The sequence below is a fragment of the Aquarana catesbeiana genome, linkage group LG01 (assembly GCF_042186555.1).
Source record: "Aquarana catesbeiana isolate 2022-GZ linkage group LG01, ASM4218655v1, whole genome shotgun sequence".
Classification (NCBI taxonomy): domain Eukaryota; kingdom Metazoa; phylum Chordata; class Amphibia; order Anura; family Ranidae; genus Aquarana; species Aquarana catesbeiana.
In genome coordinates, this window is record NC_133324.1 from 476,819,831 (window position 1) to 476,964,009 (window position 144,179).

The 144,179-nt window shown below is 43.7% G+C and overlaps 2 long non-coding RNA genes across 3 annotated transcripts; one reads left to right on the forward strand and one right to left on the reverse strand.

The window, feature by feature from the left end:
- Nucleotides 1–6,624: 6,624 nt before the first annotated feature.
- LOC141102567 (uncharacterized) lies at nt 6,625–112,046 on the reverse strand. The gene is made up of 3 exons (XR_012235156.1): nt 111,757–112,046; nt 66,639–66,837; nt 6,625–6,726 (listed from the first exon to the last, which is right to left on the reverse strand). It is a non-coding gene; the product is annotated as an uncharacterized lncRNA (long non-coding RNA).
- On the forward strand, nt 48,600–97,770 carry LOC141102555 (uncharacterized). 2 transcript variants are annotated; one of them, XR_012235147.1, is made up of 4 exons: nt 48,600–48,762; nt 48,838–49,067; nt 85,518–85,553; nt 97,462–97,770. It is a non-coding gene; the product is annotated as an uncharacterized lncRNA (long non-coding RNA). The 2 variants fall into 2 exon arrangements; XR_012235148.1 differs by lacking the exon at nt 85,518–85,553 and having other exon boundaries at nt 48,601–48,762.
- Nucleotides 112,047–144,179: the final 32,133 nt, after the last annotated feature.

Below are 144,179 nucleotides of genomic sequence, written 5' to 3' on the forward strand. Positions count from 1 at the left end.
TTTACCCAATGAGGAGCTTTTTAATAAAATAGTTCTGTACAGAGAGCATTATTTCTGGTTCCATTTTATTTTACATGCATACCTACCTGAAGTTGAGTAAAGCTGCTGAAAAGACAGAGGAGAACGAAAGTTCCATTTCCCACTGTCACAGATGCCTAAAAGCCCATGGTAGGGCAATAAGCGCATTGATACCTTGATTTATATTGAGCTCAAATAAGGAAGGTGAGCATATTGGATGCACATGGTGTGGATGCATGCATCACCTAGAGTTTGGAGGAACTGAAGAGATTACTATTACAGCACATTGGTGGTGGATTTTTGCCTATGTCTTTATAAGACTGTTCATATAGCACTTGGGGTGCTTGTTTTATGTGAGTTTATTAATTGAGGAGTTTTTTTATAAAACCGTTCTATACAGAAAGCATTTTTTTTTTGGTTCCATATTATTTTACATGCATACCTACCTGAGATGGAGTAAAGTTGTTAGAGAGAAAGAGGAAAACAGGAATTTCATCCCCTACAGCCACAGATAACTAAAACCCATGGTGGAGCAACAAGTGCGTTATGACCCTGATTCATATTGAGGTCAAATAAAGAAGGTGAACGTATTGGATGAATATGGGGTGGATGCATGTATTGTATCACCTAGAGTTTGGAGGAACTGAAGAGATTACCTTTACAGCACATTGGTGGAGGATTCTTTATAGATGCTTAAGAGGAGATTATAGATGGAACTTTTATTTTATTTTATTATAATTATTTTTAAGAAGTGTAAGGTCTCGCAGGGCTTTAAATTCCCTCATACTATACTTGGACCAATCTGTGGTATCGATCTCGATGTCATTTTTGGCATATGTGCATTTTAACAATAATTTATTTTATTTATTTGCGCAATGAGGTTCTTTCTTTTATTCAAGCAATATCGATCTATGAAGGATTGAAAGCAATGAAGGTATGAAAGCAATCCACCACATGTGAACAACATCAGAGACTACACACCTGATCATTTGTGTATCGTTGTCCTTTTGTGTTTTATCTTACAAATGAGTGGTATTTGACTTTTTTCCCAGCATCTCCAGAAATCTACAAGCATTTTGGAAGAACAGTAATTAATTTATATCCAATGCGGTTTACTGGACACATATATATGATTAGTTTATTTATTCTTTATAGGATCACATCCTTTATTGGATCACATTATTTATTGGATCACTATGCTATATTAAGGTTGATGGTAGTGCTTTATTAACTTTTTATACAATTATTATCTGTAATGCTGTACAAATGTATGTTTGCAATGCTGCATCCTGGTATACGTACAATGTCTCACGACCAGAGTTCATATTTTAATGTTTAATATGTGACCTTTACTCATTTAATAAAAGACTTTTATACATTAAATAAGTTGTGATATTTTGTTGCTTAAAAACCCAGTGGGGGAAACTTTCCCATTTACAAGACCACTTGTGGAGAGCTTCAGAAAGACCTAGAATTAGCAGGTACAATTGTTTCAAAGAAAAAAGTAAGTAATGCCCTCAACCACCATGGTTGTTCCATGCAAGACTCTCATTGCTGAAAAAAAAAAGCATGTTGAAGCTTGTTTAAAGTTTGCTGCACAACATTTAGACAAGCATGTGAAATACTGGGAGAATATAATCTGGTCAGAAGAGACCAAAACTGAACTCTTTGGATGCCATCCATATAACACAACATGTTTGGAGGTGAAATGGCACTGCACATCACCCCAAAAGCACCATACCAACAGTGAAGTTTGGAGGTGGGAACGTCATGGTGTGGGGCTGTTTTTTAGCATACGGTACTGGCAAACTTCATGTCATTGAAAGAAGGATGAATGGAAAAATGTACCAAGACATTCTTAATAAAAATCTGCCGCCACTTACCAGGATGATGAAGATGAAACAAGGGTGGACATTTCAGCAAGATAATAACACAAAGCCAAGGAAACTCTCAATTTGTTTGAAAGAAAGAAAATAAAGCTGCTAGAATGGCCCAGCCAATCACTAATGACTTGAATCTAATAGAAAATCTACTGAAGGAACTAAAAAGCAGAACTCATAGAAGAGGTCCACGGAACCTTCATAATTTGAAGACTGTATGGAAGAATGGGCCAAAATCACACCTGAGCAATGCATGCGACTAGTTTCTCAATACAGGAGGCATCTTGAAGCTGTCATTACCAACAAATTTCAGTTAACGTGTTCAATACTTTTTCCCTGTGTCATTCCATTTTATTACCCATAACTTAATTTCTGAACTTATTTGTTTTGGTTTCTTTGTATGTCTGGACCGCATAGGTTGTTACCGACATGTTGTGAAAATTTTATGTCAATAGCACCTTTAGAAATATATTTACCTAGAAAAATGGTGACATGTTCAATACCTATTTTACCCGCTGTATTTCTGAGTGGGTGAGCTACCTTAGGTGAGTGAGCGAGGTAACAAGGTTAAGTGTATTTTGGCTTTCAGTGGTGTGCCTTGGCAAAGAAATTTTAAAAATCCAACCAATGTATGTTATGAGACTTCTAATGCCGCATACACACGAGCGGACTTTACGGCATACTTTGCCCGGAGGACTTTTCAACGGACTTTACGACGGACTTTCCAAATGAACGGACTTGCCTACACACGATCAACCAAAGTCCGACGGATTCGTACGTGATGACGTACGACCGGACTAAAACAAGGAAGTTCATAGCCAGTAGCCAATAGCTGCCCTAGCGTTGGTTTTTGTCCGTCGGACTAGCATACAGACGAGCGGACTTTTCGACCGGACTCGAGTCCGTCCGATAGATTTGAAACATGTTTCAAATCTAAGTCCGTCAAACTTTTGAGAAAACAAAGTCCGCTGGAGCCCACACACGATCGAATTGTCCGATGAAATCCGGTATGCCGGACCAAGTATGCGTAAAGTCCGATCGTGTGTACGCGGCATTAGGCACCTTTCACACAGACAGCTGTTCTGCTGCAGTTAAAAGCATATAATATGTTCTGTGAAATTCAAGACTCCAGGCACTGCGATCAGCTGCATTTGTATAGTGTGATTACCTGCGTTTACGTGCGGTTACATGCGGTTGCGTTTAGCTGCGGTAGTCAATGTTTTTGTTTGGTCCCTTGAATCTACCCATGATGCATTTCGGTCCTCTGCATTTCAAACCATCTATTTCCTGTCTCTTTGTTGACTGGCTGAGTGTGTGTTGGAGTTTTGCAGTGAGAGGAGTGTTCTGTGTATTGTGCTGAGATCGTTCAAGATGAATGCATGTATGGGTAGTTTGATGGCAATGCTCATATTGCTGCTCATGAGAATGAAGAGAAGAGAGATCGAGGGGAGGAGATGTTACTGGGTGCACCCTTTTACCTCACAGTGTCTTTTTATCCGCTACTTTGCCCTCATGTTTGGTGAACTGAGAACTCACGGAGACAAGTTCTATAACTACACGAGGATGTCGGTGGCAAGTTTTGATGAATTGTTGGGACTTGTTCGAGGACGCCTCACCAGACACAGGACCAACATGAGACGATGCATTAGTGAGGAAGAACGGCTGTTACTTACTTTAAGGTAGGTTTTCCATATCTTGAACATATGCTTAAATTCATGCACATGCAGGTTTATATTATTGACAATAGTGTGTGTATATATACATTTTATACTTTTTTATATTTTCTGAATTGTTCTCAATTTTGTATTGTAGATACCTTGCCACTGGAGCGAGTTTTACCTCCCTTCATCATCAATTCATAATGGGAATTTCAACTGTGTCAACTATAGTACATGACACCTGTATTGCCATTTGGGAGGAGCTTAAGACAACAGTCATGCCGGAACTAACAGCCAGTCTGTGGGAAGAAATAGGAATTTTGGGAGAAGACTAACTTCCCAAATTGTATCGGGGAAACATATCAGGCTCATCAAGCCACCAAACTCAGGTTCCCGCTATTTTAATTACAGAAAGTACTTCTCCATTGTCCTGCTGGGACTGAGTGACACAAACATGCTCTTCATAGCGGTGGACGTTGGAGCTTACAGGAGTTCTGAAGATTCGAGAATTTTTAGAAATTCCATGATGTGCCAGCGTTTGCAGTATGGAGAGTTTAATGTACCACAGTCAAGGCCTCTACCTGGTACTGCTGGACTGGATCTGCCCCTAGAAGTGCTAGGAGATGAGGCATTTGCCCTATCCAATCAACTCCTCAGGCCCTATACGAGGCATGGTCTTACTGCCAAGAAGTGCATTTTTAATTACCGTCTGAGCCGTGCACGCAGAATGGTGGAGTGCGCATTCGGTATTTGTACCAAATGGCGTGTACTGTTGACTGCAATGCACCTTGAAGTGGATCACACGTCAATGTGATTTTGGCATGCTGTGTTCTTCATAACTTTCTAAGGGGAAAGGAGATTGCGCCCAATGAATTCTCGTTACCTGTTTGTGAGGTTGTGTTACTACCACTTGCCCAAGCAATCATGCGCTACAAGTCCGTGAACATTTTTGTGATTATTTCCTTACTGACGATGGACAGCTACCATGGCAGTATGATTATGTTTAGTATTTTCTTTGTTACCCATTTGCATCAACCTTCTTGTTATCACTGTTTAATTATTATTTTTTTTAAATTGATGCTTGCATCTGTAGAAGATTTTATTTAATTTTATTTTTATTCCTTTGGAATGTTGAGATTTTTTTTATTTTCAGGTAAAACATGATTCGGTACAACAGATAACATCCCATAAAATATAGAGTGACTCAGTAGAACAGATAACATCCCAAAAATCCCTTATATGAACCCTCAAGCAACCACAAATATAGAGTATTCCTGATATGATGTTCTAAAACCATTTTTTGACTACACAGATGTGGACACTAGGTGCAGGAAACTGAACTTAAATAATTTTTTTTTAAGATCATTGCTATAAACAACAAATGGCTTGTTCAAAAGAGGGGTGCAGTTAGCAACATCAGGCATCCATTTTGAAATTAAGTACTTCAGAGTGTGTCCAACATTCTCCTGAGAGATGACCCCACCGAAAAAGTGTCAGGAACCTAACCTTGGTCTCCTTAACTTAAAGGGGTTGTAAACATTAGTTTGTGTAAAGCAGGGATCTTCAAACTACAGCCCTTCAGCTGTTGCGGAACTACACATCCCATGAGGCATTGTAAAACTCTGAAATTCACAGACATAACTAGGCGTGATGGGAATTGTAGTTGCTGAATAACTGGAGGGCCATAGTTTGATGACCCCTGGTGTAAAGGTATAAATAACATTGCATTAACAAAAACTGAAAAATAAAACAGTCATTAAAATAACAAAACTACAAGTTTTCATACATTGGGTAAGGGGAACGCAGGGAACAATGGCTTTGTTCACTGCCAACATCTATAGGTGAACCAGATTGGGAAGATGGGGGTGAACTGACTGGGTGTGGCTGCACATACATTCTTTGAAAACCAGGATGAGATGGGAAAGGAGTATACGTTGGCGGCGGTCCTGCGTATAGGTTCATGGCAGGTGTGGTCTCATGGTACTGATGACTTGGCATTGGTTTATTCAAAGAGCCACTAGGTGTATTAAAACCCAGACCCCATGGCTGAAATCTTGGATATGGGCGTTGCTCTTTGCAAGCAGAAACTATATACGTAAGATAGGCATGTATATCACCCCTGACTTCAGTACGCTTATCAGGAGGAATCTACCTGACTACACATAGTAACATTCTCAAAAAGATCACATTAGGGTCTGAGATGTTTCATCATCTTTTGTGGCAGGGTTTTGTGATTGGTTTCTCATTTCTTTAATTATACAATCAAAATATTCCTCAAAAGGTGGCTCTTGCTGAGTACGGCATGTTCGACAAGTGGTGGAAGTAGACCGAACTCTCCTATTAAGATTTGCCTGCAAATAGATAGAATATATAGATTATGCTTCTGATGTTGAGGTCACACTTGGTGGACAGCATACTGATAAACCTGATGCTTGCCCAAATATTGAAGTCATGTCAGAGCTTGCAGCACCTCTTTTGAATAGATCAGACACAGGCACTTGTTTTTGTCCCAAAAAAACAATGCCACTGTATTTGCAGCAAGACCTCCAAAGCCAGAAGTACTGATGTGGTACTTTGCCCCAAAAAAAGAAGCTGTTGTGTACCAACACCCGCTGCCATTGTAATATGTAAGTAATAAGTTTATTGTGGATGGAGGTTGTGACATTTTGAAAATACATACCGCAGGTTCTTGAGTGACCGTTTGATAATCTTGGGATGAAACTGTCTCTGAATTGGTTTCTTGACTTGGGTCAGCGTCATCATTTTCTGGTGATGAACTTGCACGCCTTGCTCTTGCAGGAACACTTGAGACAGTTCTTGGTAAGAATAACAACATTACAAGTTTAAAAAAATACCATGGTTTTAGTGTTTACAGAATACTGTCATGTGCACACTACAGAATAGGCCTCTATCTGGAGCTGGGGGAACATTAAAAAAAAAGGGTTTAGACACCTTTCACACTGGAGCGGTGTGCTGGCAAGACGCAAACAAAAATCCTGCTAGCAGCATCTTTGGAGTGGTGAAGGAGCGGTGTGTATACATAGCCTCTGCATGGGGGTTAGACCTACGATGAGTTTAGGGTGCTCTGCTTCTATCTGCAGACCTCTCTTCATTTAGTTCCTTCTTGTACCGGTCGCGTAGGGACCTCCATCGTGTATAAACCTCCTTTCCTGCAATATATATTTCATTGTATAAATTTGTTATATATCAAATATAACGCATGTTAGGAACAAAAGTTGAGAGAGATCTGCTCTCCCCCCCATCCAAGAAACACTTCTAGGGGAGACACCAACCATTTGATTTCCCGTAGTATTGACCCCTTTCACTGCCAGTGACATGAATACAGTAATCAGTGGCTATTTTTTAACTCTGACTACTACTGTCACAGGTCCCAAAAAAAAAAAAGGGTCAAAAGTGTGCAATCTGTCTGCCAAAATGTCGCTGTCCCTCCCGCAATTTTTTTTTTTCACAGATCACAATACTAGTACAGACAAAAAAATACAAATGCCATAAACCTTTCCCAAAGACACTGTATTTGTTTAGAAAAAATAAAAGAACAACAATTTTGGTTTGTAGCATTGCACAATTGTCAGTGACGCAGTGCTGTATCACCAAAAAATGGCCTGGTCATTTAGGGGGTAAATCTTCAGCTTGTGGTTAAAGTTTGGTTGGTATGGGAAACAGCTATGATGCATTTGTACCCTGCTACATAGACACAACAAAAGTTGCTCTCACCTCGGTTATCCTATTCAGTTACAGACATATCGTCCCAGTTCGGTGTGACAAATCTGTATACTTCCTCCCACTTTGATCTCTTCAACACTCGGTTGGCATATCCTGGGCATTCTGAGTCACATAACTCTAGTCGGGCATGCACCAGGGCTATAATGGCCTCATGGGAGATATCTCATGCCGCCATGTTGCCTTCTCCTCTTTCCTCTATCCCTCTGAACTTCCTGTGTCATTTCCCAGGTATACCTACTGCTTATGATGTGCTTCCTGTTGTTCTTTTTTTTTCTCAGGTTGCTATCCGCAGTTGGCACAAAAGACTGCGATTACCTGCGGTTATGTGCATATAGCTGCGCTAAATCGTTCCTGGACGCAGTCAATTCTATTTTTTCTATCCGCACCAAACCACGTGTAACTAAATCGCAGCTAAACACAGTGTGTGAATGGGGCCATAGGAAATCATTGTGTGATTTTAGCTGCAGTAGAAAACTAGAAAATCCACAGCTAAAAGCACAATTCTATCCGTCCGTGTGAAAGGCGCCTTACACTGCAACCCCAAAAATCTTTAAGAGTTTCAAATTTATTTTTTTCTTCTCATCATTCACTGACATGTGTGCCTAATTCAGCAAGGGGTGCCTTGGAAATAAAGGGAAGTCAAAAGACTCTATATATATTTTGCAAACATGAAACCACCAGCAATTTTTCTTGTTTAGTTAGCTGTACCACAGCTTTCACCTTTGTGAGATGAGAAAGTGGGACACCTTTTAGTACAAAGCAAACCTTTTAGGACAAAGAACATTCCCCTTGCCACGCCGATCAGAGTATTAATATGCAAAGAATGGTTAGTTCAACCTGGAATTAATTTATTTTTCACCAATACTTTTCTCTTTATACTAAAAGAAAAAATGCAATCATCTAGAGGTTGGATGAAAGATTTAATGTTATATAACCACTACTTTTGATAGTTAAATTGTATTCTTTTATTGAGTTCTATACATCAGACCAAAAAAGGGACAACTAAGGAACAAAGAAGTACAGAGAAATTTTGTTTCTGAAGAGGGACATTCTCGCCAAATGAGGAACAGCTGGAAGTTATGGCTAAAGTAGAACTATGGGCTAACTTTTTTTTCCATTTTGAATAGAGTAAGGGAGGGATATACCCATCAGGTTTTTTTTTTTTGCCATCTGTGTTCCATTGGGGAGATACTGTATGCCTTCACTTCCTGTCCCATAGCCAAACAGGAAGTGAGAGGAAATCCCTTCAAATTTGTGGAATCCATTGGGCCTCCCCAGGTCACCAGAACTAGTGTCCCCATTTATAGATTATATTATTGTTCTGGGGGCAAACCAAAAATAGTTGTTTTTTTTACTTTCACTTTTGAGGATAATGTTGAACAGGATGAATAGAGAGGGGGAATCTCCCTAATAGGGACAAGAGGTAGCACAAAAACAGGTGTTCTAATCCCTCTCCACTCCATCCACAACTAGAAGAAAGTTTTGCCTTTAGTTATACATTAAAGTCTAAGTATGGACTTTTTTTTTTATCCCACTCAGAGGTTTTTTTGAAAAATAAAAATTGTTGTCCTTGGTCCTGCAGATTGAATGATGGTCAGTGTCACTCAACCTGGTAGATTGAGACCATCCTGTGAGTGCAGGGCACCATAGACCTGCTGTAGGGTGTCACTACAGTGCCCTACATTCATATACAATTCATATACAATGATGCAGACTGTAAGTGTATTGTCAGACAAAGAACACTTACCTGCTCTGCTTAGCCCCCCTTACCTAAACTACCCTAAATACCCTTTACTTATCTGAGAAGGACAGACATTGCTTGCTTTGATACTCGGATCTTTTAAGCTAAAATGTTTTCACCACTAGCAGCGCCCTGTGCATTGAGCCCTCATATGGGAGGTAAACAACAGAGCAGGTGATAGCTTTTACTTACCTTAGCAGCACAGCCAACAAAAGAGGCAGGGGTTGGGTAGTTTAAGTTAGGAGGGCCAGGTAGAGTGGGTGCTTTTGTCTGAAAGTACACCTAGGCTCCATTTACACTTCTATAGGGCCCTTCACACCTACCTACGTGCTTTTCTACAGTGTGATTTTGGAATATCTGTAGATGCTTCATTTGGTCATGATGGTGTGCTTTTTTTCTCCATAGACTTCAATTTAAGCACTTCCAAAATGCATGTACATGTGTTTAGGCACATTTCTGACAAGTTTTGTAGCATGACAACAAGACACCTCCTCCTAGCATCATTTACTCTATAGGCTGTACATAAGAAAGAAGGTCACAGCATGATTGATACAAAAGAGTTAATCCAGCTAGACCTTTCTTCTATGACCCATCCAACAACACCTACAAAGAATTCACCAAGCAAGGGAGGGCATGGCAGTACATTGTTTGTGAGGTGTATGAGGACTGGGACAGTTATACAGACACATAAAAAGAAAGCATACTGTACATTAGTTTCTTCTGGACATAACTTTAATGCATATGCTAATGTATGCTTAATAAAATGACACTTCTGTATTTAAACATTTTTGCACTATTACCACTATGCAAATAAACATTTTATAGCTTGTCACTGACCAGAAACAAAAAAAGCATGGAAACACATTAAAAATGCATTGCAACACATCAAAAACATGCTTAAATGCCAGTGAAGATGAGCAAAAACGTGCTGCAAAAACGCACCAAAAATTGCATGAAAGCAGAAGCACATGTGTGAGCCTAACCTTATGCTGGCCAACCAAGGTGCACTATCTGGCTTGACAAAATCACTGTTTGGGTATTCTATCAGAACACATTTGCTGACATAGGAGATTCCTTCATCCACGCTTTTTAGTGTGGAAGGGAAAATAAATTGGTTTCTCTCATACAGCCATGCTGAAGCTGACTAAAGTTAGCTTGTCCATATTGTGTTCTGATAGTAAAATATGAATGAACATTAATAACATTATCAAAATGTTGCTGATTTCTTAAAAAATATAGATAAAAAAGAAATTTTACAAAAAACATACTATTTTTGTTTATAGTGGATGTAAACCCTCACATATACCCAGTGAAGTGAACAGCCACAGATGATAAACAGGGATGGAACAAATCTCCCTACATTAGTTTTACATGTCTATCTGCTGTCTTCAGCTTGCTATATTCTTTAGAAAGTGAACATCGTGTTAGAATTTGTCCTTCCTGTTTCAGCTGTGGGAGTGGAGTCTTGGGATACACTGTGACAGGTGATTGGAGGAAAGGCACACCCCCCTCCCCCCTCCACATAGGCAGAAGAACAAAGATACTTGCAGAGCTGTACTGTGAATATACCAGCTCTCTGCTATTCTATTTATAGCACCCACCCCGACACAAATTTTCAACTGCTTTTATCTCCAGTGTCTGAGAACTTGTCAGGAATTATCATGCTGATAACAGAAGAACAAATCACGGGAATTAGTGCTTTAGAGAGAAATACGAAAACACGACAGATATGTGCCCAGGTCAAATTTCATGAATCTGGTTTACATCCACTTTAACTACCAGTACTTGCCGACCAGCTGCCGTCATTGTATGGCGGCAGGTCGGCTCGTTCCCACGAATCTCCGTCACTGTACATTAGCTCGGGAACTCTAGTCTGTGGGAGCGCTCGCACACCCACTGGCCAGCGGGGGAGCCAATCAGCGGGTGGGGCTGACTCAATCTCCACCGGCCATCCGCGAACATTCCCCGCAGTGACAGAACAGGTATCTGCCTGTGTAAACAAAGCAAATCTCCATTCTGACATGGGAAATCACACAGATCCTGTCTTTCTGCTATGCAGGAAGATGGATCTGTGTGTTTCCCCAGGCAGCCCATCCCCATACAGTTAGAAAACACCTGCAAGGAACACATTTAACCCCTTGATAACCCTTGATAACCCCTTCCCTGCCAGTGTTAATAACAGTGCATATTTTTAGCAGTGATTTACTATAATAATTATTATTATTATTCACGATTTATATAGCGCCAACAGTCTACGCAGCGCTTAACAGTGTAGAGGGGGGACAGCACAATTACAGTACAGTTCAACACAGAAGGTACAGGACGGGCCTGCTCATAGAGCTTACATTCTAAAGAAAGGGGGTGGTGGAACAAAAGGTAATAGATGCGGGGAGTGATTTGATGGGGGTGGCTCGGGGACAGTTGTTAGGTGGGTGTGGGATAGGCTTCCCTGAATAAGGGAGTTTTCAGGGATTTCCTAAAGATGGACAGGTTAGGGGCGGATCGGATTTACCGGGGCAGGGAATTCCAGCGGATGGGAGAGGCTCTGGAGAAGTCCTGAAGGAGAGCATGAGAGCAGGTAACAAGGGAGCTAGAGAGCAGGAAGTCCTGGGAGGAGCGGAGGGGACGATTTGGGCGATATCTGCAGAAGAGGTTGGTGATGTAGCTGGGGGCGATGTTGTGGATGACCTTGTATGTTGTGGTTAGCATTTTGAATTATTAATAATAATAATAATAATAACTAGAAAAGGTACAATTTCTGGGGAAATTGTGAAAGTGTTCTTGCCTCTACAACTGGAGTGGGCGGAGTAACTGGGTGGGGTGGAGTGGCTTGAGTAACTGTGAAAAGTGTTAAAAAGCTTAATATTTTAAAAAGTATAAATAGTAGTAAAAAAGTTCCATCATTCGCTGAAAGAGCTGAACATTTTTTTCAAAAGTAATTTTTTTTTTCAAAAATGAATTTTTTTTAATCAAAAATGATTTTTTTTTCTTCAAAAATTATTTTTTTTTAAAAGTAATTTTTTTATTTCAAAAATAATTTTTTTTTCGAAATTATTATTTTTTTTAAAGTAATTTTTTTTTCAAAAATAATTTTTTTTTTTCAAAAATATTTTTTTTTTCAAATATATTTTTTTTTCAAAAATAATTTTTTTTTTAAAAGAAATTTTTTTTTCAAAAATATTTTTTTTTTTTCAAAAATAATTTTTTTTTTTTCAAAAATATTTTTTTTTTCAAAAATTTTTATTTTTTTTTTCAAAAATGATTTTTTTTTTTCAAAAATTATTTTTTTACTTTTTTCAAAAATTTATTTTTTTTTTCAAAAATATTATTTTTTTTTTTACATGGGGCGGTCATAATGTTTTGGCTGATCATGGGGTGGTCATAATGTTTTGGCTGATCATGGGGTTGTCAGCTTTTGCCACTTCCCACTCTAGTTTTGAACATTTCGCCATTCATTCCTATGGGACCAATTTCGCCGCAAAAACGTCATTTCGTGGACCATTCGGCAAAACATTCCACAAAGTAATAACACACCAATCGGGAACAATCCGCTCGTTTCGGTATATTATTTGTCTCTGTAGTGTGAAAACTGTGGGAGGAGTCTACAAGCATTATCAAGTCTAGCAGATGAAGTCACATGCATTTGGAGTGTCTCAGCATCTTGTGTTTACAACCACTGTTTCCTAGCAACGCTCATGCCCTGTTTATGCTTCCCAAATACTACTTCATCAAAACTGCCCCATCAGAATTACCCCATCAAAACTGCCCCATCATATTCCTCTATTATAAATCAGTACATGGTGTGTCTGTCCCCTCCCCCGGGCTCTGTAATCAGCTGAGATGCTCCAGCCACCTCCCCCCTGTGTATAACAGAAGCTTTGGTAACCATGGCAACAAAACAAACACTAACAGTACACTCTGATTAATGGCTAAAATTTCCTGAAATGACCTCTAAACAAATGGCCGTATTTTAAAAACTATACATCCTACAGTGAAGATCTTTATATTGTGAGAATCACAAGACCCAGACCTAGATTTTGATGTATAGTATGTCTCTGAAATATTAAAAATGAAGGCACAGTCGCAGTTTAGAAATTGCCCTTCAAATTTGGAGGGGGCTAGAGTGTAGTTTCAATGAATGTCAATGGACGGCGTGAGTTGCAAACAAATGGTCATATTGTGAAAACTATCAGGACTATGGCTTAGCCGTGGACATGTTTAGTGGCAGCAGGGATAGCTGAACGTTTTGATATAAGATTTGTGTAGGTGGGCTTGAAAATGAGGGAGTGGCGGCAGTTTAGAAATCATGTTCTGATTTTCCAGCTTTTGTCATCTCCCACTCTAGTTTCCCCATTCATTCCTATGGGACCAATTTCGCCGCAAAAACGACGATATTTCGTGAACCATTCGGCGAAACGTTCCACAAAGTAATAGCACACCATTCGGGAACAATCCGCACGTTTCGGTATATTACTTGTCTATGTAGTGTAAAAACTGTGGGAGGAGTTAGGGTGGTAAATTTGGCTATAATAATAAGAATAATATATATGTGAGATAACAGTAAGTGGTCTTGCTATGCAAGAACACTTAATAATAGTAACTAGAAAAGGTACAATTTCTGGTGAAATTGTGAAAGTGTTCTTGCCTCTACAACTGGAGTGGGCAGAGTAACTGGGTGGAGTGGCTTGAGTAACTGTTGTGTGGTTGGAGTGGCTGGAGTAACTGTGAAAAGTGTTAAAAAGCTTAATATTTTAAAAAGTATAAATAGTAGTAAAACAGTTGAAGTCCCATCATTAGCTGAAAGAGCTGAACATTTTTTTCAAAAATTATTTTTTTTTTCAAAAATGATTTTTTTTTTTAAATGATTTTTTTTTTTTAAATGATTTTTTTTTTTAAATGATTTTTTTTTTTCAAAAATGATTTTTTTTATTTTTTCAAAAATATTTATATTTTCAAAAATAAATTTTTTCTCAATAATTTTTTTTTTTCAAAAATATTTTTTTTTTCAAAAACATATTTTTTTTCCAAAAATAATTTTTTTTTCAAAAATCTTATTTGTTCAAAATATTTTTTTTTTTCAAAATAATTTTTTTTTTCAAAAATTATTTTTTTTTTCAAAAATTATGAATTTTTTTTTTTAATTTTTTTTTTCATAAATGATTTTTTTTTTCAAAAATGATTTTTTTGATTTTTTCAAAAAAATATATTTTTTTTCAAAAAATATTTTTTTTATTGTTTCAAAAATATTTTTTTTAAATGATTTTTTTTCAAAAAATATTTTTTTTATTGTTTCAAAAATATTTTTTTTTTTTCAAAAATTAATTTTTTTTTTTTCAAAAATTATTTTTTTTTTTTTTTCAAAAATAATTTTTTTTTTTCATGGGGCGGTCATAATGTTTTGGCAGATCATGGGGTTGTCAGCTTTTGTCACCTCCCACTCTAGTTTTGAACATTTCGCCATTCATTCCTATAGGACCAATTTCACCGCAAAAACAACGATATTTCGTGAACCATTCGACGAAACGTTCCACAAAGTAATATCACACCAATTAAATGACATTGAGGCCGGATTCACACTGGTATTTTTCAGCTTTTCACAAAGTTCCACAAGGTAATAGGACACCAATTAAATGACATTGAACATTTCACCATTCATTCCTATGGGACCAATATTGCCGCAAAAATGACGATATTTCGTGAACCACAAAGTAATAACACACCAATCGGGAACAATCCGCTCGTTTCAGTATATTACTTGTCTCTTTAGTGTAAAAACTGTGGGAGGAGTCTACAAGCATTATCAAGTCTAGCAGATGAAGTCACATGCATTTGGGGTGTCTCAGCATCTTGTGTTTACAACCACTGTTTCCTAGCAACGCTCATGCCCTGCATATGCTTCCCAAATACTATTTCATCAAAACTGCCCCATCAGAATTACCCCATCAAAACTGCCCCATCATATTCCTCTATTATAAATCAGTACATGGTGTGTCTGTCCCCTCCCCCGGGCTCTGTAATCAGAGCTGAGATGCTCCAGCCACCTCCCCCCTGTGTATAACAGAAGCTTTGGTAACCATGGCAACAAAACAAACACAGTACACGCTGATTAATGGCTAAAATTTCCTGAAATGACCTCTAAACAAATGGCTGTATTTTAAAAACTATACATCCTACAGCAAAGATCTTTATATTGTGAGAATCACAAGACCCAGACCTAGATTTTGATACATAGCATGTCTCTGAAATATTAAAATTGAAGGCACGGTCGCAGTTTAGAAATTGCCCTTCAAATTTGAAGGGGCTAGAGTGTAGTTTCAATGAATGTCAATGGACGGCGTGAGTTGCAAACAAATAATCATATTGTGAAAACTATCAGGACTATGGCTTAGCCGTGGACATGTTTAGTGGCAGCAGGGATAGCTGAACGTTTTGATATAAGATTTGTGTAGGTGGGCTTGAAAATGAGGGAGTGGCGGCAGTTTAGAAATCATGTTCTGATTTTCCAGCTTTTGTCATCTCCCACTCTAGTTTCCCCATTCATTCCTATGGGACCAATTTCGCCGCAAAAATGACGATATTTCGTGAACCATTCAGCGAAACAATCCACAAAGTAATAGCACACCATTCGGGAACAATCCGCACGTTTCGGTATATTACTTGTCTATGTAGTGTAAAAACTGTGGGAGGAGTTAGGGTGGTAAATTTGGCTATAATAATAATAAGAATAATATATATGTGAGATAACAATAAGTGGTCTTGCTATGCAAGAACACTTAACTAGAAAAGGTACAATTTCTGGGGAAATTGTGAAAGTGTTCTTGCCTCTACAACTGGAGTGGGCGGAGTAACTGGGTGGAGTGGCTTAAGTAACTGTGAAAAGTGTTAAAAAGCTTAATATTTTAAAAAGTATAAATAGTAGTAAAACAGTTGAAGTCCCATCATTAGCTGAAAGAGCTGAACATTTTTTTCAATGATTTTTTTTAAATGATTTTTTTTTCAAAAATATTTTTTATTCAAAAATAATTTTTTTTTTCTCAAAAATATTTTTTTTTTTCAAAAATTTTTTTTTTCAAAAATAAATATTTTTTTTTTCAAAAATGAATTTTTTTTTTTTTTAAAAAATGATTTTTTTTTTTTCAAAAATATTTTTTTTTTCATGGGGCGGTCATAATGTTTTGGCTGATCATGGGGTGGTCATAATATTTTGGCTAATCATGGGGTTGTCAGCTTTTGTCACCTCCCACTCTAGTTTTGAACATTTCGCCATTCATTCCTATGGGACCAATTTCGCCGCAAAAACGTCATTTAGTGGACCATTCGCAGGGCCTTCTTTAATTTTGATTGGGCCCTGGGCAAACATTTTCTTGGGGCCCCCCCTCCATTCTGAGACATACAAAAAATAGCAGGTAGACTCAAAATCAGTTTACTGCAGCAGATCACACAGCGATTGCAATTGTTTGCCAGAGGTTACAGCCTATCATTACTGCTCAATGGCTGGTTTCTAGAGGTTACAACACATAATTTCTGCTTGCCGATTGGTTGCTAGAGGTTAATGTACATTATTAGCGCTCACTAATTGGTTGCTAGGGGTTACAGCACATCATTAGCACTTACTGATTGGTTGCTAGAGATTAAAGCAGATCACTACTGTTTGCTGATTGGTTGCTAGAGGTTCATGCACATCATTACCTCTCACTGAGCAGTGGAGCAATCCCAAATAATTGAGCAAGTAAAGGGGCACATTAATACACATACTACAGGAGAGGTTCAGAGACTGCGGACATACTGCAGAAGACAATCAGAGACTGCGGACATACTGCAGGAGACAATCAGAGACTGCGGACATACTGCAGGAGACTACCAGTGACTGCGGACATACTGCAGGAGACAATCAGAGACTGCGGACATACTGCAGGAGACAATCAGAGACTGCGGACATACTGCAGGAGACAATCAGAGACTGCGGACATACTGCAGGAGACAATCAGAGACTGCGGACATACTGCAGGAGACAATCAGAGACTGCGGACATACTGCAGGAGACAATCAGAGACTGCGGACATACTGCAGGAGACAATCAGAGACTGCGGAAATACTGCAGGAGACAATCAGAGACTGCGGACATACTGCAGGAGACAATCAGAGACTGCGGAAATACTGCAGGAGACAATCAGAGACTGCGGACATACTGCAGGAGACAATCAGAGACTGCGGACATACTGCAGGAGACAATCAGAGACTGCGGACATACTGCAGGAGACAATCAGAGACTGCGGAAATACTGCAGGAGACAATCAGAGACTGCGGACATACTGCAGGAGACAATCAGAGGCTGCGGACATACTGCAGGAGATTACCAGAGACTGCGGACATACTGCAGGAGACAATCAGAGACTGCAGACATACTGCAGGAGACAATCAGAGACTGCGGACATACTGCAGGAGATTACCAGAGACTGCGGACATACTGCAGGAGACAATCAGAGACTGCGGACATACTGCAGGAGACAATCAGAGACTGCGGAAATACTGCAGGAGACACTCAGAGACTGCGGACATACTGCAGGAGACAATCAGAGACTACGGACATACTGCAGGAGACAATCAGAGACTGCGGAAATACTGCAGGAGACACTCAGAGACTGCGGACATACTGCAGGAGACAATCAGAGACTGCGGACATACTGCAGGAGACACTCAGAGACTGCGGACATACTGCAGGAGACAATCAGAGACTGCGGACATACTGCAGGAGACAATCAGAGACTGCGGAAATACTGCAGGAGACAATCAGAGACTGCGGACATACTGCAGGAGATTACCAGAGACTGCGGACATACTGCAGGAGACAATCAGAGACTGCAGACATTATACAGGAGATGGTCAGAGAACTTTCAGCAATGCACAGCTTTACAGTTAAATAACACAGCTCAGGGTTTAAACAGTCAGGCATTCTATGGTTGTAAGGACATACCTGGCCAGCCAAACTTACTACATACATTCAGGACTGTGGGCGGGGCTTCCACTCTCTGCTCTCACTAAAGCAGCTGGGAGCTCCACTGATGCTTTGTTGGGTGGGCCCTGGGCCCACATCACCCGTGAATGGTCACCCCGATGACAGCTTTGCAGAGCGCACAGAGGACACGGGAGGATGTATTCCGCACTAGCCAGCTGAGAGGGGCGGGGCCGGGAGCTCCACTGACGCTCTGACCCCGCCCACGTGCAGCCTGGGTACTGGGAATAGAGCGCCTGTAGTGAGAGCCAGTGATCGGAGTGGGAGTGTCATTGGAGCTCCCGGCCCCGCCCCCGGACCTCTGTATTCACCAGGCAGTATAGAGGGGGCGGGGCCGGAAGCTCCACTGACAGTCGCACTCCGATCACTGGCTCTCACTACAGAAGCTCTTTTCCGAGTACACAGGCTGCACGTGGGCGGGGTCAGAGCATCAGTGGAGCTCCCGGCCCCGCCCCCTCTCAGCTGGCTAGCGAGGAATACATCCTCCCATGTCCTCTGTGCGCTCTGCAAAGTTGTGATCGGGGCCCCAATTCACGCCTGGTGCGGGCCCCCCAACAAAGATTGGGCCCGGGGCAAGTGCCCCGTTTGCCCTGCGCTAAAGACGGCCCTGACCATTCGGCGAAACATTCCACAAAGTAATAACACACCAATCGGGAACAATCCGCTCATTTCGGTATATTACTTGTCTCTGTAGTGTAAAAACTGTGGGAGGAGTCTACAAGCATTATCAAGTCTAGCAGATGAAGTCACATGCATTTGGGGTGTCTCAGCATCTTGTGTTTACAACCACTGTTTCCTAGCAACGCTCATGCCCTGTTTATGCTTCCCAAATACTGCTTCATCAAAACTGCCCCATCAGAATTACCCCATCAAAACTGCCCCATCATATTCCTCTATTATAAATCAGTACATGGTGTGTCTGTCCCCTCCCCCGGGCTCTGTAATCAGCTGAGATGCTCCAGCCACCTCCCCCCCTGTGTATAACAGAAGCTTTGGTAACCATGGCAACAAAACAAACACTAACAGTACACTCTGATTAATGGCTAAAATTTCCTGAAATGACCTCTAAACAAATGGCCGTATTTTAAAAACTATACATCCTACAGCGAAGATCTTTATATTGTGAGAATCACAAGACCCAGACCTAGATTTTGATGTATAGTATGTCTCTGAAATATTAAAAATGAAGGCACAGTCGCAGTTTAGAAATTGCCCTTCAAATTTGGAGGGGGCTAGAGTGTAGTTTCAATGAATGTCAATGGACAGCGTGAGTTGCAAACAAATGGTCATATTGTGAAAACTATCAGGACTATGGCTTAGCCGTGGACATGTTTAGTGGCAGCAGGGATAGCTGAACGTTTTGATATAAGATTTGTGTAGGTGGGCTTGAAAATGAGGGAGTGGCGGCAGTTTAGAAATCATGTTCTGATTTTCCAGCTTTTGTCATCTCCCACTCTAGTTTCCCCATTCATTCCTATGGGACCAATTTTGCCGCAAAAACGACGATATTTCGTGAACTATTCGGCGAAACGTTCCACAAAGTAATAGCACACCATTCGGGAACAATCCGCATGTTTCGGTATATTACTTGTCTATGTAGTGTAAAAACTGTGGGAGGAGTTAGGGTGGTAAATTTGGCTATAATAATAAGAATAATATATATGTGAGATAACAGTAAGTGGTCTTGCTATGCAAGAACACTTAATAATGTCACCGGTTCCCAAAAAAGTGTCAAAAATGTCAGTTAGGTGTCCGATCTGTCCGCCGCAATGTTGCAGTCCTGCTAAAAATCGCAGATCACCGCTATTACTAGTAAAAATAATAATAATAAAAATGCCATAAATCTATTCCCTATTTTGTAGATGCTATAACTTTTACAAATATACATATAATGGGGTGAAATAGCGCTGCCAAAAAAACACAAATGTGTGGTGACCTCTTACGGTCCAATCAAATTCCTGCTGTGTGCTAACATGTATAAACCTTCATATAACTGTGAAATAATGCAAATGCTTATATATGCCACATATCAACAAATCCTTAATTAAACATGCATGTAAATATACATATAAATTGCTGGCAAAATTAAATAAAGATATTGAAATGTGTAAAAGGCAACATAAATGCATATATACAATATGAATATCCTTTAGTTAGCTTTCCAAAGTGATTAATATATATAATGTCTTTATAAGTGACTTTCCAAAGTGACTTGTGCAGAATTCCAAGGTGATTTATGCAGTAAATCGATCACAGCTCCTGTGCAGAAAAGTGAATAACACTCATGTTCCCTTCTCGGTTCCACACTCACCAGATAGCTGGACCCCTGCAGGGGTAAAGCGCATGTAACCAGGTCTGCCTTTGATCCTAGTGTCTGGTGGAAAAGCCTCATAGAAGGCCAAATTTAACCAATTATAAAACTTTTGCGCAAACCAATCAATATATGCTTATTGCAAATTTTTTTACCAAAAATATGTATATATATATATCGGCCTAAACTGCGGAAGAAAATTTTTTTTTATATATTTTTTGGGGATATTTATTACAGCAAAAAGTAAAAAATATTGCTTTTTTTCAAAATTGTCGCTCTTTTTTTGTTTATAGCTCAAAAAATTAAAACCACAGAGGCGATCAAATACCACCAAAAGAAAGCTCTCTTTGTGTGAAAAAAAGGACGTCAATTTTGTTTGGGTACAGCGTCGCATGACCGCGCAATTGTCAGTTAAAGCGATGCAGTGCTTTATTGCAAAAAACGGCCTGGTCATTAACTGCTTCCCGACCGCCGGCCGTCAATTGACGGCCAGGCGGCGCAGCTCTCGTTGCGGGCGGACGTCATATGACGTCCTCGCTTTCCTAGGCCACCAGGGGGCGCGCGCGCGCGCACCGGCGATCGCGCGCGCCCGCCGTGTCACTAGGCACCCGGTGCGCGTGCCCGGCGGCCGCGATGTCCGCCGGGCACCCGCGATTACCGTTAACACAGCAGGACCATGGATCTGTGTGTGTAAACACACAGATCCACGGTCCTGTCAGAGGAGAGGAGACCGATGATGTGTTCCCAGTACAGCGGAACACCGATCGGTCTCCTCCCCTAGTGAGTCCCCGCCCCCTACAGTTAGAATCACTCCCTAGCAACACAGTTAACCCCTCGATCACCACCTAGTGTTAACCCCTTCACTGCCTGTCACATTTATACAGTAATCAATGCATTTTTATAGCACGGATGTATAAATGTGAATGGTCCCAAATATGTGTCAAAAGTGTCCGATGTGTCCGCCGCAATATCGCAGTCACGATAAAAATCGCAGATCGCCGCCATTACCAGTAAAAAAATTTAAAAAAAATAAAAATGTTATAAAACTATCCCCTATTTTGTAGACGCTATAACTTTTGCGCAAACCAATCTATATATGCTTATTGCGATTTTTTTTTACCAAAAATATGTACAAGAATACATATCGGCCTAAACTGAGAAAAAATTTGTTTTAAAGAAAAAAAAATTGGATATTTATTATCGCAAAAGGTCAAAATTATTGTGTTTTTTTTTTAAACTTGTCACTCTTCTTTTGTTTATAGCGCAAAAAATAAAAAACGCAGAGGTGATCAAATACCACTAAAAGAAAGCTCTATTTGTGGGGAAAAAAACAATAACAATATCATTTGGGTACAGTGTTGTATGACCGCGCAATTGTCATTCAAAGTGCGACAGTGCTGAAAGCTGAAAAATGGCTTGGGCAGGAAGGGGGTGAAAATGCCCAGTATTGAGGTGGTTAAGGGGGAAAATCTTCCTGTCCTTAAGTGGTTAAAGACCTGCATGTTTCAGTGTATGACCAAAGTAAGTTCTGTGGTGGTCACATGCCTTCTAAAACTGCAATGTAGTGAGCTTTGTGACTTTGGTCACATACATGTACAGCCTTCTACCCATCAGAACATTGTCTGGTCTCAGTAACCATAGAATCATCAACATACTGTTGACGTAGCACATTCACAGCTAATTACTGTGTCCTCTTATGAAAAGCTCTAATGACAGCTGTAATTGTCCTTTCTGGTAAACTTGCAAGCTTCTCAATATACACTCTTGTATTTGACTGTGTTGTTATTTCTCCTTAGCAGTGAAAGGCTTTATAGCAACCAACAAATGATTTCCAAGCCTGTCAGCAATGATTTCCTTACAACAAGGGGCAGCAGAAGCCAGTGATCCTCATCTGTATACGGAAATAATAAGCTGTGTTAAGTAATGATAGTAATTATTCCTATATACATGTTTGATTCCTTTAAGCTTGTTGTAATATGTAATTACCCTACAAATAAATGCTTTTTATATAAGGCATGCATAAAGAAATATCTTTTACAAAGTGGGACTGTGCATTTTTTTCACATGATAATAGTTTTATAGGATATGGGATAATAGGATTACATAAAAAGTAGAAAAAAAAATAAAGTCTTTATAGGAAATGTATAGAGTTTTCCAAATATATTGCTTGTTTAGGCACAATACTTAGGAGAACAAAACAAATGAACAATTTCACACCATGAATGCACCCTACATAAAACATCTATTTGTAAAATAAGGATTTTATACAAATACAAGATTTTTAAAATTTCTGTTCTTTTTCTACTTTAAAACAAAAAAGTAAAAGAAATGATCACCAGACCACCAAAGTTTCTCCTTAAAACCAATACCTATAGAACTAGGAAGGCTGCCCTTGCTGGCCTCCTCGTGAAAATGCTAGTTGCTAGGCTGTCTCTGTGTTTGATAGTTTCGGTCTTACCAACCTCTAGTATCTTATATGCTATATTCCAGGCTGTTAACAATTTTCCTGTCATGCATAATTTCTGTAAAGGATCTAAATGTCTTGTCATCAAAGCAAAGCTTACTCCTGCTAAAGGAGCTTTTATACAAGATACAGTTGTATCTTCAGAGTAGGCATATGTGTAATAATTAAATAATTGTATTATCAGCCAGGAGCAGGCCAAGCAGGTATCTGCCCAAGAAGATTGGGTCAATAAAATTCTGCTTGTCTTTAAATGATGTTCACCACATTATCTGGATGACATACTATGCATCACATGTGCAGTATTTTTCTTCCTTACGTTTATGTTTATATTCCTTATCTTTATTTCAGAAAGCAGAAATGTTCAGAAATATGTCCAGAAATATTTCTAACAAGGTGGAAAATTGCCTTGGGCAGTTGGTCTTCTTGTAGGAGATTAGAAAGAGCCCGGTTTTCACAACAAGAAACAAGACCATCACTTGCTACTACCAGTTTATTTTCGGTTATCCAAAGGGTCTGTTCACATTCTTGTGCACATTAAAGCAGGCATTTTTGTGTGCTGAGGAACATTGCATTGAAGCTGCCTGTCCCTTACCTGATAAAAGACTGAAATGACAAGGTCGGCCTCTCTTATATCTCTAGCGCAGGCCCCACTGAAAGCGGTACAGGAGGAACACGAGTGCCAGCAGATGTTGATGGGAGAACTTGCAGCAGGAGATGCGGTTCCAAGGAGACTGGCGAACCAATGGGTCAGGAAAAGTAGCAATGTAAAGAAGTCTAGGCCAAGTTAAAGCGGCACTCCTCTTGTGCTGCTGGTTCAGGACATGTGGCTTGTCAGAGCTCTCACCAGATCAGCAGTGCACAGGGCTGGTACAGCAGACAGCCAAGCAGGCACTCGAACAGGACAGGTTAATTCCCTTGTCAACAACAAGGGAATTATATAGAATAAACACAGGACACGGGGAACAGCTGAAAATCAGTCAGCACAAAACATGGGCTTGAGCATCCTTTAAATAGCCCGCCTACCACCAACAGGAATACCATGTGCATATCTGTGCACCAGACCTCTCACAGGGATTCCCTAACACTGCCTTTTATTTTATGTGCCTTAATGTTCATTAAAGCACAAAACAACACAATTGCATTTTTTGCATGACAACAAACACACACAACAAACAAAAGGGCTGTTTAATGAGAACTTAGGTAGGCAATAATATGCACTATAAGATATTGGAAGTGCCCTCATGGTACACAGAGATTTTCCAACTTGCTGGAAAATATCTCCATGTAAAAGGGACAAACCTTCCCCTATTTACATGAGGAAGGGGAAAAAGAAGGTAAAGAACACCTATCATAAGTGAGTTATGGAGGCTTCCACTGCTGACCTTTCCTTTTGAGAATGTTAGTTTCTGGACTGTCATGCTTATACGTTAATGCTGATGCTTTAATTCTTTGTTAAACTCACCGACCTGGAACAAATATAGAGATAAGGAATTCCGACAGTTAATTACAGCATTCTTATTCCAGGTCTGTAATGCAAAATTATTAAATCCAGACAACTAGTAATTTAAGAAGGCCAGCAGTAGCACGCTCTATATTTTCTCATGACAGGCATACTATATCTCAGCCTTTCTTAACCACTTTAACATAGAGGAATCTTTGAAATAGCTTTCGGGGCTCAATGAACCCCTGCTATTAATTACAGTATCTACAGCTCATGATACATCAGTGTTGATCACTGGGAAGAAAGTTTCTTCCATTTGTAGTCATTGGGAGGAATACCACCCTTACAGATAGGTAAAGAGATCATTGCTGACCATGGTTACCTATCTGAGAAGTAGATATTGCTCATTACTCAAGGAAATCCCAGCAACCTCTAGAGGAACCCTGGTTGAAAGGCTGCTATAACTATTATTGTCCTGTGTGTGTTTCTGAGTCCCAGGAGAAACGGATAACAATCTTGTCACTATAGACAGGTAGGTTACTTCTTGGCTGTTGGCCAAGAGAGACCAATACAGAGAGGACAATTAATTTGTCTACAACCAAAAAGTATATAATATTTCAAAAAGCAAGTGATGCATATGAAACTGAAGTTTCTTCAGAAAGGGTATAATGGGAGAAGCACAAAGGTGATAGCATATACAGCATAAAAATAAGTGAAACATAAGAATGGCTGTGATTTATTATCCAATAAGGTTAAGTAGTGAAACGTTTGTAGATAAAGTAACGTTACTTCTGTACTGGTTTTTCAAAAAAGATAAAATTTAGTTTTCTGAAATCAAGAATATTATGAAAGATCCTTACCAATTCTGTACTAAGATGAAGTGTACTGCCCAGTATTGAGTAACTGACTAAATAGTCCCTTGTTGGCACAGGAGTTATCTCTGAGTATGTTTCAAATAAACAAATGTCAACTACATGGTTGCATACCAATGGACTTTATAGATGTGGGGACACAAGAGGTACCAGCCGTAACATTTTAGGGGACAGTAAAGACACTGTGTGCTACAAATAAACAATTTAGAATAAAACCATTTTTTAAATATAACACGAGAATTCTAATAAATGTTTTGAAATGTAAAACTTCTAAAGTCTAATATGTCAGTAAGAAACAAACATATAGGACTGTGTGATAGAGTAAGGGTTCATTTATACGATATACAGTGCCTTGAAAAAATTCTCATACCCCTTGAAATTTTCCACATTTTGTCATGTTACAACCAAAAACGTAAATGTATTTTATTGTGATTTTATTTGATAGACCAACACAAAGTGGTACATAATTGTGAAGTGGAAGGAAAAGGGTAAATGGTTTTCACAATTTTTTACAAATAAATATGTGAAAAGTGTGGTGTGCATTTGTATTCATCCCCCTGAGTCAATACTTTGTAGAACCACCTTTCACTGCAATTACAGCTGTAAGTCTTTTTGGTTATGTCTCTACCAGCTTTGCACATCTAGAGAGTGACATTTTTGCCCATTCTTCTTTGCAAAATAGCTCAAGCTCTGTCAGATTGGATGGAGCGCGTCTGTGAACAGCAATTTTCAAGTCTTGCCACAGATTCTCAATTGGATTTAGGTCTGGACTTTGACTGGGCCATTCTAACACATGAATATGCTTTGATCCAAACCATTCCATTGTAGCTCTGGCTGTATGTTTAGGGTTGTTGTCCTGCTGGAAGGTGAACCTCGTCCCCAGTCTCAAGTCTTTTGCAGACTCTAACAGGTTTATTTGGCTCCATCCATCTTCCTATAAACTCTGACCAGCTTCCTTGTCCCTGCGGAAGAAAGGCATCCCCACTAGACATGTGCACGACAAAAAATTAGTTTAGTTTCCTTTTGATTCATTAATCTAGTTATTTCATTTAGTTAAGTTTGATTGATTTGTTCAATTCGTATTTGGAATTAATCTTCGGAATTTTTCTTCGAATTTATCAATTTTTTTTCGATTTAAAAAGACCAAATCGATAAGTTCTCAAACAGGTCGAAACAAAAATGTTATATTGGTAAGAAAGGGGAAAAGGGGAAAAAAGGGGGGCAATGGGACTTTATATGAAACAAAACACTTGGGTAGATTGAATCAATCAATATGATCAGAATAGTTTATAGTAAGCACAAAAGAGTGCAGTGCAATAGATAACATTAATAGTATATCAATATGCAATTGGCAGAATTATTAAGCATGATATTCTCTTTAAAACCTATTAGGCATGGAAACATACACTTGCCTATTCTGTTTACCCCATGTTTTTCTGTTGTCATGCATCGTTAGTTTTCCTCACATGGCTTCTAGCTAACTGCAAACAGCACTTCTTATGGCTTTCTTCTTGCCACTCTTCCATAAAGGTCAGATTTGTGGAGTGCACGACTAATAGTTGTCCTGCGGACAGATTTTCCCACCTGAGCTGTGGATCTCTGCAGCTCCTCCAGAGTTACCATGGGCCTCTTGGCTGCTTCTCTGATTAATGCTCTGCTAGCCTGGCCCTGTCAGTTTAGGTGGATGACCATGTCTTGGTAGGTTTGCAGTTGAGTCATACTCTTTCCATTTTCGGATGATGGATTAAGTGCTCCGTGAGATCTTCAAAGATTGGGGTATTTTTTTATAACCTAACCCTGCTTTAAACTTCTCCACAACTTTACCCTGACCTATCTGGTGTCCTTCATGATGCTGTTTGTTCACTAACAAACCTCTGAGGGCTTCACAGAACAGCTGTATTTATACTGAGAATAAATTACACACAGGTAGACTCCATTTACTAATTAGGTGACTTCTGAAGGAAATTGGTTCCACTAGATTTTAGTTAGGGGTATTAGAGTAAAGGCGGCTGAGTACAAATGCCTGTCACACTTTTCAGATATTTATTTGTAAAAAAAATTCACAATATGTGCCAGTTTGTGTTAGTCTATCACATAAAATCCCAATAAGATACATTTACGTTTTTGGTTGTAACATGACAAAATGTGAGAAATTTCAAGGGGTATAAATACTTTTTCAAGGCACTGTAAGGTTGGACAAGAACACAAGTGTAGCTAGACACTGGAGGTAGAAAAATTGACAATTGGAGAGGCAATATGGACTTTCATGGTACAGTATAGACTTACACAATTGTAATACAAAAATATACAGAACATAATTATTAAAACATAGGCAGATATACAAAGGATGCTGCTAAAAAGAGAAGCACTTTATTCTGACACAATCTGGAAAATATAATACATTTATATTTTTGTATTACAATTGTGTAAGTCTATAATGTACCATGAAAGTCCATATTGTCTCTCCAATTGCCAATCTTTCTATTTAATGTTAGGACGAGGGTACTTTATTAATTTCATATTTAGTAGCATTTCATATTTTCAGACACTGGAGGTAAGTGTCCTCAATGGTACAGATAAAAGAGAGAATGGACAGACCAGATTGGGGAGAGATGATATGTCTTTACTGAATTGGAGAGAGGTATATTGGATATTAACGTTGGCTATGAGGGTACCTCAGGGGTTAAATTATGAGTGGCATGATTCATATTACTATAAGTGATTGAGTTTATCCCCTCCCACCTTTTTTTCCTTCCCTATCCCTTTTCTTTCCCATCCCATTCCCCTTTCCTTCTTTTCCTATACCACAGCACAGTGCAGATGCCAGTGCAAGTACCATTCATCCACAAAGGACTGGGTGAGGCTAAAGTTGTTGCACCCATACAAATAGGCTATACCTGTATCTATAAGGATTCCACACTTTTCTTGGGAAAAATGTTGTTAGTATGCAGATTCATAAATGGTCATGTGAAGTTTAGAGCACTCTTGCCATGAAGTGCAAAATGTGTTTATTAAAAAAGATAGGAAAAGCACTGTTTGAACAGCTAATCCAAAGGAAAGTAAAGGCAGGCCCCTACTTGGAAAGAACAAACCAAAATTCACAGTTCTATCTGAGACAGCAATTCATGTTTATTGAAATTGCACTCGTTTGCTGATGTAAGGTACATGGGATTGTGCAGCGGTAAAAATCTGTACTCTGCGGTTCAACATAGTAAGTGGCCCACAAGGAATGTCCTTGAAATGACAAAATGTAATACTATGATAACAACAGACATAAATCTGTATGCTTAGCTGCATGGAAAAAGTAAGAAAAACATTATCTAGGAGATGACTTTGGAAAACACCCACACAACACGCTGATGTAGGAGATAAAATAGCATTTTCTGATTACATTAGCGAATGAACAATGAAAAAGTATTAAAGTCTGTAAAAATCTAAAACTGGATCATATGAAAAATTACTCATATGACATTTTCAAATTTGATACAGTCAATGGTTTATATTTCGTTCTTTTTGGGCAATCTCCATAATGCGATGCTGGTTACTTTTCTTTAATAAACTTTTAAATATTAATGTCCTACAATGGATATAGAAAAGAATCACCCCCTTTAAAATAATCACATTATGTTGCTTTGCAGCCTGAAATTAAGACAGACGCAGTTTTAGTTTTATCCAGCAGTATTTACTCAGTGCAACCTATAACATCCAAGTAAAAGATATAACACCGACATGTTAAACAAAAACAAAAAAATTCAAAAACAGAATCACTGAGTTGGAAAAGGGATCACCCTCTCGTGTCAGTTTTTTGTTGAACCACGTTTTTCTTTAATTACAGCCTTTAGTCTGTTGGGATATGTCTCTACTAACTTTGCATATCTAGACTTTGCAATATTTGCCCACTCTATTTTGCAGAACTGTTCAGTTAAATTTAAGTTCAGTTAAATTTGATGGTGACCGTTTGTGGACTGCAGACTTCCAGTCATTCCACGGATTTTCAATGGGGTTTATGTCTGAGCTCTGACTAGGCCATGCAAGGACATTCACCTTTTTCTCCTTCAACCAAGGTGTGGTCATTTTTTCTGGGGGGTGTTTGGGTCATTGTCATGTTGGAAGGTAAACGTTCTTCCCATTGACAACTTTCTGGCAGAGGGCAGCAGATTTTCCTCAAGAATTTGCCCCATTTTTCCTTCTATTCTGACAAGTGCTCCAGTCACTGCTGCAGAGAAACATCCACATAACAGGACATTACCACCTCCTTACTTACTGTAGCAATTGTGTTATTTGGATGGTGAGCTGCTATGGATTTCCACCAGACACATCGTTTGGTTTTGAGGCCTAATAATTCAATTTTAGTCTCACCTGCCCATAAAACCTTTTTCCATGTGGCCTCAGAATCCAACTGCATGTGGCCTTTGAGTGACTTTTTTTCTTGAAACCCTCCCTTACAAGCCACATTTGTGGAGAATTTGTGATATTGTTGTCACAAGTACACAATGACCACTCTTTGTCATAAATTCCTGCAACTGCTTCAGAGTTGCTGTAGGCCTCTTTGTAGCCTCCCTGACCAGTTTCCTCCTGACTCTTTCATCCAGTTTGGAGCGATGTCCTGATCCAGGGAGGGGTCTGTGTTGTACCAAATACCTTCCACTTCTTAACCACTTCAATACCAGGCACTTAAACACCTTCCCGCCCAGCCCAATTTTCACCTTTCAGCGCTGTTGCAATTTGAATGACAATTGCGCGGTCATGCTACACTGTACCCAAACAAATTTTTTATCATTTTGTTCCCACAAATAGAGCTTTCTTTTGGTGGTATTTGATCACCTCTGCGGTTTTTATTTTTTGCGCAACAAATAAAAAAAGACCAAAAATTTCGAAAAAAAACAAGTTTTTCTTTGTTTCTGTTAAATTTTTTTGTAAATAAGTATGCTTTCTCCTTCAATAATGGGCACTGATGGACACTGATACGGCGGCACTGATGGGCACCGATGAGGTGGCACCAATGAGGTGGCACTGATGAGGTGGCACTAACGGGCACTGATGATGGGCACTGATAGGCGGCACTTATGGGCACTGATAGGTGGCACTGATGGGCACTGATAGGTGGCACTGGTATGCGGCACTGATGGGCACTCATAGGTGGCACCGATGGGCACACATAGGCGGCATTGATGGGCACTCGTAGGTGGCATTGATTGGTATATATGGGTGGCACTGATGGGTACTTATGTGTGGCACTGATGTGTGGCACTGATGGGCACTGATAGGTGGGCACTGATGGGCACAGATGGGCACTGACAGGTGGCACCGATGGGCAATGACAGGTGGCACAGATGGGCAATGACAGGTGGCACTGATAAAGCATTGCTGGGCAGATCTGGGCATTGCTGGGCAGATCATTGACATAATAGTGCCAATCAGTGCCCATTTGTGGGCACTGATTGGCACAGATTGGGCACATGTGGATGGCCATGGGGTACATACCTGGCCATCCACATTGCCCCTTCCCTGGTGGTCCTAGTGGCATTCCTGGTAGTCCAGTGGGGTGATCTGAGGGGGGCTGCGCTGATAAACAATCAGCGCAGACCCCCCCTGCCAGGAGAGCCGCCGATCGGCTCTCCTCTACTTGCGTCTGTCAGACGGGAGTGAGGAAGAGCCGATCAACGGCTCTTCCTATTGACAGCGTGATCAGCCGTGATTGGACACGGCTGATCACGTGGTAAAGAGCCTCCGCCGGAGGCTTTTTACCAAGATCAGTGTAGCGGTGTGTCAGACTGACACACCGCTCCACCGATCGCCGCGATGCGCGCCCCCGGGGGCGCGCTGCGGCATGTTATCCTGCTGGACGTCATATGACGTCCAGTCAGGATAACAGAACCACTTCCCGGACGTCAATCCGCTATAGGGCGGGCGGGAAGTGGTTAATAATAGACTTCACTGTGCTTTTAGGTATTGTTAAAAACATTTCTGACATGTTAGCAGTGGCCTTGCTAGGGGGTGGCTTCTGAGGCTATAGCCCCAAACCTGGGACCCATAGCCCCTAGTCTCTTACTGGGTGCAGCGGTGTGCTAAAGTGCCCATGTACCCCGGATTGAAATAGAGGACACAGCCACCGTACTACATTGTCAGAACTGGTTACCCCTGCCTAGCGTCTAGTAACCAGTGATGTCACAGACTCTGAGTGAGGCCTAGTGCTGCACTGCTGTCTCCACCCACCTCCTCCTTTCCTGGCGCCCAGCGGCATGCAACAGGGACTGGTGTGATCTTCTTCATTTTTCCAACAGTGTCTCCACCTTCTCCGGCGCCCGTGGTCTGCCCGACCATCTGAGGGATCACTCACCACAGGCCCCTTCCCAAAACACAGAACAACAGCTGCCCGAACCTTGCTGACAACATCGCTTCCTCGGAAAGTCTGTCTGGCTTCCCTGAGTAACCAGAGCTTTTTTTTTAGCCAGCTCTGCCTGTCATGTCTATACACCGAAGCTCAGCTTCTGTGTTCATATGTAACAGCGATTCTCTCCTGGCAGCTGCAGTAAATCTTCCCTGCCCTGCACATTCCGTGGAGAGCAGAGGAGGGGGCGGGGAAACTACACAGCCACTCTGGTCTGGTGGTGGTCTGGCAAATTCCTTGAAGCCCGCATGGCTGGTGGAGACATTAGGTAAGATTTATACATGGATGTCAGAAGTTTAATAATGGAGGAATTGTGTGAAAGAGAGAGGGGAATATGGATAGGAGTTCTGTTTTGTTTTTTTGGCTTCATATACAGACCAAGTGTTTTCTGTAATTGTACAATGCTGTGTATGGCAGGTCTGCCCTAATTTTAGCTATTATCTACTTACTACTGAGAATTATATGTATTGCAGGATGTGTGTGGATATATATATATATATATATATATATATATATATATATATATATATATATATATATATATATATATATCTATCCATGGCACCCACACACTATATTCCATTCCAGAGTGTGTCTACACTTCTGAACCCTGCACTCTGTACATCTGGTGGCAGGCTGCAGTGGCAACTAACACATTGCATCTGGCAGCAGCCCTGATGTAAGTAGGAGCTCTCTGGTGACCCTGATGTAAGTAGGAGCTCTCTGGGAACCCTGATGTATGTAGGAGCTCTCTGGGAACCCTGATGTAAGGAGGAGCACTCTGGGGACCCTGATGGGAGGAGGGAGGGCGGGGTGGCGGGAAAATGGCCGTCACGGTCAGAGTAACACCCCAGGGGTTGTAGACTCGTAGGAAGGAAATGGAGAGGGACTCCATCTGCGAGCCAGGAGTCAGAGAGAGGCGGGGGGAGGAAGGCGGGAGGAAGGGGGGGACAAAACTTAGACCCCATAAAGAATATTTGTAAACTCAGAAATAGATTACATGAAAATAGGATGCATATAACCCATCTATGAAAACAAGTTGCAAATAACTATTCCATGACTACAGTTAATGTTCTGACCTACAATGTACAAGGGCTGAATACACCAACAAAAAGGCATACAATCTTGAAAGAGATTGAGCATCATGGGGCCGGGGTGGTCTTGCCACAGGAAACACCTGTCCCATGAAACTAATGTGAGGATGTATTCGCATAAGCTACCAACTTGGTACTATGGCGACTCAATGACAAATAAGGCAAAAGGGGTTGCAATTGGAATAGGTAGGGGAGTTTGGTTCTCCTTGGAAGACAGATTAACTGACCCAGAGGGAAGATTTCTCTTCTTAAGGGGGAAGCTGTTGGGAATGGAATGCATATTGGCTAATATTTATTGCCCTAATAAAGGTCTAACCGTATATTTGGGGGGAGCCCTGGAAAAATGATCGGAATTTAAATAAGGAAAAGTGTTCATGGAGGGGGACCTGAATTTTTGTATGGATCCAAAACAAGATAGTATGTCACATGTACAGGGGACGAGGAACATCCAACTGAAGGTGATGAAACAGAAATTACACCATCACCAGTTAGTAGATATATGGAGAATACAACATCCCAGGATACAAGATTATAAGTTCTACTCCCCTGTATACGGGACATACACTAGGATCGATTGTTGGCTGATAGAACATAGAATGCTAGACTTGGTAGTATCCGCCAATATAGAAATAACTACACTATATGACCATGCGCCAATGACCATGAAAATAAAGATACCATAAACTCAGATACAAGCGTATTCATGGAGACTAAATGAAGATCTAGAAAAACAAGGGGAGGAGATAATAAAAAAAGAGATGGAGCAATATTTTAGATTTAGATTTAAATGGAACCAGTGAGATTGCAGACGATACCCTGTGGGAGGCTCATAAAGCCTACATAACGGGAATTCTGATCTCAATGGGAACTAGGAGACAGAAGGAAAGAATAAAAAGAGGGCAAAATTGATAAAAGAAATATACCTATTGGAGGAAAGACACAAAAAAGGGAGAGGGCAAGATCAGTTACTGTCACAAGCACAAGTAATAAAAAGAGATGAATTAAAAGAAATATTAGAACAGGAAATAAGGAAAACCTTCAATAAAATCTGAAAGGAAAGATATCAATGGGGGAATAAAAATAGTAAGTGTCTAGCAAGGATGTTAAGAAAAAAAAATCAATGAACTTCATAGAAAAAAATACAAAATAAAAAAGGGGAAATGATCTATAATACAAAGGACATAGCGATGGTTTTCCGAGACTTTTATGAACAACTATACTCAGTAAACCAGAAAGGACAACGGGATGAGGGGAAAAAAGAAAGAATCAAAGAATATCTAAAAACAACTAGGATCCCCGGATAACAGAGGAAAGAGCAATATCCTTAGAAATACCAATAACGGTAGAGGAGATTAATCAGGCGTTAAAAGAATCAGCACCAGGGAAAAGTCCAGGGCCAGATGGGTATACCACGTTATATTTAAAAAGGTTTAAAGAAATCCTGACCCCAAAACTATGCACATATATGAATGGATTGGGAAGGAGGTACAAGATGAGTAAAGAGGCCCTATTGGCTTCAATTACCATTATAGCAAAATAAGGCAAAGATAGTAATAAGTGTTTAAACTATAGACCTATATATCATTGTTAAACGAGGACACAAAATTGTTCACGCAAATATAAGCAACAAGGATGAAAGATTTCATGACGGAGCTGGTCCATCCCGATCAAGTGGGCTTTGTACTAGAGAGAGAGGGGAGGGATAATGGGGTAAGAACACTTCTGTTAGTTCAAAAAATAAAAGAAGGGAAAGTCCCCGGTCTACTCCTGTCGATAGATGCTGAAAAGGCATTCGACAGGGTAGACTGGGGATTCATGATGAGCACCCTAGAGAGCATGGGGATAAGCCCATGGGTGATGCAGTGGATACAAACATTATATAAAGGTCCTACAGCCATAGAAAGTAAATGGAACATTGTCATCCCCCTTTAGAATGAATAACGGGATGAGACAGGGATGTCCCCTGTCTTCGCTCCTGTTTGTGCTGGCACTGGAACCTTTTCTGGTGACAGTGCGGGGGGATGCAGACATAGGGGGCTTCAAAGTCGGAAAAGAGGAGCATAAATTAGCTGCATTTGCAGATGATATATTATTCTATATATCAAACCCCTGAATTACAATGCCCAATCTTATGAAAGCACTAAAGGAATACGAAGACCTATCTAATTTTAAGATCAACCTGAGTAAATCCAAAATATTAAATATAAATATGAAATTAAAATAGGAAAAAGAGTTTACAACAAGAGTTTACATTCCCTTGGAGGAGGACAGAAATAAAATATCTTGGGAATAAATCAACGACATCGCCAGAGGAAATATATCAAACAAACTATATCCCATTATTAGAGGAGATAAAAATAGAAATAAAAAGGATAGCAGCGTGCCCCCTATCATGGATGGGCTGAATTAACGCCCTAAAGATAATAATACTTCCGAAGATCATGTACAAGTTTCAGATGTTCCCCATATATATACCTCCAGCATATTTTAGAACTTTAAGAATTTTAATCACTAAATAAATATGGTACAATAAGAAACCTAGAATTCCTCTGGCAATTCTGAAGAAAGTAAAAATACACAATTAGGAAGGAATATATGGATACCACCACATAACAGGACATTGGGAGAGAATACACACACATTGACACGGATGGTATTAAAAATTTGGGATGCACTACACAAGAAAAATAAATGGAAGTATAATTCACCATTGATGGCACTAAAGGAAAATAACTGGATTAAAAAAGAAAAACGCACAGCTACGGGATATAATACAAGGGGGAAAAATTAGCACTTTACAAGAATTAAAAATAAAAAAAGATATACTGGAGATTAATGAATGGAGGTATTTTTAGCTCAAACATTTCATAGCAGCACTTCCTCACCCAATAAAAGAAGGAGAAGCACTTACATTGATAGAGCGATTATATACCATCGAAAAAAAAAATGCGAAAATATCTAGGATATATAAAACCTTGATAGAAGGGGAAGATCTGGAAACACCAACATTTATAAAATATTGGGAGAGGGAATTGGGGAAACGAGGAAAGAACCAAGAGCCAACAAATATTGGCTAGCAGGTTCTCAAATTTTCCACCAAAAAATGTTTGTTGACGGACTTTCCGATTGTGTGTACACAAGTCTGTCGCACAAAAGTCCACGCATGCTCGGAATCAAGGACGAGCCTTAAGCGCTCGGTCTTGTAAAACTGGTAATGGAGATATCACGTACGTCTTGTACGTCATTACGTTTGTAATTGTTGGCCAACATTTGTGTGACCATGTGTATGCAAGACAAGTTGGAGCCAACACCCTTCAATCAAAAATCCACGGTTTTGTTGTTGGAAAGTCCGATCGTGTGTACGGGGCATAATAGTTATCGGTGCTAAAAATGTATAATGTCACTGTACTAATAACACTGGCTGGGAAGGGGTTAACATCTAGGGCGATCAATGGGTTACATGTGTGCCTAACCAGTGATTATGTGTGTACTGTGAGCTGCAGTTACTAAGGGATGAGCTGGTATTTATTCCGTGCTTTGCAGGGAAACAAGAACCGGAACATCCTCACTGACAGGACAGAGATCTGTATTGTTTACATTGACAGAGATCTATCCTGTGTTCCCCCTCGATGATCAGCGGGTGCCAGGGGTCATCCATTGACCGGCACCCGCTGATTGGCTTGTACTGTGACTAATCACAGCACAGCCAGCGCGCCGAAGGTGCACACGTGCCCCTACCTGGAAAGGCAGAATCACATATATATATATATATATATGTGATTCTGCGCAGCCGGTCTGCACTGTAGCAGTAAAGCTATAGTACGTGGTCGGCAAGCAGTTAAAGGCACATCACGCTGGAAAGGAGCATTTCAGGGCAGCAAAAGTTCATCAGTGGGAAAGGGCCGTTAGTGTGTATTTACTATTTCACTTCAGTTACTACTGGGAAGAAATATTGGTATGAATTAGTGTTGGCTTTTGCAATCAGTAAAACCCCTCTGCTTTGTTTGATGTTTTCTTTGAGGCTGATGCAAGCAAACCATATTCAATGATGTCACCCAGGATCCCCAAAGCTGTGTTTACACTACCATAGTGTAATAAAAAAAAAAATGGTACAGCGCTAATAATACTATAATAATACTACCTGTAACATAAACAAATGTAGGATAATAAATCCCTCTCACCTTAAACCAGCTCAGTACATTCACCGTATAACAATGTGTCACCTGAATCCAAAGCAAATAACATCAAACAAAATTGCATATTGATATATTATGCAATAAGTGACCTTAAGGTATCCAAACAATCAAAATCTTCCATGTTAATTGTGCAGTCCATCTCCACGTGAAGTAGTGCATATATTCAGATTGTTTGCAAATTACAGTGCATAGGCTCATCAACCCTTGGGACGGAGCGATCCCTGAGAGAAATGGCGGAGAGACGTGAGTTGCTCGGAGATTTCTCTATAGCCCCATGTCAGCGGTGCTGGGGGATCCCCTTCTCAGTGGATGGGGGACACGGGGAGATACTAGGGGCCTATTACTTAGAACAGCACTGGGGGAGTGGGCTGTAGGGCATTCCAGACCGTTTGGGTAAATGTAAATGTTGATGTTTGCTTATATCTTTCACTATTAGCTGTGTTTGTTCTGTTTCAATTTTTTGGTCCAATACATTATGTTCTATAATACCACTGTGTAGGTTCACTTCATTCGTTTGGTTATATACTTATTACCGAATTTGTCTGTCTGGGTGGATGGGAGGGTCGGGACCTTTCTCTTTCAGTCACGTACTATCTCCTTCCCCAATTAGGCCTGCACATAGCCTCCCGATTTTGAGGGGGGGTTAAGTGTGTATTCAAGTTACTACTTGCTAATATAGTATTTACAGGTATTTTTGGTGACCTGTTTTGTTCTTTTATCCTCACAGTCGGGGTGAGTTTTTTCTCTCTCCTCTTCTGGGTGGATCACTTCTTTTTGTTGATAGTCCTTTTTCCTCCCCCCCCCCCCCCCCCATCTCTTGGGCAGCTAGATCCATGGACTCCATAAAGGTAATGTCGCTCAATGCAAAAGGCCTAAACATATCAGAAAAACGTCGGATGCTTTTATCTGACCTCCGGAGCTCCCGGGCAGATATTGCATATTGCATTTGTTCAGAAAACCCATTTTAAACATGATAAGTTCCCGTTGCTTAAAAATAGATACTTCCCAGTAGCATATCACTCCACCAATCCCAAAGCCAAAGGAGTATCGATACTAATCTCGAGTAAGGTACCCTGGCAATGCCAAGCAGTGCTCAAAGACCCGGAAGGACGTTTTGTGTTCTTAAAGGGGCGAGTTGGTGACACTACACTCACATTAGCGGCGATTTACGCTCCTAATGAACATCAGAGCACCTTTATTTCTAACATACTGGACAAATTGGAGGAGTTCACGGATGGCCAGCTAATCTTAGGGGGGGACTTTAACGTCCCTCTCATTCCTTCCGCAGATACGTCCTCGCACAAAGCACAAGTGGTTGATGTGTGGCGTCTTCAGCATTCGGGGGAGCGGGACTACACTTTCTATTTGCAATCACATAAGCTTTACACCAGAATAGACTATTTCTTAATACCCCACACCCAACTACACTCGGTTGTGGACTTATCTATAGGGCACATCACATGGTCAGACCACGCCCCTATCACCCTTACGTATACTCTCACAGGGACGTTTACGTCCAGATCCAGGATCTGGTGGCTAAACAAAAGCCTTCTCCAGATTCCCGAAGTTTTAGCAGATGCGACACAAACACTGACCTTATATTTTCGGGAGAACGATCACCAAGACTGTGACCCGGGTGTCCTATGGGAAGCCCATAAGGCAGTTCTCAGGGGCCTACTGATCAGACATGGAGCACGTATAAAAAGAGAAAGAAACGAACAGACTTGTTTGTGGTGGAAGCACGCCATAAGCATGCCCCATCCCAGACCTCAGAGATGGAACTAGGAAAACTACGCACACAAATTTCTGACCTGTTACATTACAAAGCCAAAGCAGCGCTGCAACGCTGCAGACAAATTAGCTACGAATCCGGCGACAAGTGCGGGAAGATTTTAGCCAGAGCAGTTCAGGAACAAAAACAAGCAGCCTACATACCACAAATAATGGGCCTAGACTCACAAAAAAGTCACACTCCCGGAACAGATATTGAATGTTTTTAAGGACTTTTATGCCAAATTATATAACCTACCGCATACCCCACCCTCACAAACAGCTATCAACGAATATATTCAGTCCTCTCAGATTCCCGTCCTCACCACGGAAATAGGGGAGGAACTAGACTCACCAATTACCCTTGAGGAACTTCAAAACTCCATTAGTGCCTTGAAGCCAGGAAAAGCCCCGGGTCCGGATGGGTACACCGCCCAATATTACAAAACTTTCCTGCCCCTCATAGGCCCACGTATGGTAGCACTTTTCAATGCAGTTGGAGCAGAGGCAACCTTTCCAAGGGACACATTAAAGGCTCACATATCAGTGATACCTAAAGAAGGTAAAGACCCGTCTTTATGCGGGAGCTACAGGCCCATTTCTTTGCTGAACATTGACTTAAAATTATTTTCCAAAATTCTAGCAACCCGTTTGTCCCAATATCTTCAGTCATTAATCCACATGGATCAGGTGGGCTTTATACCCACTAGAGAGGCTCGCGACAACACTATAAAAGTTTTAAATCTCCTCCATGTGGCGAACGCTAAAGACTCCCCATGTGTTTTATTGAGCACAGACGCTGAAAAAGCGTTCGATAGGGTCAACTGGAACTTTATGTTCACAGTACTTCGCCACATTGGCTTGGGAGACAAGATGATCAGTTGGATAAGTAAAATATATTCCAATCCCACTGCACAAGTGAAGGCAAATGGGATACTTTCATCCCCATTCCCCATCACAAATGGAACAAGACAGGGGTGCCCCCTCTCACCCCTTCTCTTTGCGCTCTCCTTGGAACCATTCCTAAGTAAAATAAGACAAAACCAAGACATACAAGGTCTCTCAGTAGGTGACACTCAATATAAAATTTCAGCATATGCGGATGATATGCTTTTCTCACTGACTAACCCTACGATCTCTCTGCCAAACCTTCTGAAAGAATTTGATACATATGGTGCCCTCTCAAATTTAAAAATTAATTTTACCAAATCAGCTGCCATGGGCGTCGCACTCTCTCCCCTTACCATGCAGTCAATGCAAACTAGCTTTCGGTTTAAGTGGACAACAATAGCTTTAAATTATCTAGGTACAAACATCCCAATTGACATTAGGCGTACATATGAACTAAACTTTCCCCCTATGTTAGCTAAAGCTCGGGCCCTTCTGGAGAATTGGAACAGAGGACTACATTCCTGGTTCGGCAAATGTAACCTCATAAAAATGTGCATCTTACCCAAATTTATATATCTGCTCCAAGCTCTTCCCATACACATTCCGCATTTTTTTTCAAACAAGTACAGGCTCTGTTTACCAGGTTTATTGGGCCAACAAAAAACCCCGTATCCGTAGGACGATGCTATCACTTCCCAAACAGTTTGGAGGTCTGGCACTTCCAGATCTCAAACAATATTGTCTGGCCACCCATTTGGGATGTATCTTGGACTGGAGACGCAACGCGACAACTAAGCTTTGGGTTCGGTTGGAACGGCGCGCTCTGGTGTTATGACGTCCTGCCCCCGAGACTGAAAACACATCCATTAGTGGGTACCACATTAAGATACAGTAGTCAAGGGGCCTTTCACTCCTCTCTCACCTCAAGCAACTCCCCCTTATACCCGATCTTGGGAAACCCAAATTTTGAAAAGGGCCTCCAATCCATCGAGTTTGAGTCCTTGAGACAAATGGGCTTTGACCATGCTGCTAAATTTGTAATGGATGGACGATGGCCGACGATAACGGAACTAACAAACGTGACGGGTAGATACCAACTTTCTTTCTGGAAAGCTGTGCGACTACACCATTACCTACACTCGATTCCTAGCCCTCAAGACTTTTCCAGACAACTGACGTCTTTTGAAGAGGTTTGCGCAGACAATGAACCACTAGCGAGGACCCTCTCTAAAATGTACGTACTACTCAATACACCCTCCACACAACCACATCTCCCTTGCTTAACTAGTTGGGGAAGGGACCTTAATCGAGACTTCTCGGAGAAACAAAAACAAAAAATCATCAACCATGCCCTCAAATCATCACTATGCACCAAAATTCAGGAGACGAACTATAAGATCATGACAAGGTGGTACCTCACTCCCTCCAGACTACATAAATGTTTTCCGGCCACCTCAGATCGATGTTGGCGTTGTGGGGAGGGTGAGGGCACTCTGCATCACATTTTTTGGTCCTGCCCTAACCTACAGAATTTCTGGAGGGAGGTTCGACACATCACGCAGAAATTCACTGATTATATATAGTCCCCGACGATGCTGCTTTCTTCCTTTTACATTTATCAACAATTCCGATTAGAAGATATAAAAAATCTCTTCTACGCCATTTACTGAATGCAGCCAAGGCATGTATACCAACCCACTGGAAGAAACAGAGTGCACCAACTATTGCGGAATGGCTGCGTAAGGTAAATGAGCTTAATAAAATGGAGGACCTGGTTCTCACAGCGCAACATCAAAGAGAGAAATATTCCGACACCTGGGCCATTTGGAATGTTTTTATTTACTCAGAAGAAGGAGTTTCTCTTCTGGGTTCATAGATCATTCGGATATCTTTTTAGAACTCAGTTGTCATTCTGGGCCTACCCTCGCTCTGTCTGCCTCCCCTCCCCCCTTCTTCTTCTTCTCTTCTACTATCTCTCTTCTCACTTCTCTTTTTCTATATACTTCTGTTTCAATTCTTTAATTTTTCTTCTTTTGTTTTTTTTTTTTAATGGAAAACGGGAAAAGGTTGGGAGAAGGCCCATCTGTTACTGGATAAATGTGTAAAAAAGGGTAGAATTCGATTCATATGTAACTCCATACTTGTAGCTGTATACCTGAACATGCAGTTGATCATAATCACCTAAACTTTACAATACTGTCTGTGCTGTGTGAAACATTTACTGCATTTGTCAGACTGTATGTTGCATTGGGACTTCTCCCTTCGTTGAAGCTTAATAGTTAAAAGTTTATATTTGAAAAAAAATTACAGTGCATATCCACATGTGCTCCTCACTGTGGCTCTCACCTTCTAAATTTGACCTGAACTAACATATATCAGACAGGCCAAAATAAGCTAATCTAGTTTTTTCAGGTTCATATGGATTACAGTTCTCCCTGTAGGTAATTCAGCATTCCTCATATGCAAGATGAGAAAAATATTTCTAGACAGGTTACAGCTTCCTCAGTAGGAAATTGAACTTTTCTCACAAGCAAGGCAAGAAAAAAGGCCTCAAAGTGTAAACCCATACAACCAATTTTATTAAAAGTGTGGGTTTTTAAATAAACAAACATTTATACTCACCAAGGTGGATGCAGCATCGGTCTGATGCTGCATTTGTCCGATGCCGCCTCTAAAACGGAGAGCTGAGTGACCAAAGAGCACAGAACGTACAGTTCTCGGTCTTCAGCGAGCAGAGAGCAGTGACTCTCCAGCACTCACTGGAGGTCCAGGCTGTGCAGTGGGCAGAAGGGGCAGGTTCAGGCTCTCTGGGGCTCACCGAGAGGCTGAGCCAGCTGCCGGTTAAGCATCTTTATGGATCCTGACAATGTTGTGGGGATCCCTGTAGAGCCTGGACCGGCTCTGTGATGTCAGCCGACAGTGAATTTTAGCCCGCTGTCAGCTGAATCTGGGTCACAGCAGAACTAAGTGCACTTCTGTGACCCACAGGAAAAGTATGGCCAAAAGAGCTTTGGCCATACCTCTTCCTTAAAAAGATTAAAATCCACTTACATTTAATACATTTAAGATGGATTAGAAAGCAATTGCTGCAGATATTTAGATAGTAAAACTTCACAAAAGGTCCTCTACACACAGAGGAATCTCAGCTCCCTAACCAGTAATTACTGCTCAGGCTTGAACTGACAGAGGACTGTGTAATACAGCAGAAATACAAACCGCAGCACCAGTCCCGCCAAATTCTACTCCTAATGCTGGGGATCTGTCATTTAGCATCTGGAGTGCAACATGGATAATTGTCAGGCAGTTGGTCATTGTGACTGACATTGGATTTACATTGCTGGACAACCTGATTGGCGAAGATGTTACATCGGTGGACATCATTTACATTTTCTTATATTGTATGTGTTCTCATGTATGTGGGGAAGAAGCCTGGCCACGCATTCCTGGATAAGGGTCTAGTTAGAATTTTAAGAGGAACTCCGTGCCCCCTTTTCCTTTTTTTAAATAAATGTGTTCTGTCCCTAAAAAAGAAAATTAAAAAAACAGCACGGGGTTCCCCTACAATGCCAACCAGTCACCTATCCAGGCATGCAGCCTTGGTAGACCTCTTCCTCACATCCAGCCTGCCAAAAAGAATGTGTGGGATATCTGGAAGCCCATTTCAATATAAAGGGGTCCCCGGGTATCTGCTCTTTCTCAGGGGAATAAGTACAGGGGTATACTGTATGAGTATACAGTATAAATACACACACACCTTAGAAAAAGTCCTTTAATTACATTACATCAAAATCCTTGGTTGGTTGACACGAGGAAAAGTTGTTGAGCAGCGGGTCATCATGGTTATTAGAACACGGACACCGCGATTGTCAATGGATTTGTTATATTGGACAATGTAATTGACGAAGGATCTGCATGGGGGAATTTTATTCAGATTTCTTTTATTGTAGTGTTATTTTCATTTCATTTAATAAAGGACTTTTTGAAAGGTGTTTATTTACAGTACATTTAACATCTTTGGGAATGCCTCTGAGGACTTCCAAATTCTTTTAGAAGGACCACCAAAAACCCCCACATTCTTTTTGGGGACCAGACATAAGGAAGACACCCCCCTTGCATGGTACCTCCCAGTGTTGAAAGACGTGTGGCCTTGTATGATACAGAATGGGGGGAACTGCAAGCTTGCTGCCCTCCATTTCCTAGCTAGTCAGGGCTGGGTGGAATTTAAGAGGGAACCTTGCACCATTTTTACCCTGTTTCATGTGTACTGTCACTTTTAGAGGACTACATTATACAGTTCTGTAACGCTGCATGCAACTTTAAGGCATGGTAATTCAAGGATTTATGTATATCCAATGTTGTAAGCCAAAATTAAAGACCCTCTTTCTTCCCCATGCCTTTTTTTTCAACAATGACAAATAGTTTTGAAAATTGACAAATAGCAAGTTTTGCCTGCCATAGTTTTTAAATGGAGTTTAGCAGTAAATGTGGGGTTTGCAGACTTCCTGTTGGGTTCCTTGAATCCTGCCTAAACTGAGCCTGGGCAGATTTGCTCATTCCTATTGTTAATAATGTCTCCTCTTGTACTGTCTATACACTCTAAATCATAGGCAGCTAGCCAAATGTCACAACTTGTTTTGACTTTTTTTTTCTTTTTTTTTCCAATAACAATTTTTATTAATTTTTTTTCCATTTACAAGAAGAAGTCAGAGGATACAGGCACTAAGCTTGAAGTGAATAGGCAGCAATCATAGCATATCGAGAATATACCGAATATCTGTGACAATAGGGCCTAAGCCATAAAACGTTGCCTCAACAGAGGCCAGTAGTATGGGCATCACAGAATACACATGAATGACGTAATAAAACACATCGTACAAATATTCAAGTATCAAAAATTGTTTTAACTTTTAAGGAAACAGGCAATTGTGAGTTCAGGTAAAGTGGATGTAAAACCGATTCATGAAATTTGAGCTGGGCACATATAGTGCCTTGCAAAGGTATTCACCCCCCCTTTGCATTTTTGGTGTTTTGTTGCCTCACAACCTGGAATTAACATGGATTGTTTGAGGATTTGCATCATTTAATTTACAGAACATGCCCACAACTTTGAAGATGTTTTTTTTTATTATGAAGCAAACAACAAATAGGACAAAATAACAGAAAAAGTCAATGTGCATAACTATTCACCTCCCTAAAGTCAATACTTTGTAGAGCCACCTTTTGCGGCTATCACAGCTCCAAGTTGCTTTGGATAAGTCTCTATAAGCTTGCCACATCTCACCACTGGGATTTTTGCCCATTTCTCCTTGCAAAACTGATCCAGCTCCTTCAAGTTGGATGGTTTGCGCTTGTGAACAGCAGTCTTTAAGTATGACCACAGATTTTCTATTGGATTAAGGTCTGGGCTTTGACTAGGCCATTCCAACACATTTACATGTTTCCCCTTAAACCACTCAAGTGTTGCTTTAGAAAGTGCGTTTGGAGTCATTGTGCTGCTGGAAGGTGAACCTTCGTCCTAGCCTCAATAACACACGGAGTGGTACAGGTTTTGCTCAAGAATATCCCTGTATTTAGCACCATCCATCTTTCCCTCAACTCTGACCAGTTTCCCAATCCCAACTGCTGCCTCTTGCTTAGGTGTTGCAGCCTTTGGGGCTTTTCAAAAAGGTGTGTATATGTAATGACAGATCATGTGACACTTAGATTGCACACAGGTGGACATCATTTCACTAATTATGTGACTTCTGAAGGTAATTGGTTGGACCAGAGCTTTTTATGGGCTTCATAACAAAGGAGTGAATGCCAATTATCATTTTTTTATTTCTGAAAAATAGTTTTATGTATATATTTTTCTAATTTTACTTCACCAACTTAGACTATTGTGTTCTGATCCATCACATATAATTCAGATTAAAAAAACATTGAACTAAAGGCTGTAATGTAACAAAATAGGTAAAAAGCCAAGGGGGGGGGGGGGGTGAATACTTTTGCAAGGCACTGTATATCTGCAGTGTTTTGTTATCTCTTTTCAAAGCACTATGTCCCGTAATTGTCTCCTGCTCGGTTCTTCTGTTATCATCCTTATAACGCCTGACAAGTTCTCCGTCACATATGATAAAATTAGCCTGAGTTTTGTGTTGGGGAGGATGCTATAAATAGATTAGCAGAGCAGTGTTGCCAACCGCCCGATAATTTACAGGCAGCCCGTAATTTTCATCCCATTTTCGGGCTGCCCGTAAATACCCGTTACGGCCAGCGTTGCCCGTAAAAAACATGGCTGCGGGCCAACAATTATACTGCGCATGCGCCACCACTCTGAAGCCTGCCTTGTAAACACTCAGCCTTTTTTGGCTGGGGGGGCAGATGCGCAGTGATTTCCACCACCACAGCACTGTGCCCCTACCTGCACCATCAGCCGAGTGGGTAGAGCGGAGGGGACTCCATGGTGGAGACAGTAAGTGGCTGGCAGACTATTATGCTGTCTTCAGGACGGAGACTGTCAGATCATCCACGGCAATGAACAGACCAGGCACACAAGCAAGGCAAGCCTGCAGACTCAAAGCTCTCAGGTGGAGACACAGCTCAAAACAAAGCCCTGGGCCGAGGTGGAGAGAGACTGTCACTGTAGGTGGTGAGCTATTTATCATCTGTACTGCCTGCTGCAAGTCAAATTCAGCTTCATTGTGTGCTCATTTTTTCCCTCTTGTCCCTGAGCCAGGAAGAGTGGGCTTCCATGTCACTTTCATGGAAGTCATCTGTGTTGCACTGCTGAAGTGCTGTCAGAGTCAATCGTTTTCATATGTGCCCATATCTTGTATTCCCTGAGCCGTGAGGGGGTAGCAGTCTGTTTGTTGGGCACTGCAGCCCGAGGCTCTTTTGCTGTCGGGGGCAGAGGCTGTGTCTATCTGTGGGGGCAAAGGCTGTGTCTATCTGTGGGGGCAAAGGCTGTGTCTATCTGTGGGGGCAAAGGCTATGTCTATTTGTGGGGGGCAAAGCCAGTGTCTACCTGTGGGGGCAAAGTCTGTGTCTATCTGTGGGGGCAAAAGCAGTCTCTGTGGGGGGACAAAGGCTGTGTCTCTCTGTGGGGGTGGACAAAAGCAGTCTCTCTCTTTGGGGGGGCAAAGGCTGTGTCTGTGCGTGTCTCTCTCTCTCTCTGTTTCTCTCTCTCTCTCTCTGGACATAGGTCACTTTTCTCCATTTCAGGGCTGGTTTTGACCACTTTCATTTAAAAAGAAAGTTCAAAACAAAAACACAGTAGATTCCCTCGCAGGGGTATTCAGCATTTCAGTCCTGCTACCGAAATAAACCATATTCTGCCCTCCTGGCTTATAAACACAACTCTTCTGCTCAGGCCTTATGCTTTAGGCCTTGGTCTGTCTCCCACAGACCCGACACTCAGCAATTCCGTGCTTATCGCTAAGCAGCTTTGTGCTGCACTGGCTCCCAGCTCTCGTCTAGGTGGAGCCCTCCTGACTCCTTTGCCCCGAGCTCCTGTCTGTAGGGTGGAGTTGTCTCCAACTGGGAGCCTAGAGCCTTGGTCTGGTCATTACTGGTCAAAGCCCAGAACACAGCTGACTCATAAGTTAACTGGCTGTTTACTAGACCTGAACCCAGGCAGGGTACCGCCCTGCTACAGATATTAAACAGTACATCACCTATGATTCCATTGGGGTAGTTTACCTCTTAGAATGTCCTTGCCATAAGCAATATATAGGAAGGACCACGAGGAAATTAAATGTCAGAATGGGGGAACATATTAGTAACATCAAAAAAGGTCTAAAAAAATCACAGTGTGTCTAGAAAATTTAAATATAAGCATAATCAGGATCCCAGTGGACCAAAATGTGGGATAGAAAAGATAATTCCTCATTGGAGAGGTACAGATATACAAAAGGAAGTTTCCCGTAAAGAAACAAAATGGATATATAAAATGGGAAGTATACAGCCCAATGGTATGAACATTGATATAGACCTGAATTGTTTCATCACAAACTTTTAGTAAGTATATAAACTCATTATAACATCTTTTTGAGTATGATATTAAATGGTTTGACATAGTAATAGTGTACTTTAATAGCGTACTTTAATAATAGGAGTTTGATGGGGTAATAGCTGGGTTTGTAGAATATGGTTTTTGATGCTATTGATCTTAACTTCATTAATCATTGTTCCCCTGATAAAAGATATTCAATTTTTATAAGTTAATAACATTAGGAGTTAATAATAAAGTCTGTTAAATAAGGAACAACATTACTGATATTAAATTGGCACAAAGTTTTTTTTTTTTTTTTTTTTTTTTAAATAACAAACATGTCATACTTACCTCCACTGTGCAGCTCGTTTTGCACAGAGTGGCCTAGATCCTCATCTTCTGGGGTCCCCCGGCGGCTCTCTCGGCTCCTCCCCGCATTAGATAAACCCCTGGGAGAAGCGCTTTCCTGGGGGGTTACCTTGCGGGTGTGCTCCTGAGTCCAGCATTCGGCGTCCATAGATGCCGAATGCAGGACTCGGCCCTGCCCCCCCGGCGACCACGTCATTGAATTTGATTGACAGCAGCGAGAGCCAATGGCTGCGCTGCTATGAATCCATCCAATCAACAGCCGAGAACCCCCTAGCCGAGAGACTGCGCGTCCCCATGGGACAAGTTTGAGGGTTCAGGTAAGTAAAATGGGGGGGGGGGGCTGGGGCCGGTCACTGCCAGTTGTTTTTTCACCTTAATGCAGAGGATGCATTAAGGCGAAAAAACATTTACTTTTCCAACCCTTTTAACTATTTTGCGCTACACACAGCCCATAAAGGGGGTAGAGCTTTATATGTATTTAACAGACGGGTTCATTACCAGGATAGAATTGCAAAATATTAGGTGGAGATTAATTCTTAGATTATTTGTAGTAAAAGTGGAGTAGAACTTTATTTATTTTTAATTTATTTGATTGTAATTCTAATTTTTACCTCATGTTAAACTTCATGCAAAATGATCTTTTAATATTGGGGATGATAAAGTGGGAGAGATCAGCTAGCACAAGGTTAAACGTTTAAAGATGTTGGTTGATTTTAAAGTTATTATGAATTAGGTATTGTGGTGTATTTAAATGAGACGTGGTGACAAGAATTCTACTCCTCCGTGAGGACGTCAAGACAATGAAACGTACGTAGGGTGAGCTGTCGGAGGCTTCGTTACCATACCACATTGGAAGTCTGCTCGTGGGATCCTGCGATCTGAGACAGACACATACTACCTATGTTTGTTTTACCAGTGTCGGGAGACACTCTTAAATGTGAGTGCTATGTGGTTCAATAAAATGAGAAACCGGTTTTAAAGGATTTTATGCTATCCTTCTTTTTTATTCCAGGTTATACCTCTTTGGGGAGATCGATCATTTAAAAGCGGAAGAGAATCGGGAGTGGCTGTCTTTTGGATTTGCAGACCATTGCGCCTGAGAAAGGAAAGGAAATATCTGTTCAATGCCAAGTTCACTTGCAACTGGGAGCTGAGGTCATCAACCGCGGATCTGCAGAGCATTGTACCCTGTTAAGGGAAAATGTGTGTTTGCTGGTTCCTCATTACCGGCCACTAACATTGGTGAGTGATTTTGATTATAAGTAGAGGAGTAAACATTACCTGGCATGGTGTTTCGATTTAGGAAGAAACTGCTATTTTATTTCCATTGAACTCTTTTTGATAAATGTGTTTTTTTTTTACACATTTATATTTTTCAATATTTTTCTTTCATTGCTTGGGACACTTTATGGATTTGGATGTTTCGTTGTTGTTTTTGGGTTTGACAGACACATTCACAGATTTATATCAATGTAAGTAGATTTAGTCACCCACCCCTTTTCACATATTGGTGTGGTTACACATCACACAGGAATTCATATTTTTTTATAACATTTTTATCACTACTTTTGTTCATCCCATTTTTTCTATATAATTATCACTAACATATTTGTAATTATTGAAGAGAGATTATAGGATGGAGTTTGGTTTATTTTAGGACAGATTATTCTAACATACACCTGGGCACATCGCTGTCTTTTTTTGCAGTTTTTTCAGGTTGAGATTTTCTCAATCAGATAGCAGCAGGATGAGATTAATTAAATATTATCACCTTAGCACGGTCTAACCCCATTTTTTATTGAACTAATTTTCTACCTGAAGCTCATTTCTACAGTCATGTGACCAGCCTCGTGACCGTTTTACTCTTTCATTGACATGAGTGTGGCTATGCTTGCTTCAGAGTCACAAAGCAAGCATAGTGCAATGCACATTTGTAAAGCACAATGCAGTTTGATAAAGCTATACCACTTCTTTATAACTGGACCCCATGGTCTTGTGCTACATCACTTTTTGCCAAGGTCCTCCCTCGTGTTTTTTTGGACTACTTGTGAACATCACCACACTGTTGACATTCACCTTGGCCATTGTCTTTGACCTCTTTCTATTTTCAGCCGATATGTGACATCTTAGTATAAGCACAAATTTTATGTAGTGACATTAGATGAAATATGTATGGCTTCTAAAAGGACAACATAAATGAAAGTTCATTTTTTTTCTTTTTTATCCATTTGCTTTAAAAACATTTGCCCACCCTTTAAAATTATTATTTTTTTATTTCAAATTGAAATCCTATATAATGCAAGACATCCGATCTTAAAATACATAATATCCAGTTTAAAAAACATTTTAAAAAGCAACATCTTTTGGAACAATGTTATTAGCTGTTGTCAATTGAAGAGTCATTGAACAGAATGTCCTTGTCTAACCCGGAGAACTAAGCATAGATGTCAAATTTAAATACAAAAACTCCTTCCTGTAGGTAACACTATTTCCAAATTTATATATTGTTACACACAACTATACTGATGAGAAAGCAGATAACAATTATGTGTACTAAAGCTAAACTGAGAAGTTGGAGGTACATGCAGCAGCAGGACTGGTGTAAATAATTGTTTTACTGGGTGTGCACACACTGCCACTGCTTCTCCAAATAAACACAAGGAACAGGAAAAGGACACAGGCTCAATGAAAAAGTATAGGAAGGGATGCATGATGGGTTGAAAAGGGTCATCCTTTATATTGTCATTTTTTGAGAAATTAAAAGTCAGTAGTTTTTGTAGCTGCTGACTTTTAATTTTTTTTTTAAAAATGACTGAACATCAGCTTTAAATGGTAACTCCACTTCAGTGGGGAAAAAAATAGCTTATAAAGAAAAAATAATATAGTGTATACAATTGTGACACAAGTCGTATTGTAGTTGAATTTTATTAAAAATTACCTTCCCTTTTCAATCTGCTGCCGCTGTAATTTTCTGAAAATGCAATGCAATGTGACTACTTAGAGGTGTTCTGTACCAGAAGGTGTACAGAACACCTCCCAAGAAACATAATTTCCTGCTTTTGATTGGCTCACCAATTTCCCCAAAAGTCTGTACTAAGATGCAAGTCTAATTTCAGGCATCCCCTGCAACAAAAAATTCATTTTTGGTAAGATACTCCCAATAGGAAATCATGTCTAAAGGGATGCAGGCCCAGCAGCTTTCCTAATTAGTGCCCTGCAGGTGCTGCAGATGATTGATAATTATGAAACCGCTCCCATTAGACTCACTTTCCCAAATGGACACAGACAAACACACAGGAATTTCTTCAAAATAACAAAAGGTAGGAATCTGCAACAAAGTTTGTTAACCACTTGCTGACCTGCTCACGCAGAAATAACGCGGCAGGTCGGCTCTCCTGCTCAAACTGACGTACCTGTACATCAGTCCGTAAAAGCAGGATATCGTGGGTCGGCAGCCCGTGATCGCAGCGAGGAGAGGCAGAATGGGGAACAGCCTATATAAACAAGGCATTTCCCCATTCTGCCTAGTGACATGACAGGGATCTACTGCTCCCAGTGATCGGGAGCAGTGATCTCTGTCATGTTTCAGTAAGCCTCCCTACAGTTAGAACACGCTGAGGGAACACACTTAACTCCTTGATCGCCCCCTAGTGTTAACCCCTTCCCTGCCAGTGTCATTTTTACATTGATCAGTGCATTTTTATAGCACTGATCCATGTAATAACATCACTTGTCCCCAAAAAGTGTAATTTGGGGTCAGATTTGTCCGCCGCAATGTTGCAGTCCCGCTAAAAATCACAGATCGCCACCATTACCAGTAAAAACAATAAAAGAAAAATAAAAGTCCCTAAATCTATCCCATAGTTTGTAGACGCGATAACTTTTGCGCCAGTCAATCAATATACGCCTATTGTGTATATTGATTTTTTTTTTACCAAAAATATGTAGAAGAATATATATCAGCCTAAACTGATGAATAAAGTGTATTAGAGCAGAAAGAAAAAAAATATTTTTCTTTCAAAATTGTCTGCCTTTTTTTTATTAATAAAGCAAAAAATGAAAACCGCAGAGATGATCAAATACCACCATGACAAAGCTCTATTTGTGGGGAAAAAAAGAACATACATTTTGTTTGGGTACAGCATCACACGACCGTACAAATTGTCATTTTATATGGCAACGCAGTGCCATATCGCAAAAAATCCTTCCGGGGCTGAAGTGGTTAAAATCCTTGCAATGTATATAGATCACCCAGAGGGGAATGTTTTTTTCTCAACAAAAGTGGAGTTACACTTTCATAAGCCTATGCTATCAGATGTAGTTTTTTTATTTTAGAACATCTTGTTTGAAAGTGTCCCAGAAAATGTCCTATGGATGACTGCAGTTCATTAGAAGTTCAATCCAAAATTAAATTAAAATATATGTGAACCCTCCACTTGTAAAAGAATCCATTCAGTTTAACCGCCTGCCATTGTTATACGTCGCTACTTTGACATTAAATAGCGTTGTTATGGCAGATGCTAGCTGTATAGGGATTTCTCAGTCCCCTGCCAGGCCCACTCCTGGGGATTGGCTGAGGGTCCATAAATACTCATGTCTCCCACACTGGGAGTGGTCTCCAAACTGGACGCTGTCTCCAAACTGGACGCTGTCTCCAAACTGGGAGCTCTGAGCTATCCTTGGTTCTGAGTATATAATGACCCTGCACACGTGTGTAGTCAGCGCCAGGTTGCAGAACTACAGAATCTGGAGAAAGCCAAAAACACAATTTTCTCCATTTAAAAATGATAGTTCTGAATCTCACGTTGATCCTAAATGCAATTCCTGTGTCACATTTCCTATATTCTTACTGTGACAGAGCCTTCTTCTGTCGATAGATAGATAGATAGATAGATAGATAGATAGATAGATAGATGTTTTTTTCTGTATACAAATAAGGGAATTATTTAAAGGGTAACTCCACTTTTGTAGAGAAAAAAACATTCCCCTATGGGTGTTCTATGTATATTACAGGGATTTTTACAAACTTTGTTGCAGATTCCTACCTTTTGTTATTCTGAAGAAATGTGTGTCTGTGTCCATGTTTCATAATTATCAACCAGCTGCTGTACCTGCCGGGCTCTAATGAGGTAAATTGCAGGGTTTCTATCCCTTTAGTCTTGGTTTCCTATTGGGAGTATCTCACCAAAAATTACATTTTTGTTGCAGGGGATGCCAGAAATCTGATTTGTATCTTAGTGCAGACTTCTGAGAAAATCAGTGAGCCAATCACACAAGCAGGAAATAATGTTTCTGGGGGGCGTTCTGTACACATTCTGTGTACAGAACACCTCCAGGTAGCCATATTGCATTGCACTTTACAGAAAATTACAGAGCTGCAGATTGAAAAGGAAAGTTCATTTTTAATAACATTCAATTGCAATATGACTTGATTCGCAATTGTATACGCTATATTATTATTTTTTTATTTGCTATTTTTTCCCCACGGAAGTGGATTTACTCTTTTAAGGTTCTCTATACCTTTAATAATAAAACTTAAAAACGAGTGGCTTTACTATACATTATGCGTACCTTATGAGGACACATAAGTGAGAGTAGGGCCCTAATTTTACCCGCAAAAGTGAGTCCTTAACAATTAACCATTTCCCATTTCCCGTTAAAACTAAGATCTAGGCAGATATAAAAGGAATTATTGCAGCTCTGTAATCATTAATACATAAATACATGTATTTTTTCTTCAGTGCAAGCACTGTAATGACCTAGAATTGGATCCTGAATAACCTGAATATGACCTAGAATTGGAGCCCTTGTTTGGCAGGCTGGAGCATGAGAGGAAAAAGCAGCAGAACGGGAAAGTCAGTGCATGTGCTGGCAAGGAACATGCTGAAAATAAGAGAAAGCAAAGTGACAGAGAAATGAGCTGAACACTGTAATTCTTTTGCTTTAGCTGCCCAGTCACGAGCTACAGCATGATCTGGGCTCAGAGGAAGTGGGTTGAATGATGCTGGCCATCAGACTGAGGGCATCTTGTGGCAGAAAATACGTACTGCAGTGGAAATTTACAGTGAATATTGCAACAAAAGCTGTCTTTTATTCTTTTAATGAGCTACTCATTTTTTATCTTGTTATTTTTGTCTGGAGTTTTGTTTTAACCCGTCTCATAACACCTTACCTCTCAACCTTGTCGTTAACAATTAACCTAACCTCAAAAATGAACCTTTCACAATAATATTTCCACACGAAAAAGAAAAAATGCAGACATGTAGCTAAACCATCTTTGGATGTATTTTTAATTATTACTCCAGTTTGTTTGTATTAGCTGTTTCTAGTTCCCTTCAAAGCATGATTCTGGGAAAGGAAAAGTAGCACTGTAAGCCAATAAGACATTGCTACATTGAACAGTTCACAGGGAGCTAGCTGATAGGACAGAAGAGCACGATTTTGACCACAGTTTGTTGGTGTTCCATCATTAATCAATCACAGCATAACTAGAAGCACGAATCATGGCAAAACTAGAACCTTCAGGGCCCAAGTGCAGGAAATCATGAAGGGCCCCCCTGACCCCTGGCTGGGGCTCTACCCTTTGAGTCTGGGGCCCTCCCCTCTGATTCTAGAGCCCTTTACGCCCATTGTGAGACCCTTTATTATGACACAACCTTCCTTCTCCATCTCTGCAGCCTCAGCTGCACAGTATGAATGGACAGGGATAGCTTTGTACAGAGCTTCCCATTCATTCACAAACTGAAGCATAGTAAGCACCTTTTAATATGCTTCAGTTATAAATGGACAGAGTCTGTACCAATCACTGACTCTGTCCATTCAGAAAATAAAGGGGGCAGTAAATTATATGTAGCACTAACTCTCGGTGGAGCTGCTGGTTTAAGTGGGCTTGTTACCTTCCCTCTCGACACCCCTGTTTCACCGGCACCGGGTCTCATTTACAGTGCTGTGTGGCTCCACACAGGGTGACGTCTTCCCAGAACTCAGGGCTGTCCATTCAGGGAAAGTCATAGCAGAGGCGACATCCTCGCCTTGTAACCATAACAGCTCTTGTGACATAGTCTCAAATAGGTCATCATCACCGGAAAGATCCAACATGGATTCTATTTCCGAATCTCCCAACTCTTCCGCTGGCAGATACTTAGTTACAGTCCCAGATACATTCCCCACCAGTCCTGTCGTGGACTTTTCTGGATCCGGTTTGGGTAGCCTCAGGGGTAGGCCTCAGCCACTGCCGCGGGAAGCCTTCACATATCCCACCTTCCTCTGTACAGGTACAACAGAGACAGGCGTGGTAGACTCAGAATTCAAAGCAATGTCTGCTGATGAGAAGGCAACAGCAGTGTCTCTCTCCGGAACATTCTCGGCAACAACAGGCAAAGTGATGGCCTGCCGCTCTCTCTCTGTAGTAATAGCAGCTTCTACTGTGGCGATACCTGTTGCCCAATCCATCCGATAAGCACGGGGCATCATGGTAGGTTGTTCCACCACAAACAAATACTCTCCACATTGCGGAAATCGGCCAAATGGATGGAGATGTACGGCCAGTCCTTCACATTTATAGCAAATCATGCCCAGTCCCTCAATATCTCCTGAGGTATACAGAACAAACCTCCCCTGTGGCTTCAGAGGAACACCAGTATTCGTAAGCAGGGTTCCGGTCAGCACAGTATTCAACGCGGTGCTTGCAGGGAACATTATTGGTCCCATAATTGGCTGCATCGCCGAAAAAGACATGGCCACACTCTGATCTTCTCAGCACGATCACGAGGCCTCTCTTCTTCTCTGGCGCCAAACATATACACGCGTCCCATGCGGTATCAAGTAGAGTAGGCTCCTCCCACTTGTTCTTCTAAACACGTAGCTCCCGGGCTTTTACTGGCGCCCGAGGCCTACGCATTCAGAAATAAAGTCCTGCAACTTTTAACCTCTTCTCTTCCTGAAAAATTTGACAAAGTCCAGCTCTCACCGTAAACTCCCGGTGAAACACCTTTCTGGGTTATGAGAACCGATGGTCAACAAATCCCGGACGAGCCCCCACATGTAGCACTAACTCTCGGTAGAGCTGCTGGTTTAAGCGGGCTTGTTGCCTTCACTCTCGACACCCCTGTTTCACCGGCACCGGGTCTAGGGTTCTGTTGAGTTTACCTCTGGACGATTTAAGCACCAACACTTGAGTACGTTTTCAATGCTTTATTGAACCAAGTAACAAAGGAAGTAGCAGGAAAGAGGCAGGAGGGAAGCTGCAGGGAAGCTCAAATACCTTTCTTTAGGATTCTTAAGAACGTCCTTTAAAGTTGAATATTGTAATCGGATGCAATCCCCTTGTGGGACCCAATCTTTGCTCACCTGGATAGGCCTCTCTCACTAGCCTAGCAGCCAGTACGTAGCACGAACAAAAGTCTCTGCCACAGACTTGCTTGAAATGAACCCGTACAATCCTCTGCCACAGGATGTATTCAATTTGCAGTGAAAGTGTCAGAAACAGTACTTGGACCTCTAAGCCAACCCGACAGTACTATGCTGTAGAGCTACTTTAGGATACGTCGTCCAACCGAGTCACCAGGCCCCTCTCCAGACCAGCACTCTGCATGATCCTTCCATTAAGGGTCCTCCCCTGGGATCTTCTCGGTTGTCCAGCTTCTTCACTCTGGATAGACAGCTCAGGACCATTCCTCGGCTGCTGTGGTAGGCCCAGACATGCCTCTGGGCCCACCCACACGCCGCAGCGGCGCGGGCCTCCAGAACGGAGGGCTACGAGGTAGCACTCTAACGCATACCTGTCGGCCAGGAGGGCCAGCAGGTGGCTGTAAAAACGAACCCCAAAACATGGCATCTGTCCCATAAATACCCTCTCCCAGAATGCAACTCGGAGGACCACCTCCACCGAGTTGTCTCCGGGACAGAGGAGCATCCATACGCTTCGACACGTTGCCTTTCCAACACCAGCCAATGGTAACAGCGACACCCACTGGCTCAGTGTGGAACCACACGCAACGCCAGCCAAGCTGGAACAGAGGCAAATCTAACTTCCCTAACGAGCAATTCACTAAATTTACCTATCAGATGGTAGATCATAAATCTACCAGCGCTACATATATATTTACCAGACCCTTCCCCGCTCTCCATCCTGACACATCCTCCTCAGCACTTGGAGGGAGAGGGGGGAAGCCAGCAGTGGGAATGAGGGGGGCCAGGGGAGAACACAGGGGCCCAGGGGCTGCAGAAGACAAGTGACCCAGATAGGAGAGGCAGTATATAGAGAAACCAATTCCCTCCATTTTCCTCCTGAAGCCGCTGAATGCCTGCAGGAGGGAGAGGAGGAGAAGCAGGCTTTCAGCAGCTGCAGGAGGAAAATGGAGGGGATAGGTTCCTCTATATGCTGCCCCTCCTATCCAAGTATACAGGGAAGTCACATGGGCCCCTTGGAGCCCGGGGCCGGGTCGCAATTGCAACCCCTGTATTACGCCCCTGAATCACAGATGTTAATAGACCAAGCTATATTGCTTTAATTGTACTAGAGAAAAGTGAATCAAGAACCTAGGAGTGCTGTCTTATAAAGATGTCTGGATTAGATAAAAAGCAAAACAAAATTACACATTTTTGGTGGGTGAAAAGTTAACATTTCAGCTGTAAACTTAGCTGCCTTCACTTCCACTTTGACCCCTCTTGTGTGAAATACTCACCTCATCCTGGCTTGAAGCCTCTGTTCATATCCCATGCCAAAATTATGCAGGGCTGAGTTCCTGACACCAGAAAGAAATGATTTGCATTCTTTGTATCCTTATACTGAATGTTCCTTTGAATCCTCTACCATACCCCTAGCACTAAACCAATGCTCATTTACTTACGTTTAACTGGTATTGGAAGCATAGGTGCAGAAATCACAGTCTCATGATGAGATCTAACTTAGTCTTACCACCAACCTGTATGGATCTCTGAAGAGAACTACTAAATCCAATTGTTGTAGCATAGATTTATCAGAACACCGCAGAACAAGGCACAATATTGTCATGCATGTCTAGCCTAATAGGCAGGTGCTGACTATAAATTATCAAAAGATTTTTCATGTCTATTTTCAACATGTCAATTTCCCACTAATTTATTGCAAAACACAAGCCCAAAACCACACATTTAGTTGTTAAATTACGCTTAATATTGGGCGTGGCTTAAAGGAGTGTGGTTAAATAATGTTTGAGGTTTTCTTGCCCCCCCCATGCAATTTTGTTCTCCATCCAAACAGCCCAAAAAACAAATGAACACACACATAGACTTATCTCAAAAAAACTTAACTTAATAATGTGAACAAGTCCACACTCACTAATTGGTTGCTAGAGGTTACAGCACATCATTACCGCTCAATGATTGGTTGTTAGAGATTACTGCAGTTAGTACAAGAAACAGTCAGAGACTGCAGACATAGTACAGATACTGCAGGCCGCAGAGTACTACAGGAGAGGGTCAGAGAGACTGCTGGCGTACTACAGGAGAGGATCAGAGACTAATGGCGTAGTACAGGAGAGGGTCACAGACTGCAGGGCATACTACAGGAGAGGGTCAGTGACTGCAGGGTGTACTACGGGAGAGGGTCAGAGACTGCAGTTGTAGTACAGGAGAGGGTCAGAGACTGCAGGTGTAGTACAGGAAAGAGCGACTGGGACAATGGGTGGACCAACAATTGCAACCTTTGGTTATCGACCTTCCTGGATATCTCTGTGACACTAAACAATTACTAGCTAAGCTTCATACAATTATATGGGACGATAATTTCTGTTAGGTGACATGTGATGTTTCTAGCCTTTACTCCTTTACGCCTCAATACACTTGGTTTGCAAGCAGTATCTTTCTTTCTGCAGAGATCGGGGCAATTTTCTCCGGTTTTACAGGAGTTTATACTAATGTGTCTAGAATTTCTTTTGACTCACAATTTTTTTATGTTTGACGGGGGCTTCTACCTCCAAAGGTGCGGAGCCTCTATGAGTGCCAAATTTTCACCGTCCTTTGCTAATTTGTACATGGGATGGTGGGAAAGGCTCCGCATCTTTGGGGCTGGTGGCCCCCGTCGTTCAGATACTATTTTTTATTGCAGGTACATAGATGATCTCCTGTTTATCGTCTCTGACCCACACATTGACTTGGAGAATTGACTAGCATATTTAAACGATAATGTGCTTGAACTGAGATTTACCGGAAAAATGAATGCCAAAACCATAGAGTTCCTTGATGTCAGGCTAACAGGAGAGGATGGCAGGATAATCTCCAATTTGTATAGGAAGCGCAGTGCGGGCAACACGCTCCTGCGGGCAGATTCTGGCCATCCGAGCCATACAGTCAACAGCATTCCAGTAAGTCAATTTCTTAGACTTAAGAGGCTGTGTAGCAAACAAACTGATTTTGATCATGAATCTACAGTCATGGCGGTGAGATTTGAGTCTAGAGGATACTCAAAATCGGTTATTAACAGAGGTCTTAGAAAAGCCAATCAGGTACCTAGGGGCAAACTCCTTGCTGATAAACCTTCCAATAAGAATAAACAGAGCAATTCTAATAAATTTAATTCCATTCCTACCTTTTCCACTCCCTATAGTGAAGAATTTAACAAAATTAAAAAGAGATTGTCACCAAATATCTTCCGGTACTGAATCAGGATCCTATATATTCCCGTATTCTTCCCCTATTCGTACGGTTTCTAGGAGGCTCCCATCCCTAGGCAGCATCTTGTCACCTAGTCTTTTTTCCAGTGCCAGCACATGTAGCAATTGGCTAGCTATCTAGGGCACCTTTTGGATGTGGGAGCCGTGGTTGCTCCTATTGTCCTTTCATCCAAAAGAGAGACACTATTATGTCAACTACCGGCAACACTCATAAGATACGTTCTTTCATTAACTGTAACACGTGGTATATTGTATATGTCATTACTTGTACCATTTGTCGCGTACAATATGTTGGCAGAACTACACGCAGATTAAAAGATCGTCTTTATGATCATCTTTATGATATTGAAAAAACCATGCCACTAATATTGCGCGATATTGGAACATTAATCATCAGAAAGACACCAAAAGCCTCACTATCCAGGGGATAGAAAAGATAAAAAAAATTAAAGTTACGCTTACCGGTAACGTCTTTTCCAGTAGTCTTTCAGGACAGCCACATTGAGAGACCTTGGCTCCTCCTCTTCCTGGGAAACACTGAGCCAGCCCCCATAAATTTCCACCTCCCCCTGCCAGCCTCAGTTTTTTCTAGAGCACCTCCAGTTAGCTGGGGAGACACAAGAACACCTTAATAACATACTATCACATATTACTATAGTGCCCTTTTTTAGGTCTTCCTCAAGACCCCCCAAAACTTCGGGTGGGTACTAGGGCTGTCCTGAAAGACTACTGGAAAAGACGTTACCGGTAAGCGTAACTTTAATTTTCCCTTCCCGTCTTTCAGGACAGCCACATTGAGAGGATAGATGAGCACTTCCACTTAGGGTGGGACAACAGCTTGCAATACCTTTCGCCCAAAGGATTGCTCACTTGCTGATACCAGATCCACTCTGTAGTGTTTCACAAATGTGGTGAAACTGGACCATACGGCTGCTTTGCAAATCTGCTCTGGCGTTGCTCCAGCTCTTTCCACCTGTGAAGCTGCCATAGCTCTGGTAGAGTGTGCTTTAATTCCCATGGGGGCCTCTCTACCCACAAGCCTGTAGGCCTGACTAATAGCTATTCTGAGCCACCTGGCAATGGTGCGTCTAGACGCCTTCTGTCCCTTTCTTGCTCTGCAAAAAGAAATAAAGAGAGGGTCTGACTTTCTAAAACTCTTTGCCAGCTCTAAATAACGTAGGATACATCTCCTGACGTCTAAAGTGTGAAACCTAAATTCCCTTTCACTTGAGGGATTAGGACAAAAAGTTGGCAAATTTACTTCCTGGCTTCTATGGTATATTGAAGCCACCTTCGGTAAAAAAGCCGGGTCAGTCTTAAAAACGACTCTATCCGAAAATACAACACAAAAGGGGGGTCTAATTGAAAGGACCTCTATTTCACTGACCCTCCTGGCTGTGGTTACAGCCACCAAAAAAACAGCTTTATATGTTAGGTCCTTTAGAGTACACCCCTCTAAAGGTTCAAACGGGGGTTCAGTCAGAACCTGCAAGACCAGGGAAAGGTCCCACTTAGGGAAGGAAGGACCCTGCACTGGTCTCTGTCTTGACAGGGCTCTGAAAAACCTGACCACCCAGGTGTTGGTGGCCAGGGATTTCTCAAGGTATGCGCTAAGTGCTGAAACCTGGCTTTTAAGGGTACTGATGGCTAACCCCTTATCAGCCCCGCACTGCAGAAACTCCAGGACTGCTATAGGGCTCTGCACCTTAAAAGAGTTTTCTGGGCACCAAGCCTTAAAACACCCCCAAACCTTTTGGTAGATTTGGCGCGTCTCCGCTTTTTTACTATCAAGGAGGGTGGCTACCAGTTGATCAGAAAAGCCCTTGCTTCATAGAATCTCTTCTTCAGAAGCCAAGCGGCTAAATTCCAGCGGGCTACCTGGGGACAGAGAACTGGGCCCTGCGACAGGAGATCCTTCCTGGACGGAAGGAGCCAGGGAGGTTCCCCCGCATACTGACCGAGAATCAAGAACCAAGCTCTCTTGGGCCAGTACGGAGCCACTAAAATTAGTGTGGTGTTTTCTACCTGGAATTTTCTTAGAACTGCTGGCAGAAACACCGGAGGTGGGAAGGCGTAGCAAACTCTGAAGTGCCAACTTTGTGTCAGAGCGTCTACCCCTAACGTGTTCTCCCATCTGCTGAGAGAGAAGAAGTATGGGATCTTTGTATTGCTCCCTGAGGCAAATAGGTCTACATCTGGGAGGCCCCATCTCCTCACTATGAGGTCGAAAACCTCCTGATTGAGTACCCAGTCCGCCTCTGTCAGCTGTGTTCGGCTGAGAAAATCGGCCACTACGTTCTCCTTCCCTTTTAGGAACACTGCTGAAAGGGACAGAGCATTGGCTTCCACCCAGCCGAGAATCTCTGTGGCTAGGCTTAACAGAACCCCGCTTCTCGTGCCACCTTGCTTGTTTATATTAGCAATGACCGAAGAGTTGTCAGACCGTACCTGGATATGTTGTCCCAGTAGGTCTTCCCTGAAAGTTCTGAGTGCCAGTCCCACTGCTTTTAGTTCTTTCCAGTTGGAGGACCTTTTGAGCTCCTCCTCCTTCCATGTCCCCTGCGCCAACTGAGGTCCCAGATGTGCCCCCCAGCCTCTGCCACTCCGTAGTAATCACTCTGGACACTGGAATGATCCACAGGTGCCCCTGTGACAGATTTATCTGCTTCCTCCACCACCAGAGGGACCTTTGGACCCGAGGAGGGATAGGAAGCAGAGTGTCTAAAGACTCCTGGCTGTGGTCCCACACCTTTAGAATCAGTGCCTGCAGGGGACGGAAGTGAAGGCCTGCCCACTGCACTGCCAGGATGGCAGAAGTCAGTAGGCCGAGGGTTGATATGGCCACCCGTATTGGTACCTGCTGATTGCTCTGAAGGCATGCTACTACTTGGTCTAGCTTCAGAATTTTCTCTGGTGGGAGAAAAATTCTCAGCCGAGTAGAATCCAGCAGGTATCCCAGATAGGAAATCTGTTGAGCTGGAATAAGGCTGGATTTTTCCAGATTTAGTAGCCATCCTAGCTCTTTCAGGGTTGTCTTTGTGAGTTCCAGATCCCTGATTAGTTGTTCTGAGGATGGTGCGAAGAGAAGAAGATCGTCTAGGTAAGCAATAATTGATACCCCCTTGATTCGCAAAAAAGCCATGGCCTCCGCCATGACCTTCGTAAATACTCGGGGTGACGAGGATAGGCCAAATGGCAGCGCCTGAAACTGCAGGTGACTAGTTTCATCTTCTACCTTTACTGCCAGGCGCAGAAATTTTTGAAAGGCCTCCGCAATGGGGATGTGGAGGTAAGCGTCTTTCAAATCCAGAGACACCATGAAACAGTTCTGGGGAAGTAACGCCCTGACTGTGAATATCGATTCCATCCGGAATCTTTTGTAAACAATCACTTTGTTCAGAGGTTTCAGGTTTAGAATTAACCTGTAACTCCCCGAGGGTTTTCTCACCACGAAAACGTGTGAATAAAAGCCTGTCCCTTCTTCTTCCTTTGGAACTCTGCACACCACATTTTGTTGTTCTAGTTCCTTTAATGCCCCTAAGAGGGTCTCTGCTTTTGCCGAACACCTGGGGAGAAGCGCTATTAAGCTTCGACATGGAGGGCGCTTTGTAAATTCCAGACAATACCCCCTTCGTATGATCCCCAGTATAAATTGGTTGGGGGAGATTACTTCCCATTGTGGAAGGAAGGCTCCCAATCTTCCCCCCACTGTGACCCCTGAGTCACTGGGTCTTACTGGGCTGTTCAGGAGGGCGAAAAATCGCTCCTCCTTTGCCCTTACCCCTTTGGCTCCAAGTCTTTTTCTCCTGTGACTTGGGAGGCCTTCTTTTTTGTGGACGAAACCCCTTCCTGGGTTGACTTGGGGGTTTTTGTTTTACTGGGAATGCCTTCTTTTTATCAGCTGTACGGTCTAATACTGTCTCTAGACCTGGGCCGAAGAGCAGATCACCGGTCAGCGGAATGCCACACAGTTTGACCTTTGAGGCATTGTCGCCTGGCCATGTTTTTAGCCAGAGGGCTCTTCTGGCTGAGTTGGCAAGTGCCGCAGTCCTGGCTGACATGCGCACTGACTCGGCCGAAGCATCCGCTATGTATGCTACGCCTCTTAGCATAGTTGGAAAGGACGCTAAAACAGTCTCCTTTGCCATACCTGCCTCAATATGAGCCTGGATTTGTGTAAGCCAGTGCTCGAGGTTTCAGGCCACCATCGTGACTGCCATCTCTGGTTTCAGATTACCTAGAGTTGATTCCCAGGTCTTTTTTAACAGGGAATCAATTCTCTTGTCCATGGTATCTGTCAGAGCTCCCAGATCCTCGAAGGCCAGATCTGTGTGTCTGGACACTTGCGAGAATGCTGCGTCCAATCTGGGGTTTTTGTTCCAGATTGAGGCAGGATTGTCCGAAAAAGGGAATCTTCTTTTTAGGGCCCCAGAAAAGAAGGGTTTCCATTTGGGATCCTGCCATTCTTTTTTGACCATTTCTATTAGGACCTCATGAACAGGAAATACCTTTCTTTTCTGTTCTTTCAAGCCCCTATACATCTGGTCATGGAGAGATAGGGTCTTATTATCCTCCTGGATACCCAGGGTAGTATGGATAGCCCCTAAGAGGTCCTCTACCTCATCAAGGGACAACTTGTACCTTGATGGCTTCCTGCACTCTCCCTCCCTACTCTCTTCCTCCGAGTCGTCCTGAGACCCGGAGGTAGCACTGTCTGGTTCCTCCCTTGCTTCCTCTCTGGAAGTGCCTGCTACTTCAGCTGAAGTGGCGGCCCCTGGTTGGGAAGATGCAGAGTCCTGTGCTAAGCGTGGGGTTGTATTCTGTGATGCAAGTGAGGGTTTAAGGGGAACCTGTAACCCTTCAAACAGGGTCTTAAATGATTGGAAGGTTGAAGATAATTCCTTAACTGATGCTGCTAACCCTGACTCCTGTTCAGAAATTCTTTTGTCAACAAGAGCATCAATACAGTTCTTACATAAGACCTTTTTCCAAGCCTCCCCTAGGGTGTCCCTACAGGAGGCACACTTTCTCTTAGAGCTATGTGGGGGCTTTTTCTCAGAAGATTTCTGAAACACATGGAAAAACCAAACACCAATCAATATCCCCACAAAGCCTCACACAGAAATACAACCATGGGGAGATTCAAGTCCCTCCTTTAAAAAGGAGGGACCTGGTCTCCCCCCCCTCTGCCCACCTAGAGGGGTTCCTTCCCCTCCCCCCAGTACAGGAACCATAAGGGGGGAGGGAAAGCCTAGGTAGAGAGGAACCCTTACCTTAGGCTGGCTGGAGCTGGCATCGCTGAGCGCCGTCTGAGCATCTGCTTCCAACATGCTGGTGGGCGGCCTCTGGAGTCTTCACACTGCCTGTGCAGTGAACAAACTCCTCTACAGCCTGTGCCCAGCCCTCTATCAGCGCCGCACGACCCGGAACCGGAAGGACACACTTCCGCGCCCCCCCCCCGCCGGAAATGACGTGGCCCGCCGTCTGGCCCACTCGGCTCCACTGCGGCCTGTACCCTGTACAGGGGGGACAGAGATGCCTCCTGCAAACAGCCTGTGGCTGTGAAAGAGGGCCCCCCCAGACTTCCACCAGCGCTCTGCGAAGTGGAGGAGGCGGACGAGATGTGGCCGGTATGTAGCCTGCCGCTGCCCCAGAGACCCCTGTCTCCTAGTTAGGGATTTTTTAGTAATATAGCCCCCAGTCTCCCTGACTGTTTTAGGCCTGGTTCCAAACGCAGTGTCTCCCCACCGGGGGGAAACACAAACAACTGAGGCTGGCAGGGGGAGGTGGAAATTTATGGGGGCTGGCGCAGTGTTTCCCAGAAAGAGGAGGAGCCAAGGTTTCTCAATGTGGCTGTCCTGAAAGACGGGAAGGGAAAAAACATTTAGAGGAGGGGATAAGTTTAATATCCTGTGCAAACGGGAGGTCAGATGGATTTTTATCTTAAATACTAGGCAGCCCCTAGGACTGACTTTTGAATGGGATGTGTCACATTTTTATCAATAAATCTATAGAATTTTTTATTCTATTTTGATTTTTTTTTTATTTACACCCCCTATAGCGCTGTGCAGTTGTTGTCCAGACCATTATAGGCGTATGAGGTGTGTTTTCTTATTCCACTATTTAGCTTCATTTAGCTCAATTTATATTTACCTTTTAATAATGGAGTTTCTGCCCCCTTTTTTGTGTGGTTGTACATATTTTATGCTACAGAATTATGATAATGCACTGTTGCTGGAATTAGCGGAACTATTGGGTTCCGCTGGTTTTTTCTACATAATTATGATAATGCACTGTTGCTGGAATCAGCGGAACTATAAGGTTCCGCTATCCTTTGTCTAGGTATTTTACTCTATTCCATTTAATTTTGGCCACTAGTGATCATTAAGCAGCTTTTTCATAGTCATTCTGTTGGCCCCTTGTAACACACTGATTATGCTACATCTGAACTAGCAATCTTGCCGATTGCAACAGATTAAGTGAGACTCTGTCCCAGTGAGCAAACTTCACTCTTGATTTAAGATATCCTTAGTGGTAAGCACACAATTCTGCTACTTGTATCATAGTGACCATAGCTTAGTTTCATTGTGATCTTTTTTCTTTTGATTCATCACTGTGTGTAATAGTTCAAACGATACTTCACTGTTCACAATACATACACATGTATTAGACGAGATTTCATTATTTATTTACTTTTCATAATTTCTCAGTAATGTAACAGCTTATTTGATACATGGTTGTATAGTCTAAACATATCCTACAATGATTATACATTGCTGTTCAAATCTATGAACCAAAATGGTTCCGCTGATCTTTATCTTTATCTTTGTCTAGGCATTTTATTTTATTTTACTTCATCACAATTGATTAGTAGAATCCGTTCCCAATACGCTTGACAGATTGGGAATTAATCCCCATCTGTCTGCTTTTGGCGGCTGCAGGTGGGTGTACGCGGACACATGTCTGTTTACATCCACCTCCCCATTGAGAACAATGGGTGGCCCGACCGAGTCTGCCTTAAAAATGGACAGGCGGACCTGATCGGTCTGCTGGTGTGAAAGGGACCACAACTCCACCCCCAGATAAGAGCCACTGATCAGTGGTTCGTGCTTCCATCAGATCACATACCAATTATAAAAAAGTAATAGAAGGGTCTCACCTGGCTGACCAAAGCACATCGATGAAGAGAGTCAGTAGTGGAAGTCCCAGAAGCAGTAGTTCTGTGGCCAAGCTCACCATCCTCTTGATTCAGTGCCCGGTCACTGGGGCCGGGCACATGCCCCCGCTCTCCAAGTCCAGGGGGTCAGGCCAGGTGCAGGAGCAGAAGGAGCCACCACCACTGCAGCACTTCAGAGCCACTATGGGACAGGAAGCAACAAAGCCTGAGGGAAAGTTGCAGGGGAGGTGGGTGAGCCAGGGTCTCCCTGAGCAGGGTCAACAGCAAGCAGGACTTTCCAGTGTGAACATGGGCTGCTAAGGGCAGCCATAAACTGACAAACGAAAAAAAGCCTGAACATTTTTTTTATGTTTTTCTTAGTTCCTGTTATAACATTTTGCAACTAAGTAATTTTTCTCCTTCACTGATGTGCGCTATTGAGGCTGCACTGATGGGCACTGATGAGGCAGCACCGATGAGGAGCCACTGATATCTGGCACTGATGGGCACTGATAGGCGGCACTGATGAGGAGGAACAGATAGGCAGTACTGATGGCCAGGGCCGGACTTACCATTGGGCTTGACTGGGCTCAAGCCCATTGACCCCGCCCAATAGGGGGCCCAGCGGGCTCCGCTCGTTTACATTTTAAACAGGGATGGACTGGCCATCGGGACTATCGGGAGATTCCCGGTGGGCCGATGGTTCAGAGTGGGTCGGTTTCAGCCGCATCTGTGGTGCTCGGCGATCTACCGTCAACCGCCGACAGCTGGTGCCTGACAGGTAGATCAAGATTTAGCCAGTATGTAGAGTAGCGCAGTAGCGCAGGAAGCGTCTGTCTGTAGTAAGTTCTCTCTCATGCCACACAGCGCTGCTTGCTCCGCGGCGCCCCCTCCTCTCTTCTCGTCTATCCCCATTGGCTTGTGACACCATCTGGGATAGACGAGAAGAGAGGAGGGGCTGCCGGGGAGCGTGCAGCGCTGCGTGACATGAGAGAGAACTTACTACAGACAAACGCTTCCTGCGCTACTGCGCTACTCTGCATACTGGCTAGTAGAGCTGCAACTAACGATTATTTTCATAATCGATTAGTTGGCCGATTATTGGTTTGATTAATCGATTAATCGGTTAATAACCTTAAAATTGTGGTGTATAATTTAGCTAATATGTAAAGTTTAAAAAAAAAAGGCAATTTATTCTTAAATATCTCTATGCAGTGATAAATATAAATAACCAACTATATGGTTAGAGAGCAAAATCTGAGAATAACAGACAGAAGAGATATACTGTATATACTATTACAGGAGATCTATACTGTATATACTATTAGAGGAGATCTATACCGTATATACTATTAGAGGTTGAGACCTCTTTTATTTTCAATCTACACCTCTTCTCTGGGTCAATATCATTTCTACGCTGACGACACACAAATCTATCTCTCCACCCCTCAACTCACTCCATCAGTCTCCTCACGCATCACTAACTTACTAACCGACATATCTGTATGGATGTCACATCAATTCCTCAAATTCAACTTGTCCAAAACTGAGCTTATAATATTTCTTCCCCCCACGTGCCTGTTCCCCTGACTTGTCTGTCAAGAGCAATGGCACAACCATCCACCCCACCCCACATGTCAGGGTGCTAGGTGTTATCCTGGACTCTGAACTCTACTTTCGGCCCCACATCCAATCACTTTCCAAAGCTTGCCGTCTCAACCTCTGCAACATCTCTAAACTACGTCCCTTTCTAACCAATGAAACCACAAAGCTCCTGATTCACTCCCTGGTTATTTCTCACCTCGACTACTGCCTCCTCATTGGCTTACCTTTAAATAGATTATCCCCCCTTCAGTCCATCATGAATGCTGCTGCCAGACTCATCGACCTTACAAACCGCTCAGTGTCTGCTACCCCTCTCTGCCAATCCATCCATTGGCTACCACTCGCACCAATGACTTAAATTAAAAATACTAACAATAAGTTACAAAGCCATCCACAACTCTGCCCCCAGCTACATCACTAGCCTAGTCTCAAAATACCAACCTAATCGCCGTCTCCGTTCCTCCCAAGACCTCCTGCTCTCTAGCTCCCTCATCACCTCCTCCCATATGCGCCTCCAGGACTTCTCCCGAGTCTCGCCCATACTCTGGAATTCCCTACCCCAATCTGTCAGACTGTCTCCAAATTTATCCACTTTTAGGCAATCCCTGAAAACTTTCCTCTTCAGAGAAGCCTATCCTGCCTCCATCTAACAACTGCACTGTTTTCTCCATTAGCTCATCCCCCACAGCTGTTACCCTCTTGTATAACTTGACCCTCCCCCCTAGATTGTAAGCTCTAACGAGCAGGGCTCTCTGATTCCTCCTGTATTGAATTGTATTGTAATTGTACTATCTGCCCTAATGTTGTAAAGCGTTGCGTAAACTGTCTGCGCTATATAAATCCTGTATAATAATAATAATAACTGTGGAGAGAAATGCGAGCTGGCAATTGGCCGACAGCTGAGCGGACAGCTCAGAGAAGGAAGGGCTGCCTGACACACTGATAATCTGTACACTAACGATCAGTGCCCTGATTTTCAGTGTACTGTAAATGTCCCCTGTCACACTTGCTGTTTACCGGCTCTCCTCTCCTCATGCTGTGACAGCGCGTGAAGAAAGGAATGGTGATAACTGGCAAGTTTGTGTACATGTGATCAGCTGTGATTTGACACAGCTGATCACATGCTAAAGGGCTGCAGTAATTGGCCCTTTCTCCCGATCTGTGATCAGCTGTGTCTGAAGGACACAGTGATTACAGAGCATGCCAGATGCACTCCCGACGGGGCGCTCAAGGGATGTGGTTCTGGGTGGATGTTCATGGATGCCCTCCCAGAACTGGGGAGATTTTCGGCTATAACGTGGTCAAGAGTGGTTACGCTGGTTTTAATATTTTTTATTAGATTTGTATTAATTAGATTTTTGCAGTGAATATTTGTGTATTTTGTCCTCCTCTATGACACCTAAAAAACGGCTCCCCTGCAGCCCCAGTGTGAGAGCCCAAGTGCTTTCACGCTGGAGCGGTGCGCTTTTAGGATGTTAGAAAAAGTCCTGCAAGCAGCATCTTTGGGGTGGTGGAAGAGCGGTGTATACATTAAAATGAATGGGCAGTGCTGCCAAAGCGCATGCAAAGTGCTTTAGCAGAGGCGCCTTTAGCAGCGGCGCTTTTCGGGCACATTTAACCCTTTCTTAGTCCGCTAGCGGGGGTTAAAAGTGCCCGAAAAGCGGCCCTAGCGGCCGAAAAGCACCGCTAAAACGACGGTAAAGCGCCACTAAAACTATCGGTGCTTTACCGCCAACGCAGCCCGCTGGCAGTGTGAAAGGGGTCATATTGTATATATCAAATTAATGACACAGACTTTTATACAATTAAAGAATAAGTTTTTGTTTTTTTTCTCAATTCCAGCACCTCTATGTACCAATATACCATTAAAGCGCTTATATACCCTCAGAAAAAAAAAGTAAAAAAAAGAAAAAAAAAACCTGTAAGGCAAAGGCATAATGAGCTAGTATGCACCACATACTAGCTCATTATGAAATACTTACCTTAGAACAAGGTCCCCGTATGGCAGGCCGGTCCAAGTCGAGGGAGCTAACATTTTGCCCTTGGCATGTCTTCCGGGTTCGTGGCTCCGGCGCTGTGAGTGGCCGGAGCCGCGATGACGTCACTCCCACGCATGCACGCAGGAGTCTTCTTCCTGGCAAGGTCCAGCAGCGTCTGCCGGACCTTCAGCCAGGCATTCACAGCGCATGTGCCGCTTACGCCAGCGGCTGCAAAGTGAATATCTCCTAAACCTTTTTACAGGCTTACCTGTAGGTAAAAAAAAAAAAAATGGGTATACAACCACTTTAACCGCTTCAGCCCCGGAAGATTTTACCCCCTTCCTGACCAGAGCACTTTTTGCTATTCGGCACTGCGTCGCTTTAACTGACTATTGCGCGGTCATGCGACGTTGCACCCAAACAAAATTGACGTCCTTTTTTTCCCACAAACAGAGCTTTCTTTTGGTTGTATTTGATCACCTCTGCGGTTTTTATTTTTTGCGCTATAGAGCGACAATTTTGGAAAAAAAAGAATTCTTTTTTACTTTGCTATAATAAATATCCCCCAAAAAAACATTTTTTTTCCTCAGTTTAGGCCGCTATGTATTCTTCTACATATTTATGGTAAAAAAAAAAATCGCAATAAGCGTATATTGATTGGTTTGCGCAAAAGTTATAGCTTCTACAAAATAGGGGATAGTTTTATGGCATTTTTATTTTTAATTTTTTTTTATTAGTAATGGCGGCGATCTGCGATTTTTATTGGGACCGCAACATTATGGCGGACACATCTGACACTTTTGACACTATTTTGAGACCATTGTCATTTATACAGCGATCAGTGCTATAAAAATGCACTAATTACGGTGTAAATTACACTGGCAGTGAAGGGGTTAACCACTAGGGGGTGATGAAGGGGTTAAGCGTGTCCTAGGGAGTGATTCTAACTGTGGGGGGGGTGGGCTTCAAGTCACATGACAGCGATCACTGCTCCCGATGACAGGGAGCAGTGATCTCTGTCATGACACAAGCCAGAACGGGGAAATGCCTTGTTTTTCATAGGCACTTCCCCATTCTGAGGCTCCGTGACATGATCGCCGGGAGACCGTTGCCATTGCACCGACTTATATATGGGCATGCAGCCGTCGGCAAGTGGTTAAAAAATAAGTTCACCCTTGGGACCATGTTACACGTTCCACCCATTTTATGGCTGGAACGTGTAACATGTTCCCTTGCTGCAGCCTTCACCCGCTGTCCCCCTCCCTGTGGCAGCAGTACGGGGAGAACTTCCCCGTACTAGCTGTCAATTTTGAAAACAGCGCGGTCATGTGGGGCTCCACCCTAGGGTTGCCACCTGTACGGGATTGACCCGGACAGTCCAGGTTTTGACACTTATGCCCGGGTTTGCCTCTACCGTAAACCTGGACACACAGCATACCTTCAGACCTAACCGTCACGTAAATCTGTTCTTAGGATGTTAGCCAGTGCTGATCCAGGGACGGCTTCTGTGGCTGTGCAGCACCTGTCTGTGCTCTCTGCCCTCTCTCTCCCCCCCTTCCAGCCGCCCAATGATCTCAGTTATACATGCATAGGGGGAGGAAAACAGCCGCTCAGCTCCCCCCCAAACTCCTGCTCCGAGTGCACTTCCTAGCTTGCAGCGGCTGTGGCTTCTCTCTCAGCAGCACATACAACCCTCCCTGCTCTCCCTAACAGAGGAGGAGGAGAAGCAGGGCGGGGTATGCACACTCCAGCCTCACGCCCGCAGCATCTCCAGAAGCCCACGCCAGCAGCCTGACATGGGGTAAGGTACAGTACTTCTCTTCTGTGAGGTAGAGGAATGCTGTTTAGTGGACAGGGAGGAGGTGAAAGGTCAGGAAGAGAAAGAGAAGGGTGCTCTGCCCTGGAGTGGGGGGCAGAAATTTGGGGACAGAGCTTGGTACAAGGAAGTTATAAACTGGCCCGTGATTTATGCACACTTGCACTCTGTACATAAACAATCCTGAACCCTTCACTCTGCATGTAAGGCAATCCTGAACGTAACGCACTCCTGAACCCCGTACTCTGAACGCAACACACTCCTGAATCCCGTACTCTGTACATAACGCACTCCTGGACACCGTACTCTGTACATAACGCACTCCTGAACCCTGTACTCCGAACGTAACGCACTCCTGAACCCCGTACTCTGAACGTAACACACTCCTGAACCCTGCACTCTGTACATAACGCACTCCTGAACGTAACGCACTCCTGAACCCCGTACTCTGTACATAACGCACTCCTGAACCTCGCACTCTGTACATAACGCACTCCTCAATGTAACGCACTCCTGAACCCCACACTCTGTACATAACGCACTCCTGAACCCCGCACTCTGTACATAATGCACTCCTGAACGTAACACACTCCTGAACCCTGCACTCTGTACATAACGCACTCCTGAACCCTGAACTCTGTATGTACCGCACTCCGTAACGTAATGCACTCCTGAACCCTGCACTCTGTACATAAGGCACTCCTGCACGCAACGCATTCCTGAACCCCGCACTCTGTACATAACGCACTCCTGAATCCCGCACTCTGTACATAACGCACTCCTGAATGTAACGCACTCCTGAACCCTGCACTCTGAACCTAACGCACTCCTGAATTCTGCACTCTGAACCTAATGCACTCCTGAACCCTGCACTCTGAACTTAACACACTCCTGAACCCCGTACTCTGAATGTAACGTACTCCTGAACCCCGTACTCTGAATGTAACATACTCCTGAACCCCGTACTCTGAATGTAACATACTCCTGAACCCCGTACTCTGAATGTAACATACTCCTGAACCCCGTACTCTGTACATAACGCACTCCTAAACCCTGTACTCCGAACGTAACACACTCCTGAACCCTGTACTCTGAACGTAATGCACTCCTGAACCCCGTACTCTGTACGTAACGCACTCCTGAACCCCGTACTCTGAATGTAACGCGCTCCTGAACCCTGTACTCTGAATGTAATGCGCTCCTAAACCCTGTACTCCAAACGTAACGCACTCCTGAACCCCGTACTCTAAATGTAACACACTCCTGAACCCCGCACTCTGTACATAACGCACTCCTGAACCCTGCACTCCTAGCTTGCAGTGGCTGTGGATTCTCTCCCAGTGGCACACACAACCCTCCCTGCTCTCCCTGCATCTATAACAGGAGGAGGAGGAGAAGCAGGGTGGGGTATGCACACTCCAGCCTCATGCCCGCAGCATCTCCCGAAGCCCGCACCAGCAGCCTGACAAGGGGTAAGGTACAGTACTTCTCTTCTGTGGGGTAGAGGAATGCTGTGCAGTGGACATGGAGGAGGTGAAAGGTCAGGAAGAGAAAGAGAGGGGCGCTCTGCCCTGGAGTGGGGGCAGAAATTTGGGGACAGAGCTTGGTACAAGGAAGTTATAAACTGGCACGTGATTTATGTACATCTGCACTCTACATAAACAATCCTGAACCCTTCACTCTGCATGTAAGGCAATCCTGAACGTAACGCACTCCTAAACAACGCACTCTTCACATAACGCACTCCTGAACCCCGCACTTTGAATGTAACGCACTCCTGAACCCCGCACTTTGAATGTAACGCACTCCTGAACCCTGCACTTTTAATGTAACGCACTCCTGAACCCCGTACTCTGAACGTAACACACTCCTGAACCCCGTACTCTGAACGTAACACACTCCTGAACCCCGTACTCTGAACGCAACACATTCCTGAACCCCGTACTCTGAACGTAACGCACTCCTGGACCCCGTACTCTGAACGTAACGCACTCCTGGACCCCGTACTCTGAACGTAACGCACTCCTGGACCCCGTACTCTGAACGTAACGCACTCCTGGACCCCGTACTCTGAACGTAACGCACTCCTGGACCCCGTACTCTGAACGTAACGCACTCCTGGACCCCGTACTCTGAACGTAACGCACTCCTGGACCCCGTACTCTGAACGTAACGCACTCCTGGACCCCGTACTCTGAACGTAACGCACTCCTGGACCCCGTACTCTGAACGTAACGCACTCCTGGACCCCGTACTCTGAACGTAACGCACTCCTGGACCCCGTACTCTGAACGTAACGCACTCCTGGACCCCGTACTCTGAACGTAACGCACTCCTGGACCCCGTACTCTGTACGTAATGCACTCCTGAACCCCGTACTCTGTACATAATGCACTCCTGAACCCCGTACTCTGTACATAATGCACTCCTGAACCCCGTACTCTGTACATAATGCACTCCTGAACCCCGTACTCTGTACATAATGCACTCCTGAACCCCGTACTCTGTACATAATGCACTCCTGAACCCTGTACTCTGTACATAATGCACTCCTAAACCCTGTACTCCGAATATAACGCACTCCTGAACCCCATACTCTCTACATAACGCACTCCTGAACCCCGTACTCTCTACATAACGCACTCCTGAACCCCGCACTCTATACATAACGCACTCCTGAACCCCGCACTCTATACATAACGCACTCCTGAACCCCGCACTCTATACATAACGCACTCCTGAACCCCGCACTCTATACATAACGCACTCCTGAACCCCGCACTCTATACATAACGCACTCCTGAACCCCGCACTCTATACATAACGCACTCCTGAACGTAACGCACTCCTGAACCCCGCACTCTGTACATAATGCACTCCTGAACGTAATGCACTCCTGAACCCCGCACTCTGTACATAACGCACTCCTGAATGTAACGCACTCCTGAACCCCGTACTCTAAATGTAACGCACTCTTGAACCCTGCACTCTGAACCTAATGCACTCCTGAATTCTGCACTCTGAACCTAATGCACTCCTGAACCCTGCACTCTGAACCTAACACACTCCTGAACCCCGTACTCTGAATGTAATGCACTCCTGAACCCCGTACTCTGTACATAACGCACTCCTGAACCCCGTACTCTGAACGTAACACACTCCTGAACCCTGCACTCTGTACATAACGCACTCCTGAACCCCGCACTCTGTACATAACACACTCCTGAACCCGTACTCTGTACATAACACACTTCTAAACCCTGTACTTCGATTGTAACGCACTCCTGAACCCCGTACTCTGAACGTAACACACTCCTGAACCCAGTACCCTGTACATAACGCACTCCTGAACCCCGCACTCTGTACATATTGCACTCCTGAATGTAACGCACTCCTGAACCCCGTACTCTGTACATAACGCACTCCTGAACCCCGCACTCTGTACATAACGCACCCCTGAACCCCGCACTCTGTACATAACGCACTCCTGAACCCCGCACTCTGTACATAACGCACTCCTGAACCCCGCACTCTGTACATAATGCACTCCTCAACGTAACGCACTCCTGAACCCTGCACTCTGTACATAACACACTCCTCAATGTAACGCACTCCTGAACCCCGTACTCTAAATGTAACACACTCTTGAACCCTGTACTCTGAACCTAACGCACTCCTGAACTCTGCACTCTGAACCTAATGCACTCCTGAACCCTGCACTCTGAACCTAGCACACTCCTGAACCCTGTACTCTGAATGTAATGCACTCCTGAACCCTGCACTCTGAATGTAACGTACTCCTGAACCTCGTACTCTGAACGTAACGCACTCCTGAACCCCGTACTCTGAACGTAACGCACTCCTGAACCCCGTACTCTGAATGTAACGTACTCCTGAATCCCATACTCATAATGCCGCTAAAATGTTCAGGTTTGGCTTGAAGAAAAGGTGACAACCCTACTCCACCCACACGGCCACGTCATTTATACAAAGAGCTCTGTGTATGAACGAATTACAAGCCCTGACATCATTTGCGGCTGTCAGCTTGTAGTTTTCAATGATTCTTCATGTCAGAATGTATTGGCTTCCTCATACGAGATAAGAGCAAGCAGATACACTGACAGTCTAAAGGAGACCTGCATGACATCAGCGATCTGCTGATCGCTGGTGCGATGCTTTCCCGACTTCTGCAACAAAAAATAATAGATGCACATTGTTTTCTGGATTAAAAAAAAAAAAAAAAAAACTCTATTTATATTACACATACGGTTGCCACCTCATCCCTTTAAACCCAAACACATATGAATTACACATATTCTGAGGCTAATTTAGTGCAAATAAGGCACCAAGTGAGTTTAATTACCACCTTAACCACTTGCCGACCGCCTAACGCATATATACGTCGGCAGAATGGCACGGGCAGGCAGAATCACGTACCTGTACGTGATCTGCCTCCCGCGGGCGGGGGGTCCGATCGGACCCCCCCCCCGGTGCCAGCGGCGGTCGGCATTTCACTGGGAGCGTTGGGAGGCGAGGGGGAGACCATCCGATCGTGGCCCCCCCCTCGCGATCGCTCCCAGCCAATCGGAATCCTCCCCTGCCTGTGTGTAGTTTCACACAGGCAGAGGATGTGATGTCATCTCTCCTCGGCTCGGCAGTTTCCGTTCCAGCGCCGAGGAGAGAAGACATGTAAGTGCACAAAACACAAACACACACAGTAGAACATGCCAGGCACATAAAACACCCCCGACCCCCCCCCGATCACCCCCCGATCACCCCCCCAACCACCCCCCCCCCCCGTCACAAACTGACACCAAGCAGTATTTTTTTTTTTTTTTCTGATTACTGATTGGTGTCAGTTTGTGACAGTTACAGTGTTAGGGTAGTGAGTGGTAGCCCCCTTTAGGTCTAGGGTACCCCCCAACCCCCCCTAATAAAGTTTTACTGTCACTTACAAAACACTAAACAAATAACTGCAGCGTTCGCAGAGTCAGGTCTGATCCCTGCGATCGCTAACAGTTTTCTTGGTAGCGTTTTGGTGAACTGGCAAGCACCAGCCCCAGGCAGCGTCAGGTTAGCGCCAGTACCGCTAACACCCAAGCACGCACCGTACACCTCCCTTAGTGGTATAGTATCTGAACGGATCAATATCTGATCCGATCAGATCTATACTAGCGTCCCCAGCAGTTTAGGGTTCCCAAACACGCAGTGTTAGCGGGATCAGCCCAGATACCTGTTAGCACCTGCGTTTTGCCCCTCCGCCCGGCCCAGCCCACCCAAGTGCAGTATCAATCGATCACTGTCACTTACAAAACACTAAACGCATAACTGCAGCGTTCACAGAGTCAGGCCTGATCCCTGCAATCGCTAACAGTTTTTTTGGTAGTGTTTTGGTGAACTGGCAAACACCAGCCCCAGGCAGCGTCAGGTTAGCGCCAGTACCGCTAACACCCACGCACGCACCGTACACCTCCCTTAATGGTATAGTATCTGATCGGATCAATATCTGATCTGATCAGATCTATACTAGCGTCCCCAGCAGTTTAGGGTTCCCACAAACGCAGTGTTAGCGGGATCAGCCCAGATACCTGCTAGCACCTGCGTTTTGCCCCTCCGCCCGGCCCAGCCCACCCAAGTGCAGTATCGATCGATCACTGTCACTTACAAAACACTAAACGCATAACTGCAGCGTTCGCAGAGTCAGGCCTGATCTCTGCGATCGCTAACAGTTTTTTTTTGTAGCGTTTTGGTGAACTGGCAAGCACCAGCGGCCTAGTACACCCCGGTCGTAGTCAAACCCGCACTGCAGTAACACTTGGTGACGTGGCGAGTCCCATAAGTGCAGTTCAAGCTGGTGAGGTGGCAAGCACAAGTAGTGTCCCGCTGCCACCAAAAAGACAAACACAGGCCCGTCGTGCCCATAATGCCCTTCCTGCTGCATTCGCCAATTCTAATTGGGAACCCACCACTTCTGCAGCGCCCGTACTTCCCCCATTCACATTCCCAACCAAATGCAGTCGGCTGCATGAGAGGTATTTTCTTTATGTCCTCCCGAGTACCCCTACCCAACGAACCCCCCCAAAAAAGATGTCGTGTCTGCAGCAAGCGCGGATATACGCGTGACACCCGCTATTATTGTCTCTCGTGTCCTGACAATCCTGGTCTTTGCATTGGTGAATGTTTTGAACGCTACCATTCACTAGTTGAGTATTAGCGTAGGGTACAGCATTGCACAGACTAGGCACACTTTCACAGGGTCTCCCAAGATGCCATCGCATTTTGAGAGACCCGAACCTGGAACCGGTTACAGTTATAAAAGTTACAGTTACAAAAAAAGTGTAAAAAAAAAAAAAAAAAAACACAAAAATATAAAATAAAAAATAATAGTTGTCGTTTTATTGTTCTCTCTCTCTCTATTCTCTCTATTGTACTGCTCTTTTTTACTGTATTCTATTCTGCAATGTTTTATTGTTATTATGTTTTATCATGTTTGCTTTTCAGGTATGCAATTTTTTATACTTTACCGTTTACTGTGCTTTATTGTTAACCATTTTTTTGTCTTCAGGTACGCCATTCACGACTTTGAGTGGTTATACCAGAATGATGCCTGCAGGTTTAGGTATCATCTTGGTATCATTCTTTTCAGCCAGCGGTCGGCTTTCATGTAAAAGCAATCCTAGCAGCTAATTAGCCTCTAGACTGCTTTTACAAGCAGTGGGAGGGAATGCCCCCCCCAACGTCTTCCGTGTTTTTCTCTGGCTCTCCTGTCTCAACAGGGAACCTGAGAATGCAGCCGGTGATTCAGCCAGCTGACCATAGAGCTGATCAGAGACCAGAGTGGCTCCAATCATCTCTATGGCCTAAGAAACCGGAAGCTACGAGCATTTTATGACTTAGATTTCGCCGGATGTAAACAGCGCCATTGGGAAATTGGGAAAGCATTTTATCACACCGATCTTGGTGTGGTCAGATGCTTTGAGGGCAGAGGAGAAATAGACCCCAATTTTTTCAAAAAAGAGTACCTGTCACTACCTATTGCTATGATAGGGGATATTTACATTCCCTGAGATAACAATAAAAATGATTTAAAAAAAAAAAAATGAAAGGAACAGTTTTAACATAAGATAAAAAAAATAATAATAATAAAGAAAAAAAAAAAATAAAGAAAAAAAAAAAAAAAAAAAGCACCCCTGTCCCCCCTGCTCTCGCGCTAAGGCGAACGCAAGCGTCGGTCTGGCGTCAAATGTAAACAGCAATTGCACCATGCATGTGAGGTATCACCGCGAACGTCAGATCGAGGGCAGTAATTTTAGCAGTAGACCTCCTCTGTAAATCTAAAGTGGTAACCTGTAAAGGCTTTTAAAGGCTTTTAAAAATGTATTTAGTTTGTCGCCACTGCACGTTTGTGCGCAATTTTAAAGCATGTCATGTTTGGTATCCATGTACTCAGCCTAAGATCATCTTTTTTATTTCATCAAACATTTGGGCAATATAGTGTGTTTTAGTGCATTAAAATTTAAAAAAGTGTGTTTTTTCCCCAAAAAATGCGTTTGAAAAATCGCTGCGCAAATACTGTGTGAAAAAAAAAAATGAAACACCCACCATTTTAATCTGTAGGGCATTTGCTTTAAAAAAATATATAATGTTTGGGGGTTCAAAGTAATTTTCTTGCAAAAAAAAATTATTTTTTTATGTAATCAAAAAGTGTCAGAAAGGGCTTTGTCTTCAAGTAGTTAGAAGAGTGGGTGATATATTGCTCAAACATGCCATGGGAATATGTGAAATTACACCCCAAAATACATTCTGTTGCTTCTCCTGAGTATGGGGATACCACATGTGTGAGACTATCCCGAAAAGCCAGTTCACTAGAATGAGGCGTAACTGCACCGACATCGGAGACTATAGGATACAGGCGGACATCATATCCAAAAGATTGGAAGAAAAAGGTTACAACAAAGAACTCTTGATTAAAACTAAACAACAGGTGGAATCCATAGATAGAGTTTCTTTATTAAATGACGCCCCCAGAAGCAATTCGGGGGGACCATCATTACCGTTTATCACGGGCTTTTCCACACAACATTATCAGATCACAAGGATCTTGCGTAAACATTGGCACCTCCTAGAGAATGATAGGGTTATTAAAACGATTTTACCTGATAAACCACAAATAGTATTTAGGGGGGTCCCCTCACTACGGGACAAAATTGCCCCTAATGTAGTGGACCCGCCCACTAAAAAGATCTCTTTTTTCCAGAATTTATCAGGCTACCACCTATGTCGAAGGTGCCAGATATGTTCTCTGAATAGGTGTAAACAAAGGAAAACTGAGTCTTTTACATCCTTCAGCACATCTAGGGTCCATAAAATTGAACCTTTTGTTACGTGTAGCACTAAAGGGGTGGTATACTTATTGCAATGCCCCTGCGGGCTGCAATATATAGGTCGAACTAAACGCCCCATGCAGGTCCGGTTGGGAGAACACATTACAAACATCAAGAATGGTTACCAATACCATTCGGTATCAAAACATTATGCGTTACACCATAACAGGAATCCTGCTAACACCTTATTTTTGGGAATAGACAGGTACAGTGCCCACTGGAGGGGTGGATCCCTGGTCAGGGAACTGTCCAGATTGGAAATGACCTGGATCCATCGTGTCCGGTGTTATACCCCCCATGGTTTAAATATTGATACCGATGTGAACGCTTTCATTGACAATAGTTAGACAGTTTACTCTATGGCCTTTACCTGAGATCATGGTGTCCGAAGGTGTTTTGGACAATGTAAGGGTGTTATTTCCCTCTTTCCATATTCTCATCCCTGGAGGGTCATTAAATTTCAATCTCTTTTTAAAGTTTTTTCAGGTTGGGATTTTTTTGAGGCGCATAGGTAATTTACACACTGACCAGATAGTCTCAAATATCCCTAAGGGTATATCTGTCCATTAGTAAATAAGATGCATGGACTGTATCCCTTAATTAATTTTTTGGACCTTCCTAGTAGTGTATTAATTTATGCTTTTCGTCAACATGAGATAATTCTCTGTGTGTCATTTAAAATTGAAGGAGTGAAGCTGTTTTTTATCCCCCTTTTTTTAAGGGTACTCCTTTTTTGTGTAAACCTTTTTTGTGTTTATCATTTTTTACCATACTTTGGAATCCATAGGTGGAACAGACAGCCATACATTGTCCAATACTCGCAGGGATGATGTGACCCCTATGTGTGCAATACCCTACACCTTAAATTAATGGATTACTCGATGTGAATATTTTCACAGGGATGGTGTGAACCTTATGTTGACATTATCCTACATTAGAAACTATTAGGTCACTGGATGGGAAGATTTTGTCTCTTATTTGTCTAACCACCAGTTCTCTATGTTTGTAAGATGGAATATCGGCTTACACGGCTGATATACATTTTTATATTTTTTCTTTTGTCCCACAAGTAACTACATTCCAACTAGTAATACATGGGTCCCGATTGCCCTCAATAGAAATGGCGGCGGTGGCCTCGGACGCCCTGATCTCAGAAGGGGGCGTTCCTTTGTCTGTGTTTGTTTCCTATATAGGTGGTGTGTCAGCACGCCGCCCGTACCCCAGGAAGACGACAGCTCTGTCGAAACGGCGTAGGGAGGAGCGGCGTGCTGACGTCACCACCACACCTCGCTGAACCCGGAGGGAACGGGCAGCAGCTGAAGCCGGCCGGCACAATTTTAAGCGATCTTTTACTGCATACACTGTAAGTGTTATTCTTTTACATTATTAAAGAGTTTTATACTGTATTACGCTATGGAGCATTTTCTTTTCTCACATATTTGTGGATTGGGAGCGGATACAACTACACTTGGCTGATTCCCTGGAGTGGTGGCCTGTGATATATACCGCAACAGAGACCCAGTGGCTGGGGGACACAGCCACCTGTGCGTAAGATCTCTGTGACAGGAGATCTTTGGATCTGGTAAGGGGCCCTTTTTATTTGAGGTGGAGGATCTCCCAGCAACATCACGCTCCTTAGGGAGACAGTCCCTTTTTTTGCATGTTTTTATCACTGGAAGAACGGGTGTTTTTCTCCTTCTCTCTGTTCAATTTCTTATATCTTCAAGGACTTTATTTTTCTAATATATGGACTCACTATAATTGCATTTGATTGTTGAACTCTTGTATCCCCACCATTCCATCAGTGTGATCTTCACTTTGCTGATATCAATTTTTTCTATTATTATATTTGGTTTATGCTGAATGTCACTCAGTTGGTTTATCAATTATGACCACGTCTAATTCTTGGAAGCGCAGCCTATTATTTACATAGTTATTTAGGTGTGGGTTGTCTCACATTAGAGGTTGCAGCTGTCTTTTTGGAGTTTTTAGGTTTACTTCTGGTTTATTATTCACATATTTTTTTGCATATTTGCATGATAATACAATTATAGGGATAGCGCAGTATTTTTTTTCAGGTTTATATTGTGACACAAGTTGCGGGAAAGAGACAATTTTTTATTTTTTTTAGCGCAAAGTTGTCACTAAATGATATATTGCTCAAACATGCCATGGGAATATGTGAAATTACACCCCAAAATACATTCTGTTGCTTCTCCTGAGTATGGGGATACCACATGTGTGAGACTTTTTGGGAGCCTAGCCGCGTACGGGACCCCGAAAACCAAGCACCGCCTTCAGGCTTTCTAAGGCCGTAAATTTTTGATTTCACTCTTCACTGCCTATCACAGTTTCGGAGGCCATGGAATGCCCAGGTCACAAAAAACCCCCCCAAATGACCCCATTTTGGAAAGTAGACACCCCAAGCTATTTGATGAGAGGTATAGTGAGTATTTTGCAGACCTCACTTTTTGTCACAAAGTTTTGAAAATTGAAAAAAGAAAAAAAAAAATGTTTTTTCTCGTCTTTCTTTATTTTCAAAAACAAATGAGAGCTGCAAAATACTCACCATGCCTCTCAGCAAATAGCTTGGGGTGTCTACTTTCCAAAATGGGGTCATTTGGGGGGGGGTTTGTGCCACCTGGGCATTCCATGGCCTCCGAAACTGTGATAGGCAGTGAAGAGTGAAATCAAAAATTTACACCCTTAGAAATCCTGAAGGCGGTGATTGGTTTTCGGGGCCCCGTACGCGGCTAGGCTCCCAAAAAGTCCCACACATGTGGTATCCCCGTACTCAGGAGAAGTAGCTAAATGTATTTTGGGGTGCAATTCCACATATGCCCATGGCCTGTGTGAGCAATATATCATTTAGTGACAACTTTGTGCAAAAAAAAAAAAAAAATTTGTCACTTTCCCGCAACTTGTGTCAAAATATAAAACATTCCATGGACTCAACATGCCTCAAAGCAAATAGCTTGGGGTGTCTACTTTCCAAAATGGGGTCATTTGGGGGGGTTTTATGCCATCTGGGCATTTTATGGCCTTCAAAACTGTGATAGGTAGTGAGGAGTAAAATCAAAAATGTACGCCCTTAGAAATCCTGAAGGCAGTGATTGGTTTTCGGGGCCCCGTACGCGGCTAGGCTCCCAAAAAGTCCCACACATGTGGTATCCCCATACTCAGGAGAAGCAGCTAAATGTATTTTGGGGTGCAATTCCACATATGCCCATGGCCTGTGTGAGCAATATATCATTTAGTGACAACTTTTTGTAATTTTTTTTTTTTTTTTTGTCATTATTCAATCACTTGGGACAAAAAAAATGAATATTCAATGGGCTCAACATGCCTCTCAGCAATTTCCTTGGGGTGTCTACTTTCCAAAATGGGGTCATTTGTGGGGGTTTTGTACTGCCCTGCCATTTTAGCACCTCAAGAAAGACATAGGCAGTCATAAATTAAAGGCTGTGTAAATTCCAGAAAATGTACCCTAGTTTGTAGGCGCTATAACTTTTGCGCAAACCAATAAATATACACTTATTGACATTTTTTTTTACCAAAGACATGTGGCCGAATACATTTTGGCCTAAATGTATGACTAAAATTGAGTTTATTGGATTTTTTTTAGAACAAAAAGTAGAAAATATCATTTTTTTTCAAAATTTTCGGTCTTTTTCCGTGTATAGCGCAAAAAATAAAAACGGCAGAGGTGATCAAATACCATCAAAAGAAAGCTCTATTTGTGGGAAGAAAAGGACGCAAATTTCGTTTGGGTACAGCATTGCATGACCGCGCAATTAGCAGTTAAAGCGACGCAGTGCCGAATTGTAAAAAGTGCTCTGGTCAGGAAGGGGGTAAAACCTTCCGGGGCTGAAGTGGTTAATCAGCCACAGACCCTGTATAATTATTATGTGTTCGGACGTGACACAGGAAGGAGTTAAGCCAGCTGACCTCATTGGCACACACCCTTTATTTACCCTTCCAGCAAATTATTACCGCCCCTAATCAGGTGCATATTTTTCTTATGCAATCAGTGAATATCTTTCTCGCTAAATACACAGGCAGTGATCGCTCATATACAAAAGAAAAATAACTGCGCTTGTTTATCACATGTGAATATTAATATATCCTAATAGCTGCATGAACACCATGAGATATTATTTATCACAGTAAATAACATATAAACAAAGTGTTGCGCTGTAACAGTTAAATCATAAAAAAGACCTTTAATGAAAACATGTGCAGAAATAATTTTCATGTGAAGAGAGTCCACCTTCTTCCTTTGCACAATTGGAACCATGATAAACCAAAGACTTCACCGCTTGAAACAGACCACCACCAAAAAGGAGTCAGATGTACGCTTACCATATCGCAAGGACTTTCTAATGAAAGAAAGGTCAAGCGGGCCATTTTATATCTGGCTCTCCAAGCCCTCCCCGTTCCTAAGCGGCTTTAAATGGATTCTGAACCATTCCACATTATTAGAAATAGGCAATCTATTGCATGGGAATCAGAATCTCCAGATAATGCAACCCAACAGGACATTCAGTGGAATCTATGACTGTAACATATCCAATGCAGCCTACTGGAGTTTGGGGTCTCTTCTACTCCATGTCTATGGTAAGTTGTACTGAAACAAATCCAATGCAGCCTACTGGAGTTTGGGTCCCTTCTGCTCCGTGTCTATGGTAAGTTGTACTGAAACAAATCCTATGCAGCCTACTGGAGTTTGGGGTCCCTTCTGCTCCATGTCTATGTTAAGTTGTACTGAAACAAATCCAGTGAAGCCTACTGGAGTTTTGGGTCCATTCTGCTCCATGTCTATGGTAAGTTGTACTGAAACAAATCCAATGCAGCCTACTAGAGTTTGGAGTCCCTTCTGCTCCGTGTCTATGGTAAGTTGTAGCAAACAAGTCTGGTCAGTGTCATCTGTGAATTTGCATGTAGAGTACCACCTTTGTGAATGGAGCTCCAGCAGAGAGAGGCTATGTGTACCACTGTACCTGGAGATCAGGAGGTACAAAATGAAGATTTTGTATATGACTGTTTATAAATACCAACTTATTCACATTATTTTCTGCTTGTCTGTCTTATCATTCAGTGTTCAAATAAAAGAAGACAACTGAAAAACGCTCAGGTACAATTTGAATGTTTATAAATGCTATTAAAATTTTTTTTTAAAAGTCACACTGTTGAAACTATTTGATTAAAACATGGTTGAACGTCAATAACAACATCTTATGCTTTAAAGAGAAAGTAAACTCTGCAGTCCCTATGGTCCTTTTCATCCATTTAAATGTAATTACCGTTTAACAAGCATTACATGGTCTAATCAAGTCAGAATAGCCTATTACTTACTTTATTTTAAAACTTTTAAAGTTTGTGTTGTGAGTGTTTGTGTTGTCTTCTGGGATAAGGCAGCGCCATCTTTAGTACTATCATCTTGAGTCTGTGTAGAATATAATTTCCGCCCTTTCCTGTTTCTCTTCATAATATCGCGCATGCGCGATCTGACATTACTGGACCGCCACTCATACCCAGCATATTACATTGTTTTTTTGCTTTTTATATACCGGTATATACCTGTTCTGGGTATATGCGTGCCTGTCAGTCCTGCTCCAGCTCTCCTCTCCTCATCGCATTCTCGGATGCAATAGGTTTACTCCCCATGTGACGACACGCAGTCACATGAGGAGTTCCAGGATGCAGGAGAAACTTTGTAGTCTTGCGAGGAGAAGGCAGTCAGTGCTGTGCCGCTGGGAGAGGAAATCCCATTCACGGCACCCTGTCAATGGATGGACTGCACACAGAGCATGCCATAAATGAGGGGAGGGGAAGGGAAGCGCATGTGACAGTGATGTCAGTAAAACTAACAGGACGGATTACAGCAAAACTAAACAGGTAAGGAGACATTACTTACTTTTTAAGTTCTCTAAGGAGTGATGGCGATAGATTGCGAAATACATGTGTTGCTCCCTGCAATGTGTTAAAAAGAATGGTGACTGGTTCACTTCCTGCCAAGATTCTACCCATAATTCCCTGCATCCTGAAAACTTCCTATTTACACATACATCAAAAGAAATAAACAGAACTGCAGCAATACCAAAAAAGAACGCTAGATGGAGCCTGCACAGCACATACGATTTTCTTAAGTAAATTACACATTTTGCATGTAAATTTAACAACACAGGTATAAATAAGGTACAAATAATCAGCAAGACATCTGGTGGACAGAACAGTTTCTGCAATGCTGTGATGTTTCTTTACATGACCATTACACATTAAGTCCCGAATACAAATTTTGAAATGTTCTTGGCTTCTGCTTAGTTGTAGTTGACTTTTTTTTTGTTTCATAAAGATTTTAGTAAAGGTTTTCATGCACAATACAGTAAATGATTCCATTGACATCACTGCAGGTAAACTAATACATACACATTAAAAACTCCACCCATAGCCTATATGATTATTAAGATCCGAGGGAGTCATCCTGTTCCTGCGGCATGTGATTAGCTATTCCCAATATTGTACCCTTCATTCAAATTTATTGTAGAGAATAACCACAAACTGTCTGATATTTAAGAACAAGGTATATAGGAGCGCCATTGGTTAGGTCGCTTGAGGTATCCAAAAGGGGTGTGGGAGCAATATCAGTCCACACTTTTTGTTACTGGTCCCACTGTGCCCTTTCATATCTATTTTGCTAGAAGGGGAAGGGAGAGAGAAAGGGTAAATAAAAGTTAGGGGGGAGGAAGAATTCAGAGGATAAACAGAGGAGAGGGGGTGGGACCACCACCAGCTACCCTCTCCATCTCTAACATGTCGAGTTGTATCTTGTGGCAATTGACGAGCGGTAAGGAGGATCATTTGCTGCCAAGTCCCCTTCTCGCGGGACATGTCACTTGCTATGTTGTATCAGCTCTTGGTAGGTCTGAGATTCTCGATACGTGTACCAATCTGCCCATATGGCTGAGTATTCAGATATTTTGTCGAGAGTGGTATATATCAGCTCCTTTATCACTGCAACGTGGTGGATACAAGAGGTCCACTCCTGCATAGAGGAGACGTGGACCTCCAGTGGACCGGTACACAAAGCCTAGCAGCGTTGATCATGTGCATAGCTATCGACTTGAAATAGCGTTTTCTGGGGATTTGTGAATGATGTAGTAAATATTGTGCCGGTGTGAACTCTAACGGGAGTGAAGTAATCAGGGTTGTCGTGTCATGGACCTTACGCCAATACAGCTGAATCAGCGAGCATGTCCACCAGATATGAAGAAGAGTGTCCTTCTTCACGCCACACCTCCAGCAGCGGTCAGATACCACCGGTACAAATTTATGTAGAATATTTGGCATTTTGTACCACCTAGATGTATTCGATCCCAGGAAGCCTCGTCTAATTCTATTTCTAGTGTAGATTCCCAAAAAGCGTGGTCAGTGCATAAAGTGGCGTAACGCTCCCCAAACATTGAGGCGTAGAGCGCAGATATTACATGGCTTTGGGGAGAGGAACTAATGCAGAGAGACTCAAAAACCGTCGGGTCCCTAGTAAACCTCCCTCTACGAGCTGGATTGTCTAGATAATGTTTCAGTTGCAGGTATGACCAGAAAGGGAACTTCGCGATATTGGATAGTTCAGCCAATTCCTTGTGTTTTTTGAACCGCCCTCTCCAGAAAAAGTGTCTTGCCTCAATTTCCCTGTGTGGCCATTCTGCTGCCAGGAAGTTCCTGGCTAGGCCTGGAACGAAAGTAGGGTTGCCCCTAAGAGGGGTGATCGAGCAGTCCTTGGAGGAAAGCGTATACATAGTACACGCCCTGTCAAACGCATGCAGAGTGGCTCCAATTAGTAGATGAGCACAAAGAGAGAGTGATATGTGCTCTTTTTGGAACCACAGTACTATACCTAGTTCAGCACCAGAGGCTAGATGTTCAAGACCAACCCAACCTTTACACTTTTCATGGATCTTCCAGTCCACCACCCTAGTCAGGTGAACTGCCCAGTAGTAGCGTTGTAGATCTGGGAGTCCAATCCCCCGACTAGGCTTTGGCAACACTAACTTAGCCCATTTGATTAGTGCGGGTTTGTTGCCCCATATGAGGGACCTACACATAGCCCTATATGCCGCAAAAAATTAGGATGGCAGCCGGATTGGAATCGTTTGCATTTTGTAAAGCATGCGTGGAAAGATCCTCATTTTTAAAATGGAAGCACGCCCGAACCAAGAGATGGAGGGCGCGTCCCATTTCTGGAGATCTCGGTGCATGTTCTCCATTTCTGCCATAAAATTTCTAGTATAGAGCTCTGATAAGTTGACAGGGAGTTGTATGCCTAGGTATGTGACAGTGTCCGTTTTCCATTGGAATGGGAAATTTACCTGGTATTGTCGTATTAGGTCCAGAGATAGAGAAACTTTCAGGGCAAATTACTTTGAATAATTGATTTTCAATTTTTGATCTGTTCAGGAACTAACAAGAGATTCAGCAAGGATATTAGTGGGGAAGAGAGAAATAGTAACACGTCATCTGCAAAGACTGCAATTTAAAATTCACGGCCATATACCTTTATCCCCTTGATATCTGAGTTTTCCCTAATATAATGGAGGAGGGGTTCCAGGGTGAGGATATAAAGTAAAGGTGATAGGGGACAGCCCTGTCTCGTTCCATCATGGATAGAGAAGGCGCTCGACAAGTGGCCATTGACTATAACTCTAGCTCTCGGGTTGACATATAAGGATAAGATGAGTGCACGCATTATGGCACCAATACCCAGAGCTCCTAAAACTTCAACCATATAGTCCCAGGCCACTCGATCGAACGCCTTCTCTGCATCCATCGCTAGGAAAAAGCCTTCCCCTTGGTTAGAAGTTAGCCAGTGGTGGAGGTTCAGGGCTTTGATAGTGTTGTCACTAGCCTCTCTGACTGGGACAAAACCTACTTGGTCTAGTCCCACCCGGTTTGGTACATGTTGGAATAGTCGAATTGCTAGGATTTTTGAAAACAGCTTAACGTCCACATTGAGTAAGGAAATTGTACGGTAGGTAGCAATAAAGTTAAAGGAGAGGGACTGTATCAACTTAAGAATTCTCTGATCAGTTTCACTCTATTGTCCGATCCTACAAGATTTGGTTCGCCGGGGGGGGGGGATTATACAGTTTGCTGTAAAAGTGTTGGAATTGAGAGGCTATTTTGTCATTTTTGGAGTGGGTGTTCCCAGAAGTTGTTGTCACATAGTGACAACGTGACATAGTGACTGCGTGACCCTAGCCAAGAGTCTACCTGGTTTGTTGCTGTGTTCATAGAACAACAGTTGTGTCAGTACATATGTTTTGCGTGCTCTTTTAAAGAGTTCTTCCAGTAGTTGACTTTTTTAATGAAATTTCTTCCTGTCCACTAATCAAATAAATTGCTGGTACTTGCTGTCCTTGTAGTCTGATTTAGTCTTGGAACCAATGACAGCTGAAGGTCTCCCAGAATGAGTCATGTTGCTCATGCATAGTATTCCAAATAGTGATTTAGCCCCCCCTACACAGGCAAAGATAACAAATTAAAGAGCAAAACAGAGCATCGAGCCAAGTAATTCATTAAAAGAATAGACACATTCAGCATTCAAATTTTAAAAAATGTGTGTCTTAGCTGAATCAAATGGAAAATTTTTAAATAATGTGGCACTGCTCCTGCAGGAACTGCTGAAATACATGTCCCCTGGGCATCCCACTGATTACCCTGCAGCCAGTTACACGGTATTTCACACAGCCAGGTGCACACACTCTTCCGCTCGTTGTCTCCAATGACCAGTCTAGGGGATTTATTTTTATGGTTTATTTGGAGAACTTGGATAGGAGAAGGGAATTAATAGGATACGCCAAATTAAAGCGGAGTTCCATTTTTTTCTTTTATTAAAAGTCAGCAGCTACAAAAAGTGTAGCTGCTGACTTTTAATAAACAGACACTCACCTGTCCCACGGTCCAGCGATGCGGCCACACGGAGCCTCGCTCCTCTCCCCCTCCTCTCCGCGGCGCCTCCATTGAAACTGTGGGCACCTGGCAATGAAAGCTTGCGGCTTCACGGCCAGGCACGCACTGCGCATGCGCGAGTCGCACTGCACTCTCTGAGTGGGCAGGCAATCTTCTGGGACCTGTGAAGTGTCCCAGAAAATTGCCGAGAGGGAGGGGCCGTCCAGGGGGAGAGGAGGAGTCGCCTAGGCGGCCCATAGTCGGAAGCAGGAATAGGGACAGGAAGTCCCACTCAAAACTAGGCACCCACCCCCCAAAAAAAAAAAATTACATGCCAGGGGGCGAGGAGTGCTTAAAGCTCACACACTCAGCTGACTTCTAGAACCAGATTGAGAGTTCATCAACACACACAGTCTTAAGGATCCCTTCAGGGTCTGTACTAACAGGGACAGGGACAGCTGGTAGCATCCTTCCAACTTCTAAGCAGCACTCTATAACAGTGACACATGACAGATCCATAGACTTTCTCCCTCAGTCACCATGCACAGGAACCCTGGGTTGTAGCTTGCAGGCCCTCAGATCTGCAGTTGGAGACTGCATGGCCTTCCACGCTGGGGAGAGGCAGCCGCCTCCTCCCCACTTTGAACCTCTCTCTTCACAGGTGGGCTGGACTGGAACCCCGAGCCCATGTGCCCCTCAGACTTAAATACAAGCACCCAGCATTCCCTGGGGCACATCCCCTTCTAATTGGCCAGGGCTCTATCTACATCCATGCTCTCATCTGACAGGGTTTCTTCCCACTCTACAATATGCCTTCTTGCTATTGGATCAGTGCAAAACATCAAGACAGCATAAGCCACACACTGAGCACTAATCAATCACTGCTCTCTCTTAAGCAGACAGCACCTTAATTTGCCTGTCTACTTCTCTGTTAAGCAGAAAGGCCAAAAACTATATAAACTTCCTAGCACCTACCTAGGAGGATGCTACAATCAAATTAACATTTTTTAATGCTGGAGAAGCCATACATAGTCCGCTGTGACACAGGCACGGATTGGACCATATAGGGCTGCACACAAAAACAATAATGAATGCATCTTCAAAAGCACAGATATACCACTCTTAGCGATCTTCCATCTTGAACCAGGACAATACTTCATATTTTCTATTCAGTAGGGGATATAAAGCCACACATACTGTACATGTAGCGGTGCCCCCGTGGGGTCGCTGCATGTTTCAACATCCACACATCACCCTGCTTGTCAGACTTCCATTTTAGGCACACTTTCTTTTGCTTCTCAGTGAACAGTCTCTTGCTTGTTTTTGTTGTTTTTTTATTAGGGGATTAAACCTGGATGGGGAAAAGGGACATGGGATGCCCAGATGATGAATACTTCTAAATTAAATCAATGTTGGTGGAGTCTAAATTTAACAGTCTCTTCCTCTGCACATCTCCTCCAGCACACTACTTGAGATCACTTGCTTCACTTCACTGAAGGTTCCTGTCACTGTTAGCACATGGCTAGGCCTCACTCTGAATAAGTCCTAACATTTTCTTGGTAGCCCTTTACAGGCAGGGGTCTGCAGTCCCCTTTGTGGTAGCAAGCGTTTTAGTTGAGAAGAATAGATGTGCTAACTGACACTTGGTGGACTACTGATCCCAGCATGTCCAATGCAAATCCTGACAACCCTCGTGGCTGCAACAATTTGACTCGAAAACAACACCACAGTATCTCCCTCTAGCTCCACATATAAATCCTGGCATGTCTCTCCCAGAGCTTCACACTGTGCTTCTCACTCACCGACCCCAGCATTGATCCCTCCTGAATGACTTTCCTGGCCCTGTTCCCCGCTGTCTTCCTCCTGCTCCTGGTAAAGGACACCTCTCAATGACCGTGTAGAGAGAGGCTCCCTCCCAGCTCCTGAGCTCCAGGTCTGAGGTACACCCCCTCCCCAGAAAGAGGGTCCCTCAAGGGCCACCACAGCCTAACACGCTATCATCTCAGTTCTTCCACCCGACAACTCCTCCCACAGCAGGCTGACCATGGGTACATATAGGAGGCCTGCCCCCTGCCAATCCTAGTTGGGGATTGGTCAGGGCTCCCACATACACCGCATGTCACTCCAGCTCTCTGCTCTGCCTCTTTTCCAGAACCTTATGAAAACCAGAGGAGGCACCCAAGAAATGAAGCACATGTGAGTCACCTGCTGCTACACTAAACCACTCCCCTGCCCCCAGATCAAAAACAAACAGGCATAGCTCACAGCATAGGCCTGCCTAAATTTATCTGCGCTGACAGTACAAAACAAACTCACTACTCTTGCACCTACCTACCTAAGGTAGAGGGTGCCACACACACATTTTTGTTTTATCATGCAAGTTATGATTCATAAAATAACAGGTACCAGTAGGTTTGAGGACAAGCAATAGTTCCAGCAAGGCAAACATCTAACCATCTCTACCATCTAACCTAGGGAAGACCAGATGTCTATGATTTATAGAGGTAGTCCCTGTTTTCACAGGGCTGCCAACATCTACAAAATATCTCTGGTGTAGGCAAGTGTTCAGCTTCAGTATATTCGCCGACCTGAAAGTGGTACGGTGCTATTCCTTCAGGATATCAAGAGACTGTTGAGGACTAATTTGTCCCTAATATGAGCTTGAGGCAGCCATCTTGGGGAGGCCAGCATCTCTTATTGGATGCTGAAATCCCATGAGATTTGGGTAGCCATCTTGACTTAGAAGTATATATATACATATATATATATATATATATATATATATATATATATATATATATATATATATATATATATATATATTCTGGAAACTGAACAGTACTAGCACAGAAATTTGTATTTGGGTAATGTATTGTTCAACTAAGTTTTAATTGCGTCAGGTAACAGCAACCCTAATATGTTCAGCATATACTTCTGCCAAATGTACATAACGTAACATAATATAAGCTTGGAGATCTGAAGTTTACCACCTATATTGAAGAATATTAGGGATATTTGGACAAATATTTGCCTTTTTCTTTATAGGCAGATAACAAATGCAAGAATAATTCTGCATTTTTTTTTATGACTATGTAAAATTGCTTGTGGGAACTCTACTAGGCAGTCTATCTTTTATAGTGCTTGAAGGTCCCTGATTCTTGAGATGGATTTCAGGAGCCTATGAGTGAAAATTTTATTCACCTTATGCCCAACCACTCTCTAAACCACCTCCTTCTTATCCTGATAAACATATAAAAATGTATCCAGACATTTTGCCATAGCAGTACTGCTATCTTATCAGAATAGCATTGCTGGAATAAGGACATACTAAGATCATTACTGTTAGCAGCACCCTGACATTAGCCTTTTTGATTTTATCCAAAACAATGAAAAAAAGCCTTGGCTGGCGTTCGATCACATTAAATTCTTGCACTAACCATTTTAAAATCCCATATGTAATTGAGCACTGATTTGTGCTGATAAGTTTCATTTATGTATCTTGCCAGCAAGTATCATTGCTTGTCAGTAAATGCTTGTATTTTGTTGAATATTACCAATTTTTATTATATTCAATTTTAACTTTTTAGAACTTCTTGTCATTATCTTCTGCCAAACAGGACAGTAATTCTTAATCAAATATACAGTATCATTGCAAACCCTCCAAAAGGTCGGTCAGCTCAGAAACCAGTCTAATAAGTTAATGCGGGCTGAGCTGTGTTGGGCTGCATTGGACTGTGTTGCCCAAGGCAGTGCTTTCAGATCACGTCAATGCTCTGATATCTGCTGAAAAAATAGGACATGTTTCAACAGGCGACAATGATAACATATAAGTAAAAGAAAAAAAAAAGGAAAAATGCACAGCATGGTGTGTTAAAACTGTTTTGCTGCACAGCACAGTTTAAAATACATATCAGCATGTGCACATTATGGTGTGAATGGTTCCTTAGCATTGCAGTGCAAACATTGGCGTAAATTCTTCCCTATATTCTGATCATACAAAATGGCAATCCTGTTGCAATTTCAAACATTTTAACCAGTTTTTGAGAAAAAGACCATCTTGAGGCAATCTACCAATAACCCAGCTGTGTAAATATAATATAAGAAAAATAATGATAATGCTGGTGTTTGGTTGCTTCAATCCATTTTGTGATTTATATCTGGTTTAACCACTTACAGACCGGAAGATTTGCCTGCTTAATGACCAGGCCAGTTTTTGCGATACCGCACTGCATCACTTTAACTGACAATTGCGCGGTCGCGCGACGCTGTACAGAAAACAAAATTGATGTCCTTATTTTCCCACAAATAGAGCTTTATTTTGGTGGTATTTGATCACCTCTGCGTTTTTTTTTTTTTGCGCTATAAACAAAAAATGAGCGTCAATTTTGAAGAAAAATATATATATTTTTTACTTTTTGCTATAATATCCCCCAAATTTGTTTAAAAAAACTAATTTCTTCATCAGTTTAGGCCAATATATATTTTTCTACATATTTTTGGTAAAAAAAAAATCGCAATAAGCGTATATTGATTGGTTTGCACAAAAGTTATAGCGTCTACAAACTATGGGGAGAGCTTTATGGCATTTTCATTGCATTTTTATTATTTTTTTTTTACTAGTAATGGCGGTGATCTGCGATTTTTAGCGGTACTGCAACATTGTGGCGGACAGATCAGACACTTTTGACACATTTTTGGGACCATAGAAATGGTCTATAGGCTATAAAAATGCACTGATTACTGTGTAAATGTCACTGGCAGGGAAGGTTTCTAATTGTATGGGGATAGGACTGACTGGGGGAGGAAACATATCGCTGTTCCTACTTAGTAGGAACAAACGATATGTCTCCTCTCCCCTGACAAACACAAATCCCCATTCTAGCTCTCATTCTCGTAATCGCGGGTGGCCGGCCGCGATCGTGCCCGCCGGCCTCGCACATCAGGTCCGTGCCGCAGTGGCTCTTAAAGGGGATGACTTACCCATACGGCGACTCACAGGCATGTGCCACTTTGCCGATGTATATTGGCGTGAGCCGATCGGCAAGTGGTTAAAGAGCTTGTCATTGATAGACAAGTGGCTGTGTATGGCAAGCATGACCAGGGTAGAGCAGAGCTCAGTTCCATACGTGACCTTTTACCCAAAACTTCACACATCTACAACCTTTCTATAATCCCTAGAAAAAAAACACACTACTAGTAATTGGAGTTAAATGGCCGAATCGGTCTTATTAAACATAACCTTATAACGAACAAAACATAACAAGAAAAATATCATTCCATTTAACAATAGTTGCAGGTCCTTGATGGTACCATATAACTAAAACTTTGTGTATGTGGCCCCAAGTTATGACCCCAGCCGCCAAACACCGGCCTCAGGGACTAACCCAGCTGACCGCAGACATCCACTGGTCTTACCATTACCCGGCCACTATGAATTGAACCGTACCAACTAGAGGACGCCATACCTAAGATGGGTTCCCCCACCGTTTTACCAACAACAACAAAAAAAGAGGGGAGAAAAAAGAAGTCGGACTGTACAGGCCAGTAAGAGGAGCATAGACTCATTTCATAAAAACATTTTTATCACAAACCACTATGCAGGAAATTGCTCTATAAGCATTATTTTTTTATGAAGAAAATGGATGCGGTGGCATCAATGCTTTTTAATGTTTGATAATAAATAATAATAAATTATTATAAAATATGTAAAAATGTTTTTATGAAATTAGTCTATGCTCCTCTTTCTGGCCTGCACAGTCCGACATCTTTTTTCTCCCCCCTTTTTTTGTTGGTATACACTACCGATGATGGCCATGTATGTCACACCTATTACTAGAGTTTTATCAATAACACCAGGTTTAGACTACCGTCAAGGACCCCAAACTGCCAAAGAACCACAAAAGAAGTATAACAGAAAAAAACCTAAAGCACTCCTATCTAGCACTATACTCTTCTGCTAATCCCAATCACCTCATCTACTTGACTAATCAGGTAAGCATCAGTACTGTCATCGCCACTTAATATAGTTAACCCATTCTGCCTGGTTCCCCTTTCACCCAGTCATGTATGCCCTCTGCCTATTTTGTTAGCTCTCAGCTCTGGGCATACCTATACAGATATTTCATCCCTTCTTGGACCAGGTTTTATTCTTAGTAGTCAATTAAGGACAAGTCTGGGTCCAACCTTTGAAGGCTAGAGTAGACTTTAGTTTTGGATAGAGTAGGGAAGGGTTCTACCCCCGTCTCATCCCTAGTCATTTTACATCCTTTTGTAATTTACTGTACTCATACTGGCAGAAGTATAAGCATAACTATAAGCTTATCAGGCCAGGGGACTTGAGGGAATCTGTAAGTCTCAGAAAAGTGAGAGAGCCGTGGGTGTCAGAAGAACCCCGACATCGGAAGTGATCGCGGGACGCCACTGGCAAGAAAGTGCTCACCCCAGTGGCAAAATAGGATATTCATTCATTTGTAGTTTTATATTCTCTCACTGTACATATGAGATCAACCATTATGTCTTTTTTAATTTATTCACACAGCACTTCTGTATTAGTAATTTTACTTCCTAAATTCACAATATCATTATTGGAGAAGTGTTCGCCCCCCCCCAATTAAATTATTGTTGCTAATATGCAATATGCAACACATCAATCATCAGTTACATACTAATTCACATAATGCACAGAAGTAAGTATTATTTTAATTAGTTTATTTTTTTTAATAAGATATGTAGAATATATTAGGAACTTCAATATATTGTACTAATTTATACCCCTCCTTGACATATTAACAATAGCTGGGAGAATTGTTGCTGGTGCTGTGCCTCTTCCTTCCTCTTTGGGGAGGCATAGATTATGGCTTCTTGTAAGCCTTCTGGGCTGGGCTCTTCTCTCCAGAGAGGTACAGATGGCCGTGTGGTCCGCCGGATTATCCAACTGATTTTAGACTATTGGCTCTGAAGCTATTCATTCCAGCTTTCAGTGGTAAATATAGCAATGTTTATGTACATGTAAATGTCAGGGCTAGGCTCGGCCCTTCCTTCTCAAAGCTGTCCGCTCAGCTGTCGGCTAATTGCCAGCTCCTTTGTCTCCACAGTGACTCACATGTTGATGATATCCTGCTCGTCAGTCCTGCCTACTTAAGCCGTCCAGTCCAGATGATCTCTGCCTTCACCTTGGTCACATCTCTAGAGACGCTCTCCTGTGTTCCTGTTAAAGACTTGCATGGCTGACATTCCTTCTGGCTCCAGATCCTGCTTGCTGTTCTACTGCGCTCATCTCTGGCTCCCTGACATTTTGGCTTGTCTGACTATCCGTTCCGGTTCATGAACTCTGGCTATGTTTTGACTACATTTACTCTGTTTATATTTTTTTATTATTATTAAACAAGTGTGATTTAACTGTACTTCTGTCTCAGTCTGATTCATGGTTTCTGACAGTAAATTGGTGCATACTGAAAGATGTTTTTTGAAAATTAAAGTTGAATGTATTTGTTTTAGAGCAAACTATCTCACAAAAAAAGTCCATGACCAAATAGGTCAAAACAGGTCGCTATTTTTGATATAGCAATTATTACCTTTTAATGCTGTATAATGTTTGCAATGCTGCATCCTGGTATATGTACAATGCCTCATGACCAGAGCTCATATTTTAATGTTCAATATGTGACCTTTACTTAATAAAGACTTTTATACATTAAATAATTTGTGATATCTTGCTGCTAAAAAACCCAGTGGGGGAACCTTTCCCATTTACAATAGTTCATAGTTAACCTCTTGCCGACTGCTCCACTGTGTGGTGGCAGGTCCTCTGCGCAGAATCACATACCTGTAAGTGATTCTGCACTTCGGGGTCTGGGCGCGTATGTGCGCTGCCAGCGACCCTCTGTGATTGGACACAGTGGGAGCCAATGAGCGGGTCCGGCGGACTTGATGTTCGCTGCCATCTGGCGATCATTCGGGAGAGAGGAAGAACAGCAGTCTACCTATGTAAACTAGGCAGATCGCCTTTCTGTCAGTAGAGAAGGTAGTGATCTTGTGTTTCTGCTAAGCAGGAACACGGATATCTGCCTTCCGACAGTTCAAGCATCTCCCCCACAGTTAGTAAACACTCCCTAGGCCCACATTTAACTCTTTGATCGCCCCTGATGTTAACCCCTTCCCTGCCAATGTCATTAGTATAGTGACAGTGCATTTTAGCACTGATCACTGTATTAGAGTCACTGGTCCCCAAAAAAGGGTCAAAAGTGTCAAAGTATAGATTTATCCACCACAATATCACAGTCCCGCTATAAGTCGATGGACGCTGTCATAACTAGTAAAAAATTAAATAAATAAAATTTCATAAATATTTCCCATCATTTGTAGACGCTATAACTTTTGCGCAAACCAATCAATATACACTTATTGGGATTTTTTTACCAAAAATATGTAACAGAATACATATTGGCCTAAATTGATGAAGAAATTCGATTTTTTTTTCATTTTTTTATTGGATATGTTTTGAAGCAGAAAGTAAAAAATATTGTTTTTTTCACAATTGTCTGTCTTTTTTTGTTTATAGCGCAAAAAATAAAAACCAAAGAGGTGATCAAATACCACCAAAAGAAAGCTCTATTTGTGGGAAAAAAAGTAGAGAAAATTTTATTTGGGTACAGCGTTGCACGACCGCGCAATTGTCAGTTAGTAACACAGTGTCGTATCACAAAAAATGGCCTGGTCATGAAGGTGGGGTAAACCTCACAGAGCTGAAGTGGTTAACTGGGCTGAAAAATGAACCTTGTCCATCCCATTCATGCAGCTCTTGATGTTTTCATCCATATTGTAATTCAACTATGACCTTCCATGAAAGATGAGGTGCAGCACTTATTGTAAGTGCATCTGCACTTAGTTTTCGATTAATCCCCCTGCAAAATATCTGTTGAGCCTGCTAGTGAAGACCACCTAATGCAGCTTTCAGAAATGTTGTGGCAACGATGCTGCACTGCTCCTGGTTCAGAGCAGAATTGTAGGCTGTGTATGCATGCACTACAAAAGAATGAAAAAATGTTGCAGGGGTGAGGTTATGAGGGTTGTCATTGCTGATTCACAAGCCTCTTATTTGTGAATCAGCACCTAGTCACACCTATTCCTGTCTATGCTTTCTGTATTGATAGCACCGCCTCTGTTGCTGAACCCCCCCCACTGCAAGCTGCAGTGCCTGTGAAGGGAATGAGTGAGACACAAATGAAGCAAGATTTGGCTCAGTCAGAAACAAAAAGATTTTTTTTTTTTTTTTCATCTTGTGAGGCTTGTGCATTACAAACTGCTAAATCTGGGGCTTGTTTTAACTGTCATATGTGAGCCTTTCATTGTATTTTAAGACAAAACAAAAGCATTATGGGTAACTATTTACAATTTTGCCTAATGATGGTGGGTGACTGTCTAACCCCACAAGTACAGTCAGATTAACTACTAGTTACAATTACAGGAAGCTCGACAAATTTAACCCCTTGACGCCGACGTAACACATATATGCGGCCCCACTTCACTGGCCTTTTTTCTGTGGGGCCGCATATATGCAAACCTTCCTTATCTCACCAATTGCCCTGGGCCCTGTACTAATAATCGGGACCTGGAATGCCCAATTCAGGGTCACCTGATCGCTGTGGTAGCCTCTGATTGGCTGTCACAGTGATCAGTCACTGTGAAGCTTGCCCCTGTTTTTCTCTCTCTGTGAATGGAGAGGAAAGATACAATTTATAATAATAAATAAAAGAAAAAATATCTAGATCAAGGTTTGATCTAGGCCAGTGCCAGGGTTAGTGTTTGGGTCAAGTAAGGGTCAAATGTCAAGGTCAGGATCAATGATCAGTATATTTTGGGCAGGATTTTTTTCCTTAATTTTCTTAAATTAACATTAGTGTAAGTTAGTGTCAGTGTGTTTTAGGTAGGACAAAAAAAAAAAAAAGCAAAAGGTGCACTATTTTATCTGGGCTGTACTACGGGTAAAAACAACAACTAACATACACATATGTGGCATCGCTAGAATCATCAGGAGCAGGAGAATTTATTTTGGGTTGTTCTTTGGTGGAAGGTTATGGTAGTAACAAGAAATATACAGCTATATTTAAAGAAATATATATTTTTTATTTTGGGACAGTTTTCCTTTGATAATAAAAAAAAAAAAGTGGGAGATATCCATAACCATTTACAACCAAATGAAAGCCCTGAAAAAAAAACAAGGTATAACCCATCTGGATGCACAAAGTAGTTGTGATGATATGTACAGTTTTACTAACGCATGTCAAACATGCAAAATTGTGCTTAAGCATTAAGATTTGTTTTATCCGTAGGCATGAAGGGGTTAAGAACTGTTATTGTAGGAACCCCTTTCTAAACTAACGGTAAAATCTTCTTTACTTAAAATGTAACTGTTGTCTGCTTGGCAATCTTGCAATCCCTTAAATATTTTCAGTAAAGCTGAACTCCAAGAAACTAAAATCCACAAATGAAATACCTATAGGGGAGATGTTTTACCTGCCAAAGGTATTTTGGTCCATCCAGTTCTGGGAATAACACAGCCCTTCCGGACGATAGAGTCCTGTCTGGCAGGGCAGAATAAGTAGAATTTACAGGACTCCTTCCCACTTTGTGACTGGACAGTGAAAGAAAAAGCAGCAGACTGATGAGCGTATCTTTCTGTTAGTTTGCTCTTTCCTCCCATCTGCATGTTTCTTGTCCGCACATGAGCACTGCAGCACATCTGATTGGCTCCTTGTTTTACTTCTCCCTCCTTCAGCTCTGCTGTACTGGACTGCAAGAGGCTGATACTAGGCCAAATTGAGATTTTTACATGGATAGCAATAATTTGCAGTGTACAGTATGCACATAATGACTTGTGAGAAAGTGCTCTAACAGTATATCTTATTATCTAAATATGGCCTAGTATTACAGCAATACTATATTAAAATCACATGTTTTCTGTATATACAATATCTGTTGACTGTTACAGCAACCAGTGAATTATAGAAATCTGTTGTTTGATATAGACTTCTATGGTTTGATCACTTTTCATCACATTTAAAGCAGGTGACTAGGGATGAGCCGAACACCCCCCGGTTCGGTTCGCACCAGAACCCGCGAACGGACCGAAAGTTCGCACGAACGTTAGAACCCCATTGACGTCTATGGGACTCGAACGTTCGAAATCAAAAGTGCTCATTTTAAAGGCTAATTTGCATGGTATTGTCCTAAAAAGGGTTTGGGGACCCGGGTCCTACCCCAGGGGACATGTATCAATGCAAAAAAAACTTTTAAAAACGGCCGTTTTTTCGGGAGCAGTGATTTTAATGATGCTTAAAGTAAAAAAAAAAAAGTGAAATATTCCTTTAAATATCGTACCTGGGGGGTGTCTATAGTATGCCTGTAAAGTGACGCGTGTTTCCCATGTTTAGAACAGTCCCTGCACCAAATGTCATTTTTAAAGGAAAAAATCTCATTTAAAACTGCTTGCGGGTTTAATGTCATGTCGGGTCATGGCAATATGGATGAAAATCAGTGAGACAAACGGCATGGGTACCCCCCAGTCCATTACCAGGCCCTTTGGGTCTTGTATGGATATTAAGGGGAACCCCGCACCCAAATTAAAATAAGGAAAGGTGTGGGGCCACCAGGCCCTATATACTCTGAACAGCAGTATACAGGCGGTGCAAACAAGACAGGGACTGTAGGTTTGTTGTTAAGTAGAATCTGTTTGTAATTTTGAACATTTTTAACGTGTTTAGCTCCAGCCAAAAAATCTTTTCTAAGCTTTTTGGAAAACATAGGGAAGGGTTATCACCCCTGTGACATTTGTTTTGCTGTCTTTCCTCCTCTTCAGAAGATTTCACCTCACTTTTTTGTCCCAATGAAAAATGTTTTTTGAAAATTTGGGTTTTTTTGTGGAACAAGGATTGGAAAGCATCAGTGGAAAGGAGAAATTGTTTTCCCATATTAACTCTTACAGGAGAGAATTTCCCTTCCTAGGGGTAGATTTCATCTCACTTCCTGTTGTCTCCTTCCGTTTGCAAGTAGGAGTCGTTTGTAAGTTAGATGTTTGAAAGTAGGGTCCTGCCCTATATACTCAGCAGAAATTTGGGCCTTAGGTGTTGCTGTGGCCACAACACTGTAAGCCCTCACAGGGCCCTGCTGTGAAATATTAGATCAAGAATTGTAATTACATGCCCCTGTTGAACAGGAGCTGAAAAATTAGGCCTTAGGCACTGGTGCTGGTGCCACAACACTGCAACCCCTCACAGACACTCTAGTTGGAACGCAGGAACGAGCCCTGCTGCAAATTATTGCTTCAAAAATTGTAATTACACGCCCCTGTTAGACAGGGGCAGAAAAATTGGGCCTTAGGCACTGGTGCTGGTGCCACAACACTGCAACCCCTCACAGACACTCTAGTTGGAACGCAGGAACGAGCCCTGCTGCAAAGTATTGCATCAAAAATTGTAATTACACGCCCCTGTTAGACAGGGGCAGAAAAATTGGGCCTTAGGCACTGGTGCTGGTGCCACAACACTGCAACCCCTCACAGACACTCTAGTTGGAACGCAGGAACGAGCCCTGCTGCAAAGTATTGCATCAAAAATTGTAATTACACGCCCCTGTTAGACAGGGGCAGAAAAATTGGGCCCTAGGCACTGGTGCTGGTGCCACAACACTGCAACCCCTCACAGACACTCTAGTTGGAATGCAGGAACGAGCCCTGCTGCAAAGTATTACATCAAAAATTGTAATTACACGCCCCTGTTAAACAGGGGCTGAAAAATTGTGCCTTAGGCACTGGTGGTGGCGCCCAGAACCAAAAATGTTCTTACAAGCTATCAGCGTGATGATTGAGGAGGAAGAGGATAATTACTCAGGGATAGTCACTCAGCATCAGCATAGGCAGTCTTTGAAGGGATCTGAGATTTCAAAAAAAATTATTCGGTTACATCAGCATCAGGTGCTTGGTAGCTGGTGGTGATCCAAGACTCATTCATTTTTATGAAGGTCAGCCGATCGACCGAGTCGGTGGACAGACGCACCCTGTGATCGGTTACCACGCCTCCAGCAGCACTGAATGTGCGTTCCGAAAGAACGCTGGATGCAGGACAGGCCAGTAGCTCAATTGCATACTGTGCAAGCTCTGGCCAGTGATCCATCCTCAAGACCCAGTAACCCAGAGGATTTTCGGTGGGAAAGGTGTCCAAGTCTGATCTTGCCCCTAGGTATTCCTGCACCATGTAAAACAGACGCTGGCGATGGTTGCTGGAACCGATCATACCTTGGGGCTGCGGACCAAAAAATTGTCTGAACGCATCGGTCAGACGGCCACCTTCTCCACCGCTCCTTCTTTGACTGACCGAAGCCTCAGCAACACGTTGTCCAGAAACAGGAGTTTGTAACCTCCCAGTCTCTGGGAACGCGTTGCACAGACCTTTCTGCAAGGCCTCCCGAAGATGTTTCATCCTCTGCTCCCTCTGCGATGGCAAGATAAGGTCCGCAACCTTACCCTTGTAACGTGGATCAAGGAGGGTTGCCAGCCAGTATTGGTCCTTCTCCTTGATACCACGAATACGAGGATCCTTACGCAGGCTTTGCAGGATCAGGGAGGCCATGCAGCGTAGGTTTGCTGAGGCATTCGGTCCGGAGTCCTCTGGGTCACTAAGAACGACATGGTCCGCAGCCACCTCCTCCCAGCCACGTACAAGTCCATGTGTTTCTTGGGACTGATCCCTTAAAGACTGCTGCTGATGCTGAGTGCCAGGCTCCACCTCCATACTGACACAATCTTCCTCCTCCTCCTCTTCCTCCTCGTCCTCTTCCTGTGTGATCGGCGGGCACGCAGGAACACTGTCTGGATAAAGGGGGCCTTGAGAGCTAAGGAAGTCCTCCTCTTCCTGCCTCTGTTCTGCCTCAAGTGCCCTGTCCATTATTCCACGCAGCGTGTGCTCCAACAGGTGGACAAGGGGGACAGTGTCACTGATGCATGCACTGTCACTGCTCACCATCCTCGTGGCCTCCTCGAATGGTGACAGGACAGTGCATGCATCCCTGATCATGGCCCACTGGCGTGGGGAAAAAAAACCAAGCTCCCCTGACCCTGTCCTGGTGCCATAGTCGCACAGGTACTCATTGATGGCCCTCTGCTGCGTGTGCAGCCGCTGCAGCATGGCCAACGTTGAGTTCCACCTGGTGGGCATGTCACAGATTAGGCGGTTCTTGGGCAGGTTAAACTCCTTTTGGAGGTCCGTCAGCCGAGCACTGGCATTATATGACCGGCGGAAATGCACACAGACTTTCCTGGCCTGCCTCAGGACATCCTGTAAGCCCGGGTACCTGCCCAAGAACCGCTGCACCACCAAGTTAAGGACGTGAGCCAAACAGGGCACATGGGTCATTTGTCCCTGTCGGAGGGCAGAGAGGAGGTTGGTGCCATTGTCGCAAACCACCATTCCTGCCTTAAGTTGGCGTGGCGTCAACCACCTCTGAACCTGCCCCTGCAGAGCTGACAGAACCTCTGCCCCAGTGTGGCTCCTGTCCCCCAAGCACACCAGCTCAAGCACCGCATGGCATCTTTTGGCCTGCGTACTTGCGTAGCCCCTTGAACGCCTACGGAGCACCGCTGGTTCCGAGGAAGAGGCCATGGAGGAAGAAGAAGAGGAGGGGGTGGAGGAGAGAGGTGTGTCACAATCAGCATTTTGGAGGCGTGGTGGCAGAACAACCTCCAACACTACTGCACCTTGTCCTGCATCCTTCCCAGCTGCCAGCAGAGTCACCCAATGCGCCGTGAAACTTAGGTAACGTCCCTGTCCATGCCTGCTGGACCATGAGTCAGCGGTAATATGCACCTTACCGCTGACCGCCCTGTCCAGCGAGGCATGGACATTGCCTTCCACATGCCGGTAGAGAGCCGGAATCGCCTTCCGTGAGAAAAAGTGGCGTTTGGGTACCTGCCACTGAGGAACCGCACATTCCACAAACTCACGGAAGGGGGCAGAGTCTACCAACTGAAAAGGCAGCAGTTGAAGTGCTAGCAATTTTGCCAAGCTAGCATTCAACCGCTGGGCATGTGGATGGCTGGGAGCAAACTTCTTTCGGCGGTGCAGCAGCTGGGGCAGGGAAATTTGCCTGGTACAATCTGACGTCGGTGTACCAAAAGCAGATTGCCCACAAGTACTTGGCTGTGACACACCTAATTCTACACCTTCATTCCTCTCACTGCAGGTCTCAGAGAGGACTGAAGGTCTAGTGGGGTTGGAAATCTCAGCTGATGAGGAGCAAGGAGAGATCCTCTTTGTTCTTTGGTGTGGGTCTTTTAGATACGCTTGCCAACGAACTGCATGGCAGGTCAACATATGTCTGGTCAAGCATGTGGTACCCAAGCGGGAGATATTTTGGCCACGCGAGATACGCTTGAGACATATGTTGCAAATAGCAGCGGTGCGATCTGATGCACTCGTCTCAAAAAAGGCCCACACCAAAGAACTTTTTGAATAACGCGCAGAGACTGCAGCGCCCTGCACATGTGGAGCTTTGGGGTGTGATGCAGTCAATGTGTTGCCCTTAGGCTGGCCCCTGGAGGGCATCCTGCCTCGTTGGTGATGTGCTGCCGCCTCCTCCTCCTCCTCCTCCTCCTCCTCCTCCTCCTCTCTCCTATCAGGCACCCACGTTGAGTCAGTGACCTCATCATCCCCTCCCTCCTCATCACTGGAGCAAACCTGGCAGTATGCTGCAGCAGGGGGAGCATGACTGCCAGATTGCTGTCCTTCTTGGGCACCCCCTCTGTCCGCGCTCATGTTACTGCCTTCATCGAGCTCAGTATCGTCATCAGAGCCTTCCAAACGCTGGGCATCCTCCTGGAGCATGTACCCAACACTGTGGTCAAACAGTTCGAGGGAATCCTCATGAGGACATGGTGGAGCTAGGGAAGGAGTCACTGATGACATTGAGCTGAGGGAAGAGGCCGCTGCTTTGCCAGACAAAGCACCCTGGGCATGGGTGAGAGAGGATGAGGAGGATGAGGACGGCTTGGTCATCCACTCGACCAAGTCTTCCGCATGTTGCGGCTCAACATGGCCAGCTGCCGAAAAAAAGGCCAAGCGTGTCCCATGGCCACGTGCTGATGAGGATGCACCGTCTCCACGACCAGCACTAGACACAGAGCCTGCTTGCCCTCTCTTATTGGCTTGTGACTGTCTGCCTCTCCTTCTTGGCCTTCCAGACATACTAATGGCCTGTAGCTGCACTAAGCTGGGATAGAACACCTGTAATTTTCTTCAAGTAGCTTTATATACTGTAACCAGACAAGCCTGCCTGTCAGTAGGAAGATAACAGGAACGGATCTAGCTGAACACTGTGAGCAGGACGCACTGTACTAAATGTAAATAGTCTAGCTGCCTGACCGTGGTACTAATAGGATCAAATAGAACACCTGTAATTTTCTTCAGGTAGCTTTATATACTGTAACCAGACAAGCCTGCCTGTCAGTAGGAAGATAACAGGAACGGATCTAGCTGTACACTGTGAGCAGGACGCACTGTACTAAATGTAAATAGTCTAGCTGCCTGACCGTGGTACTAATAGGATCAAATAGAACACCTGTAATTTTCTTCAGGTAGCTTTATATACTGTAACCAGACAAGCCTGCCTGTCAGTAGGAAGATAACAGGAACGGATCTAGCTGTACACTGTGAGCAGGACGCACTGTACTAAATGTAAATAGTCTAGCTGCCTGACCGTGGTACTAATAGGATCAAATAGAACACCTGTAATTTTCTTCAGGTAGCTTTATATACTGTAACCAGACAAGCCTGCCTGTCAGTAGGAAGATAACAGGAACGGATCTAGCTGAACACTGTGAGCAGGACGCACTGTACTAAATGTAAATAGTCTAGCTGCCTGACCGTGGTACTAATAGGATCAAATAGAACACCTGTAATTTTCTTCAGGTAGCTTTATATACTGTAACCAGACAAGCCTGCCGGTCAGTAGGAATTTAACAGGAACGGATCTAGCTGAACACTGTGAGCAGGACGCACTGCACTAAATGTAAATAGCAGGAACGGATCTAGCTGAACACTGTGAGCAGGACGCACTGCACTAAATGTAAATAGTCTAGAAGATAACAGGAACGGATCTAGCTGAACACTGTGAGCAGGACGCACTGCATTAAATGTAAATAGTCTAGATAGAAGATAACAGGAACGGATCTAGCTAAACTGAATACAGTGTATATATATATATGCAACACCTGGGATGCATATATATACACAATACACTGTAAGTGCAGCTAACTGACTGACTGTTCTGCCTAATCTATCTAACTCAAATCAAATGACACTGTCTCTCTCTCTCTCTATCTCTCAGCACACCGGAACACACACTACACAGGGCCGCCGTGCAGGCGGCCTTATATAGTGTGGGGTGTGTACTAAATGCCCTGAGCCGTAATTGGCCAAAGCCACCCTGGCTTTGGCCAATTACAGCTCTCTCTACTGACAGCGCTGTGATTGGCCAAGCATGCGGGTCATAGTGCATGCTTGGCCAATCATCAGCCAGCAATGCACTGCGATGCCGCAGTGAATTATGGGCCGTGACGCGCCACACGAATTTAGCGCGAACGGCCCATAACGTTCGCAATTCGGCGAACGATCGAACAGCCGATGTTCGAGTCGAACATGGGTTCGACTCGAACACGAAGCTCATCCCTACAGGTGACCCTCAAGAAATGTATATAGCAAAACTGAATGTGAAATAATTCTCTAAATAAAATGATAAAAGCAAAGTACATGCTTGTGACCATGAAAAATGGTCACATTCCACAGCCTTCCACACAGTGTTTACTTCCCCCAGCCCATAAAAGAAGGTCCGTGCAAACGTATGGGGCTCTATGAAGAGTTTGCAGGGGTCTGTGTGTTATGCTTACAATCCATTGACCATGGTTACAATGCTCTGCAGGCATTAAAGTGGTTCTAAAGCCATAAGGTTTTTTTACCCTAATGCATTCTCTTCATTAAAGTGGTTCTAAAGGCAGAAGTTTTTTTTTTTATCTTCTGTGTGCAGCAGCCCCCCTAATACGTACCTGAGCTCCATCTCGATCCAGTGATCTCGCACTAGAGGCTGTCTGGGACTCTCCTTCCTGATTGGCTGAGACACAGCAGCGGGCGCCAATGAGGAGAGAGAGGGGGCAGGGCTGAGCCATAGCTCTGTGTCTGAATGGATACGCTGCTTACTGTGGGGGGCATTTGGCAGGAGGGAGGGGCCAGGATTGGTGGTGAGGGACCCGAAAAGAAGAGGATCTGGGCTGCTCTGTGCAAAACCACTGTACAGAGCACGTAAGTATAACATGTAACCAAAAAATAAGGAGACTTTAATATCACTTCAAGGTAAAAAACCTTCTGCGTCCAGGTCGTCCCCCCCCCCCCCCCCCAGCCATCCCTTATACTTACCTGATCCGGACCTCGATCTAGCACTATGCATGAGAGTAGAGGCTCTCTCCTTTCTCTCTCTCTTTACAGTGATAGCAGTAGGAGCCGTTGGCGACTTGCTGGAGGAGCACTTGGAAGGCTAGAGGATCCAGGAGGTCCCCCCAGTAGAGAAGGATCGGTCTGCTCTGTGCAAAACCATTGCACAGAGCAGGTAAGTGTAACATGTTTGTTATTTAAAAAAAATAAGGTTTAGAATCACTTTAATGAAAAAATGTAACATGCACATTGTTATTTTAAGAAAGTGGGTGCATGTATTACATTTTTGCAAGCAGTGGACTATGCCAAAGTGTTCTAGCCTAATAAAAGTCAACTTTAGCCCAAACAATGTGCGTATTTATATCTGCGTCCCCTTTGGGGGCATTTAATTTCTTTTCTGCACCTGTAACACCTGTCATCAGGTCAGGTAGTACAACAACAATAAATATCCAACAGAAGTTAGACCTTTCATCTTAGGCCCCTTTCACGCTTGTGTGACTTGTCCTGTGACTTAGGGCTGCAAAGTCCCATGACAAGTCGTACCCCATGATTTCCAATGATTACCGTACATATCTGTGCGACTTCAAGTCGCAGCAACTTCAAAGTACTACTTTGGTCCGACTTTGGTTCGACTTTGATGCAACTTGAGGTCCATAGACCTCAAGATTACACAGGCATTGCTTCAAGTCGCGCGACTTTCAGGTCGTACAAGTGTGAAAGGGGCCACCCTTTCCCTCCCTACCAAAATATTTTTATTGCTCTTTGCCCTGCATCTATTTTTTCAAGTTAAAAAAGCTGTTAGTGTGTTTTGTTTTGTATTCTGTATGTTCAGTTTAAGCAATGTTCATGCACAGTCTAGTAGTTAAACGTCTTTATAAAGTATATATATAAATGAAAAAAACTAAAATGTAATATGTTAGTCCATAGATGTGATGGCTACATAAGTTTTCTTTTTTCATACTAAGAACTTTTTTAGCAGTCCACATAATCCTTGTTTAGCTTATCAAACATGCAACTTCTTAGTCAACTTTTGTCAGCTGAAAAGACAGCATTGTTACATTTACACTTTTTGTGTAAACTACTAATTACATCAATTACCATGTAATGGAGATGAACAAAGGCAGATATGTTTAAAGATCAGCCTGGGTGACAACCATGGTTCTCTCTATGTCAGTGGCGTAACTAAAACCTTCAGGGCCCCGATGCAAGAAATCATAAAGGGTCCCCCTGAACCCTGGACAGCGCTTTTCCTAGGGGGATGTCTGATAAGAGGAGGAGCCGTGAGAGCCGCCGAGGGACCCCAGAAGTCGTTGTTCGGGGCCACTCTGTGCAAAACTAACTGCACAATGAAGGTATGACATGTTTGTTATTTAAAAAATAAAACCTTTACAATCACTTTAAGGAGTTAAAACAGGTAGTCAGGAGGCAACATATTGCCTCTTTACCGGCTGTTAAATGCCTCTGAAAAGTGATCTGAGCATGGATCGCTTTTCAGAGGAAGAGCATTTTGTTGCTGGTACTTTGAACGAGCAAGAAAAAAAAAATCAGTCCTGATTGTACACATATAGGGTGTCAGGATTAAACGTGCATACATAAAATGTGCATACATACATCTAAACAGTGGCGGCTGGTGCTCAAAATTTTTTGGGGGGCGCAAACATTTTTTGAAAAAAAATCATCAAATGCAGCCACTGTGCCCATCAATTGCAGCCACTGTGCCACTTAAATGCTGCCAGTGTGCCATCAAACGCAGCCACTGTGCCAAACGCAGCCACTGTGCCCATCAAACGCAGCCACTGTGCCCATCAAACGCAGCCACTGTGCCCATCAAACGCTGCCAGTGTGCCCATCAAACGCTGCCACTTAAATGCTGTCAGTGTGCCATCAAACGCAGCCACTGTGCCATCAATTGCTGCCACTGTGCCCATCAAATGCTGCCACTGTGCCACTTAAATGCTGCCAGTGTGCCATCAAACGCAGCCATTGTGCCATCAATTGCAGCCAGTGTGCCATCAAACGCAGCCATTGTGCCATCAATTGCAGCCACTGTGCCAAACGCTGCCACTATGCCCATCAAACACTGCCAGTGTGCCCATCAAATGCTGCCAGTTTGCCCATTAAATGCTGCCAGTGTGCCTATCAAATGCTGCCACTGTGCCATCAAACGCTGCCACTGTGTCCATTAAATGCTGCCAGTGTTCCATCAATTGCAGCCACTGTGCCAAACGCTGCCACTATGCCCATCAAACGCAGCCAGTGTGCCCATCAAATGCTGCCCGTGTGCCAATCAAATGCTGCCAGTGTGACCCCCGACCGCTCATCGGCACTTACCCTGTCTTGGTGGGGCAGCGGGTGACTGCGATGACTGGGGTCCTCCATGCGTCTCCTGCTGTCCACATCTCCCGTCCTCTCCTCCTGATAGGCGTCCAATAGCGGCGCCTGTCGTTTCAGCCAATCAGGTGACGAATAGTCATTCGCTTTTCTAACACAGCTGAGTGGCCTGCGAGGTCACCTTTTTTGATGCCTATTAGAGCCTATGGCTCCCCCGCCGCTGTAATTCAGGTTCCCTGCGCCCAAAAATGGTCCGGGCTCCTGAATAGGGGGTGGCAGCGGCGGCCATAGATAGATTCATGCAATGCATTAATCTATCTATTGGTGATAAAGGGGTGGCTGGAGAGAGGGGGGCCCCCGTGCGCCCTTAATGCATGGGCCATCACTGCATCTAAACACACAAACATACACATAGATAAACACACACATAATATACACACACATATACTGTATATACACACACAAACACATATACATATATAAATACACACATAAACACATGCAAACACATACATGAACACACATATAAACACACATAAGAACACACACATACAGAAAGCCTTTTAAAAAACGGCAGTGCTTTACCTCACCTCTTCCTGCCGGGTACTGCACTGTAGGGGGAGACAAAGAGCACAGCACACACTGCTTTCACTTTAGATCAGTGTGACAAGCTCCCCACACAGTGCCAATTACAGTTTGGCCGACGATCGGGGAGATCGATCTCAGCCGCTCCTCCTAAACAGGGGGTCCCTCAAGGGCCCCCTGCAGCTTGGGGCCCAGTCGCCATGGCGACCTCAGCGACCCCTATACTTCCGCCACTGCTCTATGTATACCATGGAGAAGTAAGTGTGGCCATAAAGGGACAGAAAATGTGATATTTGAAGTAGTACCAGGTGAAAATAAAAAAAGCCTGAAAAAAAAAAGAAAACAAATGCAGCCTCCGTAAGACCCGATAAGCTGCAAAATATAATTTTTATGTATTTGGGTTTTGTTACATTTTAACATTTTCTTTGCTCTTATATGGTGGCTCCATTGTAAAATGGCACCCATTTCAGTCCAGCACTTCAATAGATAAAATTGCTTTGTGGAAATGCCTGACGTATAATAATGCAAAGGGGGTTAACCCTCCACTTTCTCTAACCCTCATAGCGCCACCCATAAACATTGTAGTGTTTCCATTATTTACTCTCCCCCCAGACACATTTCATACACAGAGCTGCATCACTGATAATTTGGTATATTCACTTCATGTGCAATTTAACCAATATGCTGCCATGCTGGAGTAAACAAAGATATATTGAATTGTTTTGTGATTTCTCTGCACACCTGAAGATAACACACCTCGCTCATCCAGCTCCTATTGACAGACCTTGAGATATTTTAAAGAATTTATTAGGCCAAGCATTGCCTAAAAGAAGAAAGGATTAGCAAGTGTACTTATATAAACAATCTATAAGATTGCTATAACAGTTTATTAACAGTCCCCATTTTTGTCACATTGGCCAGTGAACAGAAATAAACCCTTTGGCTGGCAAAGTTGGGTCCATCAAGAAAGCAAACAGTTCCCAGCAGACAACAGATTAACTTGTGCAATGTTAGTCTCTTACCCAAGATCTGAGCAAAAGCAGATGAGTTTTTGGTGGCAGCCTGTCACCTCAGGAGAGGGAAAGCTGGGGTGTTGGGGGTGCAGCCTGTCACCTCAGGGGGCGTGCAGCCTGGATCTCACCAGTGCTCAATGAGATCCTGTCCCCGGTGGCTCTCCCCTCACCCCCTTTTCCTTCTTTGTGACCATAGAGAGGGAAAGATGTAGTGGTGCTAGGAGAAGGGGAACAGGTGCCCTCTGGTGGTCAAAGGGTGGCAATGCAGGTTGTGCTGGCTCACTTATCCGCTGCCCAATGCCCACTATGCAGCCCGCTCCCCAACAGGCCATGGAACGGTATAATTTCGCGGTCCGGGGGTTGGAGACCCCTGCTCTACAATTTACATAGTACCATTGCTAAAACTGCCTTGTTTGTGCCTATTCAATTTCTGCACCTCCTCTTTTATTGTATAAATAAGACTGTATTCCTGTCAATAAAGAGAGATTCCTGGTTGAACTTACATACAGCCTGCCTGGTGTTTGTTCTGAGCTATCACAACTGGGTTAGAACGGCACATAGCTGTAGTTCTAATCCCGGAGCATTGGATGACCGAGCAATCAGATGTTGCGATCTGCAATCTGATTCTATAGCAACAGAGGAGTGTCGGGAGAGTGGAACCGAGCGAGCAAGGGGCTCGTTACATTGGTTGGCAGCCGTGGGATTTGCTCTCCAGTTAGTGGGACACTCCAAACCAGCCTGCAGGAGAGCCACACTGAAAGACTTACTTGAGAGCCGTGGAGGGAATGGTGGGATCGTGCTTCCTTGTCGTGAACACATCCAAACCATCACCTGGACCTAAGGTCCAGATAGCAGGAGAGGAGAGGTACAGATACCAGCCACCATGGAAGAGGAATTCAGAAGGAGGTTGCGAGAGAGGCAGATACAGCACAGAGGACCAGTATCAGAGCAGGTCCTGCTGAAATGGTTTGATTTTATCCGCTGTGAACTCTGGAAGGAAGTGCTAGCCCATGAGCAGCGTGAGCAGCGACACCAGGGAAAAGTTCTCCCCTCCATCCATGTAAGGTACTGATCGCAGTATGCTGTTATTGGAGGAACAGCCGAACCAGGAGTGGACAGCTGAGTTAAGCAGGCTGATCCGGGCAGAAATGCGGTTGGACGAGAGCTACAGAGCCCTCCAGTGGTATGTAGCCCAAGTGTGCCCGTGGACAGTGGATGACAGCCCCACGGAAGGCTTTGACTACGATGGCCTGGGATTGTTGTACTGGAGGCTGTCCAGGGACCCTGACTTTGGGAGTGATCGGGAGTGGCGTTTGGAGGAAATAATGGAGCACAGAGAGCGGAGACTGAATGTCTCAGAAGTGCACTGGGCACAGGAAGATTTGGAGTTTCTGGCCGTTCAGGAATGGGAGCTTGAGATTGCCTACAGACAGATGTTAGACTCTGCTCAGCAGCATGGTGGGGCTCCCTTTGCCTGGGACCATCAGGAAATACCAGTTGACAACTCTGAAATCCTGGCTGAAGAGTTGACAATGTGGCAGAGCAACAGTGTGCTTTGCCAACCTGCCCCGAGGTCTTATGGCGGATGCAGCAAGTGCTGACTGACCTTGATGAACCTGTTTCTGCATTGGATGATCTTGGATGGAGGAATGTGCCTGTCCAGCAGCATGCCAGAGAATCAGCAGTGGAAAATCTGAAGATTGCCGTCCCCAAACCTGAAGTGCTGACAACAGGGCAGAGCTCTGCTAACCTCTGCCCAGCACTGATAGCATCTTCTGGGTTCCAGGGACAGGAGATGGTGAACCTTTATCCCCAGACACCAGTTGCAGAGACAGGGGATTTGATAGACTTTTCTGCTGAGGAAGAACAACCTGGTGAGCCTCCAGCAGAAGAAGAGCTGTTATTAGGGCCAAACTTCATTGTGCTCTGCCCAGCACCAACAGAAGTATCTGTGAAGTTACAAGGAACTTCCCCAGCTGAAGCGCTGGCAACTGGACAGAGGGTCCAAGATCTCTGCCCTACACCTGCGGCGATTCCGGAGGCTCAGGATGAGGAGGAGGTGGTCCCTTCCCAGCAGCAGATCAGGATACAGGGGGAGAAGGGAGAGGAGGTGTTCGTCGTCCCTCCCCAACAGTTAGTCGGAGCAGATGGTGTGGGGTTTTCAGCAGAAGGGCTGGCAACAGGGCCGAGTACTGCTGGACTCTGCCCTCAACTTACAGAGGATGGATTTCCTGTGAAGGTGGATGGGACTTCAGTCTCCACCTATATACCCCAGGGATGCTGGGCAGTCGGCCCAGATCCCCAACAGCATGACGGAGTGAGCCCAGACACCCTGTCTTCTCTCCAGCGGCAGAAAGGACTCCAGGGAGAAGGGCCAGTTCAGGCCTCTCCCCAGCGGCAGATATGTTCTCTGAGAAAGGCAGAGGTTGGCTGGGTGAGTAATACTCTGTTTGGAACAATTTGTTTGGGGTACTGTGTGGGTACAGGCATTAGAGGACTGGAACTACTGACTAACTTCGGAGTCAACCCGTCTGGGGTCTCCTCCTGTGTTAGTCTCCTGCCGAAAGGGGAGAAATGTGACAGACCTAGCCGGGAGAGAGACTTTTGGAGGGGACTGTATGCTAGCCTCTTGCCGATCGATCGTGGGCCCTTGCATTTGGGGGAACGGTGCTCTTTGTGAGCTGTATTCCTGGGGACCCTTGAGGTGGTATTACTGTGGATTTGGGTCCTGGTCCCCCAGGACACACAGACTCTGGGGACCCTGGATTTGCCATATTAGAAATAGTAGCTGATTCATAATGCTGGGACAAATACTGTTAGGAGATGCTGATGTCAATTCCAGCTGCCTGTCTGTCTGTTGCCTGCTAGAATGTGTATTGTAAATAAGTCTCTAGTATGGGATCTAAGAGTCATTAGATCCCCATTGTTGTTTGTGTTTAATTAACTCTGCTATTATGATAATGTTTATTGGATTTTCTGAACCACAAGATGGCCAGTCTGGCCTAAAGGTCATGTCTGAGTCATCTAGGCTGTCTAAAGGGATTAGTTAATTAGCTCATGTTAATTAGGTTAATTAGGTTACAGCTGTATTGTTAGAGTAATATGAGCAGAAGGTCTGCACCTCCTCTTTTATTGTATAAATAAGACTGTATTCCTGTCAATAAAGAGAGTTTCCTGGTTGAACTTACATACAGCCTGCCTGGTGTTTGTTCTGAGCTATCACAACTGGGTTAGAACGGCACATAGCTGTAGTTCTAATCCCGGAGCATTGGATTGCGATCTGCAGTCTGATTCTATAGCAGCAGAGGAGTGTCGGGAGAGTGGAACCGAGCGAGCAAGGGGCTCGTTACACTCGGCTGCACCCATCTTCATTGACCGTTGCAGGGTGATGCCACGTATGCGCAAGAGCTAGTCATCCTGGCACATAGGATCAGTCTGACCACTCTAAGCTGAGCCGCGCTTGTGCAACTCAGTTTACAGTCCAGGGATCACTGTGAGCAGGCAGGTAGGTTTTTTTTTTCAAGTCTCTTCGGCAATAAAATGCCTAGCAACTTACAGTGTATTATAGTGGAACTTTACGATTTCTTCATAGTGCCCTTGGAGCCTCAAATCCTGAGAGATCCATTACTGCAAATGTCACCTTTTGTACCCTTCTGTTTGTCAGTAAGACTGCTTATCACATTAAAGTAGAACATTCTATGTCTCTTCTGAATTAAAGTTTCTTACCTACCTGTTCACCCGCACATCTTAATGTAATGTACAATTTTGGCAATGCCAAGATAAATGAAGTCCTGTGCATGCTGGGAAGTGACATCATCTTGGCCTGGCCAATGAAAACGATCATTACCCAGAAGCAGACCGACCAGTGAGGAGCTCTGGAACATTGCAAAGCTGGAATGAAGGTGAATATAGTTCAGCTTTAGGTACTCAATAGCGGGAAGCAGAATGCAGATGATGTGGCCAAGAGAGAAATAAAAATAAATGGCAAGAAGTTAAAGTGATATTAAACCCTCTGTTTTTTTAAGCACTTTCAGCAACTAATTTAATCACTTACTGAATATGCAGCTTCTTTATATTATGTAGCCACCCTTGTATGCAGGGACCAGAGTTGTGTCTCCCTACTCTGTTTGCATCAATAGAAACACACAGCCCATAGCCGAAACTGGCAAGACACTCCCCTACTTCTCCCTCCCCCCCACTCTTCTCCAAGCTAACACACTGACTGGAGACTGAACTGTCCACTGTTAATTCTTTCTTTTGAAAGACTGGGAGCACTGAGAGACCAGAAGTTAGCAGTATCAAAAGTTGTAAACTACAAGTACTGGGGTAAGAATTTTAACAAATAGTTTACTAGGTAATACTTGTGTTCAATGTTTTATTCCTAAACGCGCTAATACTAATACTAAGTTCTTAGTTGTAGCACATAATGAGACGGAGGGTGCTTGGTGATCAAGAACCCCACTTCCCCCTTCATCTTGTTACATTCAGCAGGTTAGTTTACTCCCCCTACTCTTTACAATTAAAGACATGTCATTATTCGTATAAAATAACACTCTATATGAACACATTTCATTGTATATACAGGCGCCTCTTGTTAACTGTCTTTAATTTCAGTCCACATTTAATAAAGATACACTTTAAATAATCTTTCTTGGATTTCCCACATTTTAGAAACTATTTTGCTCAACCCAGAGTGTGAATATATCTGTCATTTAAACCTAAAAAAGTATGATTTTGAACCATTTTATTAGCACTATGTTATACTGTATATTAATTACAATAAATCACTAAATGAGAATATCATCAAGCTATACAGATTTTAACTTCATAGCCTATAATTAGTCAAATTATATTAACTTTCCTTTACACAGAAATTTACTTTTGTTAAATGTTTTTAAAGTGAACCTGTCTTTGAAGAGTGGCACCCAAGGGCATTAGGAAAAGGAAGATGTCCACAAATGTAAAGTCTTATGCCCCGTACACACGGTCGGATTTTCCAATGGAAAATGTCCGATCGGAGCGTGTTGTCGGACATTCCGACCGTGTGTGGGCTCCATCGGACATTTTCCATCGGATTTTCCGACACACAAAGTTTGAGAGCAGGCTATAAAATTTTCAGACAACAAAATCCGATTGCATCAATTCCGACCATGTGTGGCCAGTTCCGATGCACAAAGTGCCACGCATGCTCAGAAGAAATTCCGAGACAGAACAGCTCGGTCTGGTAAAATTAGCGTTTGGAATGGATACAGCACTTTCGTCACACTGCAATGTAAAAAATGGTTTAATACAGCGCACTCTCTTCTTCTTTATAATGTGAGAAGAATTAAGTAGTTTTGCTGTTTATATTCACACAGACTTCTCACAAACTTCTTTCTTTATTATTTATTGTGATTCCCTCAATATATTTTGATTTGTCACATCTGACCAATTTTTTCTTTGTTTGTTTTTAATTGTAAAACATTTTTTTTCAAGGCTGTTTTTTTTTTTAAATTTTGTATGCTTTTTAATAAAGAATATTTTTGTGTGTGTTTTGTGTGTCAAGTTACCACAACACTATTGATATCCTGTATTATTTAATCTCAAGGAGGTTGTTTGGTGTTGGTGTCTCTTGTTAATTTCACATTGTATATTTGAAATGTACTTGCCTCCTCACAAACTGTCCTTTTTGAAGGAAAACACACATAGGCGAGTCTAATTGAACCAAAAATGCCTTTATTAAGGGCTCACAACCAAACAAAGAGGGAGGCAACACTGGAGAAACAGCAGAAATTGTTGAAGCCTTTGACCCCCCAGGGCACACATCAATTATTTTAATGCAAAATTGGTGGCCTGAGGAGTCCATATCTAAGGGAGTGCAGTCTGGTCCAGAAGTCACAGAGATCATGAAAGCAGCAGATGACATCTGTGTCCCCAGGCTGTGGTCATACAAGAGGCTGCATCTTTGGCCAGACCAGACTGAACCCAGGTCATCACTCTCTGGTCTTCCTTCCACATTTCCTTGTGGCTCTGGTGGTGGAGTTGTGGCAGCAGGAGGAGGAGGATGGTCCAACTCAATCACGTCGGTCTTGGGTGTGATTTCGCCACTCACCCCCTTAGTTAGGACTTTATAAATAAGTTTCTCACACATGAGGCGTTGACCCTCCTGCATTCACTTCAGTTTGGTGGCAGCCATGCAGGCAAAAGCCTCTTCAGGAGTGGGTAAGGCTCTGAGGGACGCAGAAGCCTCCTGAATGAGCCTGAGCGCTGAATCCTGCATGTGAGTCGCCTTCCTCGCTCTTTTGTATGGAAGGCGGAGGGGAGGAACTTGCGATTCGGTCAGGCTGCAACTGGTCCCAGGCTTCTCCTGGCTGCAACTTAGCCCCACCTCTTCCTGGCTGCAACTTAGCCCCGCCTCCTCCTGGCTGCCACATTCCACAGCCTCCTCCTGTGTGCCACATTCCACAGCCTCCTCCTGGCTGAGGTCTTCCTGTGTATGAAAAAGGGACATAGTTTTAGTTTTTTATTCATCAATCACACACAATTGTCACCTCATGACTGTTGCAAATTGAATGTTAACAAATATAACTGATGATCATTCTGAGCCCTGCATTTTTCATTCTTGTCCCAATTATTTTTGCACACTACTATCTATTGATATGTAAAACACTTTATTAAATCAGCAATTAGTGATCAATAATAACATCTAGTAAAGATCATTTATTTCTCGACTAGAAATCTGTACAAGAATGCTATACCTGACTCCATCTGGGCTCCTCCACTTCTTCCTAGCTGGAAGTCCCAGGTTGGACATCGGAAGCCTCAGCTGGGGTGGAAGGAAGGGTTGAGAGGGATTCCCTGACTTCAGTGTGGTCTGACAGAAATCGCAGTCTCTCATAGTACCACAGTCTGGGGACATAAACATCATCTGCTGCAGCTCCGGATCTCTGGGAATCTGTGACCTTCTTGCGTTCCCTTAGATAAGTGCTCCTCAGGCCACCAATTTTGACTTTTAAATAAGGGATGGTTGCCGTGGGGACCACCGGCGTCACCAACTCCAGCAGTTTCTCCAGCGCTGCCTGCCTCTTTTGTTTATGATTGTAATGTGGATGTTTCACCTGCCACAGACAGGGCAGCTCCCTGTACTTGTCTATGAACAGGGAGAGGAAGTTGTGGTCATTGAAGCCATCCATTTTATCTGCAATACACAACACAAGACAAACCCTAATGTCAGGCAAAACTCTCCTAATCTTGTTACAATATAGGCCTCAATCTAGAAGCAGTATAGGCCCAAGTTTAGATCTTACCTTTGTTATCACGCTTGGCGCCTCCTATACTCCTTCCTCCGCTCACAGATCATACGTACTTTGAACGCGTGTTACGCTTTATACACACTGCGCATGCGTGTAACTCCGCCCGCCCCTGACGTTCTTTCTAGTCTATTCCCCGCCCCTTTTCGTTCGGCGCAGTGGGGGAAGAGCACATGGCGGAGACACAGCAGGTGCGTGGTAATTATAGCAACGAGGAGCAGGGGGAGGAAAGCCCGGAGCCGAAAACGTCTGGATCCAGAAGGAGATGATTTAAGGCCTCAAATATGTCCTTTGGGGAGATGTTGGAGATGGTCGACATCCTGAAGAGGGCCGACTATGACGGGAAGTATGGACCTTACCCCAACCCCAATGTCAGAAAGGCCAAGATCATGGCGAAAGTGGTCAAAAGTCTGCACCGGAATTTTGGGGTACGACGATCGAAAGATCAGCTCAGGAAGCAGTGATAGGACCTGAAATTAAGAGAGCATGAGCAGTACAGAAAGATCAGGAAAGTGCTGCAAAAAAGTAAGTAGTTGTCCTATGTTCCTATTCTTTTTGTGTTTATTACGTTCGTGCTGATCCATGTGCTTTTCTGAACCGTTGTACAGTTTAAAATGGCAACTTTCATGTTCATGGGCACATTATTCGTTCGTATCAAACATTTTTATTTCGGCCTATAAAACACCATTGTTTTGGCCATATGCATTTGACCACATTTTTTAGGGCCTACTTGTCTGAAAATAATTTGGTTGTGTAGATGGGTTTGTTACTAGAATGAAATGCAAACTAGATTCTGTGTAAGGAGAGGACACTCAGCAGCTGTTTACACATCTGGATGTGGAGCACTAGTGTGGGACACAAGAACACCCTTTTTATTAGGGGGTCCACACAGGTGCTCCAGTGTATACTATAGGAGTGACTCCATCTGTGAAGCTTGTACAAAACAGGTAAAGTATTGAAGTTTGACAAAGGACCCAAAAAATTCTACATCTTGGAACTCTGCCAAAATCGACAATTGTACCCCACTTCCAAGCAATGTTTCATATTTATAGTTCTGCCATCAAATATCTGTGTGCTAAGTATACCATTTTTTTCACATAGGGGAGAAAAGACTCGGAGGACACCCCTCATCCGAGGAGACCAGAGACCCCCCACCTCTGGAAGAAGGGGCAATCCCACAAAGACAGGCAGAGCAGGAGGAGGAAGACGTGGTGGAAATTGTCACCACAACAGGTGAGTGTCTGCGACCACAGGCTCAGGTAAGAGATGGATGCCGGCATATTTATAATACATGATTTTTTTGGTTTCTATCTTTTTAGGTGATCGTGATGTTGTGGATCCAGATCCTTTCACCTCTGAAAGTGCCCAGATCCTGATTGGGGAGATCATGGGGTGTAATGTTGCATTGGAAAACATCAATAAAAACATCAATGATGTTATTCAAAAAAATAAGAACATCATTGATGTTTTGGGGAGAGTTTAAAACCCCTCCAAATCCCTTTCTTTTATGGTGTGCTACAATTTTAAAATTTTTTGTCGAATTGTAGAAAAGCCAAATTTTGAAGAGGCACACAGTGTGTCAACATGTGCTATCTGCCTTAACGGGAGATCAATGGACGTGTTTTGGGCGTGCAACACCTTCCTTAATAATAAAATAGCTGAGAGGAAGGGGTTGCTCCCCCAAAACACGTCCCTTGATCCCCCGTGATGGCAGGTAGCACATGTTGACATTCGGCTATTTGTGTGCATCTTCAAAATTTGGCTTTTCCTGGGGTGACTTCACCCCATCTGAACGCAATATCAAACACAGTTCCTAAATACTCATGTCTGATATTGCCTTCAAGTTCTACCAAATGTGAACTTTGTAAGTTCAAGATTTGTGTCTTTCTTGTTGGTTTTAAACATGCCTGTTTTATCTTAAATGGACATTTCTACTTTTTCTAATGCCACCCCAAAAATTGTTATACAACAAACATGTTGGTTTGTTTTAAAAACCTTTTATAAATGCACATGTGATTGTGCAGGTATTAAAAAGACTGTTAATCAAGAATGTGTGGATAATTGTCTCAACGCTACAACACTTTTGTGGTGCTCTAATTGCTGCTTTCTGTGACAATGGGTGTTATTTCATAAGGGCAAATCCACTTTGCACTACAAGTGCAGTTTCAAGTGCACTTGTAGTGCAAAGCGTCTTTGCCTTTAGTAAATAACACCCAACAGTGCTTTGTATAAGGTTACACAATCACGCCATTTTCAGGACTCTACACATTTCTGTCAGGGTCAGCTAAAACAAACACAAGCAGTAAATGTCACCAAAGATTTGCTTAATTATTTTTTTTTTATTTGATAAAGGTTTCACACATTGTCTGGCATATTGATAGCCCCCCTACCCGCAAAGAATTCAAGGTATCTTAGCCGGACATCACGGGCACTCAGGGAGGGCAAGCCAGGACGGCCACTTTCAAGCACCGTCAGGGTTGGTTCATTTTGAATTCCGGCTTCAGGCCCAACTGAGCCAGCATAGTTGGCAGAATGTTGCTATAAAAAGTTGTGTAGAACACAGCACGCCAGGATAATGCAATTCGGTTTGTACTCCGCCATATGTATGGGTGTAAGAAATAGGCGGAACTGGCTGGCCATGATTCCAAACATATTCTCCACCACTCTTCTGGCTCTGGCCAGCCAGTAATTAAAAACCCTCTGGTCCGGGGTGAGGGTCCTCATCGGGAATGGCCGCATAAGATGGTCCCCCAGCGCAAATGCTTCATCCGCAAAGAAGACGAATGGGAGTCCTTCCACGTTGTCTTCTGGAGGTGGCAAGTCCAAGCTGCCATTCTGGAGACGCCTGTAGAACTCCGTCTGGGCGATGACTCCACCATCGGACATCTGGCCATTCTTCCCCACGTCCATATACAGGAACTCATAAGTAGCCGACACCACCGCCAACATCACAATACTATTGAACCCCTTATAATTATAATAGTACAACCCCGAGTTGGGTGGTGGGATGATGTGGACGTGTTTCCCATCAATTGCCTCTCCGCAGTTAGGAAAGTCCCACCGCTGGGCAAAGTGGGAGGCCACAGTCTGCCATTCCTGTGGCGTGGAAGGAAACTGTTGAGGAAAACAAAAAAATTAGTCTTTTTGCACATTAAAACATGGAAAGCAGATTAGACACAAACATTCTTGGCCAACATCAAGATAACATTTATTAATGGGAATTTTTAAACACCAAAGTATAAGGTACACCTATCATATTCCCCCCCTAACCCCGCCTACACCTATCATATCCCCATTTCTAACATTATGGGGGGGGAGCTCTTGAACAGGTAACCCTCTCCACTTCATTGAGAGATGAATGCCTAAATAATGTGTATTACTTTGAACAGCCCCTCCTTAATTACACTATTGGCAGCCCACTGGACAGGTAAGAAGTGTCATAATACAAAGATATAAATACACACTGTACACATTTGAGCACATTTGGACATTCTGCTATTACCTATCAAGATAATAATAGTATACAAAAACTTTAAACATTACCATTTTAAAGTATACAGGCAGGCCCTTACACTACATGCTTTGGGGAATTCATCCATACATCTGACCACAAAAGAGATGGGTATAGTGTGTATGGGTTTGGCAAAGTCAGCAGATAGATGATTGTGGATAGATAGAGAATTGGTATCAGCTGACTTAGCAGTTGGGGGGAGGGAGGGTTCCAAATGATTTGGGGACCCCTAAAAAAAGCCTCTGGCACTCTGCCTGAATTTAAATTACAAATCACATTTAAAAACATTTTAGGGGGTGTTTGGGGTAAAGCACTACTATGGAGCTGATAAAATACATTGTTAAGTGACTACATGAGGTGAATATAGGGGCAGGAGAGCATGCTGGGGAGGTAAGTGAAGGCAAATATGTATGAACACATATGACACATATAACGTATGACAAAAAAAATAATTACATCAAAATCCAGCATGAATGAGGACAAAGGGGACATTCACAGCATATTACAATCATGGTAATTAGGGAATGAGGAAAGAAATACAATATATTATCAAACATTAAATACAATAAAATGTGATATTAAAGGATAAAAATCTTAACTTAATATACTCCTTCTGCAGGACCTGGATGATGGCAGAACAGGTCTCTGGGATAATGATCCCCAGAGCCTGGGGGGAGATGCCTGTCGAGAACTTGAGGTCCTGCAGGCTTCTCCCCGTCGCCAAGTACCGCAGGGTGGCAACGAGCCTCTGCTCCGGAGTGATGGCTTGCCTCATGCAGGTATCCTGCCTGCTAATATAAGGGGTCAGCAAAGCCAAAAAATGGTGAAATACGGGATCCGTCATCCGGAGAAAGTTCCTGAAATCATCAGGATTATTCTCACGGATCTCACGGAGCAAAGGCATATGACAGAACTGGTCACGCTGAAGCAACCAATTCTTGGTCCATGAACTCCTCCCCACCCTGTTCATGGACTGGACTTGTGTCAAGGTCTGGACCCCAACACCAAGCCCCCGTACAGCACGAACTCTACGAGGAGTACGTATATGCAACATGGCTAGAAAACGGTCGGCTGCTCAGAACGAAGTAACAGAACGCACTGAAGAACAGCAAGGCCTGTGAAGAGCGACCTGAAAAACAGTAACGAATGAACAAAAACACAATGACTAATAAGTCACGCGGAGATTGCTTGCATGCACTGAAGAGCAGATACAAACCCACAAGCACAAACTGTACAGCAGAAAACGATCTGAAAACCACGAGTCTGAAAAAGTGCGAATCGTTTCTCACCAAACTTTTACTAACACGAGATTAGCAAAAGGAGCCCAAAGGGTGCCGCGCTTGGTTCTGAACTGGCCTTTTCTAGTCTCGTCGTACGTGGTTTACGTGACCGCATTCTTGGCGATCGGAAATTCCGACAACTTTGTGCGACCGTGTGTAGGCAAAACAAGTTTGAGCCAACATCTGTCGGAAAAAATCCTAGGATTTTGTTGTCGGAATGTCCGATCAATGTCCGATCGTGTGTACGGGGCATTAGTGAGATCTACAAGTAAATTCAGCAAAGCTTTGGTATTTTCAATATTGTAAAACGCTAGAACATCTTGTTTTCCACTTTCGTGATGGCTAAATAGAGGTGACAATGTTTTTCAAATTAGTCTGATAGCTTTATTATTAAAAAACAAAACACCTCTGTGCTTAGACTGTAAGGGCAGACTCAAAAACCCAATGACAATAAAATGGAAAACATTATACAAAACCTTTAAAACTAAACCAAAGGAGGAAATTGGTTTAATATATTTTGAAAAAGAAACGTTTGAATTTAAAAGGCTGATGAGGGCAACATTCTTCTTATTCCATAACATTTCCCCCTTAATAACAAATCAGCTATTTTCTTAACATTAAATAAATGGTGGGAAAACTCACAAAAATAAAATACAAGGTTTATAGATCCAGTACGTGAGACAGAAATGTTAGAAAGGCAAATATTGAGAAAGTGAGATAACATATGCCATTTATTTTCAGTATTGGCGGCATTTATAACCTAAATGTTATGCTGCTTGCCCTAAATACAGTAGATGATATAATGTCACCAGTGTAAAATTATGATTTCTAAATAATCAATCTCTTCATGGACTGCAAAAAATCTTTTTCACAAAAATAACACAGAGAAGTGCAGCTGCAAAAAACACACAGACCCTATTTTCTTTAGTTAAAGCCACAGAGGCCACAATGCCCTTGAAAGATGGTTATATGTAAACAGAAGGAAGATTGAAATGATTGCGCCTATGATTACAGTTGTGAAATGGCAGGAAATGAAAGAGAAAAAAATGAACTTATGTTTACAAATCTGCTTCACTTATATGGATAAACAGTATTAAAGGAGCTTATAGGTTTTAAATGTGTTCCTTTAAAGTTGACCTGAACTCAAAAGACATAATTTGTTAGCGTATACAGCTCCAATTTAGCTAAGCCCATTTGTAATTTCAAATGGCACTAATCTCAGGAGCAACAGTGTCCTCCACTGTATGGAAGAACGGGCAGATGTTTCACTTTTGGTTACATTTTTCCTTTCTCTGTTTTAGGAGAGCTTGCAGTTTTTCGTACTATGCAGATCTGTTTTGTACACCCGTATTAAGAATTCACTAGTTTACGTGAGTGAATATTTTTACTGCTGTTAAGTTTTTGTATAGGTCTTTTACTAACGCCTAATTCCAACTAAAACCTTTTCTTTAACTTTTAGATACAATAGATGAGGGTTAGAACTTCTGGCTTCTCTTAAAGAGTTTTTCCCAGTTAAGGAGAAGCATCTGTTTTGCAGCGCTTGCTTCATTTCTATGAGTAAACTTTTTTTTATTTCTGTTGAGTTTTTAGAGATGAGAAGGCCTGGGAAAAACACAGAAACATTGTGAAAAAAACATTTTCAAAGCTTTTTTTGAGTTTGTTCTGGAAAAAAAAAAAAAAAAAGTGTGGAACTTTTTTTTTACATTGATAAATAATATATCTATGACATGGTATTCAAACTATGTAACATGAAGACCTTAATGAAAGATTTCTATGACTTTATGCAAAGTCTTAAATTATTGCAAGTTCTCCCAGCTGAAGACAAGCAAATCCTGGAATACAATTCAAGTAACACTGTACTTTTCAATGCAGTTCTCAAACACCAGGGGGCACTGCAGGGGAAAGGCTCCAGTTTAGTTTGCTTGTGGGCGCCATCTTGTACCTACTACAGTTGGGTGATTATTGGGATACAGTAGATGATAGTTTCTGTCCTCTCAGGCCTTAATTGACAGGTAAGAGGGTACATTTGTCTGACAAATGTGTTTATCTTTATAACCTTTAAATTATTCCTATTAATGTTCTTCACCCTCACAGCATAATGTTTACAAACTCACAACAGTGCAAAGCCACCCAAGTGTAACTCGGATTTATTAAAATTGCAGTTAAAACACTTCAATAGTCAAACTCACATTTGTTTAGAAGAGGGATTCACCACATGAATGTCCCACTGTAGCCACTCTCCTGGACCACCTCCTTGAGATCCCGACTGGGGAGGGGAGTCATGGGAGCTCAGACTGGCTGCCCGGATCCTGATAGCACAGAGACTGCTGGAGACTGCTGGAAACCACTCATGGCGTGCAGATCCTACTGCACACGCGCCCGATCCAGCTGGCTCTGCGCTCCGTGCATACACTATCCACATGTACAGGAGACAGGGGAGGGGAGTGGATGTCACTCGGTTGCCATGACAACATTTTCAGAGGTGTTGCCTCCTTTCTCAAGTCAACTATTTGTAAATCAGTAAATCGGTTTTTCTTTTTTTCTTTTCCCCTCCGCTAAGTAAACTGATGAAACCAACATCTAGAGTTTGGAAACATTTCTACAGTGCAAAGTTGCAATTTGCAAATATTGTAAGAAGACACATGCTTGTATTTCAGAGGTGCCCTAAGACATTCAAAAATACAGTATGAAATGAAACAATGAGGACAATAATGGAAGTACAAGTAGCTTTTCCCTCCAGAGTTCTCATTCCAAAAACACTCTTTCTGCTGATTCTGGATAATCACAAAGTGTTTCTTCAACAGCAGTATCTTCAAGTAAGGAGGTGTTGCAAACCACTGCCTCCCAAAACTTTACAATCCCTTCATCAATAGATGAAATGACACCTGAAAATCAGGAGAATATTCATCAAGCTCTTGCAAGAGCAATATATGCTTCTGGATCAGCATTATCAAGAACTGAAGATGCATATTGGCAGGAAGTTTCTAAATTATTATGAAGGAAAAGGTGGTGCTTGCCTGTTCTCATGTATAGTTGAAATGTTCTTAAAGCGGAACATCACCCAAAAGGGGAAGTTCTGCTCCCCCCCCCCTCCTCCTTTACATTTGGCACATTATTTTTTGGTGGGAGCAGGAACCTGATTTTTGACAGGTACCCATTCCCCCACTTCCGGTTAGATCACCACCACCATCTGAGTGGAAATTCGGCCCCCTCCTTCCCCCATAGCCTTCTGGAACATCACAGGTCCCAGAAGACTGCGTGACCAATCATAAAGTGCAGTGTGGCTCGTGCACGGGCAGTTGGAAGCCGGCTGTGAAGCCACAAGATTTCACTACCGGTTTCCCTTAGTGAAGATGCTGGCTCCTGCACCCGAAGCCGATTGAAGAATCAGCTCAGGTGAGGTCATCACTGGATCCCTGGACAGGTAAGTGTCCTTATATTAAAAGTCAGCAGTTACAATATTTGTAGCTCCTGGCTTTTAATTTTTTGGGGGGAGACTGGAGCTCCTCTAGCATACACAGTCCTTGTTATTCTATTTGTAATAAAAAATAACATTTTAAAAGGCCAGTTTAGTATACTGAATAAGCTGTAGTTTTATTTCACACATAATACTTTTATATACACTGTATTTCACATTCCCAGTGTAACAAAGATACTTTCAATTTGTAAAACTACTACACAAAAATTTTTTTTTTACAAAATGTGAGAGATCTTGGGAATAGCTGCAACAGACCTGCTTACTAGATGTATGCAGAGCAGCCTTGGGAAAGGGGAATTTGTATTACCTTGACAGCTGCCATCCCAGTGACCTGGAAGTAAAAGAGTCGGTCATACTCCTCGTTAGGGTTGCCACCTGTCCAGGATTCACCTGGACAGTCCAGGTTTCAGGCGGGCTGAAAACCAGACACATTGTTCAGACCGGGCTGTGGCTCCTCAAGTAACCGAGATAGTTACACACAAATCTGTTGCCACCTGGGAGCTGCGGGCGGCTGTCTGGGGGTAGATTTGGCATCACTGGGGAGGAGGGTGATGATGTCAATAGCAAATTGGCCACAATTGCAGTTCACTGCGGCACGCTATGCGCACCACATTACTACTCTCCTTGGGGCACCCAATGGTGTCCCAGGCTGCTAAAGTGTTCAGGTTTGGCTTGAAGAAATGGTGGCAAACCTACACCTCATGGCTCCAGGATGCTGCACTGCATATATCTTGTGATTTGGTCTTCTGCAGCCATTGCAGGGATCTCTCACATGGCATAGCCTAACCCAAACCACCGGCCATAGTGAAAGGGGTAATCTGGTTGGCAGCAAAACGCAAGCGAGAATGAATAGCAATGCGGCACTCTTTGGAAGCGCGCCTAGACTCCCTATCCACAATTTTTAAACAGTCCCCTACTCTGGCTAATCGTAAACCATTAGATGGGGCGCGTATAGAACTCGACCTATGCCTCACTGAAGAGGCAGAATGTACATTACGCTGGGCCCTCCAGAAATGGTATGCCAGAGACAACAGACCCAACTCAATGCTGGCCAATAGGCTGCGCACCTGTACCCCAAAACACAACCCTATTACTCTTCGCACTAGACATAATGTCCTCACAGGTAACCCATTGAAAGTATTGGAAGAATTTAGACACCGCCTCACCACCCTCTACAAGGCCCCCACTCAGCCTCCTACCCAAGACCTGACATCTTTACTGACAGGACTGATATTGCTTAAACTGTCCGATACACACACTTTATTAATGGACCAAGACATTCAGTTAACGGAAGTATTACAGGGCATAAAAGAACTGAAAGTAGGCAAACATCCAGGCCCAGATGGCTTCACGGCCCTTTACTATAGGAAGTCGGCAGACGTCTTTAACGACTATGTTTAATGCAGTAAAAGATGGCCATGCATTCACCCCTAACCTCTTAACCACCAATATTGTTATGATTCCAAAACCCGACCGTGAACACTCGTCTTGGACCAATTTTAGGCCCATCTCACTTATTAATGTAGACATTAAAATACTGACCAAGATCCTGGCCAATCGTTTAAATTCCTTCTTACCACGCCTGGTCAAAAAGGACCAGGTGGAGTTTGTTCCGGGGCGACAATCAGGAGACGCTATTAGACGTATAATACAACTTCAGCACATAGCCCATAGCCGGTCTATAGCAATTATGTTACTGTCTCTTGACATGAACAAGGCCTTTTACACTTTGTCCTGGCCTTACCTGATGACGGTACTCAGCCACTATGGCTTCGGATCATCGTTCTTGCAATGGGTAATGGCACTATATGACTCCCCCAGGCTAAGGTCAAATACTATGGTTTCAAATCAGTTCCCTTTTCCATCAGGAGGGGAACTCGGCAAGGCTGCCCACTCTCCCCACTCCTATTTATTTTGGCCATGGAACCGTTGACAGAGGCGATCCGATCCCACCCGGACATAACTGGTGTTGAGACAGCAGGCACATCCCATAAGATATCACTGTTCGCAGATGATATCCTTCTAACCCTAACAAACCCTAGAATCACCCTACCTAACCTGCTCTCTTTACTAGACTCTTTTGTCTCCCTCTCTGGCTTGTCCATTAACCCCACCAAATCAAAAGCCATGTCAATCAATCTTCGGCCCTCAGGCTTGATAACCTTAAAAAACACCTTTACGTTCCAATGGCTGACCTCAATACCCTACCTGGGGATCTGGCCTACCCCTACCTACGAGGGACTCTATAACGCAAACTTTCCTCCTATACTTTAGAAGCTGACGGACATGTTGTCCTCCTGGGCACATCTCCCATTATCCTGGTTCGGCAGGATCGTGGCAATTCGTATTGCATACCTCCAGAAATTACTTTACTTCTTTAGAGTCCTTCCGGTCCCAATTCCGCCGCATGTCCTACGAATACATCAGCATAAAATCCTGAAATCTATGTGGGGTGCTACCCGTCCCAGGATCAATAAGCAAATACTATATGCCCACAGAATCAATGGAGGATTCTCAGTCCCTAACCTACAAACCTACTACATAGCTGCAAACATAGCCCCGTTATCCCAACTCCATGCACAACAGCAAATGCCGCTATGGGCCACTATAGACCTAGTGGACTCGCACCCAACACCCATATGGACATTTGGGACTCGGTCAAGTATTCAGCTGGCCTGATTTCTCCTCATCTACCCTTACTTCAACTTTTCCAGTGCCCATTGTTCCTATCAGGCTTCGAAAATCCCCAGCAGTTCTCCTGGTGGAAGGCTAATGCCCCGTACATACGATCGGACATTAATCGGACATTCCGACAACAAAATCCATGGATGTTAGCTCAAACTTGTTTTGCATACACACGGTCGCACAAAGTTGTCGGAATTTCCGTTCGTCAAGAACGCGGTCACGTACACCACGTGCGATGAAACTATAAAAGGGCAGTTCAGAACCAAGCGCGGCACCCTTTGGGCTCCTTTTGCTAATCTCGTGTTAGTAAAAGTTTGGTGAGAGACGATTCGCGCTTTTTCAGACTCGTGGTTTTCAGATCGTTTTCTGCTGTTCAGTTTGTGCTTGTGGGTTTGTATCTGGTCTTCAGTGCATGCAGCGAGTTCCCCTTGACTCTGTCATTGTTTTCTTGTTCGTTCATTACTGTTTTTCAGGTCGCTCTTCACAGGCCTTGCTGTTCTTCAGTACGTTCTGTTACTTCGTTCTGAGCAGCCGACCGTTTTCTAGCCATGTTGCGTATACGTACTCCTCGTAGAGTTCGTGCCGTGCTGAGGCTTGGTGTTGGGGTCCTGACCTTGACACAAGTCCAGTCCATGAACAGGGTGGGGAGGAGTTCATGGACCAAGAATTGGTTGCTTCAGCGTGACGAGTTCTGTCATATGCCTTTGCTCCGTGAGATCCGTGAGAATAATCCTGATCATTTCAGGAACTTTCTCCGGATGACGGACCCCGTTTTTCACCGTTTGTTGGCTTTACTGACCCCCATATCAGCAGGCAGGATACCTGCATGAGGCAAGCCATCACTCCGGAGCAGAAGCTAGTCACCACCCTGCGGTACTTGGCGACGGGGAGAAGCCTGCAGGACCTCAAGTTCTCGACAGGCATCTCCCCAAAGGGCTCTGGGGATCATTATCCCAGAGACCTGTTCTGCCATCATCCAGGTCCTGCAGAAGGAGTATATTAAGTTAAGATTTTTATCTTTTAACATCACATTTTATTGTATTTAATGTTTGATAATGTATTGTATTTCTTTCCTCGTTCCCTAATTACCATGATGATTGTGATTTGTGCTTTAAATTCAGGCAGAGTGCCAGAGGCTTTTTTTTTGTGTCACAAAATCATTTGGAATCCTCCCTCCCCCCCCAACTTTTAACTCAGCTGATAACAATCCTCTATCTGCTGACTTTGCCAAACCCATACACACTATACCCACCTCTTTTGTGGTCATATTTATGGATGAATTCCCCAAAGCATGTAGTGCAAGGGCCTGCCTAAATACTTTCAAATGGTACTGTTTAAAGTTTTGGTATCCTATTATTATCTTGATAGGTAATAGCAGAATGTCAAAATGTGCTTAAATGTGTACAGTGTGTATTTATCTCTTTGTATTAGGACACTTCTTACCTGTCCAGTGGGCTGCCAATAGTGTAAGTAAGGAGGGGCTGGCCAAACTAATACACATTATTTAGGCATTCATCTCTCAATGAAGTGGAGAGGGTTACCTGTCCAAAACATATCCCCCCCCCCCATAAAATTTTAGAAATGTCCCATAGGGGGGGAGGAATCTGATAGGTGGACCTTATACCATTGTGTTTAAATACTCCCTAAAATAAATGTTATACTGATGTTGGCCAAGAATGTTTATGTCTAATCTGCTTTCCATGTTTATGTGCAAAATGATTAATTTATTTTTCTTGTTTGACTCCACAGTTTCCTTCCAATCCACAGGAATGGCAGTCTGTGGCCTCCCACTTTGCCCAGCGGTGGGACTTTCCTAATTGCGGAGGGGCAATTGATGGGAAACACATCCACATCATCCCACCACCCAACTCGGGGTCATACTATTACAACTATAAGGGGTTCAATAGTATTGTGATATTGGCGGTGGTGTCGGCTACTTATGAGTTCCTGTATGTGGACGTGGGGAAGAATGGCCGGATATCAGATGGTGGAGTCATTGCCCAGACGGAGTTCTACAGGCGTCTCCAAAATGGCAGCTTGGACTTGCCACCTCCAGAAGACAGTGTGGAAGGACTCCCATTCCTCTTCGTTGTGGATGAAGCGTTTGCGCTGGGGGACCATCTTATGTGGCCATTCCCTATGAGGACCCTCACCCCGGACCAGAGGGTTTTTAATTACTGGCTGGCCAGAGCCAGAAGAGTGGTGGAGAACACGTTTGGAATAATGGCCAGCCGGTTCCGCCTATTTCTTACATCCATACACATGGCGGAGTATAAACGGAATCACATCATCCTTGCTTGCTGTGTTCTCCACAACTTTTTAAGGAGAAATTCTTGGAACTATGCTGCCTCAGTTGTGCCTGAATCCGGAATTCAAGTAAATGAACCAACCCTGACGGCACTTGAAGCTGGCCGTCCTGGCTTGCCCCCCCTGAGTGCCCGTGAGTTCCGTCTAAGATACCTTGAATACTTTGCCGGTAGGGAGGCCATCGATATGCCAGACAATGTCTGAGACATTTTTTAAATAGAAAAAAAATTTAACTACTAAAATATTTGCTGACATTTACTGCTTGTCTTTCTTTTAGCTGACCCTGACTGAAATGTGGGTAGTCCTGAAAATGGCGTGATTGTGTAACATTCAAAAGCACTGTTGGGTGTTATTTACTAAAGGCAAAGACACTTTGCACTTCTCCCTGAGGTGGGGGGTCTGTGGTCTCCTCGGATGAGTGGCGTCATCCGAGTCTTTTCGCCCTTTTGTAAAAAAAAAATTGGTATACTTAGCACACAGATATTTTATGGCAGAAATAGGAATATGAAACATTGCTTGGAAGTGGGGTACAATTGTCTATTTTGGCAGAGATCCAAGATGAAGAAATATTTTTGTCCTTTGTCAAGCTTGAATACTTACCGGCTTTCCTCCTCCTCCTCGTTGCTGTAATTAGCACGCACCTGCTGTGTCTCCGCCATGTGCTCTTCACCACTCCGCCGAATGAGAAGGGGCGGGAATAGACTAGAAAGAACGTCAGAGGCGGGTGGAGTTTCACGCATGCGCAGTGTATATAGAGCGTAACACGCGTGCGTAGTACGTACGATCTGTGAGCGGAGGAGGAGTATCGGAGGCGCCGATCGTGATAACGAAGGTAAGATTTAAACTTGGGCCTATACTGCTTCTAGATTGAGGCCTATATTGTGTCAAGATTAGGAGAGTTTCGCCTGACATTAGGGTTTGTCTTGTGTCTTGCAGAGAAAATGGATGGCTTCAATGACCACAATTTCCTCCCCCTGTTCATAGACAAATACAGGGAGCTGCCCTGTCTGTGGCAGGTGAAACACCCGCAATACATTAATAAACAAAAGAGGCAGGCAGCGCTGGAGAAACAGCTGGAGTTGGTGAAGCCGGTGGTCCCCACGGCAACCATCCCCTATTTAAAAGCCAAAATTGGTGGCCTGAGGAGCACTTATCTTAGGGAGCGCAAGAAGGTCACGGATTCCCAGAGATCCGGAATTGCAGCAGATGACATTTATGTCCCCACGCTGTGGTACTATGAGAGACTGCGATTTCTGTCAGACCAGACTGAAGTCAGGGAATCCCTCTCCACTCTTCCTTCCACCCTATCTTCCACCCCAGCTGAGGCTTCCAATGTCCAACCTGGGACTTCCAGCAAGGAAGAAGTGGAGGAGCCCAGCTGGAGCCAGGTATAGCATTGTTCTACAGATTTCTGGTCAATAAATAAATGGTGTTTACTAGATGTTATTATTGATCACTAATTGCTGATTTCATAAAGTGTTTTACACATCAATAGACAGCAGTGGGCACAAAAAATTGGGACAAGAATGAAAAATGCTGGGCTCAGAATTATAGTCTGTTATATTTGTTAACATTCAATTTGCAACAGTCATGAGATGAAAATTGTGTGTGATTGATGAATAAAAAACTAAAACTATGTCCCTTTTTCATACACAGGAAGACCTCAGCCAGGAGGAGGCTGTGGAATGTGGCAGCCAGAAGGAGGCTGTGGAATGTGGCAGCTAGGAGGAGGCGGGGGTTAGTGGCAGCCAGGAGGAGGCGGGGCTAAGTGGCAGCCAGGAGAAGGCCGGGCCCAGTAGGAGCCTGACCGAATCGCAGGTTCCTCCCCTCCGCCTCCTAAACAAAAGACCCAGGAAGGGGAGTAACGTGCAGGATTCAGCACTCAGGCTGATTCATGAGGCTTCTGCGTCCCTCAGAGCCTTACCCACTCGTGAAGAGGCCTTTGCCTGCATGGCTGCTACAAAACTGCAGGACACGCAGGAGGGTCAACGCCTCATGTGTGAGGACCTTCTTTACAAAACACTAACTAAGGGGGTGAGCAGCGAAATCACACCCAATACCCACCTGTGTGAGTTGGACCATCCTCCTCCTCCTCCTGCCACAACTCCACCACCACAGACACAGCGTGGAAGGAAGCGTGGAAGGAAGACCAGAGAGTGATGACCTGGGTTCAGTCTGGTCTGACAAAGGATGCAGGCTCTTGTATGACCACAGCCTGGGAACATACATGTCATCTGCAGCTGTTCATGATCTCTTGGAATCCTGGACCAGACTGCACTCCCTTATATATGGACTCCTCAGGCCACCTATTTTGCCTGGAAATAATTGATGTGTGCCCTGGGGGCCAAAAGCTTCGCCAATTTCTGCTGTTTATCCAGCGTTGCCTCCCTCTTTGTTTGGTTCTGAGCCCTTAATAAAGGAATTTTTGTTTCAATTATACTTGCCTATGTGTGTTTTCATTCAAAAAGGACAGTTTGTTTGTGAGGAGGCAGGTACATTTCAAAAATACAATGTGAAATTAACAAGAGACACCAACACCAAACAATCTCCTTGAGATTAAATAATACAAGATAATAATGGTGTTGTGGCAACTTGACACACAAAACACACACAAAAATATTCTAGAGTTTAAAAAAAAAAAAGATCAGGCTTGAAAAAATACTAACCAAAAAAAAAAAAAATTTTGAATCAGATGTGACAAATAAAAATATTATATTGATGAAATCACGATAAAGAATAAAGTTTGTGAGAAGTCTGTGTGAATATCAGCAGCAAAACTACTTATTCTTCTAGCATTATAAAGAAGAAGAGAGTGCGCTGCATTAAACTATTTAAAACATTGCAGCCTGACGAAAGTGCTATATCCATTCCGAACGCTAATTTTACCAGACTGAGATGTTCCGTCTCAGAATTTATTCTGAGCGTGCGTGGCACTTTGTGCGCCGGAATTGGCCACACACGGTCGGAATTGACGCGATCGGATTTTGTTGTCGGAAAATTTTATAGCCTGCTCTCAAACTTTGTGTGTCGGAAAATCCGATGGAAAAAGTCCGATATGGCCCCCACACGGTCGGAATTTCCAACAACACGCTCCGATCGCACATTTTCCGTCGGAAAGTCCGACCGTGTGTACGGGGCATTACGGTTTCACTGACATCCACTCCTTTTTTACCCCCACTAGGATAATATCATCTGAGGCTCTACGCTCCTCTCAAGATATCCCGTTACGCGAACACTACAGCTACCTACAGATTCGCCATTTTCTCCAGGGGCTTATAAAATTTCGAACCGACCCCTTATACTTTGACCCCCTTTGAGAACTTCTGCAGAGCAAGACCCCAAACCTCGGGTTCAATATCACTGATCTATTCCTCTATTATTACCTCTAAAAAACCACCAACATGGCCCTATCACCTTCAATGGGAAAGGGAACTAGGAAAACAGCTAGATCCGGAGGACTGGCAGGTCATGACTTTAGCGATATCTAAATGCTCAAAGAACGTCATCTTTTTAGAAAATGCCTATAAGGTACTGTACAGGTGGTACTACACATTGGCTAGACTGGCCCGTTTCATTCTAGCCTACTCCCCCCTGTGTTTCCGAGGGTGCTCCCAGGAGGGCACAATGAAGCATATCTGGTGGACCTGTCCGAGGGTACGCAGGTTATGGATCAGAGTCTACTCCCGCCTCCGAAACATACTCCATGCTGACCTCAAAAAAGATCCATACGAAGCACTTCTCTGCAACCCAATTACAGAACTGCTTTGTCCGGAGCGCCAACTGGCTCTGCATCTCTTTACTGCAACCAAACTAACGATAGCTAGGGCAGGGAAGACACAGGCAGTAAGTTTTGAGGCAGTTAAGAATCGCATGGACGATATAATGGCTAACTAAAAGCTGACTGCTGTCCTTTCGGACACTCATGATAAGTTCTTGAAGGTATGGAGACCATGGGTCGAATATACTAAACCTACCAGATTTGATACCACCCTTCTTTGGATTTAATGCACTCCCACCGCAAGGACCCCCCCCCCTTTTTTTTCCTCTTCTCTCCTTACCTCCTATTCCTTACACCTCCCTTCTTAGCTAATCTCAACACCTAGTTCTTCTTTAACCTCCCTCTCAATACTCTTACTTCTCAGTTGCACCTAAGAATCCATCTGGCCACCGGGCATAGCCTTGGATGGTTACACGGATAGATACTCAGGACTATTTACAGTTAGGCCCCTGTTGAGACAAACTCTTCAAGTATTTGTTCAAAATCGGACGCGGTCCTACGGGCATTCCTGAAACCTTAGTGTGTCCAATCACTTTCATCTTTCCAACGTACAACTGTTTTCAGCCTCTGTTATATTCTTATTGTTTTGCTTTTCTTTGATTTACTAGCATACTTATTTTATTTATAAGATGCTAAATTTTATGTTATGTTTATTCATGATGCATTCTCTACACTGTGAAATTGCTATGATTATCAATAAAACCTTTTGTAGAAGAAAGGGGTAATCTGGACTGGATAAGGGAAACAGATGAGCTGCCATTATGTCACCTTCTTGTGAGTGCATTTTGCTTTACTATGATTTGTAATAAAATTACTAAGCTATCTGTTTGCTTCCTATTTTATGCTTGTCTTTGAAAATGATTGTTGGGATTGTCCAGGCTGATCTGATGTGAGAGATGCAAGAAAGTGGTTTTAGTTTCTCAGCTGGGATTACATCTTTACCTGCTGCATAGTTACATAGTTACATAGTTAGGTTGAAAAAAGACACAAGTCCATCCAGTTCAACCATAAAAAAATAAAATAAAATAAAAAATATCGTACAATCCAATATACCCAATTCTATACCCACAGTTGATCCAGAGGAAGGCAAAAACCCCCAGCAGAACATGCTCCAATTTGCTACAGCAGGGGAAAAAAATTCCTTCCTGATCCCCCAAGTACCCAGTGGTAGAAGAGAAAAGTGCAACAAGTCCAAACTTAGGGAGAAATCAATAGATCTCTAACAATCAACCGGGATGACTATTCCTGGCAAGTAAATTTGTGAAGAGCAACCATGCCGCTCACCCCCCACCGTCCCGCATCCCCCTGCACCCAGCTGGGTGGGGGATGGCAGGGCTGCACAGGCTGCTCACCCCCTGCCGCCGGCCCCTACCGTCCCATGTCCCCCTGCACCCGGCTGGGTGGGGGATGGCTGCGCTGCTCAGGCCTCTCACCCCCTGCCTCGGACCTCTGCCTTATCACATCCCCCTGCGCCCACCGGGCGGGGGATGGCTGGCCGTTGCCTGCTCCCCTCATCACTGACCTCTGCCCACTGTCAGCTCCCTGCACTTGGCTGGGCAGGAGAATCCGTCCAGACGTCCACTGACACAGCCTTGCCTGGTTCACCTCGCTGCGCTCGGCAGGGCGGGAGATGCCCATTTGATGCCTGCCGCGGTGGCCTTGCCCCTGCCTGCAGCTTGGCACCATCTCCCTGTGCCCGGCAGGGCAGGTGATGCGCACGCCCAGGATGTGGGCTGCACCTGCCACGAGTCCTACATCCGGTTGCTCCAGATGCTGTTCGGTTGCCGTCCTCGGCCCCCCGGGCTCCTCGGGTTCGGTGGCTGCACCGCCACCCCTGGACCTCTCATTCCACCATCCTTCGGCCTCGCCAGCCATCAACATTCCCCAAGAGGATGGACGTCGCCTGCCAGCTCCTCCCACGGATGATCCTGCATCGGGCGTTCCTCCTGGACCTGCCGTTGGTCGCTCTTCTTCGGCGGCACATCCGCACCTCAGTGAGTACGATTGTGATTTGATTTGGGGTAGGAACAGTGACGCTGCCGTATCGGGTCCGCCGGACGAACTCATTGTTACGGTCTGTCTCGCATGGGTGTGTCGGGTCCGGCATGCAGTTCGGCGTTGTAAAGTTATGGATTTCCTCGCTTTAGTCCCTCCTGATCGAGAGACAATTGACAAATCCCGTCGGGTTGACGTTGCGGCTTCCTCGGACGTTTAGGAACCTCTCTGCAGGGGTTCTGTGCTTACGCCGGAGTGCTTTGCGAGCGTTTTCTAGAGTTAGCTGCATCACTCTTTTGCTATCTTGATCTCATTTGGGGTGCCTGCAAAGTGTACGGGGTATAGTCACAGTGGTGTAGTGGATAGCACTCTGCCTACCAGTGATGAGGTTCACTGGTTCGGAACCCAACCATGACACTACCTGTCTTGGAGTAAGGACCAATGGTAAAGTTTGCTGGTCAGTGTTGGTTCCACTAAACGATACCCAGTTTCGCCAAAAAAAAAAAAAAGCGTCCAGGAGGAAGTTCCACTTCGATTGTCAGGACGGGTAGCCTGTGGTTATTGCTCATGTGCCCCCACAGGCCTTCGTCCTTTCAGTCCCCAGCCGGCGCTCCGGAGCGTCGGCTGCCCCCCCCCCAAAAAAAAAGTCTATGCTGGCTGTAACAACGAGAGCCACTGCAAGTGGTACACCGTGTGCCGTTTAAGCATGAGTGCTCACTTTGTGGGGGTGCTCACCCAGCCAGCCGGTGCTTATGAAAGGGAATATGATCTCTTTCCTGGGCCGGGGGCCAAGCCTGACATTCCTGAACCGGGGGACCCCAGTGATCGTCTCAGAGATGCTTCACTGGCTAGACCGATATCCCCCCCTTCATAGAGAGGCCTTGATCTTGAGGGATGTTTTGGACCATGGTTTTGGATCCCCTTACTCAGCCAGCGGTGAGTGCCAAGCAGCTCCTGTCTGTTTTTCAGGACACCTGTGAGCGTTTTTGCCATCCCGCTGTCAGCTGACAAGACAGAGGGCCCTGTGACGGTTCTGGCCTTCTTGGGTATCGAAATCGACACTGTGGTGATGGTTTTACGGCTGCCCAGTGACAAGCTGGCCAGGCTACTCTCCCTGGTCTGCTTGGCAATAGGGGCTAAAAAACGGCAGTTGAAACAACTTCAGTCTTTGCTGGGTCACTTGATCTTTGCCTGTCGTGTCATCCGCATGGGAAGGGCTTTCTGTAGACGCCTGGTGGGCCACAAAAGGGGTGGCTGCCCCCCCCACCATTACTTCCGTATCACCAGGACCACGCGGGATGACTTGGGGATGTGGATATCCTTTCTCCAGTCCTACAATGGCCAGTCATGTTGGTTGATGGAGGAGGTACCGAATTCACAGCTCAAGCTATACACTGATGCGGCAGGCCCCTGTGGTTTCGGTGCCTTTTTTCTAAGGGGAGTGGTCTGCTGAGTGTTGGCCCGCCTCATGGGCCCGCATGGATCTTTTGCGCAACCTTACACTGCTGAAGCTCTTTCTGATTATTGTCGCCATTGAGCTGTGGGGCGAGCGGTTCCGAAATCGCAGGTGGTTTTTCTGGTCCGATAACATGAGCATGGTGCAGGTTGTTAATAAGCAGTCTGCCAGATCCCCTCCTATCGTGTTGTTGCGGCGTTTTTTGGTTTTAAAGTGTCTTCAGGTTTAACGTATGTTTTAGAGCTAGGTATGTCCCTGGAACCGCCAATGATATTGCTGATGCGCTCGCTCGAGCCCTTGCCCTGTCGGCTTCCCTGGAGGGCCTCCCCTGTCCGGCCTACTTGTGGAACCTCGTTTCTGATGTTTGCTAGACCTCCTCCGGTCATTGCGTGTGGGACGAATGGGTCCAGGTGTCGAGGGGGTGAGTTCTCATCTTGTCTTCACAGGAAAGACGCGTGGCTTTATTTTCTTACCTTGTTCATTTACTTCAAAAACAAAAAGGTTTTTCCAGATCCACGGTTTCGTCGGCTATGTCTGCTTTGTCTTTCTGGTTTCAGCTCCTTGGGTGGAGGACATCACAAAAGCATTCCCTGTCCGTCGGGTCCTGCGGGGTTGGAGACGTGCGACCCATTCCCCCTATTCCCGTTTTCTCCCACTATTCTCTCTGGTATCCTTTCCCTGTTGCCGTCCATTTGCTTCTCCAATTCGAGACCCTTCTCTTCCAAGTGGCTTTCTCGTGGGTGTTTTTCGGAGCCTTTCGCACCGGCTAACTGGTTTTTGAAATCCACCTCCTCCACAGGCGGCGTCCTGGCAGAGGTCGTTACCGTCTCTGATCGCTGCGTGTCGGTTTTGTTGCGCACATCAAAAAACCAACAGTTTTCGCAAGGGCAGAAGGGTTGTTTTTGCACCCTTGCAGAGGCCCATTCTGCCCTGTTTCTTTGGCCTACCCTTCCTGTCTATATGCCCCCGACCCCTATTTTCTTTGTCAACGACTGTTAGGTACCTGGTAGTTGAGCCCGACTGGTGGAAGAAGACCTCTCTTAAGCGCTGGTTCAGGAGCCAATGGAGTGGGAACAGTGGTCTCCTGAGCACAGTGGGTAGGAGTGCCTGGAGCGGGTTCTTGCGGTGGCCGACACAGGAGCTGGCAAGACGTCCCTCTAGGATGGCTGAGCTGTGGATGCAGACAGGTAGAAGCTGATCAGTAAGCCGGCAAGTAGATGATATGGCCGCAGCAGAACCTGGTGCTGGAAGGGCAGGCTGGAAGCAGCGTCACAGGACACAGGCAAAGCAGAGTCAGACAGTTCATTTGCCAGGAGATCAGGCAGGTATGTGGCAGGAGGGATGATCACAGAATGGTCAGGCAGGCAGGCAGAGGTTCGGCAACAGATCACAAGATATAAGCAGAGTCAGGCAAGCCGGGTCGGGTTGGAGACAGAAGAATAGTCAGACGTAGCCGGGTCAATAGCAAATAACAACAACAGGCAGGATACAGGAACTCAGGTGCAGAGCGGCAGACGAACAGCACCTGATGGAAGCATCTGACAACCTTTTAAAGAGTCCTTGGCGCCAAACAGCGCTAGCGCCCCCCGGTGGGGAATTCAGCTGAACTGCCCTGGAAAAGCCCCTCGTGCGCACGCGCGCAGGCATGTTCGCCCGACGGGCACCGGCACGTCCCTGACATTGCCCCCTCCCAGCAGGCAGCCTCCAGATGCCCAGACAACTCTTCTTTTCAGGATGAGCAGAGAAATAGGCATGAATCAAACGTTTAGCGTGAATATTGCTGTAAGGTTCCCATGAATTATCCTCTGGACCATACCCCTTCCATTTAATCAAAAACTGTACTTGCCCCAGTCTCTTTCTGCAATTGAGAATGGCCTCCACCTCGTATTCCTCATCTCCGTCCACCAAGACAGGTTCAGGGACCCTGGTGCCCCTATCAGGAAAGGGATCGGTCACAGCAGGCTTCAATAGCGACACATGGAATACAGGGTGGATTTTAAGTGAGTCAGGTAAACACAGTTCATAGGAAACTTCATTAATCTTCCTTTTCACCGGGAAGGGCCCAATAAACTTAGGAGCAAACTTTTTGGAAGGACAAGTCAATTTAATGTTATTGGTAGACAGCCATACCTTATCACCAAGCTGAAGGTTTAGATCTCCTCTTCTCTTTTGATTGAAGATCCTTTTACTGTCTGCTTGTGCCTTGGATACTGCGTCCTGTAACATCTGATTATTGTGGCTGAGAAACTGTAATATGTCCTGGACCGCTGGAACTGAGGATTCTGGAAGAAAATCAAGTAAAAAAGATACATGAAAACCATAATTGGCAAAGAAAGGAGACTGACCGGTGGCAGAGTGGCTGGCATTATTATAAGCGAATTCCGCTAGGGGCAGCAGGGACACCCAATCAGCTTGTACAAAAGATGTAAAGCACCTAATGTATTGCTCCAACGTCTGATTTGTCCTTTCTGTTTGCCCATTAGTTTGGGGATGGTATGCTGAGGACAGGGCTAGTTCAAACTTCAAGATCTCACACAGGGCCTTCCAGAAGCGTGAAGTAAACTGCACCCCCTTATCAGATACAATATTTGCAGGGACTCAGTGCAGCCTGACGATCTCCTTGATGAAGACACGGGCCGTCTCTACAGCAGAAGGCGTCCCCTTTAAGGGCACGAAATGGGCCATCTTAGACAGGCGATCGACGACCACAAAGATCGCCGAACATCCTTCAGAGCATGGTAGCTCAACTATAAAGTCCATGGCTATCATCCTCCAGGGCCTATCTGGTATAGGCAATGGCCTCAGCAGTCCCCAGGCTCGTTCCTGGAGGTTTTGTTCTGGATGCAAACAGGACAAGAGCTGACGTACTTCCTGCAGAATTCTTTCAGATTAGGCCACCAGAACGTGCGTTGCACGAGTTCAAGGGTCTTACGAACCCCAAAATGTCCTGCAAGTGGATGGTCGTGAAGCAAGGTCAGCACCTTGACTCGGACGTTCTCCGGTACAAATATTTGACTTCCTCTCCACAATAATCCATCTCGAGGTGTTAAAGTAATTCCCTGGAGACTTGAAGGTTCTGGCGATGCTTCTCTGATCAAAGACAGAAGATCTGTCTGAAGAAGTAAGAAATTATTTGCCGGCAGAATGGTGTCAGGTACGAAAAGGTCTTTAGGGCTATCGAACATGCGCGATATCGCGTCTGGTTTTATGTTTTTAGTTCCTGGCCGGTAAGTGATGTGGAAACAGAAACGTGTAAAGAATAAGGCCCATCAAGCTTGTCGGGGTTTCAGTCTCTTAGCAGATCTTAAGTCCTCATGCACATGGACGTTTTAAAAAACGAGCTGTAAAGCTAGGTTCGACGACTGGAAAAACCGGCATTAAAAACGCGATTTTTACCGTGTTTTGCATTAGCATTTTTGTGTGTTTTTGCGTGTTTTTGCACGTTTTTTAGCGTTAGCGCTAAGTAGCGTTTTTTAATGAAAAATACATCCCTCAGCTATATACACTCCCAAATTTCCCACAATGCCACAGAAACCAAAGAAAATATGTTAATGAGCATGTGTCGGTGCAATTTTGGTAGGAGAGAGAGAGAGGAGAGAGTGTTTCAGAGTCTGTTTGAGTTTTGTGTATT